The sequence below is a fragment of the Mauremys mutica genome, chromosome 20 (assembly GCF_020497125.1).
Source record: "Mauremys mutica isolate MM-2020 ecotype Southern chromosome 20, ASM2049712v1, whole genome shotgun sequence".
Classification (NCBI taxonomy): Eukaryota; Metazoa; Chordata; order Testudines; family Geoemydidae; genus Mauremys; species Mauremys mutica.
In genome coordinates this window covers 18,440,111-18,579,925 of record NC_059091.1, presented here as the reverse complement: position 1 = coordinate 18,579,925, position 139,815 = coordinate 18,440,111, and the positions used below count along the sequence as shown (strand labels likewise).

The 139,815-nt window shown below is 55.2% G+C and overlaps 4 protein-coding genes and 1 pseudogene across 5 annotated transcripts; 3 read left to right on the top strand and 2 right to left on the bottom strand.

Annotated features, from left to right (window-relative positions):
* Positions 1-5,090: 5,090 nt before the first annotated feature.
* On the bottom strand, positions 5,091-27,028 carry LOC123353532 (cAMP-dependent protein kinase catalytic subunit alpha-like). 2 transcript variants are annotated; one of them, XM_044994665.1, is made up of 10 exons: positions 26,965-27,028; positions 13,827-13,888; positions 12,270-12,398; positions 11,991-12,089; positions 9,178-9,260; positions 7,929-8,055; positions 7,602-7,697; positions 7,361-7,483; positions 6,243-6,407; positions 5,091-5,509 (listed from the first exon to the last, which is right to left on the bottom strand). In XM_044994665.1, exons 1-10 carry the CDS (start codon positions 27,011-27,013, stop codon positions 5,384-5,386), a joined length of 1,059 nt encoding a protein of 352 aa, XP_044850600.1. In that variant the 5' UTR covers positions 27,014-27,028; the 3' UTR covers positions 5,091-5,383. The 2 variants fall into 2 exon arrangements, with proteins under 2 accessions (XP_044850600.1, XP_044850601.1); XM_044994666.1 differs by lacking the exon at positions 26,965-27,028 and adding an exon at positions 16,868-16,961 and having other exon boundaries at positions 5,092-5,509.
* A 1,588-nt stretch (positions 27,029-28,616) lies between these two features.
* LOC123353528 lies at positions 28,617-79,734 on the top strand (annotated as a pseudogene).
* LOC123353529 (zinc finger MYM-type protein 1-like) lies at positions 32,316-39,097 on the top strand. The gene is made up of 2 exons (XM_044994659.1): positions 32,316-32,341; positions 36,837-39,097. Exon 2 carries the CDS (start codon positions 37,686-37,688, stop codon positions 39,024-39,026), a length of 1,341 nt encoding a protein of 446 aa, XP_044850594.1. The 5' UTR covers positions 32,316-32,341; positions 36,837-37,685; the 3' UTR covers positions 39,027-39,097.
* Positions 79,735-83,858: 4,124 nt separating the features above from the next.
* Positions 83,859-92,265, top strand: LOC123354052 (atherin-like). Its single transcript, XM_044995674.1, has 5 exons — positions 83,859-84,877; positions 88,854-89,253; positions 89,742-89,835; positions 90,397-90,508; positions 91,162-92,265. The coding sequence occupies exons 1-5, from the start codon at positions 84,155-84,157 to the stop codon at positions 91,318-91,320; spliced, it is 1,488 nt and encodes a 495-aa protein (XP_044851609.1). The 5' UTR covers positions 83,859-84,154; the 3' UTR covers positions 91,321-92,265.
* Positions 92,266-97,133: 4,868 nt separating this feature from the next.
* On the bottom strand, positions 97,134-136,490 carry PRR36 (proline rich 36). Its single transcript, XM_044994861.1, has 6 exons — positions 136,332-136,490; positions 109,503-110,005; positions 108,555-108,609; positions 104,573-104,733; positions 101,251-103,827; positions 97,134-99,743 (listed from the first exon to the last, which is right to left on the bottom strand). The coding sequence occupies exons 2-6, from the start codon at positions 109,933-109,935 to the stop codon at positions 99,313-99,315; spliced, it is 3,657 nt and encodes a 1,218-aa protein (XP_044850796.1). The 5' UTR covers positions 109,936-110,005; positions 136,332-136,490; the 3' UTR covers positions 97,134-99,312.
* Between the last annotated feature and the right edge of the window lie 3,325 nt (positions 136,491-139,815).

Here is a 139,815-nt window from a genome sequence, read left to right as displayed (position 1 = left end):
ATGCGCTAAGGCTCCAGAAGAGGGGCGGAGGCGGGAGCCTCAGCTGTTCTCTTGGGGGCCCCTGTGGAGCCCGGGGCCCGGGGCAAATTGCCCCCTTTGCCCCCCCCTCTGGGCGGCCCTGTGTCTTGCAGTAGGAGGCTTCTGGGTACATGTCTGGCTCTGTTGATCTGTTTCCTTATTTCCTCGTGCGGGTATCGTAGTTTTGAGAATGCTTAGTGAAGATCTTGTAAGTGTTGGTCTCTGTCTGAGGGGTTGGAGCAGATGTGGTTGTACCTCAGTGCTTGGCCGTAGACAATGGATCGTCTGGGATGGAAGCTGGAGGCATGAAGGTAGGCATAGTGGTCGGTAGGTTTTCGGTATAGGGTGGTGTTAATGTGACCGTCACTTATTTGCACGGTGGTGTCTAGGAAGTGGACTTCCCGTGTAGATTGGTCCAGGTTGAGATTGATGGTGGGGTGGAAGCTGTTGAAATTGTGGTGGAATTTTTCCAGAGTCTCCTTCCCATGGGTCCAGATGATGAAGCTGTCATCAGTGTAGCGTAGGTAGAGAAGGGGTGTGAGTGGACGAGAGCTGAGGAAGCGTTGTTCCAGGTCAGCCATAAAAATGTTGGCATATTATGGGGCCATGCGGATGCCCATAGCGGTGCCATTGGTCTGGAGGTATATTATTGTCATCAAATTTGAAATAGTTGTGTGTGAGGATAAAGGCACAGAGCTCAGCAACCAGTTGTGCTGTGGCATCATCAGGGATACTGTTCCTGACAGTTTGTATTCCATCTGTGTGTGGGATGTTTGTGTAGAGAGCCTCTACATCCATGGCGGCCAGGATGGTGTTTTCTGGAAGGTCACCAATGCATTGTAGTTTTCTCAGGAAATCAGTGGTGTCACGGAGATAGCTGGGAGTGCTGGTGGCATAGAGTCTGAGTAGAGTGTCCACATAACCAGACAGTCCTTCAGTGAGAGTGCCAATGCCCAAGATGATGGGGCGTCCAGGGTTTGTGGATCTTGGGTAGTAGATAGAATAACCCCGGTTGGGGCTCTAAGGGTATGTTGATTTCTTCTGGTGTTAGTGTAGGGAATGTCCTAAGTAGATGGTGCAGTTTCTTAGTGTATTCCTCAGTGGGATCTGAGGGAAGTGTCCTGTAGAATTTGGTATTGGAGAGTTGTCTGGCGGCCTCCTTTTGGTAGTCAGACCTGTTCATGATGACAACCGCACCTCCTTATCACCGTAACCCTAACCGCACCTAGCTGGGGTTAGGCTCCACTTTTACTCAGGCTGGAACCCACCCACTTTGCAGAGGCGAAACCCTTGTGTGCCGACAGTCCCCCAATGCCTTCCCACCATTCCCCTGCAGGGCAGACAAGTTCTCCTGCAATTGCCAGGGAAAGAACCTGAGCGTCTCAGCGCAAAGAGCCTGCGATTTCCCCCCGGAACAAGCACAGCGCCAGTGAGGACACAGTTACTCAAACGGGCGGCTGCTCAGACCCAGACTAGGCTACCAGGGGGCTGATCAGCCTGGCTAACTCTGGAACAAAGACCCACCCCAAGGCTCCCAGGAGCTGGCTTAGCCCTGAGAAACCTGCCCTTGATCAGCGCAAGACCAAAGCTAGCCAGGTCCAGAGGGAATCCAAGGGATTGTTACAGCCACTGTTTTGGTCAACACCAAGGATCGAACCGGGGACCTGCGGAGCAAAAGGCCCGAGTCTTTATAGCTTTTCATCACAGCCAGGCTCTGTAGCTGGGGTGGGAACAGACTCGCAGTGTCTATGGGTCAGGGACACACAACGCACACTAGGTTACACTCCCCCTTCCTCCCCCAAGGGAGCATGGGCCAGGGTGGGTAAAAGCTCCAGCGGACGCCAAGAAAGCCAAATGCCTCCTGCTGCCTGGCCATCCCTGGGCATGTAACTGTACCCTCATGCCAAGAGAGAAGGTCAAAGACATGACTTGAAATCTCTTCCTGCCCCCTCTCCTTCATACGCTGGCTCATCTCTAAGCACGTTCATTATATACACATGCAGGGGCGGCTCTAGGCACCAGCAAAGCAAGCAGCTGCTTGGGGCAGCCCATTTGCAGGGGTGGCAGCTGGCAGGGATCCAGCCTGGGAGCTGAGAAGCAACAGGGGGCCCTGGGAACTGTATTTCCTTGCTTAGCTCCCTGCCTATAAAGCCAGCCCTGGAGCAGGGAAAGAACTACATTTCCCAGCATTCCCTTGGCCGCTATCAACAGGAAAGGGAGGGGGAGGGAGTATGGTAGCTGAAACCTCATGCGGCATCTTGCTGTGAATGGAGAGCTCACTGCTAGAGCGGGGTGGCTCTGTGAATGGGGAACAAGTGTGCCCAAGGAGTGGAAGGCTTTAGCCCAGATGTCCCCTTCAGAAGACTCCCCCAGACTGGATTAGGGATATTGGTGTGACCTCACCTTGCAGCCCCCAAGGAAGGAATTGGGTGGACTAAATGGACAGTGCCCCTCTCTAGCTGAAGCCTAGCAAGGGAGGTACGTGGATCCTACTAGAATTTAAAATGAAAAGTAAGGGAGGGGAGGGGAGGCTCTGCTGGACCTGGGCAGCTTTAGATACAGTACCAGGCATGTAGGAGGATTTCCACTTCTGAGCCATAGAAGCAGAAATTGACTTTTCCTTTCCAGATTTAGCTAATATTCAGAAAGGGAATCTAGCACCTGCCATCCAGATTTGAACACCCTCAAAATTCAGGAGTGCTCAAGCTCAGTTTGGGCAGCTGTTACTTCATTTCTCCCAAATCAAATATACTGATCCACTGTAACTTGCTGTAGAAAAAGTAGGATAAAATTGAGCAAGAAATGCTTCCCAGTGGCTTTTAGGACTGGAATTGCTATTTTCAACAGCCATTGCCTTTTTGTTTGTTTGTTTAAAAGGAAGACAGTGATATTGCATTGGCAAATTCCCCATAGAAAGAAAGAGTGGAACAAAAGAATAATAAAGGCACCTCAACTTTTCCTCATTTATGTAGGACAGTCTTATAATAGGCATCCAGATATCCTCCAATCACACAAGCTGAAAATTGTTCCACTTTACTAGAGTTCTGTAACCATATGGGAATCAATCCTGTCTGTGTTCTGTGCATATCCAAAATTCCTGCTGAATGACCTGCCCTGGGAGCAAGTTACCAGTGACCCAGGGCTGGGGCAGAAGGAGGGTGCAGGTGGGGGGGGAGGAGAGCCCAGGCCTGGGGCGGCAGGGGGTGCAGGTTGAGGGGGGGAGCCCAGGGCTGAGGCAGCTCCCGGCTCATCACAGCAACGACAACTGTCCCCTAGAGCTGAACAGCCCACATGCAGGTTGGAGTGGGGAGCCCAGGGCTGGGGCGGCAGGGGGTGCAGGTGTGTGTGGGGGGGAGCCCAGGGCTGGGGCGGCAGGGGGGTGCGGGGCGGGGGGGGAGCCCAGGGCTGGGGCAGCAGGGGGGTGCAGGGGGGAGCCCAGGGCTGGAATAGGGGCAGCCAAATTTGTATTTGCTTGCGGTGGTAAAAAGCCTAGAGCTGGCCCTGATCACACTGAGGAGATTTAAACTTCAAGACTCCTTATAAGTAACGGAAAGGGAGGTGGATATTTGTTGCTGTTTTTAAAATTAAATAGGCAGCTAGTCTTGTTTTTTAAATTATTACGAAGAACAAGTTTAAGCTTTGTTGTAACGTGCAGAGGCAGAGCTGGGCGGGAGTTTTATTGCCAGGAAATGGGGATTTATATACAACAAAACTTTTCAAGGACAGATTGGTTTCAATGAAGGTTTCTCAGGTCAAAAGGAGACACCCCTGCGCCCCCACCCCCCAGTAACCCAGTGATTTGGGCACTCACCGCTGCTGTGGAAGACCCAGGTTCAAGGTCCTGCTCTGACTCACTCCAATGTAGAATGGGAACAAATTTGAAACCCTCCAATTCTTTCACAAAACACAACTGGCTTCCAGTCCGATCGCACTTGGAACCCCCTTGTGCAAGGGGCTGTACAGAAGGGCTCATCACTTACATTTTATTCCTTTCATTACCAGGGGTTTCCGCTCTCTCCCCCGACACCAGGAATTAGCTGGCGTCTCATTACCTGATCCCCTTTGGAAGCAGATTCACACACATGGAAGGAGTTTCCCTGCAATAAGGAAGGGGCGCACATATCCACATTTAGATGGAAATATTCTGCTTCTGGCAATCCCCCCGCTGCTAGCGCACTGCATTCCTGCACACTGGGGTCAGCCTGGCTGTTCACCTCTCCTGCCCTGGCCTCATAAGTAGCTAGATTATCGATTCAGACAGGACCATGGTGAGCACCTTGTCTGACCTGCATAACACAGGCCACAGGACTTCCCTGAATTAACCCCTGTTGGAACTGGAGCAAATTGTTTAGAAAAACCTCCCATCTCAATTTAAACAGCGTCAATGATGAAGAATCCACCACGATGCTCGGTGAATTGTTCCAATAGCTAATCACACCCCAGTTAAAAATCTGCCCTTTTCCCCCAGTCTGAATGTTTCTAGTTTCAGCTTCCAGCCACTGACTCTTCTTAGACCCTTGTCTGCTAGCGGGACTAGCTCATTATTCCCCTAGGTACTTCGAGACAGGGATCACGGCACCCCTTAACCTTCGCTTTAAGAAGCTCCTTGCGTCTCAACATAAGGCAGGTCCCCCCCCCCATTTAATCGTTCTCATGGCAGCTCTCTGCCCCTCTCCAATTTTTCACTTTCCTTCTCAAATTGTGGGCACCAGCCCTGGCCATGGCATTCCAGCAGCTGTCGCCCCCCGCCCACCAGATACAGCGATAAAATAACTTCTCCGCTGCTGCTTGCGATGCCCGTTTATCCATCGACCAGACGCCACCTCCCCATTTAAGCGCGGACACTCGTCCCTTTGGGCTTTCAACTCCAGGTGAGTTCAGGTACCGTTTATGGCAGTCACCGACCCCCCCGAACCCAATCCGGGGAGAGGAACACCTCCCGGCTCATCACAGCAACGACAACTGTCCCCTAGAGCTGAACAGCCACATGCCAGTCTGATTTTTTTTTAAACAAAACTTTATTGATAATTGTTTCAAATATGTTTACAACAGAGCACACTGTTAAAGAGGAAGTGGAGGCTGGGGGCAGGGGGGTTGTTTTGTTTTTTTCCAGTGAAACAAGTGTTGTCGGAGGACACACAGGTGTTTCCCGGGGCGGGGCAGATGATATCCTCACCCTCTAGATGGGACTCTCGCTTCTTTGTGGAAAAGGGGGGTTTTGGGGGGAGGCCTGGCCACAGGGCTCCCCCTCTCCGCTCCTGCCAGCGCTCATGTATTTATAATACATATAATTTATCTATGAAACCAAAATATAACCCAGCCCCCACCTGCTCCATGTGCGCCCTTCTTGGAGGGGAAGCTGGTCCTAGAACTCAGCAAACTCCTTGGCGCACTTCTCAGTGGTTGAGACCCGGATCTCCTCCTCCTCATAGTCGTCAAAGTTACTCGTGTCACCAGGTCCTTTGCACTTTGGTACAAAGGGAGCTTCCACCTGCAAAGGGAGGGGAGGGGGAGGTTGGGGACGAGGTGAGGGATCAACATTTGTATGCCCCTCCCACTCCTGGGTCTGCTAGGGGCGCACAATCAGGCCCCAACTTTGTAACAAGGCAGGCAAGGATCAGCCCCCCCAACCAGCCAGAAACCCTCACACTTTGCAATCATGGAAGGGGGAGCCCATGACCCTGCTTAGGAGCCCAGAATCAGGGCCCCCAGCACTCTTAAGGGATACAGGATCGGGCCCCTTAGCAACCAGGTGAGGGATGCAGAATCAGTGCCTCCTCAAGCCCCCTTTTATCTACCCAGAATCCCCTCCTCTCACTTTGCAATCAGGAAAGGGCAGGGGGTCATGAGCCCCTTGGATCCCCCACTTGCATCATCAGTAGGGTTTTAATCAGGACCTTCAGCACAGCCCTCTCCCACCTGAGCTAGAGGAACAACGCCATTAGCTCGCAGCAGCAGTAGTAGGCTGTTATCCTCAGGGGGTGGGGACAGGACCATGCTTTGCCACCATGTAACAAACAGGTGACTGAGGGCTCCCTACTTTAAACCAATGCTGGGTGAGCATATCTCCCCCTAGTGGCTGGACCCAGCCACAAACCCTGCTACAGAATCCCAGTAACCAATGTGCTCCTAGAGGCCTGGGCACTGATTCAAATCCTGCTGACGGAGGCTGCACGCATGTGGAAGTTACCCAGGCTCTCCTCAGCCCGCCGCCGCCCTCCTACCTTCCTCTGGTAGACGGCGATCCAGTCGGTGGTAGCAAACCATTTGTGGTTCTTAATGTCGTTGACCCCGTTCTTGAGGTTGCCAAAGCGTTTGGTGAGGTCCACCTGCAGCAGGTTCCGGAGCAGGTCCTTCAGGTCTGAGCTGAAGTGAGACGGGAACCGGACCTGGGGTGTGGAGGAGAGACAGAGGTCTGGCTTTTACCTGCCCTGCCCTCGTGGCTAGATTCATAGATACACCTAATAATGTACAGCCCCTAGCACTTTAAAAACACTCCAGGACAATGAGTGGATGAGAAGTGGGGGCGCTACTGAGGACTGACGGGCGCTGAAATGGTTAATTATCAGCTGCCCCCCAGCTCTTATTGAGCATTTTTCCTCCACAGATCTCAAAGAAGGGCTGCTGCATCCCTATCCTCATTTTACATAAAGGGAAACTGAGGCACAGGGAGACATGACTTGCCCAAGGTCACTCAGGAGGCTGGTAGGAGAACCAGGAACAGAACCCAGGCCTGTTGAGTTCCCCACTAGGTTTAAAGCTGACCGTGTCCAACACAAATTGTTGGAGATCCTTGGCGAGAAGGCACTGGGGTGGGCAGAGGAATATTATGGGCTCTTGATTACTATGGCAATGAGTGCTCTACCAGTGCCTGGAGATGACTGATGTGTTTAAGGAAGGTTAAGTAGCAGGGTTGTGGAGGGTTTTGCAACTCACAGTGGTGTATACGAAAACCAAAGGCATCTGTTACAGAAGTCCCCATGAGAGTTACAGGGAGCACAATGGTGGTGGGGTGGGGTTCGGAGTACATGTGTTGGGGAAATAGGGGTCCGTGGTGAGGGAGGGTCCATGTGTGGGGGACACAATGGGGACGATGTCCATGTGTTGGAGAACGGGTACGTGGCAAGGGAGGGTCTATGTGTTGGAGTGCAGGGGGAATGGGGTACATGACAGCGAGGATGCCCACGTGTTGGGGATTGGGGGAGCATGGGAGGGCATGAGCATGTCAGGGGTGCAGCATGTGAGCATCACTCTGATCAGTCGCTGAGACTTGGCACCCCTCTTTAACTGGGGAACCCCCCAAAAAATATCACACAAGTGTCCCCTCCCCCAGCCCATATACCTTGCCAGAAACGATCTTCTCGTAGATCTGAATGGGCTGGTCCGCGAAGAACGGGGGGTAACCAGCTGCCATCTCGTAGATGAGGACGCCCAGGGCCCACCAGTCCACAGCCTTGTTATAACCCTGCCCGGGGAAAGCAGGCCCCAGGGTTACGCACCGAACATTTGGGGGGTGGGGGGAACCACCTGGTGGCCAGGGATCAGCTACAGATCAGGCAACGGACAGGCCCTTCCCAGCTCACCTTGCTGAGGATGATCTCGGGGGCCAGGTATTCTGGGGTCCCACACAGAGTCCAGGTTCGGCCTTTTACCCGCTTGGCAAAACCAAAATCTGTCACCTGGAGCCAAAACACAGAGACGGGAGAAGCTGGATCAGCCTGGAGGCTGTGACAGCAGGAGGGGAAGGGGGGGAGCAGATGATTGATGTATTCTGGCCATGTTACATTTCTGGGAGTGACTTGGCTTTGGGAAGGGGATGGCAGCAGATAGAGACTTGGGCAGGGAGGAGATCACCACAGGGAGTCAGGAGCCAGCGCTGGGATGGGGAAGGGAAGCGGGGGCAGCCTCACCTCTATGTAGCCCTGCTGGTCTAGCAGGAGATTCTCTGGCTTCAGGTCTCGGTAGATGAGATCCAGCGAGTGCAGATACTCAAAGGTGAGGACGATCTGAGCAGCGTAGAACCAGGCGTGAGGTTCACTGCAATGAGGTGGGAGGAGAACGTGTCTGCCCCCTCTCAGCCAGCCCAGCACCCTCGGCCCCCTGCTGCCCCCACCTTCACCTTCCTTACAGATCCCTGACTCCATCTACCCTGGCGACCCCAGGCAAGATGCCCCAACTCTTCTAGGCCTGGTGGCCCCATCCAGTGGTGTAGCCGGGTGGAGGGAACAGGGGAAGCAATAAATAAAAAAGGCGCCACCCACTGCAGCGCTTTTACTCACCCGGAGGCACTCCAGGTCCTCGGCAGCAGACCCTTCACTCGCTCCAGGTGTCCCGCCGCCGAAATGCCACCCAAGACCCAGAGCGAGTGAAGGTCCTGCTGCCAAAGACCCGGAGCGCCCTCAGCTGAGTAAAATAAAAGCACCGCAGCGGGTGGTGCCTTTTTTTTTTTAACACTCCCCGGGTGAGTACGAAGGCACCAGGAAATTGACAAGGCGCCACTTGTGCTCAGTGGGGGAGTGGCTGCTCCCCCGGCTCCCCTCCTAGCTACGCTACTGGCCTCATCTGGCTAGCCAGACCAGTAGCCCTAGCACACACATCCCACCCGTCATTGCTAGACCCCTGACTCCATCCAGCCTAGCAACCCAGGGCAAGCCCCTCCCAGACCAGCATCTCCCCCCTAACCCCAGCACACACACCCATGGACCCCCAGCTCCATCCCGCCTGGCCCCATCTAGCCCTGGCATCCCTGGCCACTGACTGTGGCTAGTGCTGGCAGAAGACCTCAGCAGCCCTCCCCATGGGGAATCCCTTCCTGACCAGGCCAGCTGGGGATCAGGTCATGCCCTGCAGCATGAGGATCAATGCCAGCGTCGCTGCAGATGCTGCTAGTGGATAAAAGGTCTAGTTCTCTACTGAACTAAACCCCAAATTTACAGCTGTGGAAACTGTGGCACAAAGTGATTCTCCCCCCTTCCCACAAGGAGTGAATGGCAGAGGCAGGAATAGGATGCAGGAGTCCCGACTCCCAGTCCCTCTGCTCTAAGGGCTAGATCCAACTGCCCTGCCTGAGCCAGGGATACATCCCAGGAGTCTAACCGTCACCCGGCTCTAACCATTAGGGACACTGGTCCCAACATCGGCTCCTGTGGCAATGCTCACCTGAACCTCCCGATCCGCCGTAGGTGGGAGAACATCTCCCCACCCGGGATGTATTCCATCACCATGTACAGATTGGAGTTATCCTAGAAGGAAATGCAGCAGCAACGGAGTGCAAGGGGGGGCCCCCCATCAGCGCCTGCAACACCAGGATGAAACTGCTACCCACACCCCTGCTCCGTTATTAGCCCATCCCTTTCAGGGCGTTAACACGTCTCAAGGGAGCCTGATGCACTGGCCTGGCTTCCACACAGCACACAATGCAGTGCACCCGTTGTCTGGGAGATAACAGCCTACTACTGCTGCCAGCTGCTGCTGTTACTCCTTTAGCTCAAGGGCCAGAGGGGCTGCGCTGTGGTGCCGAAGGTCCCAGGCACACACCTGCAGTGGGAGTTGCTGCACAGACGCGCCTGGGGAACAGACTCACTAATGAGAGGGCACGAGCTCTATTTGCTTGGAGTATTTAGTGCTAGAGCCCTAGAAGATCCAACCCCTCCCCACACCTCTGGCCTAGGGGCCGGGACGGGCAGGCCCAAGAGGGATTTCTCAGCTGCGACGTCTACGATCAAAGGGGAAACCCAACCTGCCACCGGGCCGGACACCCCAAAAGAGCAGAAACAGGAAGTGAAACTTCTCAAAAGCAGAGTGTGAAATGGACCAGGCTGGCTTCATCCTCCCTCGCGGCTGCAAAGTCAAAGAGCAGCCTCCAAACTAGCTACGCTGAGCCCAACAAAGCCATTCCGCTAGGGAGACCCTACCCGGCTCAGTGGTGAGACCAGGAGCACTAAGCACCCGCACACGCGCCAGCGGAGACAACTGCCCCTGCCCTCGAGCCCAGGGTCAATTTCCAGCTAGCCCTGGAGAGAGGGTCCAGGCGGGGCAGGGCTGAGCACCCCAGGCTGTACGGTCGGGGGCCTTTTTCTGCAGCCAGATTAGGAGAGCAGGAGCCAAGGAGCAGAAAGTCACATCCTCACATTCCACCTACATGATCTCAGAACAGTGTGATACCGGGCTGGTAAGAAGGCTCCTGTCCTAATAGTGCCCAGCATCACCAGGCAAAGAAACAGATCTTAGGATGCTCCAAGGAATCACTTAGCAGCAGTGTGGGTGTGAAATCTCTACTGCCTGATTGTTTTGCCTTGCTGGTCCCCACTTCTCTAGTGTTTATCTGTCTGGGTCTTTGATTGTTTCTGTTACATAACTAATTTTGCCAGCTGCACATCAACAAAGGTCATGGGGTACGACTGGGTAAAGAATTGTTTCACACTATGTTCCGATTGGTCAGACAATTATTTTGTAATACTTCTGTAAAATGATTGGTTAAGGTAGAGCTAAGCAGGACTCAAGTTTCACTGTATAAACTGGGGTTGAAAAGGAAGTTCTGGGGAACCAACTCCAGGACACAGCCCAGCATCAGCCCTGCCAGACCTCAACACCCTGCCAATGACACCGTGCAGAAGCTGGAGTCCCAGGACGACCTGATCCTGATCGGCCAGCAGGGAAAGTTCATCTGCCTTATTGGGAGTGATGGGCATTATATGAGTAGCGTCTGTATTCTGTTCTGGTAACTGTGATGAAGTGGGGGGTTTCCTTGGTTTTTTCAATGGTTTGCATGAAGAGGGGGTGGGACACACTCTCCCTCAGTGTTACTGGTTTAACGAGGTGATGGGAGAGGGAGTTTGTTGTTACAGAGGACCGAGGATGGAACTTGGGACCCCGGCCAATGACCTAAAGGTAATAATTGGAGATATACCAATCTCCTAGAACTGGAAAGGACCTTGAAAGATCATGGAGTCCAGCCACCTGCCTTCACTAGCAGGACCATTTTTTGCCCTAGATCCCTAAGTGGTCTCCTCAAGGATTGAACTCACAACGCTGGGTTTAAGCAGGCTAATGCTCAAACCACTGATCTATCCCTCTCCCCAAATGCCCATTAGACCTGGAGAATGGATACCCCAGCGACCAGGACCTGCTGACCAGGAGGCCCAGCTCTGGCGTCACAGCTGGTTCTGGCCAGTGGGAGGACAATGGGCTGGGAAGAGAGGACCCTGGTGACCTGAACAGGTGGTTCCAGCCAGAGGCCAGAAGAGAGGAGAGGCGGCCCAGGCGACCCTGTTTACCTGGAGAGAAGACAATGGACAGAGCCGAGGCTTGGGGGAGGTGATATCGGAGGCCCAGCTGGGAAGCAGGGGGGCTCTGGGCTGGAGAGAGGAAGCAGGCAGAGCCCACCTGGATACAGGGGAGAACTGGATGTGCTGTGCTGAGGGAGGCCAGGCCCTGAGAGTTTCCTATGCTGTGTTCAGACGCTCAATAAACCCTCCTGTTTTACGCTGGCAGAGAGTCACTCCAGTCTAGAGAACAGGGTTGCATTATTCCCTCTGGGAGTGGGGGCCCCAAGAAAACGACTCTTCCAGCACTGCTTGCTACTGACACGCCCATCACCCCAGCCTCCAGGCTCCCGCAGGGGCTGAGATTTATCCTGGAGCCTCCTCTGAGCTGACAACTCTTCATCGCTACAACCCACTAACCTCAGGCTGACAGAGGAGGAGACAGGTCTCCCTTCAGAGCCAGCCCCTCTTTAATCAGGCCAGCCACAGGGGATGCTGTGGAACTCAAAGGCACAACTATCTTTGCTCTCCCCACTACACACAGGGTGTAGCTCACAGGCCCCAAAATCCAGGTTCAGAGAAGAGGGTCCAAGCCCCAATCGCCGGGGCCTGAAATTTAGCTTTCACAGAAACTCCCATCAGGAGGAAATGATCCCACGTGATGGGAAGCACAGCCCAGGGCCAGTCTGGCAAGCGAAGGACACCTACCTTGAAAGAATACTCTAGTTTGACTAGTAATGGAAAGTTGATGGCCTGGAGGATCCGTTTCTCATTCAGGGTGTGCTCAATTTGTTTAAGCTTCACTACCTGGGAGAGAAAAGGAAATAGCAACATCAGATCTTCCTCTGCTGGCACAGCACCCCCTGCGCCTCCCACGCACTCCCCTCTCCTGCATCCCCACGCAGGGGTTCAGCCCCAAATCCCTCCCCCGCACTGGGGATTCCACGGTCCCAGGCCAGATCTCCATGGCAGCCCCCAGCGTCTCACCTTCTGTTTATCCAGGACCTTCATCGCATAATAATTCCCGGTCTCCTTGTCTTTCACGAGGATCACCCTCCCAAATGAGCCCGTGCCCAGGGTCTTGACTCGCTCAAATTGATCCAAACGCGCCGTGTTCTGGAAGGGGGAAAACAAACCTGATGGGGGGGAGGGCAGACTGATCCTGGGGGCATCAGGAAGGACCCTGCCCGGGACAGTAGCATTTGTACTGCACGACTGGAGGGGTCTTTAATGACCATGAGGGGGTCAGAGCTTTGTTTATACCTCACCAGAAAGGCAGCCCCTCCAGGGTCAGCACTGACTGTGATGGGAGAGCGCCCCCTATTAAGCCCTCCACTCCCTGTAGCACAGCACCCCATAGCACCGCACTGGGGTTGTTCTTGAGAACATTGATATGAAGAATTGGTCCTGTCAACACTGGTTCTCCACTTGGGAGGTCCTCCCTTCTCTTCATGGGTCATTATATAATGCCTGCGTCTGTAACTTTCATTCCATGCAGCTGAAGAAGTGAGGGGTTTTTTACCCATGAAAGCTTATGCCCAAATAAATCTGTTAGTCTTTAAGGTGCCACCGGACGCCATGTTGTTTTTGTGGATACAGACTAACACGGCTACCCCCTCATAATTGATATGAAGAAGTATTTCACATTTCACCACCAGAGGGCGCCAAAGGAAAACGCTACATTTAGAATGAGACACAGACTAGGGATTCCCTGCTCCTTGGGCAGAACCAAACTCCAGTTCCAGACAGGCGACCCGCCCAGCTCCATTCAGTGGGGGCTGGTGGGTTAGAGGCGGAGGAGGGGTTGGGAGTCAGGACTCCTGGGTTCTAGCCCTCGGTCTGTGAGGAGAGGGAGTGAAGTGTAGTGGTCAGAGGACAGGAGACTAGGAGTCAAAAGATCCCTTCCTAGTTCCGCCACCAGCTTCCTATACTCTTGATCAAGTCCCTTTCCCCTCTGGGCCTCAGTTTCCCTATCTGTGCCATGGCATTAATGACACAGGGTGTGTGGGAGGCCTAGCAAAGTGACAGTGCTGCAGAGGGACCAGCAGCTCTGCCTAAGGAATTACCCAGAACCAGCCTGGCCGGGATTTCCAGCGGGGACAGACCCAGGGCTGACCCCAAAAGCTTTTCTGGCACCTACAAACTGAGGCACTTCCCCCCGGGAACCAATGTGGGGCTGGGCTGGACAACCACGCTGGAGCCTTGGGAGGAGGATGGGGGAGGGGGAGACAGGCTGGATCAGGAGGAGTCCCACATGGTTGGTGTCCCCCTCCCCCAGCAGAGAGGAGTTGAACCTCCATTGTTCTCGGCCCTCCAGTTACCAGAGGGCAGATTGGGGGATTGGGGTGGGGGGGAAGAAGAGCACTCAGTCCTGCCCCCCAGGAACAAAAATAATCCCAGACCCTCAGCGGAGGCTATTTGGCAAGGGGGCTTAGTGATGGGGAAAGAGATCCAGGGGGTGATTGTAGAGTAATCAGCCTGGGGCTGCAGAGGCCTTGATTGTGGGGTGGTGGTGGTGGGGAGATCTGGGTTGGGACACAGTACCTGGGAGGGGTTCTCCCATTTCTTCAAGAAGTCTTCTTTGCCTTTGGCTAGGAACTCCTTCACTGTAAGGGAAACAGAAAGGCAGCAGCGTGAGGAGTCAGGATGAGTGGGACACCCAGCCTGGTGGGTGGGGATTTTAAGCGTTTCAGTGGGATTTTAAGCGTATCAGTGGGATGGCGGTGCCTGATTGGCCACAAAGGGCGGCTCAGCTGGGGATTAGCTAGAGAGAGCTCCATGCGGGGGCTCTCCCGCAATACCCTCACCCCCAGGCCTGCCCCTGGACACACCGAACAGCCCCGTCAGGAGGGCTAATGCAGCGCCCAGTGCCTACCAAACAGGCACACTTGTGCTTCAACACCCCTCCCCCACCGCTGAACATGCCACTCAGGGATGCCTGTTCCACATCCCGCAACACACAACCGGCACCTCACAAGGAGACACTCATATAACCCTCCAGTCAAATGACATTAAGAGGCGTGGATCACGTTGCCCTAATATGAGGATACGAGATCTACTACTGCTGCCAGCAAAATGGGTGAAGGGGGAGGAGTTTCCTCCTTAGCTCAAAGGGCAGATGCCTGGTGTAGCCTTCTCTCAGCCATGCAGGCAGCATGTACCAACGACATGCCCAACCCACAAGGGGGTCCTACACGTACACACACACAGACACACACAGACACACACACCCCTACAGAAAGCAGCCGTGAAAGTCACAAACCCCAGTTGCCCACAAAACGACCAGCTGCAGCCTCCACAGCAGCAGCCTGGGAACAGCAAGTGCCCTGCTCTCTGGCACCCAACCAGGTGATCCTTCCTTCGCCAGCCGGGCTCCCGCTCCTTGCTGCCATATCCCAGAACCATGGGAGGGGGGAGGGGGACTGGAGGAATCTGCAGCATCTGGAGAGATATTTGGTACCGAGAGCCCCTTGTATCTTTGCTGCCTCCTGCTGCTCCCGACAGGGACAAGTCCCGCAGCTCTTAATAGTGCGAGACATGCCCACGGGATTTGAATGGCTGCAGCAAGGAGGCCAAGCACAGAGCAGCAGCAGGGGGGTGGCTTTGAACCCAGAGTTCACCCCACCCCACCATCACAGGCAAGTCTCCCCCACACCAGAGGTATATAAAGTTAATTGCCTCCCCTGGGGATCTCTGGTGATCAGACACCAGGGAGGGGACAAGCTAAAAGCTTAGATCCAGATCTGGGTGCTGCGGTTCTTGGGGTCATGGATGCACAACCCAGTAGTCAACTTCCCGCTGCCCCATTCTCACCACTACAACCCAGTCCCTTCCCAGGAGCCCTAGCTCCCAGCCCCCACCTTGAATCACTAAATAGCAACACTTCTGTGGCAACCTGGCACCACCATGCTCCAGTCCTGTCCCTGCCTTAAAAGAAAGGGCTGAGAAATAGGCCAGGCGAGGGCCTGAAATGCACCAACGAAGCAGGACAACATCCTACAGACGTGACTGATTCACTGCCGGAGGGAAGGAGACCAAGATTACGGGGATTCCCCTGATCCCACAGGATAGGACAGGGTAACCCTGAAATGGTTCTGGGGATCAGCTATTTGCTGGCTACTTACCCCTGCCCACACCCCCTTCACCGTCTCGTCCCCACAGCCCTTGCATGGACACAGGACAGATAAGACAATTTCCTGCACTATCCTGGCCAGATCTTACAGAACTAAGTTTAAGTAGCTTAGGAGTTCGTTGCATTACAAAGGCAGGCGGTTATGTTTTATGGTGGGACTGTATGCAATGTCTACAACGGAAACCCAGGGAAGGGTTATGGGCTTTGAGGGACCATCTGAAACTATGGGGCCTTTTAACGTTAAGTACCTTTCCCAGGAAATCTCTAGGGGGAGGGGTGTGCAAATGTAACGCCTCTGGTTATGCAAAACCTCAGCCACTGAAAGCTGCTCCCCAAGGAGAAACCCTCTGCCTGTGAGTTACCTGGCTGGAAACGGGAGATCTCTGGAAAGCTTATTAGCAGGCGCGTTGGTTCTTTGCTGGGTTTTAAGAGGGTTTCCCTGCAATGCTTTTACCTTAAGACTCCATGTGCTTGCTAACAGTGGTACCTTATACCCGCAGGAGACTGGGCTGTTTGTAGCCTCTGAGGAAGGAGGGAAAAGCAGGCCGGCTGAGGGGGTCTGACTTGCTGGGGAACTCACAGTGTAGGCAGGGTGCTGTGCAGCCTGGAAATCCCCCGGGCAGGGAGGAGAGAGACGCAGGTCTCTGCCTAAGAGAGGTGATGATTGGGAGCCAGAAGCCTAAGTGGCTTCCCTGGCTGGACCATGAGGGGCAAATACAGGTGCAGTTGCCCTGACCTGCGACACCCCTCCCACACTGTTCTTCCCTGGCAGCATCCACACCAGCTCAATGCCTTGGGAGGGGAGATCAGCCATTCTGCCTTCTTCTGGCGGTCAAGGAAGACTTGTGAGGCTCTGCTAATCAATTACATGAACTGGGGGCAGCCCCAGACAGCGATGGAGGAATCTTCTCTGCACCACCAGCCTCTAATTGACTTGGCCCAACACCAATAATTTGTTCCCTTTTTGGGCCTGTCTCATCTCAGAGTCTCGTTCTTTCTCTTCAAGGCCCTGGGCCCAGGAGCCCAAGAGCCGAAAGCCCTGGGATGGGGATTGTGGCTGACAGCCCCACTCCTCCAGTCCCATGGCACTTTCTACCACCCGTGTGAAGCTCGTCTATGATGACAGAGCTTCTTTGGGGGTCCGTCCAAGATGGTGGAACTGCCTGCCACAGGATCTAAGGATCATCTTGAACTTCCCCATCTCCTGCTCCCAGTGCTATGTGCCCTCCTCTGACCAGCCTTCTCCACTATAAACACAGCACAGCACAGGCCTATAAAAACAGACCCTGCCCTGCCACCACCGGATACAAGTGATGGAAGTGACCCATATCCTATGGGGAGAACAGGGCCCGGGGTGGGGAAATAACCAGCACCCCCTAGAGAGGAAAGACCCTGTGTCCTCATATGTCCCATTTCCCGTCCCGCCACGACCTTCACCCCCACCCTGGCTCACCGGCCTCCATCTTGCTGCCTCAGCCTGTGGCCTCCTCTGCACTCGGCCTACGGCTCCTCAGCAGGGCCAATCCACCCGGGCCCTGTGCCTGCCACTGCAGGGGGTGAGAGAGGCACTCGCTCTGAGCCAGGGTCCCCGGCACTCTGCCAAGCGCGGGGCAGACTGACCCCACCAGGGAGCCATAGCTGGGGATGGGCATGGGCAGGCCAGGGGAGCCAGTAGGGGGTGGGAGTAAGGGTTTGGCCCCATGGGGGTGGAGGGCCCAGGCCAAGGGATCTGCCCCTGCACAGGGCTGGGAGGGCAACAGATTTAAAGCAGAGGAAAATCAGAGCGATATGAGGGGACAAGCAGACACCCCTTGGAAGCCACACAAACATCATGGGCTGCAGTTCGGAGAAGGGGCAGCATATGGTGTAAAAAAATCCTTTCCCCTCCCCTCCAGACGGTGTGTTTGTGTTTGTCCTACATATGGACGGGCCATTGCTGTCAGAGAGACGGCAGCAGCAATCTCAGGTGATGCGGGTTTGCCAGAGTGCGATCGCTGCTCTGTGCCTCAGGAAGATCGGTGCCAGGCTGGCATTCTTCCCCTGCCTTTCAAACAAACTCCCTCCAAGAACCAAGGGTTTCCCCCAAGCCGGGCGATTTCTCTATCTAGCATCCACCTACCCCATAAGTTTTATTTAACCAGATCTTCTGCATCATAGAGGGAGGCTGGTGCAATGGTTAGGGCACTAGCCTGGGATTTGGGAGATCCTGGCTCAATTCCCTGCTCTGCCCCAAACTAACCTTGGGCAAGTCACTTAGTCTGTGCCTCAGTTTCCCCATGCTACAGAGGGGGATGATAGCACTTCCTTACCTCACCGGGAGGGTTGGAGGATAAATATATTACCAGCTGTGAGGTGCTCGGATACTATAATAACGGGAGCCAGATAAGGCCCTTCGACAGAAAGATAATGCACTTCCTTATTGTCCATACATTTTTATCCCCTCATTTCTTGTTCAACAGCGTTAAAGAAAAAGTAGCTCAGCAGCTCTTAGTCATTTTAAGATCATTAATTTTATCTCCCTTCCCATCAACGAGAATTAGTGCACCTCTGCTACTTACCTGTTATACTCCTGAGGTCTGCAAAAGCCCTGTTTTCCCTTAACCCTTTTTGTGATTTTCTGCTCCGGCTGCCTCTCCAGAGATCTCCTCCACCTTTCCTCATCGCCCAAGAGTCAGAGTTGAACCCTGGCTCCATTCCATTCTGCCTCCCTGAAATACCCACCATTATTTAACTGCGATGCCTTCATCTTCACTTCCTGTCCCAAATTCCTAAGCCCACTGCCTCCCATCCCGTTATACTGTAGCTGCTACAGGGACGCAGGTCAGCAGCTCACAGTGAGGAAGCAAGAGGGTGTAGGGAGAAGGTGGCTCAGTTTGCCCAATGCCAGCAACCACCTCAAGGCTCACACAGACTCTGATTCATCCCAGCAGAGCCAGAGTAGGGTGAGCAGCCGTTTACATACTAATCCCATACCACACCCAGGGGGCAGGTTGTCCAATTGCCACCCCAGGCACAGCGACTCTCAGCTCAGCTGCACTCAAAGGCAGCCACTGTTGCTCAATGCAAGCATCTTCGATCTATGCCCAATATGTCCCAGTTTGCCCAGCTGAAAGCAACTGCTCCAAGAGGGTGAGAGCTTAGATACATGCTCAGGGCTGGTCTTCACTGCACAGTTAACTTAGGTGCAGCCCTTAATTTGAGTCATCTCTAATCCACCCAGAAGTCAGCTGGCCTGAGGTAAGCTATGGGCTACAGCGCGAGTTAGCCCAACTCGTCAGCTGCTAAGACAACTGCTCTGTAGGGTAGACAGGTCAACCTCCTTCAAGTGCCACTAGTTCTCCAACAGCTTCCCATGATTCTTCCCTCCCCTCCAGGTGGCCAGAGAGGATGGACAAGCTCTCCCACAAGTCACTGAGAAAATCCATCCAGCGGCTCAGTTTACTGCAGCTCTAAGAGCCACGGGAGGTGCTCCCAGGAGTCCTAGCAACGCACACAAGCAGGGATGCAGAAGCTCGCGTGTTCATCTGCAGCGGGGCCACTCGCACTTGAATGAACGCTGTTGCAGAGACAGCCCCTGCTTGCTTAATCATAGAATATCAGGGTTGGCAGGGACCTCAGGAGATCCTCTAGTCCTGGGGTCCCCAACGCGGTGCCCGCGGGCCCCATGGCACCAGTGGGAGCATCTAAATGCACCCGTGTCCTGGCTGGTGGTCAAGCATCCGTCAAAATGCTGCTGACATTCGGCACCTCTCGCTGCCGCCAAGTGACATCATCCAGAGGCAGATGCTCGACTGCCACCACAGTCCTTCATCTGGCACCTGCCAAATGAAGAGGTTGGGGACTGCTGATCTAGTTCAAGCCCCTGCTCAAAGGGGGAACCAGTCCCCAGACAGATTTTTGCCACAGATCCCCCTAAGTGGCCCCCTTGGCCTCCACAGGAGGGAACTCATAACTCTAACTTTAGCATGCTAATGCTCAAACCACTCAGCTATCACTCCCTGGCCTTAGAGGTGAGTGCCATATCAGCCTACTTTTCCAGCAGCTGCACTCGAACATTTAACTCTTGGCTGACCATGGCCAAGCCGTAGATCAAGGCACATTTAAGGGCCTTTGTGTTTGGGGCTGGTTTACTGGTGCAATACCACGGCCACAACGTAGAGAATTTTTCAAAGGAGTCTGTGCCTGCAAACGACCCCATTCCCCATGGGTTCTTATTCTTTCCAAATAACTCAATCGCATACTCCAACAAATGTTTATTAGTCTGCTTTGTCCACCCCTGAAGACTGAATACGCGATCCATAGCACCCAACGGTTGCTTACCCAACCGTAATGAAAAATTAAGGGAAGGGGGTAGGGACCCCAAAGGAAGCGGATTACCACTCTGGGGTATGACAGAGGCGGTTTCAAAATGGGTGCGATACAGAACTCTTGGCTTTATCACAGGCCTCAAATCCTTCAGACGGGCGGTAGCTCCATAAAAGCAGGGCCACCTACAAAATGGGCGGAAATGCTCCCAGACTAATTACCGCTTGCCGGAAATGAAAGGTGGTATCTCGATACCACCCCGTGCCTGCCTTTAACCTACGGGCACTAGTGACGCTGCGAGCGTAGAGCCCACTAGCATTCACTACCTGCTTCTCTAGTGGGGGCCCAGGTCCCCGCAGCCCTTGTCACCGGTAGCAGGATTTTTAATCGGTAGGATAAATCCCACCATCTCAGACCAAGGGCGGGGGGGAGGGGGGTGGGGAGAAGAAGGGGAATAGAGAACAACAGATATACCAGACCCACCCAATATTCCCTCCCCAAGTCAAATGGACCATAGTCACTGTTCACTGAAATCTAAAATAACCCCAGACAGCTAACTCATAGGACCCAAATGGGGTAGCTAATCCCAAGTGGGTCCTGCCGCGGTTGCCACAAATGTTGCCTCAAAGGGGGGAAAAGGTAACTCTTAAAATAAATCAGGTGTGGCAGAGGGAAAGAAAATGGATACCCCTTGTACTCAGAAGTGCAGATACGACCCACTCTGGTATCTGATCACCCAGTGGGCCAATACCCCTGGTCTGGTGTGGTGTAAAATGAAGAGGAGACAAGTAAGTAAGGTAAAAACCAAGACGGCTGTATTAGGGATAAAAATACAATTAATAAGGGGAAGAAAACCACCAGTGCAACAATAGTGACAGTGACTTCAATGGGGCATGAAGCCCGGACCCAGATAAATCCCTTCCTTGGCCAAATACCCTATAACAAAACAGATGTCATCCTGCTCCGTCTAGGTGCTGGGTGTGTGCGGTGGCGCTGCTCAGGACCTCTAATATCGGGCTAGTGGAAAGCTGTGAAGAAGGAACTCAGGAGACCAGTGGATGAATGGGGATCTCCGTGGAAGAGAAGCCCTCGCACACAGGCTGCCGCTCAGATGGAAAGCGGCCTCGTTCGCACAGGAGTCACTGATGTCAAGGTGGGGAAAAGTGCCAAACACGTCTGAGGTAAATCTGAGGTAATAGAATCTGCAGGGATTTGGGCGGGAAAACAGGAGGAATGTCCAGAGCCCAATGGTGGGAAAATCCAGTTCTAACCAGTTGGGGCTAGTTCTGAGTCAGAATCCTGAAGTCACATGTCACAGACTCCATTTTGTATTTCTTACTTTTAATTATCCCAACAAGTGGAAGAGCTTAATGATATGATGCTTCCTCGCTAATGAAGTTTTCCTTGTGTTCACATGCAGCCTGCTGTTCTAGCTCCCACTCCACGCCCCCCCCCAGCAAACAGCCAGCCCTGTCAAGTGGCTGAGCTAGTCCCCATCACCCCACTTCCCGCACGGGGGAGCTGGGCCCATGTCCCTGCTTGCAGCTGGCTTTGGTGGCACCAGAGAGTGACAGTGGTGGAGCCTTGGTTGCCCTTTGGGGGATGGGGGAGGTCATGGGTTGCTTCTCCCCCCCGCAACAACCCAGGGCTCAGGGTCCGGGTGAAGTAACCCTGGGTCCATCCAGAGGGGGGTGCAGCTAAGCAAGGGGGGAAGGTAGCTCAGTGGTTTAGCGCATTGGCCTGCCAAACCCAAGGTTGTGAGTTCAATCCTTGAAGGGGCCATTTATGGAACTGGGGTAGAAATCTGTCTGGGGATTGGTCCTGCTTTGGGCAGGGGGTTGGACTAGATGACCTCCTCAGGTCCTTTCCAATCCTGATATTCTATGATTCTAAGGCTGCCCCAGAGGGGTGGGGAATAGAGCATGGAGCCTTTCTCCCCTAGGGGGTGCTGCTGGTGGCAATTGAACTCTTACCTGCTGCTTTCAGGGACCCCCTTGCTGCAGTTCATTCTGGCTCCCAGCAGATGGGCCACCATACCCTCGGATGCAAGCAACTCACATTAGCTCTCGGCTGAGGCCTAGTTAGTCACACACAGGCTCAAATGAGCCAGGGAGCCTAAGCTCTGGGGGGGAACCCTTCTTGTGAAACACAGGGCCCAAGTCCCAGACAGCTGTGTGGACAAAGAGCCTTCACTCTCAGGTTGGAAGCAACAAAATCAGAGGCAGCTTCATTCGTGCAATTGCAAGGGAAGAATACAGCTGACGGAGAGCATCTCTGCCTCAGTTTCTCTGAAATACAAGCATTTATACTCTTTTGTGGCATGCATTAATTGGAAACATCTACATTTTGTTTATATTATATCCTGTCTACTCCAGCATTTTCTCACTTTCACTTCTCAAAACATTGTTTTCTCAAGGCTAGGTCACACTGACTCTGTGCTGCTGTTTTCCCATTCACTTCCGACGTGAGCCCTGCTTCTACAGGTCCCGCAATATTAGGCTAAGACCTAACATAACAGTTGCTCTGTTTCTAACCAATTAAAATGGCTACACTTAAACCCTCTCTTTCTTTCCTGCTTCCACACTCCCCTCTTTTGTGCTTTTTGTGCACAACTACCATTCCTACACTTCCAATTGCATTAGACCTTGTATCTCTGTTTCTAGATCAAAAGGATGAGGATTATCCCCATACATTTTAGCTGGATATAATGATAATGCATGATTAGTATGAACATGAAAGGTCTTTTCATTATTACATTTCTTACAACAACATATTGCTATACTAAACAAAAAACAATACGAACATTAATGTCCCCATTGTAATAATATGCTGGCGTTGAGTCATTGCCTTAGTTACATAGCACATGACATCCTAATTAATACACAAAGTAGACACTCTAGAGGCTGTATGGAAAGCACGTTGTTCAATTTCATGTATATTCTGAACCACATGGATTTGACCCTGTATGTCAGAAATTTTCTGAACAATTTTCTGAACATTTGCGACAAAGTCCCCAACATCGACTCCCGTGGTAACACTCACCTGAACCTCCCGATCCGCTGTAGGTGGGAGAACATCTCCCCGCCTGGGATGTATTCCATCACCATGTCCAGATTGGAGTATGGAGTCCAAAGGAGAGAACCACTCTGACCCCCCTTCAGTGCCTGTGACACGGGGATGAAGCTGCTCACCACACCCCTGCTCCTTTATTAGCCCCATCCCTTTCTGGGCACTAACGCCACATGCCTCAAGGGAGCCTGATGCACTGGCCTGGCTTCCACATAGCACACAATGCAGTGCACCCACTGTCTGGGAGATAACAGCCTACTACTGCCACCAACTGCTGCTGTTACTCCTTTAGCTCAAGGGCCAGAGGGGCTGCGCTGTGGTGCCGAAGGTCCCAGGCACACACCTGCAGTGGGAGTTGCTGCACAGACGCGGTTGGGGAACAGACTCACTAATGAGAGGGCAGGAGCTTTATTTGCTTGGAGTATTTAGTATCTGTTCTAGGGGGCGGGATGGGCGGGGCCAAGACGGATTTCCTAGCTGTGACGCCTATGATCAAAGGGGAAACCCAAACGGCCACCGGGTCGGACACCCCAAAGGAGCAGAAGCAGGAAGTGAAACTTCTCAAAAGCAGAGTGTGAAATGGACCAGGCTGGCTTCATCCTCCCTCGCGGCTGCAAAGTCAAAGAGCAGCCTCCGAAGTAACTCCGCTGAGCCCAACAAAGCCATTCCGCTAGGGAGACCCTACCCGGCTCAGTGATGAGACCATGAGCACTAAGCACCCGCACACGTGCCAGCGGAGACCACTGCCCCTGCCCTCGAGCCCAGGGTCAATTTCCAGCTAGCCCTGGAGAGAGGGTCCAGGCAGAGCAAGGGCAAAGTGCCGCATGCTATATGGTTGGAGGCCTTTTTCTGCAGCCAGATTAGGCGAGCAGGAGCTAAGAAGCAGGAATTCAAATCCTCACGTTCCATCTAAACGTTCCGACCTGCCCTCGCTACCACAGTGAGACTTATTCCCAGGTTACCCATTCATCCCAACCCTTATGGCTAGTTCCAGTCAAGGTGCAATGTGAGAGATATTCATGCCCTCTAAGTGGATTTGAACCTCCTTCAGAGAAGTCTGAGGCTGAAGAGCCAAATGTTCTTGTTGATCCAATTTCAACACATGGGGTCCTGAAATTGGGGCTCTTAAATGTTGGAGGAGAGCAAAGTTTGTGATCAGAGGGTTGAAATTTAAAATTGGGGTGTTTTTTTGTTTGTTGGCCCAATTCCACAATGTACCAACCAGGCTCATGAAATCCCTCCAAAATGGCAGTATGCCGATAGAATTTAAACCAAATTGCTGGCATGAGCTTGTCACAATGTGTGCCCTTAATGGAACTACCCAATCTGGGGGACCTTGCTGAGCCAGGTCATGTCCAGCTAAAGTCCAATTCAGCTGTTCCCAGTTCACAAGGAATCGTGTGATATTCTTGCAGTTCATCTCCGGGTAACGGAGGTGTCTGAGTTCCAATGACAATGATGACTCATAGAGGCATGGTTGTTCCCCAAACCAGGGGCGGCTCTAGGCACCAGCAAAACAAGCTGGTGCCTAGGGCGGCAAAATGTAGGGGGCGTCCCCTGCCGCCGGGGAGGGCGGGAGGCTGGGCCGGCGGACCTGCCGCAGTCATGCCTGCGGGAGGTCCACCGGAGCCCCGGGACAAGTGGACCTGCCGCAGGCATGACTGCGGAGGGGGCGCTCATCCCGTGGCTCGGCTGGACCTCCCGCAGGCATGACTGCGGCAGCTCAACCGGAGCCACGGGACCACGGCACCCGCCGCAGTCATGCCTGCGGCAGGTCCGCTCGTCCCGGGCTCCAGTTGACCTGCCGCAGTCATGCCTGCGGGAGCTTAACCGGAGCCGCGGGAAGAGGGGACCCGCCGCAGGACCGGGGAAGGGCGGCGCAGCGCACCGCGCTGCTTGGGGCAGCCTGATTTCTAGAGCCGCCCCTGCCCCAAACAGCGGAGGAAACCAGGGCTACCCTGTATCTTCCGGCACCCAAGAGGCTGTCACTAGTTGCGTTTGATGGTGTATGTCCCGTTCGAGACCACAATGGCTTACAGAAGAATGGGACGAAGTCTGGTGTGGTCTTAGTTTCATAACAAAACTTGAGTGACTCTCTGGTGGCACTCTGTGCAATTGGCAACACTTTCCCAGGAGCAACCTGAGGAGTTGCCAACAGCGTAGAACTGGGAGCGACGCTACAGGGCCAGGGGGTTGCTCCCATTCCATGCATGTGGCTCAGCAATTTTACTTCCTGGGCTCCAGCTGGCAGGCACCTCCGGAGGCTCAGAGTGATCACAGGTGCAGCATAGAGCCTGGACGGCATCAGATTCCAGACACTTATGAAGAGCAGGGTGCTGGTGCACCGGTGGGATGTCATGGCTCATGTTCGGGACCTGTGAGGAGGCAGAGAAGAGAGAAACTTCCCACACGCCCCCCATATATAATGGAAGAGACTGGGACTGATATTGCTTCCCTCCCCCCTGAAAAAATTTTTTAAAGGGGCCATGCTCTCTAAACCCCAAAGGGGTTACACAGTCACAAAATGGGGTGGGGATTTTAAGCATATCAGTGGGATGGCGGTGCCTGATTGGCCACAAAGGGCGGCTCAGCTGGGGATTAGCTAGAGAGAGCTCCATGCGGGGGCTCTCCCGCAATACCCTCACCACCAAGCCTGCCCCTGGACACACCGAACAGCCCCGTCAGGAGGGCTAATGCAGCCCCCAGTGCCTACCAAACAGGCACACTTGTGCTTCAACACCCCTCCCATCCCGCTGAACATGCCACTCAGGGATGCCTGTTCCACATCCCGCAACACACAACTGGCACCTCACAAGGAGACACTCATATAACCCTCCAGTCAAATGACATTAAGAGGCATGGATCACGTTGCCCTAATATGAGGATACGAGATCTACTACTGCTGCCAGCAAAATGGGTGAAGGGGGAGGAGTTTCCTCCTTAGCTCAAAGGGCAGATGCCTGGGTGTAGCCTTCTCTCAACCATGCAGGCAGCACGCACCAATGCCACCAACTGCCCACAAGGGGGTGCTCCGCACACACATAGCTGCAGAAAGCAGCTATAAAAGTCGCAAACTCCAGTTGGGCTTTGTCCACAAAGGGGTTAAAACGACCAGCCACAGCCTCTACAGCAGCAGCCTGGGAACAGCAAGTGCCCTGCTCTCAGGCTCCCAACCAGGTGATCCTTCCTTCGCCAGCCGGGCTCCCGCTCCTTGCTGCCAGATCCCAGAACCATAGGAGGGGAGAGGGGGATTGGAGGAATCTGCAGCATCTGAAGGGATATTTGGTACCGAGAGCCCCTTGTATTTTTGCTGCCTCCTGCTGCGCCCGACAGGGACAAGTCCTGCAGCTCTTAATAGTGCGAGAGATGCCCACGGGATTTGAATGGCTGCAGCAAGGAGGCCAAGCACAGAGCAGCAGCAGGAGGTGGCTTTGAACCCAAAGTTCACCCCACCCCACCATCACAGGCAAGTCTCCCCCACACCAGAGGTATATAAAGTTAATTGTCTCCCCCGGGGATCATTGGTGCTCAGATGCCAGGGAGGGGACAAGCTAAAAGCCTAGACCCAGATCTTGGGGTCACGGATGCAGAACTGATACCAGACACCTCTGTGTTCTTGGGGAAGCAGGGTGCAGTATCCAGCCTGACTCATGAAAGACACCGCCTTCCCCCCTCCCCGCCCAGCCTCTGCTTAAACCAAAACCCATCAGAGGAAAAAACTTGCAGAGGCGCCCTCCCAGTTCTAATTCCCTACCTCCCACAACTGTGGGCAGCGCTGACCCAAGGAGACCCTTAGGAACATGATTTGGAAGGAGCTGGTGAATTTAGGGGAGGATATGGGAAAATATGATCACCAGCCCCTCAGCATTCTGATTAATGCTTTGTCTCAGGTTATGCGGAAAACGGAGTTAATGCAGGGAGCTCCCCCACAACCCACTGCCTCAGTACGGACTGCATCCCCCACGCCCACTCCCTGTCAAAGCCAGATCCCTGCCCCCTCTTCTGACTGGAGGCTCTGGGAGTCTGACGATCAGTAGGGGTGCCCGGTTCCCCATGGGCCTCTCCAGCTGATTGCAAGATGTCAGTGCGACATATGGAGGAGACCCACTGTGAGGGCTACAGTGGGGAATCCAGGGATGTTAGCCCAATTGCTAGGATCTCCAAAGGGACACTCACCATTAAGCAGGTTCAGCTCAACGGATATGAGGGAGAAACTGTCTCCCATGGTTTGTCTCTTGGGAGTGGTGATTTGCCTGTTAAGGAAGCCATCCCAATCTCCCAGTGTTTGTCTGTGAACAGCCATGTGGTCTGTGACAAGGGGGAGGGAAGTTCAAACTGTTTGTCTAGTCAGAAAAGCAGTTTAACTGCTGGGGGAGAAAAAGTCTCCAGTGTTCTGCCTGTGGAGCAGGCAGAAAGTACCTCGATTTATGCTGACTGAGGATTTGTCAGTTGTGCCAGATGTGGTTTTGGACTCAGCTAAAACCCAGGAAGGAAGTGTTCTTAGGACTGTGTCTGTTGGGGGTAATGACTTGCCCATGGAGGGAGCTACCCCAATCTTCAAAAGTTTGTCTGGGAACAAAGGGCAGGAAATTCCAAACCTTGTGAATGTTAAGAATGGCAGTTTATCTGTTGGGGGAGAGTTTGTCTCCAGTCTTCTGTTTGAGGAGCAGACAGGATGTGCCTCTCAGCTTATGCTGATTGAGGATATGTCAGTTGTCTCAGAAGTCATTCTGGACTCAACTGAAATCCCAGAAAGATGCTCCGAAAGATGTTTCTGTAGAGCAACCCCTAGCTGAAAAGGGAAAGGACAAAATTTCTGGGGAAAATGAATTGTTGCCTAAAAGTGCTCCTGAAGGCAGGGCTGGTGCAAGGAAGTTTCGCGCCCTAGGCGAAACTTCCACCTTGCACCCGCCCCCACCCAGGTAACCCCACCCCCCCACGGCAGCTAACCATGCCCACCTACCCCCACGCCAGAGGTGCCTCCCCTGCGAAAGCTAACCCAGCCCCCCACCCGGGGAGCCCGCCGCCTCCCCCCCACCTGGGGATGCTACCCCCCTCTGCGGCAGCAAACCCAGCCTGGGGAGACACCCCCCCCCCCACGGAAGCTAACCCCGCCCGGGGAGCCCGCCCCAGCTCACCTCTGCTCCGCCTCCTCCCCTGAGCACGCCGGCGCCTCTCTAATTCTCCTGCCCTCCCAGGCTTGCAGCGCCGATTGGAGGAGACTTAAAGCGGGGGCTGTGCGCTCAGCGGAGGAGGCAGAGTGGAGGTGATCTGGGGCGGGGAGCGGTTCCCCTGTGCACCCCCCCCCCGTTACTGCGGGCGGCCCTCCCCCCGCCCCAGCTCACCTCCACTCCACCTTGCCTGAGCGGGCTTTTAGGCACCCTCAACCACTAGGCGAACTAGGTGGCCGCCTAGTTCGCCTAGTCATTGCACCGGCCCTGCCTGAAGGAGTAAAACCTCATGCTAACTTTTGCAAGCAGTTTACTGCAACTGAAGGGTGTGGAAGTGGGTTGATTGAGTTAGCTCAGAATGAATCATTGCCTGTAGCAAGCAACAGTGTAGGTGCTGAGGAATTTGGTTCAGTTTCTAGTTGCAAAGTTTCTCAACTGTGTATGAGTCCACTGACTTTGTTTTAGAAAACTCCAAGGTGGAAGCCATCCCTACTGCCTCTGTCACTGCTAAGCAGCTCTTTACACACACCTGGGATGGCCACAGCTCTATTGTGAATCGGACCAGCCCCAGTGTTTGTCAGATAGAAATCCTGAATGGGAACAATGGAAAACCCTGGCGGAAATGTTTTCATTCTTCACAGCTCAAAGAATGGAAGGATAAACCACCCGACCCTCAAGACTCTTCTCCATCCTGTCGGCCACCCTTCTTGGCCAGCAAGAAGGAACGGCTTTGAGCCGCTAGAAAATACGCATCGAGTGGGCTGGTCAGTGCCTACCCCGATGTTGAGACAGGAAAAGGCCAGAAAAGTCCTTAACTTATGGCCGCCCTCCCGTAGGTCAGAGAGAACCTGCCTGAGGAGGACAGGCCGGATCGGGGACAGCCCAGGACAGGAGCCAGGAGCAGCACTGTGCCGGGGGGAATTGCCCAAGAAGGACAGGCCAGAGCTGGATCCAGTATCACGGCTGCCCAGAGTTGCATGGGGCTGTGAGTACTGGGGCTTGTGACTCTGCATTGGGAACAAGGAGGGAGGCTGCTAGCTAGTTACGTGGGGAGGTGGTCGCTCTGTGTGGCTTTGCACAGAGCGGCAGAAGAGGGCACCGGAGGGGTTTGCTGGGGAGAGTTTACTGGCGCCAAAGACGACCAGGAGCACCCAAGACTCACCACCGGACTGGAACTTTGCTTAGGCCTCCTGAACTGTGTGTGCAGACGCATTGCTCAGTGTCTGCCCTTCCAGACTGTGCTACCACTGGGTCCATGGGGTTTTGGTTTGAATGCAGCCCTGTTTTACTGCTCCCCCTATATTTCCCCTTGTTGTTTTTCTCCTCTCCGCCCTCTGTAAATAAATATCTCCCTTTGTTATATCCATTGTACTTTTCCTGTGGGTGTGTGTGTTCACTCTGGGGGGTTTCGAACAGGTGCCCCTGGGGTGGCAGGGACTTCTCCTGCTGCATTCCTGCACGCGCTGTCTCTTGGCCAGAGCTGCCTGCAGAGCAGACTCCATCTTGGCCACGAGGGCGCTAAAGTTACAACTGCGTGCCTCTTTGCTGAGCAGGGGGGTGGGGGGGGGCTGAAAGCGGAGCTCTGTCCACCAGGCTGGGTGTCCCACTCATCCTGACTCCTCACGCTGCCTTTCTGTTTCCCTTACAGTGAAGGAGTTCCTAGCCAAAGGCAAAGAAGACTTCCTGAAGAAATGGGAGAACCCCTCCCAGGTACTGTGTCCCAACCCAGATCTCCCCACCACCACCATCACCATCACCCCACAATCAAGGCCTCTGCAGCCCCAGGCCGATTACTCTACAATCACCCCCTTGGATCTCTTTCCCCATCACTGAGCCCCCTTGCCAAACAGCCTCCGCTGAGGGTCTGGGATTATTTTTGTTCCTGGGGGGCAGGACTGAGTGCTCTTCTTCCCCCCCCACCCCAATCCCCCAATCGGCCCTCTGGTAACTGGAGGGCCGAGAACAATGGAGGTTCAACTCCTCTCTGCTGGGGGAGGGGGACACCAACCATGTGGGACTCTCCTGATCCAGCCTGTCTCCCCCTCCCCCATCCTCCTCCCAAGGCTCCAGCGTGGTTGTCCAGCCCAGCCCCACATTGGTTCCCGGGGGGAAGTGCCTCAGTTTGTAGGTGCCGGAAAAGCTTTTGGGGTCAGCCCTGGGTCTGTCCCCCCTGGAAATCCTGGCCGGGGTGGTTCTGGGTAATTCCTGAGGCAGAGCTGCTGGTCCCTCTGCAGCACTGTCACTTTGCTAGTCCTCCCACACACCCTGTGTCATTAATGCCATAGCACAGATAGGGAAACTGAGGCCCAGAGGGGAAAGGGACTTGATCAAGAGTATAGGAAGCTGGTGGCAGAACTAGGAAGCGATCTTTTGACTCCTAGTCTCCTGTCCTCTGACCACTACACTTCACTCCCTCTCCTCACAGACCGAGGGCTAGAACCCAGGAGTCCTGACTCCCAACCCCTCCTCCACCTCTAACCCACCAGCCCCCACTGAATGGAGCTGGGCGGGTCGCCTGTCTGGAACTGGAGTTTGGTTCTGCCCAAGGAGCAGGGAATCCCTAGTCTGTGTCTCATTCTAAATGTAGCAGGTTCCTTTGGCGCCCTCTGGTGGTGAAATGTGAAATACTTCTTCATATCAATTATGAGGGGGTAGCCGTGTTAGTCTGTATCCACAAAAACAACATGGCGTCCGGTGGCACCTTAAAGACTAACAGATTTATTTGGGCATAAGCTTTCATGGGTAAAAAACCCCTCACTTCTTCAGCTGCATGGCGGGAAAGTTACAGACGCAGGCATTATATAATGACCCATGAAGAGAAGGGAGGACCTCCCAAGTGGAGAACCAGTGTTGACAGGACCAATTCTTCATATCAATGTTCTCAAGAACAACCCCAGTGCGGTGCTATGGGGTGCTGTGCTACAGGGAGTGGAGGGCTCAGTAGGGGGCGCTCTCCCATCACAGTCAGTGCTGACCCTGGAGGGGCTGCCTTTCTGGTGAGGTATAAACGAAGCTCTGACCCCCTCATGGTCATTAAAGACCCCTCCAGTCGTGCAGTACAAATGCTACTGTCCTGATGCCCCCAGGATCAGTCTGCCCTCCCCCCCCATCAGGTTTGTTTTCCCCCTTCCAGAACACGGCCAGTTTGGATCAATTTAATCGAATCAAGACGCTGGGCACGGGCTCATTTGGGAGGGTGATCCTGGTGAAACACAAGGAGACCGGGAATTATTATGCATTGAAGGTCCTGGAGAAACAGAAGGTGAGACGCTGGGGGCTGCCATGGAGATCTGGCCTGGGGCTGTTGAATCCCTAGTGCGGGGGAGGGATTTGGAGCTGAATCCTGCGTGGGATGCAGGAGAGGGGAGTGCATGAGAGGCGCAGGGGGTGCTGTGCCAGCAGAGGAAGATCTGATGTTGCTATTTCCTTTTCTCTCCCAGGTAGTGAAGCTTAAACAAATTGAGCACACCCTCAACGAGAAACGGATCCTCCAGGCCGTCAACTTTCCATTACTCATCAAGCTAGAGTATTCTTTCAAGGTAGGTGTCCTTTGCTTGCCAGCTTGGCCCTGGGCTGTGTCTCCCCCCTCCCCTGACTCCCACGGTCCTCTTGATTTGTTTGCTATTTAAAACCAAAGCTGTGCTGAAGGGGTGGAAGGGCACAGTCTGCATCTCTCATATCCTGAGAACAAGCGTTCGTGGCGTGATGGCTGGGATCAGGTTTGGAGCTGAGAAAAATCAGTTTGGATCATTCCCCCTTTTTAAAAAAAGAACAGGAGTACGTGTGGCACCTTAGAGACTAACAAATGTATTAGTCTCTATGGTGCCACAAGTTCTCCTGGTTTTTTTGCTAATACAGACTGTAAAGGTGCATGTGACTCACTGCTGCGGTGCCTCCTGTTGGTTATCCAGGGAATTAGCTCTTTTCAGCCAGGAGCGCCCTCTGCCAGCTGCCATCTCGCCTGCCGCTAGCCCCGTGTCCCTTTCTGTGAAAGCTCCAAAGCTTGTCTCTCTCTCTTACCCATAGGCGCCAGCTTATATGGGCTCAAGGTGCTAAAGCACCAGGAATATTCAGAATCAGGGGCTCTGCTCCACCAATATTTGGAGCTAGGTTTCTCCCCTGGCCCTGCTTGGAGCATCCCCCCCCTCCCAGCCCCCGCCCGCCACCCCGGAGCGTCCCCCCCGCCCCAGAGCTTCCCTGCCTGAATGAAAAGAGCCTGTCTCTCCCTTGCTCTTGTTGCCAGCTGCTGCTGCTGCTGCTGCCGCCTAAGGGCTACAGCATAAGAGCAGTGCCCCCTCCCCTCCCCCTACCTGGAGGAGACGCGAAGGGGACTTCCGGCCAGGAGACAGACATCACTCACCTTAGCAGCTGCTGGAGCTTCCGTGAGTGTTTGACCCTATGATTCCCCCCCAGCCCCCACTCCTGCCCAATGCTGGGGAAGGGGCAGCCCCATCCCCTACCACCGTCCCCCAGTGAGGCTATGGTGAGGGGCAGCAGGCTGCAGCAGGGGTCAGGGAGGAAGGAAGCCATATGTGAAGGCAGTGCCTGTCCTCTCCAGCACCCACCCACCACAGGGCAGATGGGGGAGGGGGTTCATAGACCCACCTGAGCAGCTGGGGCTTGGGTGTATTTTGTGAACCTGCCCTCCCTGTCCCCTCACAGCCACCACCCTGCAGCCCCCCCACTCCTGCCCCATGCTGGGGATGGGGAAGCCCCATCCCCTACCCCCAGTGAGGCGCAGCAGGCTGCACAGGGGAGGAAGGAAGCCATATGTGAAGGCAATGCCCTCTCCCCCAGCACCCACTAACCCACCCGCCACAGGGGAGATGGCAGAGGGAGGCTTCCTAGACCTGAGCAGCTGGGGCTTGGGTGAATTTTGTGACACCCTACTCCCCCCCCCCAGCCACCACCCTGCAGACCCCACTTCTGCCCCATGCTGGGCAAGGGGCAGCCCCATCCCCCATCTACAGTGAAGTTATGGTGAGGGGCAGCAACACGGAAGGCCACCTGTGATGGCAACCCCCCCCCTCAGTACCCATCATAGGGGAGGTGAGTGAGCTTTCTGGACCTGAGACGGGCCCTAGGAGCATGTGCAGTGACTGTGGTGCAGAGTGAGTGTGCTGCGGGGGGGGGGGCGGGGAGGAGAGGAGGGATCCCTCCCCTGGAGCTTGCTGCTGCCAGTGGTGGTGGTGGGGAGTCCTCTCTGGCCCTAGCCCTGGGGCAGCCTGTCTGCACCCCAAGTTCCTCATCCTCAAGCCTGCACCCCCAGCACCGAGCACGCTCCTGCACTGTGAACCCCTCATCCCCAGCCACACCCCAGAACCCTCACCTGAGGGGAAAAACATGCAACTTAAATTTGGTGGTCAGTTTGGAGTATCATTGTGTTTAGCACAATACTTGATTATTTTACACCCTTCAAAGTATGTAACTGGTCGTATACAGGTGTTACGAAGTGGGAATGTGCTTAATGTTTACTCTGAATAATGTGTGTGTGCGTCAGTTTCCCCAATGCATTTCTTAAGGATCTAGATGGTGGGATAAGGGGGTGTGATTGTTGTAGAGCCCTAGAGTGCCAGTGTGATGCTGTCTGCACAGAGAATGACCGACACTCTGTCTCCAGGCAACTGATGGCCTGGGCCGCTCTCCTGCAAGGTTCCAACTGAAGGTGTTGGAGAACAAAGAGATCAGGTGGCCTCCTAATGCCTGGAAAAGAGACAAAGGCCAGAGAGGAGGGAGAGTCAGTGCCCTGTGCGGACTTCCGGGAAGTGCATGGTGTGGAAGAGGATGCTGGGATGCTCTAGAACAGGGGTTGGCCGTGAGCTGATTTTTCATGGCATGTGGTGCAGGTTGAGCTGCTCAGCCCGCCGCAGCTCTGGGGTTCCCTCTGCTGGCCCCTTACTAGCCAGGGTCCCAGCAGCCCCACTCACCTTGCTTCCAGTTGGAGTTTCAGCGCAGGCCCCCTGCCACACAGGGTCCAGGCTTCCGGCCCTGCTCAGCCCTACTGGCCGCCAGCTCCACTCACCTCAGCTGCCAATCTGGGGTTCCAGCTGCTGACCTCCTGCCAGCCAGTTATCAGCTTATAACTCAGAAGCCTGTGTGCAACGTAAAGTATTAGGGGGCGGAGCTAGGCGGAGGAGGGGGCCTATAAAAGCGGCCGCCCAGCCAGGCAGCGGCACAGCTGATCACAGCGGCCCAGGAGCCGGCCAACAGGGCTGCTAACAGGGGAGTTTGAGTGGGAGTTTACAGGGGGAGGCGGAAGGGGGCGGCACCGTGCTTCCCGTGTTCCCCAGGTAAGAACGCCGAGCGAGGCCGAGATAGCAGCAGCCATGAGCCAAGCAGCAGAGGATACACCGAGGATGATAGCATGCAGCAGCTGCGGTATGTACATGGTCCTAGCGGGGGAGCCAGAACAGTACTATGTATGCATGAAGTGCCGCCTAATAGAGCTGCTGGAGGAAAAGATCCAGGGTCTAGAGCTGCAGGTAGAAACCCTGGTAGAGCATAGAAGGGAGTTTGAGCAGCTGATGGAGCAATGGCAAGCAGTGACTGAAGGGGAATGCCCAGAGGTACAGGGGGAAGCAGGGGCTAAGGCCAGTGAGGGGGGACTGCCAGACGAGGAATATGGGCGGTGGAAGCATGTGACCGTGAGAAGCAGGCCGAGGAAAAGGAGAGCCAGTGAGGGAGAAATAGAGCTAAGGAACAGGTTTGAAGGTTTGGAGAATGAGGAAGGGGTACAGCAGGTGGTAGCTGACGGTGGGAGGGCAAGGAAAAAGAGAAGAGCGGCTAGTCCGATAGAAAGAGGGGAGGAGTCCATGGAGGCAGCACCAAGCTTGGGCCCATGGAGGATGCAGGATGGCTTAAGGGGAACCACAAGGGATGATAGGAATGGAAGGAGCTTGCAACCAGGGGGGACGGAGGATAGGTTAGAGGACCGCACTGTCCTCAGGCAAAGGCAGGTCTATCTGATTGGGGATTCCATACTGAGAAGGTTGGACAGGCCTGTGACCAGGGCCAATCCAGAGAACAGAAGGGTGTGCTGTCTACCGGGCGCTAAAATACGGGATGTGGACCTGAGGTTGAAAAGGATCCTAAGAGGAGCAGGTAAGAACCCGTTGATCATCCTTCATGTAGGAACAAATGACACGGCTAGATTCTCACTAGAGAATCAAGGGAGACTATGCCAGGTTGGGTAAGACGCTCAAGGAAATTGAGGCTCAGGTGATCTTCAGTGGGATTCTACCTGTCCCTAGGGAAGGGCGCCAAAGGGGTGACAGGATTGTGGTGATAAATAGTTGGCTCAGGGAGTGGTGTTACAAGGAGGGCTTTGGGATGTATGGGCACTGGGAGGCTTTTGGGGACAGACAACTGTTCTCACGGGATGGGCTCCACCTGAGTAGGGAAGGAAGTAGAATTCTAGGAGGGAGGCTGGCTCATCTGATTAAAAGAGCTTTAAACTAGACATTGGGGGGAGACGGTTGGGAGAGGTCCAGGTACTCTCCACGCCAAATTTATATGTTGAGAGTGAGAACAACAGTATAACAACAGATATAGCCAGAGGGGGATGGTTAGGTATAAGGAAGAGGGGGGGACGGATACTAGACCGACAGGTCATACTGGTAGTACTGTGTCCCTACCAAGTTGGGTGAAAAGGGTGAGAGGAGCCAAACAGCAAAAATTAGGATGTTTGTTCACCAATGCGAGAAGCTTAGGTAACAAAATGGAGGAACTAGAGCTCCTGGTCCGAGAATTGAAACCGGATATCGTAGGAATAACCGAAACATGGTGGAACGATAGCCATGACTGGAGTACAGGTATGGAAGGGTATGTGCTGTTTAGGAAAGACCGATACAAAGGTAAAGGTGGGGGAGTAGCATTGTATGTCAATAATGAGGTGAAAAGTAACGAAATAACTAGCAATGCAATGGATAATACGGAGTCTGTTTGGGCAATGGTCACATTGGGGAAGAAAACTACTAGAGCGTCCCCTGGGATAGTGATTGGGGTGTGCTATAGACCGCCGGGATCTAGCCTGGATATGGATAGAGAGCTCTTTAATGTTTTTAAGGAGGTAAATACTAATAGGAACTGTATGATCATGGGAGATTTTAACTTCCCGGATATAGATTGGGAAACAAATGCTAGTAATAATAATAGGGCTCAGCTTTTCCTAGACGTGATAGCTGATGAATTCCTTCATCAAGTAGTTGCTGAACCGACGAGGGGGGATGCCATTTTAGATCTGATTTTGGTAAGTAACGAGGACCTTGTTGAGGAAATAGTTGTAGGGGACAACCTTGGCTCGAGTGATCATGAGCTAATTCGTTTCAAAATAAATGGAAGGATAAACAAAATTGCATCTGAGACAAAGGTTTATGATTTCAAAAGGACTAACTTTACTAAATTGAGGCATCTATGTAGGGAAGTGGATTGGACTAACGTATTTAGGGATCTAAAGGCGGAAGACGCCTGGGGTTATTTCAGGTTGAAGTTGCAGGAGCTGTCAGAGGTATGTATCCCGAGAAAGGGAAAACGGTTCGTAGGTAGCAGTTTTAGACCGAGCTGGATGAGCAAGCATCTTAGAGGAGTGATTAAGAAAAAACAGAAAGCGTACAAGGAGTGGAAAATGGGAGGGATCAGCAAAGAAACCTACCTTATTGAGGTCAGAGGGTGTAGGGAAGCAGTGAGAAAGGCAAAGAGCCGGGTGGAGATGGACCTAGCGAAGGGGATTAAAACCAATAGCAAAAGGTTTTTTAGCCATATAAATAGGAAGAAAACCAAGAAGGAAGAAGTGGGACCGCTTAAAACTTTAAACGGAGTGGAGATTAGGGATAATCTTGGCATGGCACAATATCCCAACAACAAATTCTTGATTTGTAGGACCACTAATGATCAATAATGGATAAATTCTTAATAAAGTTACCCAGAGAAAAAGAAGAAAAGGGTAATTCATCAAGTGATGGCCTGAGTTCAACACCCAGCTTTCAAACTGAAGTTATACAAAAGAAAGAAGCGGCAAATCCACAAGATAAGAAAAGGAGTTTTCAGCAATCTTGGCTATCAAGATTTAAGTGGTTGGAGTACAATATCAAATTAAACAGAGCTTTTTGCTCAGTCTGCAAAAACTGTTCTGAAAAGAAGATCTTAATATTTTCTACGAAGGCCGAACCAACATTTACTTCATCTGGATTTCAAGATTGGAGACACGCATTGCGTGGTTTTACATCACATGAAAAATCCTCCTGTCACAAGGAAGCAGTAATGAAATATGCTGCTCTGCAATCACAGGTAAATGTTTCTGCACTAGTGTCAGCCAGTTACAGAAAAGAATCACAATCAGCTAGGATTGCACTGCACAACATTTTTACCAGTGTTCAGTACCTAGCTCAACAAGGAATAGCATTACGGGGACATAATGAGAGTGATTCAAATTTGATGCAGCTCTTGTTGCTACGCAGTACAGATTCTGAGGAACTGAGATAGTGGCTCAATCGCACAAAATACAAGTGGCTGTCACATGAGGTTATTAATGAAATAATCGAAATGATGGCAATGATGACGCTAAGAAAAATTTTGCAAAAGATAAAGGCTTCTAAGTTTTATGCCATTGTAATGGATGAGACTACTGATTTGTCAAGAAAAGAACAAGTAAGTTTTTCTTTAAGGTTCTTTTCTAGTGAAGACTGGGAGATTTATTAGAAGTTTATTGGGTTTTACCAAACTGACACAATGGATGTTGCTTCTCTTTTCAAAATTGTGGAAGAAACACTTCTGAGGTGTGATTTGCGCTTTTCTGATTGCCGGGGGCAGTGTTACAACAGAACCAGTAATGTGTCTGGCAAATTTACTGGGGTCCAAGCCAGAGTGAAGGATCGAGAGCCAAGAGCCGAATTTGTGCATTGTGCTGCACGTTCTCTTAACCTTGCCATGCAGGATGCCCTGCATAATATTCAAGAGTGTTGTTATATGTTTTTGATGGTGAAAGATCTCATCAATGCCTTCAGGGAGTCACCAAAACGTATGGCAGCATTCAGAGAGTTTCAGAGTGAAAGAGAACCTTCTTTACGACCATTGTGCCCAACAAGATGGACACTAAGGATCAGTAGCATTAAATCACTGCTCCACAACTACAAGGCCATGATGAACTGCCTAGACGAACTTAGTTACTCTTCCGATGAATTTGGCTTAAAATGTAGTGGATTCTCGAAGCAACTTCAATCTTTTTCAACATACTTTACACTAACAGTTCTTGTGAAAGCCATGGGTCCGGTAGAAGAAGCTAATGTAAAAATTCAAAGCCGAAATGTGTCATTGACAAACGTTATGAAGAAAGTTGGCCTATTGCAAGAGGTGTTGAGTGGGATGCGTACTGACTCATCATACAATCACTGTTGGGAAACAACGGTAGAGAAGGCAAGAAATCTTTATTTAGATGAACCTACACTCCCAAGAAAACGCAAACCACCAAGATGGCTTGACCATGGAAGCCTTCCTCACACCTTCAGTGACCCCAAAGAGTATTTTCATCAAATATATGTTGAGATCATTGATGCTTGCAAAGTTGCCATTGAACAGAGGTTTTCAACAGAAAGCTTTACATTTGCAGTAAAATTGGAGAAGCTTATAACTGAGGCAGCAAATGGCTCAAAACAGGACATTGTCCAAATAAGTGAAGCTTTCCATGGTGACATCAACATGGAGAAACTATTTCTTCATTTAGAAATGTTGAGTGATATTTGCAGATCGAGAAATTGCCAGCTTAATTCAGTGAGTGAAGTGAAGCAATTTCAAAAACAAAATGAAGGCTTGTGTGACATGTTGTCAGAAGTTACAATTCTCCTGAAATTATTCTACACAATTCCGACTACAACCTGCACCACTGAGCGATCATTCAGTTGCTTGCGCCGACTGAAAAATTATTTGCGAACGACAATGGGCCAAGAACGTCTAAATCACTTGACATTTCTGCACGTTCATAAGAACTTTACCTCTGAACTGGACATTGCAAGTCTCCTGGATGACTTCATTTCAAGAACGAAACAACGACAAAAAGTGTTTGCTGCTTCCTGAAGCACCTCGCAAAAGAAGGGGCTATATTTGTTTCAGTTTTAGAAAGTATTTGTTTTGAGGGTTATTGAATAAACAGTGTATGGTCGTTTCCATATTCAAAAGAGTATTAATAACTGATATTCTTAGTTAAATATTTTTTATGATAGTGATATTATGCAATAAAAAGAAACTTCAACGCTTATGGCTTCCAGTCCATTTTTACACTATTTAATAAAATATATATATCGGCTTACAGGGCGGGGGGTGGGGGAAGAGGGAGATTACACCCATTCTGGGCACCACCAAAAATTATACAAATCTGCCGCCTATGCTCTTACCAACAAAAGTTGCTCCAATAAAAGATATTACCTCACTCACCTTGTCTCTAATTTCCTGGGAACAACAGGCTACAACCACACAGCATACAAAAATGCAGGATTCATATGAACAGCACAGAATGACCATCACACCAGGGCACTATTTTCAGGATTCATCTTAGCATAATGTCATCATTACACCAAGGAAGTAGCAGCACTACCAGCACAATGAGGTAAATACAGCCACGTGTGCATGCCAAAAATTCACAGTACAAGCACACTGGGATCCACGCAGCAGGAGAGTGGTGGCAGTTTAGCTCTCAGTTTAGTGGGGATACACTCAGGGACTGAGTCCAAGGTTTCAGCTAAACACAAGGAGCTGTACTAATAGCAGGATCTACACTGGCCCAAGAGGAGGAGTTGCATGTCAGGGCACTAATTCCCAGTCCCAGTGCAAAGCAATATGGGATCCAGGCACCAGGTCTTTAGTACCAGAATTTGTACTCCCAGGAGAGTGGGATGGAATTACAGAAGTTACAGGGGAAAAAGCCCTCTGTGATCATCCTGGCTCAGTCCATCTCCCTGCCAATGCAGGGCTGAGCCTTACTGTATGTTTTATCCAGTCTCCTTTTAAAAGTCCCAAGCCTTGGAGTGTCTAACTGACACTTTGTACCAGGGGTCCTCAAACTCGGGGTTAGGACCCCTCGGGGGTCACGAGGTTATTACATGGGGGGTTGCGAGCTGTCAACCTCCACCCCAAACCCCGCTTTGCCTTCAGCATTTATAATGGTGTTAAATATATAAAAAGTGTTTTTAATTTATAAGGGGGGCGGGGCCGCACTCAGAGGCTTGCTATATGAAAGGGGTCACCAGTAAAAAAGTTTGAGAGCCACTGCTCTATACCTCGGGGGAGTGGCATGTTGTGCTCTGTAAGCCCCATATTCATCATTTGTATATATTCTTTATATTTCATATAAAACAGGCCATGTAAGGTATCATGGGAAAGGTTATGATTACTGAAACCCACTGTTCTGTCAAAATATGTATATCATTAAAGTGTATGAAATTATGACATTGTGCTGCATGGTGTTAATTAAATATGCTGCAAATTTGGGAGTAGCCCAGAAGGCTTTGGGCTTTGCCGCTCCAGCCGCCCCACAGGTGTTTTTTGTTTTTGTTTTGCTTCGCTGCTCCGGCACCCACAAATTTTATTTTATTTTATTTTTGCTTGGGGCAGCAAAAAAGCCAGAGACGGTCCTGGTGTAGGTGGGAGAGCAAAGATAGTTGTGCCTTCGAGCTCCACAGCATCCCCTGTGGCTGGCCTGATTAAAGAGGGGCTGGCTCTGAAGGGAGACCTGTCTCCTCATCTGTCAGCCTGAGGTTAGTGGGTTTTGTAGCCAGCTCAGAGAAGGCTGCAGGATAAATCTCAGCCCCTGCGGGGGCCCGGAGGCTAGGGTGATGGGTGTGTTAGCAGCAGGCAGTGCTGGCAGAGTCATTTTCTTGGGGCCCCTCATCATTCTAGGGTTCAACAGCTTTGATCTCTGGCCCCTTGTCTGCGGAAGCTGCTACAATGGAAATGTCACCCCTGCTCTGGGCCGTGTAGCTCTCAGGTGACACAGTAGCAGTGGGGCCAGCAGCTGCTGTTACACATACACTGAGCCAATCGATTTTCCTATGACAGCATAAAATAAATACCTGAATCCATGGGTGTAAATGTGGGAGAACTTTGTTGAAATCAATGCGACTGGTCTGGATTTACCCCGCTGAGCTAGGAGTCTGGCCTGGTACGTGCTGACTGGGCCCCATCAAGGTACCACTAGGGTGTTGGGGCCTGTTTAGTTGGTAGAGGATCAGGAAGGCCCATGTCACGCAGACCGGAACTGCCTGAGCAGGGAGACCAAGGATGGCCTGAGCTCCCTTCATCCCCTTAGAGACAGCAGGGTTCAGGCTTCGTTCCCCTTACGCTCTAGGGCACCCACCTTTACCCTGCTCCTGGGGCTCAAGGCGTAACCCTCTTAATTTAGGCGCCTAGCCTCACCCTTCGTGGGCTGAGGGTGTCACCTCACAGTCTGCGGGTTTGCAGGGTCTTTTCATAGGTTCATAGATTCATAGAGTCTAGGACTGGAAGGGACCTCGAGAGGTCATCAAGTCCAGTCCCCTGCCCTCATGGCAGGACCAAATACTGTCTAGACCATCCCGGATAGACATTTATCTAATCTACTCTTAAATATCTCCAGAGATGGAGATTCCACAACCTCCCTAGGCTATTTATTCCAGTGTTTAACCACCTTGACAGTTAGGAACTTTTTCCTAATGTCCAGCCTAAACCTCCCTTGCTGCAGTTTAAGCCCATTGCTTCTTGTTCTATCCTTAGAGGCTAAGATGAACAAGTTTTCTCCCTCCTCCTTATGACACCCTTTTAGATACCTGAAAACTGCTATCATGTCCCCTCTCAGTCTTCCCTTTTCCAAACTAAACAAACCCAATTCTTTCAGCCTTCCTTCGTAGGTCATGTTCTCAAGACCTTTAATCATTCTTGTTGCTCTTCTCTGGACCCTCTCCAATTTCTCCACATCTTTCCTGAAATGCGGTGCCCAGAACTGGACACAATACTCCAGTTGAGGCCTAGCCAGCGCAGAGTAGAGCGGAAGAATGACTTCTCGTGTCTTGCTCACAACACACCTGTTAATGCAGCCCAGAATCACGTTTGCTTTTTTTGCAACAGCATCACACTATTGACTCATGTTTAGCTTGTGGTCCACTATAATCCCTAGATACCTTTCTGGCGTACTCCTTCCTAGACAGTCTCTTCCCATTTTGTATGTGTGAAACTGATGTTTCCTTCCTAAGTGGAGCACTTTGCATTTGTCTTTGTTAAACTTCATCGGGTTTACCTCAGACCATTTCTCCAATTTATCCAGATTTCCCAGTGAGCCTCACACAGAAATATCCTTAATCTCTGTTTATTAACAGTTACTGTCACGGACTCACAGGTCATGCCCACTCTTGGCCTCATGCAGTCCCTGGGGGGAACCCCCTTCAGTGTGACAGCCCTTCTCAGAGGTCCACTTTCTCTCGGGGGTTAAGCCCCTTCGCCTCCTGGAACCGCACCTCTCTGAGCCTTAGCACACCTGTCTCTCGCCATTGGTCCCCTCAGGGAGTCCACTCACTCTGGACCCCCAGGGCCTCCACTCCCAGAGGGAATAATGCAACCCTGTTCTCTAGACCAGAGCGACTCTCTGCCAGCATAAAACAGGAGGGTTTATTGAGCGTCTGAACACAGCCTAGGAAACTCTCAGGGCCCTCGGGCCTGGCCTCCCTCAGCACAGCACATCCAAGTCTCCCCTGCATCCAGGTGGGCTCTGCCTGCTCTCTCTCTCCAGCCCAGAGCCCCCCTGCTTCCCAGCTGGGCATCCGATATCACCTCCCCCAAGCCCTGCCTCTGTCCATTGTCTTCTCTCCAGGTAAACAGGGTCGCCTGGGCCACTTCTCCTCTCTTCTGGCCTCTAGCTGGAACCACCTGTTCAGGTCACCGGGGTCCTCTCTTCAGAGCCCATTGTCATCCCACTGGCCAGAACCAGCTGTGACGCCCGAGCTGGGCCTCCTGGTCACCAGGTCACCAGTCGCTGGGGTGTCCATTCTCCAGGCCATTGGCCGAGGTCCCAAGTCTGTCCCCGGTCCTCTGTAACAACAAACTCCCTCTCTCATCACCTTGTTAAACCAGTAACACTGAGGGAGACTGTGTCCCACTCCCTCTGCATGCAAAACATTGAAAAAACTAAGAAACCCGCCCACTTCATCACAGTTACCAGAACAGAATACACACGCTACTCATACAATGCCCATCACTCCCAATAAGGCAGATGAACTTTCCCTGCTGGCCAGTCAGGATCAGGATCAGGTCGTCCTGGGACTCCAGCTTGTGCACGGTGTCATTGGCAGCAGGGCCGGCTCCAGACCCCAGCGCGGCAATCACGCGCGTGGGGCGGCCCTTTCCCGGGGGGGCGGCAGGCTGGGCCGGCGGACCTGCCGCAGTCATGCCTGCGGGAGGTCCACCGGAGCCCCGGGATGACCGGACCTGCCGCAGGCATGACTGCGGATGCTTCGCTGGTCCCGCGGCTCGGCTGGACCTCCCGCAGGCATGCCTGCGGTAGCTCAAGCGGAGCCGCCGGACCTGCGAACCGTCCGCAGCTGCGGGAGGTCCAGCCGAGCCGCGCGACCAGCGGACCCTCCGCAGTCATGCCCACGGGAGGTCCGCGGCTCCGGGGCGCCTCCCGCGCATGACTGCTTGGGGCGGCCAAAAAGGTAGAGCCGCCCCTGATTGGCAGGGTGTTGAGGTCTGGCAGTGCTGATCAGGGCCAGCTCCAGACCCCAGCACGCCAAGAGCGCGCTTGGGGCGGCATGCCGCAAGGGGCGCTCTGCCTGTTGCCGGGAGGGCGGCAGGCAGCTTCGGTGGACCTCCCTCAGGCGTGCCTGCGGATGCTTCACCGGAGCCGCGGGACCAGCGGATCCTCCACAGGCACATCTGCAGGGGGTCCACTGGAGCAGCGGACCGGTGACCGCCAGCACACCCCCCGCGGCGTGCCGCCCTGCTTGGGGCGGCGAAATTACTAGAGCCGCCCCTGGTGTTGATGCTGGGCTGTGTCCTGGAGTTGGTTCCCCAGAACTTCCTTTTGAACCCCAGTTTATACAGTGAAACTTGAATCCTGCTTAGCTCTACCTTAACCAATCATTTTACAGAAGTATTACAAAATAATTCTCTGACCAATCGGAACATAGTGTGAAACAATTCTTTACCCAGTCGTACCCCATGACCTTTGTTGATGTGCAGCTGTAGTTATGTAACAGAAACAATCAAAGACCCCAGCGCTGGTAGCTGTCAGTGTGGCCACACTGCAGCGCTGGCCCTGCACAGCTGGACGACCAGCGCTGCAAACTACCAGCGCTGCAACTCGCCAGTGTAGCCATACCCCCAGACAGATAAACAATAGAGAAGTGGGGACCAGCAAAGGAAAACAATCAGGAAGTAGAGATTTCACACCCACACTGCTGCTAAGTGATTCCTTGGAGCATCCTAAGATCTGTTTCTTTGCCTGGTGATGCTGGGCACTATTAGGACAGGAGCCTTCTTACCAGCCCGGTATTACACTGTTCTGATATAATTTAGGTGGAATGTGAGGATGTGACTTTCTGCTCCTTGGCTCCTGCTCTCCTAATCTGGCTGCAGAAAAAGGCCCCCGACCGTACAGCATGGGGTGCTCAGCCCTGCCCCGCCTGGACCCTCTCTCCAGGGCTAGCTGGAAATTGACCCTGGGCTCGAGGGCAGGGGCAGTGGTCTCCGCTGGCGCGTGTGCGGGTGCTTAGTGCTCATGTTCTCATCACTGAGCCGGGTTGGGTCTCCCTAGCGGAATGGCTTTCTTGGGCTCAGCACAGCTAGTTTGGAGGCTGCTCTTTGACTCTGCAGCCGTGAGGGAGGATGAAGCCAGCCTGGTCCATTTCACACTCTGCTTTTGAGAAATTTCACTTCCTGCTTCTGCTCTTTTGGGGTGTCCGGCCCGGTGGCAGGTTGGGTTTCCCCTTTGATCATAGACGTCGCAGCTGGGAAATCCCTCTTGGGCCTGCCCGTCCCGGCCCCTAGACCAGAGGTGTGGGGAGGGGTTGGATCTTCTAGGGCTGTAGCACTAAATACTCCAAGCAAATAGAGCTCGTGCCCTCTCATTAGTGAGTCTATTCCCCAGCCGCATCTGTGCAGCAACTCCCACTGCAGGTGTGTGCCTGGGACCTTTGGCACCACAGGGGCTGGCAGGGGGCCGAGGGTGCTGGGCTGGCTGAGAGGGGGCAGATCTGGCCCGGGATGTTCACGTTCTCCTCCCACCTCATTGCAGTGAACCTCACGCCCGGTTCTACGCTGCTCAGATCATCCTGAGCTTTGAGTATCTGCACTCGCTGGATCTCGTCTACCGAGACCTGAAGATAGAGAATCTCCTGCTAGACCAGCAGGGCTACGTGGAGGTGAGGCTGCCCCCGCTTCCCTTCCCCATCCCAGCGCTGGCTCCTGGCTCCCTGCGGTGATCTCCTCCCTGCCCAAGTCTCTCTCTGCTGCCATCCCCTTCCCAAAGCCAAGACACTCCCAGAAATATAACACGGCCAGAATACATCAATCATCTGCTCCCCGCCTCTTCCCCTCCTGCTGTCACAGCCTCCAGGCTGATCCAGCTTCTCCTCTCTCTGTTTTGGCTCCAGGTGATGGATTTTGGTTTTGCCAAGTGGGTGAACGGCCAAAGCTGGACTCTGTGTGGGACCCCAGAATACCTGGCCCCTGAGATCATCCTCAGCCAGGTGAGCTAGGGAGGTCCTGTCCGCTGCCTGATCGCTAGCTGATCCCTGGCCACCAGGTGGTTCTCCCCACCCCGCAAATGTTCGGTGCATGACCCTGGCCTGCTTTCACCAGGCAGGGTTATAACAAGGCTGTGGACTGGTGGGCCCTGGGCGTCCTCATCTACGAGATGGCGGCTGGTTACCCCCCGTTCTTTGCGGACCAGCCCATTCAGATCTACGAGAAGATCGTTTCTGGCAAGGTATTTGGGCTGGGGGAGGGGACACTTGTGTGATATTTTTTGGGGGTTCCCCAGCTAAAGGGGGGTGCCAAGTCTCAGCGACTGATCAGAGTGATGCTCACATGCTGCGCCCCTGACATGCTCATGCCCTCCCATGCTCCCCCAATCCCCAACACGTGGGCATCCTCACTGTCATGTACCCCATTCCCCCTGCACCCCAACACATAGACCCTCCCTTGCCACGTACCCGTTCTCCAAGACATGGACTCCATCCCCTACCCCACCACCATTGTGCTCCCTGTAACTCTCATGGGGACTCCTGGAACAGGTGCCTTTGGTTTTCGCATACACTGTTGTGAGTTGCAAAACTCTCCACAACCCTGCTACGTTGCAAGACTAAACATTCCTTAAACACATCAGTCATCTCCAGGCACTGGTAGAGCACTCATCGCCATAGTAACCAACCAAGAGCCCATAATATTCCTCTGCCCACCCCAGCACCTTCTCGCCAAAGGTCTCCAAGCACTCATGTTAGACACGGTCAGCTTTAACCTAGTGGGGAACTCAACGGGCCTGGGTTCTGTTCCCGGTTCTCCTACCAGCCTGCTGAGTGACCTTGGGCAAGTCATGTCTCCCTGTGCCTCAGTTTCCCCTTATGTAAAATGAGGATAGGGATGCAGCAGCCCTGCTTTGAGATCTGTGGAGGAAAAATGCTCAATAAAAGCTGGGAGGCAGCTGCTAATTAACCATTTCAGCTCCTGTCAGTCCTCAGTAGCGCCCCCACTTCTCATTCACTCATTGTCCTGGAGTGTTTTTAAAGGGCTTGTTATTTATTATTAGGTGTATTACGATAGTGCCAGAAGCCCCAGTCATGGATCAGGACCCTATTGTGCTAGGTGATGTACATATTAAGTTTATTATGGTAGTGCCTAGGCGCCCCAGGCATAGCCCAGGACCCCTTCTGCTAGGTGCTGTACATTATTAGGTGTATCGATTAATCTAGCCACGAGGGCAGGGCAGGTAAAAGCCAGACCTCTGTCTCTCCTCCCCACCCCAGGTCCGGTTCCCATCTCACTTCAGCTCAGACCTGAAGGACCTGCTCCAGAACCTTCTGCAGGTGGACCTCACCAAACGCTTTGGCAACCTCAAGAACGGGGTCAATGACATCAAGAACCACAAGTGGTTTGCTACCACCGACTGGATCGCCATCTACCAGAGGAAGGTAGGAGGGCGGTGGTGGGTGGCTACGGGCAGAGGAGAGCCTGGGTAACTTCCACATGCGTGCAGCCTCCATCATCAGGAACTGAACCTGGGATCATCAGTGCCCAGGCCTCTAGGAGCACCTTGGTTACTGGGATTCTGTAGCAGGGTGTTGTGACTGGGTCCAACCACAAGGGGGAGATATGCTCACCCAGCATTGGTTTAAAGTAGGGAGTCCTCAGTCACCTGTTTGTAATACGGTGGTAAAAGCATGGTCCTGTCTCCACCCCTTAAGGATAACAGCCTACTACTGCTGTGGGAGAGGGCTATTCTGAAGGTCCTGATTAAAACCCTACTGATGATGCAAGTGGGGGCTCTTATGGGGATCCAAGGGGCTCATGACCCCCTGCCCTTCCCTGATTGCAAAGTGAGAGGAGGGGATTCTGGCTGGATAAAGGCTTGAGGAGGTGCTGATTCTACATCCCTCACCTGGTTGCTTAGGGGCCCGATCCTGTATCCCTTAAGAGTGCTGGGGGCCCTGATTCTGGATTCCTAATCAGGGTCATGGGCTCCCCCTTCCATGATTGCAAAGTGTGAGGGTTCTGGCTGGATAGTGGGGGGAGAGGGGCTGATCCTTGCCTGGTTATAAAGTTGGGGCCTGATAGTGCACCCCTGGCAGACCGAGGAGTGTGGGGGGGGGGTTTACAAATGTTGACCCCTCCCCTCGTCCCCAACCTCCCCCTCCCCTCCCAGGTGGAAGCTCCATTTATCCATCCCTCCCCCCACACCCCACTGACCCCATCCATCCCCACCTCCCCTCCCCCCGCTCTGTTTGACGCCGCAAGCGGGGCAGGGAGAGGGAGGAGGAGGAGGAAGGCGGTGCGTTTTGGGAAGAGGCGGGGCCAGGGCGGGGATTTGGGGAGGGAACCAATGGGGCAGGGAGGGGGCGGAGTCGGGGCCGGGGGAGGCGCGGGGTCCGGAGGTCGAGGACCAGCCGCCGCCGCCGCCGCCGCGGGGGACGGGAGGCGATACCGGTCTCGGCGGCTCCAGTCGAGCCTCCTGCGGCAGCGCGGCCACGGCCAAGGAGGGCGGCGAGCTGGAGAGCGGTGAGTGCCGGGGGGGGTCGGGGACCCGGGAGGCCTGGCGGGGGGATCGGGCCCTGGGAGGGATGGAGAGAGCGCAGGGCCGGGGGGTGCATACGGGCCCCGCCCCGTGTTAGGCGGTACCGGGCCGGGGGAGCAGGGTACCCGGGCCGGGGGAGCAGGGCTTAGCCGTTCTGGAGAAAGGGCTGGTGAATCCGGGCAGGGTGAGTGCGGAGCAGACAGGCTGTTGTGGGGACCCTCCCTGCCCCCCCCTTCACCCTGCCTGGGACATCCAGCAGCTCTGTGCTGGCCTGGCTGCATTCCCCCCCGCCCCGTGAGCCCGTAGCCCTGGGGTCGGCACCCTTTGAGAAGTGCTGTGCTGAGTCTCCATTCATTCACTCTGATTTAAGGTTTCGCGTGCTGGTTATACATGGTAACGTTCTTAGAAGGTCTCTTTCTATAAGTCTATAATATAGAACTAAACTACTGTTGTATGTAAAGTAAATAAGGTTTTTTAAATGTTTAAGAAGCTTCATTTAAAATTAAATTAAAATGCAGAGCCGCCCCCCCCCCCCCCCCGACCAGTGGCCAGGACCTGGGCAGTGTGAGTGCCACTGAAAATCAGCTCGCGTGCTGCCTTCGGTATGTGTGCCATAGGTTGCCTACCCCTGCCCTAGAGCCTCTTTCCTACCTGCGTACCCCTGCCCTGTCCCTCCATGTCCCACGCTGCTGCACTTTTCTGCTGCTTGCGCCCCCACCCACCGCACCTCATTGTGTGTCTGGAGGGGTCTGTCTAGGACAGTGGTTCTCAAACTCGGGCTGTTCAGGGAAAGCCCCCGGTGGGTGGAGCTGGTTTGTTTACCTGCCTTGTCCACGCTGATCGCAGCTCCCAATGGCCATGGTTCCCCGCTGCAGGCCAATGGGGGCTGTGGGAAGCGGCGGCCGCGGCCAGTACGTGCCCCTCAGCCCGTGCCACTTCCAGCAGCTGCCATTGGCCTGGAGTGGCGAACCGCGGCCACTGGGAGCTGCGAGCCAAACCTGCGGATGCGGCAGATAAACAAACCAGCCCGGCCCACCAAGGGCTTTCCCTGTATAAGCAGCGGCCTGAGTTTGAGAATCACTGGTCTAGGACATCCCTCTCCATTCACATCTGAGGTGTCTCTTTCTGGCCCCATGCCTACCCCCCGGGGAGGGGGCAGGATGGGGCTGTGGGGACCCTAGGGCAGTGGTTCTCAAACTGTGGTCTGCGGACGCCCCGGGGCTCCTCAGACTGTCTACAATTTCCAAAGGGACCTGCACCACCATTCAAAAATGTTTAGGGGTCTGCAAATGAAAAAAGGTTGAGGACCACCGCCCTGGGGTATTGCACCCTGATCTCTCCAACCAGGTGTTGGACGCATTTGCAGGGGTGGTTTTGTTGGGGTCCCCTCATCTTCCCACTCCTACACATCCCCTCTTAATTGCTATTTCCGCTCACCCCCTCTCTAGCCATAAGCTGAGAACAGTTAGCTGATCTCTTCTTCCTTTGCATTGCCTGGATGCAAGTCCTACTGGTAGCGCTGTCTGGCTGGTTCAGGGAACACCAGCCCTAGGGGTCGTGGATCTCGGCTCCTCAAAGTTTGCTAGTAAATGAATGTTCTTCTTCGAGTGATTGCTCATATCAATTCCAGTTAGGTGTGTGCGCGCGCCACGTGCATGGATGTCGGAAACTTTTCCCCTAGCAGCTACCTGTCGGGCCGGCTGGGGAGCCCCCTGAAGTGGCACTGAAATGGCAATCTATATAAGCCCCTGCCGGCTCGACCCCCATTCAGTTCCTTCTTGCAGGCTACTCCGATAGAGGGGAAGGTGGTGGGGGGAATGGAATAGATGTGAGCAACACATCTCGAAGAACAACAGTTACAGAAAGTTAAGTAACTGGAGTCTTTAAATGACCCCTGGGCTGCCTTGCTAACCTGCCCTGTGAGCACAGGTGTTCCTGGATTCCTCCTCGTGACAGCCAAGAAAGAAAAGGTGAAGTTGAGAAGCAGAAGGGTTGGGATGAGGCCTGGACAGGTTGGAGTTTCCCCCCTAAGGCAGAGCATGCTGGGATTACTGTGCGGCGAACGGTGACCTGGGCACGAGCTGGATGCTCCCCTCAGCACTCCTGGGCGATGGCCGGTGCCAGGGCTGCTGGGCCACAGGGCCTGGTGGTGCTCAAGAAAACAAAATTAAGCATTGGTGATACAGGCCGGCTCCCCGGCTGGTGCAAATCACCCTCGGTCCACTGGAGTCAATGGGGCCAGATCCTCGGCTGGTGTAATGCAGTTTTCTAGTCAATACAGCCATGCCGATTCACGCTAGCCGCGCCTCTGCGCCATTGATTCGGTGAAAGCACCATCTGAGCTTTTTTTACGTTTTATATCCGTTTTCTGTGAGGAACTTGGGCTCCGATCCTGCAAGGACACAGGGGCATAACTCTACTCTCATGAGTAAATCTCCGCATGTGGCATAAGGGTTTGCAGAGTCAGGGCTGCGGGCAGTGCCACGCTGGATTGCCCAGTACACCACTGTGCACGTGCCAGTCGCCTATCTCCCAGCTGGCTCAGAGGCAGGTGCAGTAACCCCTTAGTGACTTCCTGAGTCTAGCCCCTGCCAAGCTGGGATGAGGGGGTGGATCAGGGCAGTGTCCAGATGCCCCAAGGGGTTGTGGGTGAAGGGATAAGAACCCAGTTAGAGCAGCTGGTGGGAGGAGTTGCAGTTGTGTATAAATAGACCCCTGGAGCATCGCTGCGTGACTGTTGTCTCACTTTATTTGCACTGCACCACATGATTGGCTCTGTCCCTGTCCTCCCCAACCCCGTCCCTGGGTGCGTGTCCTCGCGTCGAGAGCCCAGAACCCATGGAAGGGCTGGTGGCAGGTGCTGCTTTCCGGACCCAGCTGCCCCACTTACCAGGGCGGTGAAGGGACACTTTGGGGGTTTGCCCTCACCTCGTTGCTGCCTCCATCCCCAGGCAGGTGGGATTGGCGGCGCTGGCAGATCCACCTCTAGCGGCAAACAGGAACCCAGGAGTCCGGGGCAAGGCTGACCTTGGGGGCGGACACTGCTGTATCCAGGGGCAATAGGTGGTAATGGGCACAGACCCCCTGTGCCAAGGGAGCTTGAAGGCAGCTGTCACCGGAGGATCCGGGCAGCGTGATGGGGCCCTCCAGCGTGGCATAAACCCGGCCCCTCCGATGCAGCCGAGGGAGAGGTGGCGCCACAGACATGCCCTGGAGCTGCACTGGGCCCTGTGCTGGCTCGGGTCTCGGCTCGCTGGAGAAGCTGGGGTCGAAGCAGAGGTCTTGTTTCCTCCTGCTGCCTGGGACAAAGTCCCCCCCGAGGCGCCAGGCCAGACCTCCCTCTCTGCCTGCCGTGACCTCCTAAGCACAGCATGGATGGTAAGGGGGGCGGCTTTTGGGAGGGGATCCCAGGCAGGGCGTGTGGTCATCTCCCCTCCCTTAGTATCCCTGATGGTTAAAGTGCCAGCGTCCGTCCCTTCCTCTCTGCAAAGGGGAGCTGATCGTTCCCGGGGGGCACATGGTGATCCTGACCGACCCTCCCCCCCCCCCATGCAGCCCTTCCTTCCAACCCAGTGTCTCCTTGCTAGTCTGGGCCCAGGGCCTCTCCCCAGCAGAGACCAGTGGCTTGTGCTGGGCTTCGCACTGGCTCTGCGACCTGAGCCACAATTCAACCCATGTCTCTTAGAGGCAGGAGGTGAATTCTCCTGTCACCCATATTTTCCCTGCCCTCCTGGGTTGTGGCTCAGGGGAAATCGCAAGGCACAAGCCAGTTCTGGTCAGTGGTCGGCTCCTTTGAGATCTGCTTAACCCATCTGAGAGTTTTACCCTCCGAGACCTGAACCCTCACCTCTACCTGCATCTGGTTACATTACGGTAGCTCTTAGGCCCTGACTGAGTTCAAGGCCCCATTGTGCAGGGTGCTGTACTACTCCTAGTCAGAGACAGTCCTTACCCTGAAGAGCAGAGTCTAAATAGACCTGAGTGGGGAGGGGAAACTGAGGCCTGGAGTGAGGCAGTGACTTGCCCAAGGTTAGAACCCTAGCTGCTAGGCCACGCTGCCTATCTATGCCAGTTTCTTCTAGCAGCCTGTGGTCTCTTTGGGGCAGGGAGCGTGGCTTCTGTCTGTACAGCGCCTAGCTCAATGGGGCGGGGCCTGGTGGGGACCTGTCGACGCCATCGAATCATAGGCTTGACATCATTGTAATCAGTCCCCATGGGAGGTGAAAACCTGGCAGCTCGCTGCGCCCGGCGGCCATCCAGCAGGAGGATGTCAGGGTTCAGGGCTCCGTATCCCTGGCTCCCACAGCCACCTGGCCTGTCCACCCCGGTCACTGCAGTGAAGGTCTCAGTACTCAGCTCTCTTCCCCAGCCCGTGCGAGAGGCAGGACGGTCGTGCACTGGCCCCTGCAGTCGTTAGCAGGGTGCTGGGTGTAACGTGGGCCTTTCCCCACTGGGCTCATTAAAGGAAATAAAACAGTTTGTTTTGGAAACCTGCTTGGTGCTCACCAGAGAGAGACAGGGGGTCCCCAGTGGCAGGGAAGAGCTGGGTTTAACCCTTCAGCCACCAGCACTGGAGGGATGAGGGGGAGGAGGTGGATTCTCCTCCGTTCCACCCAGGGAAGATGGAGTTTACACTGCAGGAGATCGGGGTCTGGAGCAGCTGGGGGCATGAGATGGGCAGGACGCAGCTGGAATCAGAATAAGACCCGGGGCTGCACTAGAGACGGTTCTTTCACATGGTGCTTGCACCTTGCCCCGCCCCTCCCCCCATCCTGGTCAGGTGTCATCCCAGTGGAAACCCTGCCATGGCCAGAAATGGCGTCCAATGCAGAAAGCTAGTGGGGCTGAGGCAGGTTGCTAACGTGCATCTAAGGCCCGTTCCCCCAGGTCACTAAAGGGCTTAAAATCTAAGTTGATGATGGCAGATGATGATGCTGGGCTAAGAGGGAGGAAGGAGGAGAGTGGAACAAGCTCATGGAGGAGCTGTGAGCATGTTTGTTCCTATCGGACAATCGTCGCTGGGGTGTGGGGCACGTAAGGATGGAATCTATGTGGGTGTTAACCCCGGTGCCATTCTCCCTCCCTGAGTTTTCGCCTGTAGCTTCAGGATCTCTCTTTGCTGTCGTACAGTGTCCTTAAACAGCTGCCCTGTTTCACCCCAGGAGTGGCTGCATTTTGGTGGTGGAATGATCCTTTTAGTGACCATTTTTAAAGCACTTAGTATTGGCTGCTGTGGAAGCTTTTGCTGTCAGTTACACTCCAAATGGCAGGAGGAATGAGCCTGCCTTTAAATTCTGGCTGCATTCCAAGGTGACCAGTCCCTGTAAACCTCTAATCTGCTCTTCACCATTAATGCCCTTTGTGCCTCTGGGGCGTGGTGAAATTAGATTAGTCGATTTCACTTTGTTTCTGATTTCTCCTGTGTTTATTTGCAAGGCTGGGGTCCCAACACTGGTTTTAGGAGCCGGGGCTTTAAAGATTTATCAGACTAGCCCCCCTCCCCCAAATAGGGGGAAAATGGTGTTACGTTTTGTAACCCCGGCCTTTGTGCAACACAGTTGTTTTTCTTATGGACCTGGCCCTGATCCTGCAATGGGATTTTGGAAACAAGGCTGTTCTGTTCTCTCTAGGTTCTTATTCTGCTCTTACCACCCCAGTATCTGAAGGCCTTCCAGTCGTGCATTAGGCGATGTGACTGCACATCTGTCATGTGGCTTGTTCTCTCATCTTCTCCCTGGAAGAAGTGGAGTGTCTTGTTGTTTTAGAGGTTCTGCCTACCAGAAAGGCGTCTGGATTTGGGATGGTCCCTGGTTAATGTGGCAGGTAGTTCCACAGTCTATAACCAGACCCTGAGGAAACTGTCTCCTGCACTGATGAACTTCACCATGGTGGTAGGTGCCATTGTACCAAGAAAGTAGAGTTGTCAGCCATTATCTTTCTGCCAAAGTCGTACGCTCGTTTAGATCCCTCTTGGTGCAGGCCATGGAGTGCCTTGAAGATGGGGACCGAGAACTTGAACTTGGTTTGAAAGGTAGAGGCTTTAAGGTGACGCATGAAACTGCTACCCAGAAGCTGGCATGCATTAGGTTCTGTAATCACAAAAGTTGGGCCTAAAACTTGTCATGTCTCTTTAAGAGCAGTCTGCCCTCTGATTAGGAGACTCAGCTCTCTTCCAGATCACTCTGATCTCTCCTAGTACAGGTCCCTAGAGTGCTGGTGCTGGGCCCTGCTGGGCTTTGAATCAGGCGCCGATTTCCCTTCTGCAGAGAATGGCTTTGTTAACCAGATCTGTGGTCCTAAGTGGTCGGACCTTCTCATGCATTTTCCTTTCTGTTTACCGGGGTTGATCCCTGTCCCAGGTATTCAAATAATACCTCGTACTGCTGCATCGGATACAAGAGAACTGGATGCATTGTGATACGCAAGAGCACAGTGTAGCGGTCAGAGTAAGGGATGGGAGCTGGGATTCCTAGCTCTGGGATGGAGAGTGGGATCTAGTGGTTAGAGCAGGAGCCTGAGAATCAGAACTCCTGGGTTCTATTCCCAGCTCTGAGAGAGGAGTGGGGTCTAGTGGTTAGAGGGGGCGGAGGCTGAGAGTCAGGACTCTTGGTGCTCTTCTCAATTCTTCCACTTCCTGTGCAACAGTGGGCAAGGTCATGGCTCCCTGCCCATAAAAAAGGGAATAGTACCTGCCTCCCGGAAGGATTAAGGAGGTTAAGGTTTCGCTCAGTTCTTCTTCGAGTGATTGCTCATATCAGTTCCAGTTAGGTGTGTGCGTGCGCCGCGTGCACAGAAGTCTTAAACTTTTTCCCTAGCAGCTACCCGTCAGGCCGGCTGGGGAGCCCCCTGGAGTGGTGCCGATATGGTGTTCTATATAAGACCCTGCTGGCCCGACCCCTGTTCTGTTCCTTCTTACCACTCGTGATGGTTGTTGGAACAGTGGTCTCTTGGTTCCCCAAGTGCTCCACTAATCCCTAGCTTATCTCAATCTAATAGTTAGTGTTACTTGTTTTCTCTGTAGTGTTAAGCATAGTTCAGTCCTTGAGGGCAGTTTAGCACTCATCAGCTGCCTTGCGGGGCCCTGGGGCATGCCCTCCCAGGGCTTCAAGCCTTGCAAATCTTGCATTAAGCCCATGCCCCACGTCTCCTGCCTTAGGTGTCTGGGGGAGGGCCATCAGGCTGACAAGTGTAAAATCTGTAAGGCTTTCCAGCCACGGACAAGAAAAGAGAGGGAAATTCAACTCAAGCAACTTCTCATGGAGTCTGCATTGTGGCCCTCTCAAGACGCGGGCCCGAGCACCTTGGTGTGCAATGCTCCCCCAGCGGTGCCGATTCCGGCACCACAGAAGATCCCGCGCCCACCTCGGGACCGACTATCACTTGGGCCCCAGAAACGCCCGCCTCGGCACTGTTCCCATTCCCCGGTTGCTGGAAAGAAGCAAGCCCTGGGAGGACCCATCGTTAGGGTCGAAGCGGTTGTTCTGGTCCCGACCGCGCAACGTGCCAGCCCAACACAGGGTACCGTTCAAGTGGAATAGAGTACATTGCCTTCCGCTCCGGATACCTTTGAGACCGCCAGAGGGCTCATCGAAATGACAGCTCTGGTACCCCCGGCCCCAGCACTGACCCCGGGCCGAGTTCCAGTACCATCCAAGGGCAAGCCGGCGACGTTCGGACTGTCAGCCCCTAGACCAGCATCTCCATGCCTCTTGGAGTCCCGGCACCGCCCCAGGTACCGGTCTGACTCACGGCACCGGTTAGACTCATGGCACGGTTCTCTCAGCCCCAACCCTCGGAGCTGTTCCCACTCAAGGTCACGGTCGACTGCTGAAACGTGGTTCCGCTCGAGGTCTGGGTCTCACTCAGCGACCTCGCGGCACCGTTTGGACAGTCTCCGCACGGAACACCGATCCCTGAGTCGACTGTCGCCATGGCACCGGTCCACGGCCCGTTACCACTCCCCATCGTGGCACCGGTCACCCGAGCAGCACCGCTCTCAATGATGATCAGTCTCACGGCACCAATCACCGCATGACCCTTGGCTACCAAGGGGTTCGGTGCCCTCTTTACCTCACTCATGCACTGCCCATCCTTGGCCATTGCGGTCCCAATCCCCATCCAGCAGGTCGGGGAGAGCTTCAGGGGCTTCGGACATTCCCTGGTTGGGCCTGGGAAGCCTCGGACAAGACCCCCCCCCCAGTACCCAATTGGCAGCCTCAGTGGCAATTCTGGACCCCTTGGGCATATCATCAGGCCCAAGGTGCGCCCCCCCCCGGGAGGGGCCCCTGGCCATTGTCGCACTCTGACACCCGTCCTCCTGAGGCAACCCTCAGCCGCCCTCCCCCAGACCCGGACCAACCCGCAGAGTCAGCACCCTGTGGTAGGGGCTACCCCGGGGGCCCAAGAGGAGATACCTGCAGCTGACCAAAAGGCTGTTTCCGCCCCGGCTCTCCCAATGGAGTCGTCTTTGTCCTCCCCTGATGAGGCCGTGGCTGGCACGTCCACGTCTGGTCCACCACCAATGGACTTTAAGGTCCTCCAAGGACTGCTTCGATGCGTGGACCTTAATATGAACCTTCAAGTTGTGGAGGAGGAGGACCCTATGGTGGACATTTTAGGCCCCGAAGGACCTTCCAGGGTGGCCCTCCCCATGAACGAGACTATTCAAAGTAATGCCAAGTCTCTCTGGCAAATCCCTGCCTCTATTCCCCCCCACAGCCAAGGGGGGTAGAAAGGAAATACTTTGTTCCCACCAGGGGCTGCTGGTATCTTTTCACTCACCCCACCCCATGCTCGCTTGTGGTGGAAGCGGGAAACGCCAGAGAGAGACAGGGCCAGCAAGGGCCTGTGCCCAAATCAAAGGACGCTAAATGCCTGGACCTTTTTGGGAGAAAGATTTATTCTACTGGGGGTCTCTCGCTTAGGATCGCTAACCAGTTGGTGATCCTCAGTAGATACAACTTTAACTCTTGGTCTTCGGTCCTTAAATTCCAAGATCTTCTCCCTCAGCAATGGCCCCGAGTTCTGTACGGGCCTCCGCTGGAAGGTAAATTGGTGGCCCGGACCTCCCTCCCGGGTTCCCTCGATGCTGCGGACGTGGCTGTGCGCACTCTGGCTTCTGGCATTGCCATGCGACGGAATGCCTGGCTACAATCCTCGGGTCTCCCGCCGGCAGTCCAAAGCACCATCAAAGATCTCCCTGTTGATGGTCAGAGCTTGTTTACAGAGCAAACCGATTCCTGCTTGCATACCTTAAAGGACACGAGAAACGCTATCAAGTGTCTAGGTATGCATACCCGGCTAACCAACGGAAGCCATTTAAACCCCAGATCACCCAGCACCGCGCCTTCCTGCCTACACCGAGGCAGGACTTTTCTCATTGGAGAAACAGATACTCCCGATGTAGACTGTCTCGCCCCCCACCCCCCCTCCGGACAGGGTCAAGGACAGTCTAAGCCTCCCCTGGGCCCTAAGCACCCATTTTGAAGGTGCGCCCGAGGACGGACTAACAGCTCTCACCCCGGACAGTTACCTGTTTCTGAACCGTCTACCCTGAGGTAGGTAGGTCTGTCTGCTGAGCAAAGGAAATCTCAGAGGTATCAGTGTCACTCCTGCTTATAGTTGATTTCACTTTAGAGTTCTCTGAGCTGCAAGAGGGGTGGGGGACCCTTCGTCTGTTTCAAGTGGGATTTAGTTTAAAAATAATTGGATTATTTCAAGATTTGTTTTTAGAAGGCATTGGGGGGCTTAATCAAACTTACATTTTTGGAGGCCAAATTTGAATTGGCTGCTCATTGAATGGTCTTTTAATTACAGTAACCCCCAGAGATATTGGTTGCAACCCAGGACGCCCAGTGCCTGGGTTCTGTACAGACCTGAAATGAGCCAGTGTCTGCCCCAAAGAGCTTACAATGGAACTCCCAGAGCTTGCAATTGATTATACAGGGGGGATCCCCTAGAAATCAATGGGGCTTAGTGCTGGGGTCTGTCCATACCTCAACTGTGGGATTGGAGCCTCAGTTAAGCCTTCGCCCTGCCACAGTGCTGAGAACCTGCAGGATGGCATCTTACCCCTGCTGGCGAAGGAGTGAAACTGACCAGTGCAGAGGCACTGTGTACGTTCCCACCTGCCCTCACTGCCACAGTGTTTGGGCACTTTTCAGTCCATGCCATAAGCAAGGTGACTCCCATCTGCCCCCTGCGGTTCAGAGTCTCACCGGAGGGGGGGGGGAAATGTGTCTGGAGAGGAGGTGTTGGTTTTGGTAGGGTCTGATTTTATAGGCCTGTGCTGTGCTGTGTTTATAGTGGAGAAGGCTGGTCAGAGGAGGGCACATAGCACTGGGAGCAGGAGGTGGGGAAGTTCAAGATGATCCTTAGATCCTGTGGCAGGCAGTTCCACTGTCTTAGACAGGCTCCCAAAGAATTTCTGTCGTCTCTCTCACAGACGAGCTTCACCTGGGTGGTAGAAAGTGCCATTGGACTGGAGGAGTGGGGCTGTCAGCCACAATCTCCATCCCAGGGCTTTCAGCTCTAGGGTTCCTGGGCCCAGGGCCTTGAAGAAAAAGAACGAGACTCTAAGATGAGACAGGCCCAAAAAGGGAACAAATTATTGGTGTTGAGGCTGGTGGTGCAGAGAAGATTCCTCCATCGCTGTCTGGCGCTGCCCCCAGTTCATGTAATTGATTAGCAGAGCCTCACAAGTCTTCCTTGACCGCCAGAAGAAGGCAGAATGGCTGATCTCCCCTCCCAAGGCAGTGAGCTGGTGTGGATGCTGCCAGGGAAGAACAGTGGGGCGGGGGTATCTCAGGTCAGGGCAACTGCACCTGTATTTGCCCCTCATGGTCCAGCCAGGAAAGCCACTTAGGCTTCTGGCTCCCAGTCATCACCTCTCTTAGGCGGAGACCTGCGTCTCTCTCCTCCCTGCCCGGGGGATTTCCAGGCTGCACAGCTCCCTGTCTACACTGTGAGTTCCCCAGCAAGTCAGACCCCCTCAGCCGGCCTGCTTTGCCCTCCTTCCTCAGAGGCTACAAACAGCCCAGTCTCCCGCGGGTACAAGGTACCACAGAGCTGTTAGCAAGCACATGGAGTCTTAAGGTAAAAGCATTGCAGGGAAACCCTGTTAAAACCCAGCAAAGAACCAACGCGCCTGCTAATAAGCTTTCCAGAGATCATCCCGCTTCCAGCCAGGTAACTCCCAGGCAGAGGGTTTCTCCTTGGGGAGCAGCTTCCAGCGGCTGAGGTTTTGCATAACCAGAGGCGTTACATTTGCACACCCCTCCCCCTAGAGATTTCCTGGGAAAGGTACTTAACGTTAAAAGGCCCCATAGTTCCAGATGGTCCCTCAAAGCCCATAACCCTTCCCTGGGTTTCTGTTGTAGACGTCGCATACAGTCCCACAATAAAACATAACCGCCTGCCTTTGTAATGCAACGAACTCCTAAGCTACTTAAACTTAGTTCTGTAAGGTCTGGCCAGGACAGTGCAGGAAATTGTCTTATCTGTCCTGTGTCCATGCAAGAGCTGTGGGGACGAGACGGTGAAGGGGGTGTGGGCAGGGGTAAGTAGCCAGCAAATAGCTGATCCCCAGAACCCTTCACCCCACCCCACCCCACTGGGATCCATGGCAGGAGACAGTGGCTGGTGAGCCAAGCCTGTTTCTATAAATAATCCAGAGAGAGTAGGAGACAAAGTGAAAGTTGGTCAGACAGACTGAGCCGTGGCTCCTGTGTGCAGCTGGGGGAAGCAGATGTGAATTCAGCCCCCTCTGTGGGGCTCCAGGGGAGATGGGGTGTGGGGACGAGAGGGTGAAGGGGGTATCGGCAGGAGTAGTTAGCCAGCCAATAGCTGGTCCCTGGAACCCTTTCAGGGCTGCCCTGCCCCATCCTGTGGGATCAGGGTAATCCCCGTAATCTTGGTCTCCTTCCCTCCGGCAGTGAATTAGTCTCGTCTGTAGGATGTTGTCCTGCTTCGCTGGTGCATTTCAGGCCCTCGCCTGGCCTATTTCTCAGCCCTTTCTTTAGGACAGAGACAGGACTGGAGCACGGTGGTGCTGGGTTTCCACAGAAGTGTTGCTATTTAGTGATTCGAGTGAGGGGCTGGGAGCTAGGGCTCCTGGGGTTCTCTCCCCAGCTCTGGGGAGGGAGTGCGTTGTAGTGGTGAGAGTGGGACGGCAGGGAGTTGACTCCTAGGTTGTGTATCCGTCACCCCAAGAACCGCAGCACCCAGATCTAGATCTAGACTTTTAGCTTGTCCCCTCCCTGGCGTCTGAGCACCAGTGATCCCTGGGGGTGGCAATTAACTTTATGCACCTCCGGTGTGGGGGAGACTTGCCTGTGATGGTGGGGAGGGGTGAGCTCTGGGTTCAAAGCCACCCCCCTGCTGCTGCTCTGTGCTTGGCCTCACTGCTGCAGCCATTCAAATCCCGTGGGCATCTCTCGCACTATTAAGAGCTGCAGGACTTGTCCCTGTCGGGCGCAGCGAGAAGCAGCAAAGGTACCGAGAGCCCCTTGTATCAAATATCCCTCCAGATGTTGCAGATTGCTACAGTCCCCCTCCCCCCTTCCACGGTTCTGGGATCTGGCAGCAAGGAGCGGGAGCCCGGCTGGCGAAGGAAGGATCACCTGGTTGGGTGCCAGAGAGCAGGGCACTTGCTGTTCCCAGGCTGCTGCTGTGGAGGCTGCGGCTGGTTGTTTTAACCCCTTTGTGGGCAAAGCCCAACTGGGGTTTGCGACTTTCAGGGCTGCCTCTCTCTCTCTCTCTCTCTCTGTGTGTGAGCGGAGCACCCCCTTGTGGGCTGTTGGTGGCATTGGCGCATGCTGCCTGCATGGTTGAGAGAAGGCTACACAGGCGTCTGCACTTTGAGCTAAGGGGGAATCTCCTCCCCCTTCACTCCTTTTGCTGGTATCCTCCCATTAGGGTAGCGTGATCCACGCCTCTTAACATCATGTGACTGGAGGGTTGTATGAGTGTCTCCTTGAGGGGTGTGGAACAGGCACCCCGAGTGGCATATTCAGCAGGGATGTAAAGGCACAAGTGCCCCCCCTTTGGTAGGCGCTGGGGGCTGCATTAGCCCTCCCTGATGGGGCTGTTCGGTGAGTCCAGGGGCAGGCCTGGAGGTTGGGGTGTTGTGGGAGCGTCCCCGCGTGGCCCTCTCTCAAGCCAATCCCCAGCTGAGCTGCCCTTTGTGGCCAATCAAGGCCTCTGCAGCCCCAGGCTGATTACTCTGCAATCACCCCCTGGATCTCTTTCCCCATCGCTGAGCCCCCTTGCCAAACAGCCTCCGCTGAGGGTCTGGGGTTACTTTTGCTCCTGGGGGGCGGGGCTGAGAGCTCTTCTTCCCCCCCCCCCCCCCCAATCGGCCCTCTGGTAACTGGAGGGCCAAGAACAATGGAGGTTCAACTCCTCTCTGCTGGGAGGGGACGGGACACTAACCATGTCGGTCTCCTCCTGATCCAGCCTGTCTCCCTCCTCCCAAGGCTCCAGCGTGGTCGTCCAGCCCAGCCCCACATTGGCTCCCGGGGGGTTGTGCTGACAGGGACCCTGTTCAAAGGGCCTCCATTTGCTGCTGTGTGCTCGGGCGCAGTGCCTCAGTTTGTAGATGCTGGAAAAGCTTTTGGGGTCAGCCCTGGGTCTGTCCCCACTGGAAATCCCCCCCCTGGGGTGGTTCTGCAGCACTGTCACTTTGCTAGTCCTCCCGCACACCCTGTGTCATTAACTCCATGGCACAGATGGGAAACTGAGGTCCAGAAGGGAAAGGGACTTGGTCAAGGGTATAGGAAGTTGGTGGCGGAACAAGGAAGGGATCTTCTGACTCCTAGTCTCCTGCCCTCTGACCACTACACTTCACTCCCTCTCCTCACAGACCGAGGGCTAGAACCCAGGAGTCCTGACTCCCAGCCCCTCACCCACCAGCCCCCACTGAATGGAGCTGGGCGGGTCGCCTGTCTGGAACTGGAGTTTGGTTCTGCCCAAGGAGCAGGGAATCCCTAGTCTGTGTCTCATTCTAAATGTAGCTTTTTCCTTTGCCGCCCTCTGGTGGTGAAATGTGACATCTACTTCTCCCTATCAATGTTCTCAAGAACAACCCCAGTGCGGTGCTAGGGGGTGCTGTGCTGCAGGGAGTGGGGGGCTCAGTAGGGGGCGCTCGCCCGTCACAGTCAGGGCTGACCCTGGAGGGGCTGCCTTTCTGGTGAGCTATAAAAACTGAAGCTCTGACCCCCTTCATGGTCATTAAAGACCCCTCCAGTCTTGCAAATCCTACTGTCCCGGGCAGGTTCCTTCCTGATGTCCCCAGGACCAGTCTGGCCCCACATCAGGTTTGCTTTTTCCCCCCCTTCCAGAACACGGCCAGTTTGGATCAATTTAATCGAATCAAGATACTGGGCACGGGCTCATTTGGGAGGGTGATGCTGGTGAAACACAAGGACACCGGGAATTATTATGCCATGAAGATCCTGGAGAAACAGAAGGTGAGATGCTGGGGGCTGCCATGGAGATCTGGCCTGGGGCCGTGGAATCCCCAGTGCGGGGGAGGGATTTGGGGCTGAACCCCTGCGTGGGGATGCAGGAGATGGGAGTGTGTGGGAGGCACAGGGGGTGCTGCGCCAGTAGAGGAAGATCTGATGTTGCTATTTCCTTTTCTCTCCCAGGTAGTGAAGCTGAAACAAACTGAGCACACCCTGAATGAGAAACAGATCCTCCAGGCCATCAACTTTCCATTACTCATCAAGCTAGAGTATTCTTTCAAGGTAGGTGTCCTTCGCTTGCCAGCCCAGCCCTGGCTGTGTTTCTCTCCCCGTCCCTCCCCCTTACAATCCCCTCGATTCGTTTCCTATTTAAAACCAAAGCTCTGCTGAAGGGGTTGAAGCGCACAGTCTGCATCTCTTGTATCCTGAGAACAAATGTTCCTGGTGTGAGGTCTGGGATCAGGTTTGGAGCTAAGAATAATCAGTTTGGATCATTCTCCTTTTTCAGTCTCTTCTGTACTGCTTTAGACTCCAGGTTTTGAACAGTTTTGCTTTCGTTCCTAGTCAGTTTCCGTTTCTGGCTCCCATGCACTGGCCCTCGGGCATGAGCTCTGACTTGTGGGGGAGTCTCAGAGGAAGTCCTAACTTCACGCACAAGTGGCTTTGTGGAGACTTTGAAACCATCACATGGGATCGTTTCCTCCTGATGGGAGTTTCTGTAAAAACTAAAATTCAGGCCCCGGCGATTGGGGCTTGGACCCTCTTCTCTGAACTTGGATTTTGGGGCCTGCAAGCTACACCCTGTGTGTAGGGGGGAGAGCAAAGAGAGTTGTGCCTTTGAGCTCCACAGCATCCCCTGTGGCTGGCCTGATTAAAGAGGGGCTGGCTCTGAAGGGAGACCTGTCTCCTCCTCTGTCAGCCTGAGGTTAGTGGGTTGTAGCGATGAAGAGTTGTCAGCTCAGAGGAGGCTGCAGGATAAATCTCAGCCCCTGCGGGAGCCCGGAGGCTAGAGTGATGGGCGTGTTAGCAGCAGGCAGTGCTGGCAGAGTCGTTTTCTTGGGGGCCCCTCATCGTTCTAGGGTTTGATCTCTGGCCCCTCGTCTGCGGAAGCTGCTATACTGGAAATGTCACCCCTGCTCCGGGTGGTGTAGCTCTCAGGTGACACAGTAGCAGTGGGGCCAGCGGCTGCTGTTACACAGGCTGGCTCACTGAGCTAATTGATTCCCCTACAACAGCGTAAAATAAATCCTTGAATCCGTGAGTGTAAATATGGGGAAACTTTGTTGAAATCAATGCGACTGGTCTGGATTTACCCCGCTGAGCCAGGAGTCTGGCCTGGTACGTGCTGACTGGGCCCCATCAGGTACCACTAGGGTGTTGGGGCCTGTTTAGTTGGTAGAGGGTCAGGAAGGCCCATGTCACGCAGACCGGAACTGCCTGAGCAGGGAGACCAAGGATGGGCTGAGCTCCCTTCATCCCCTTAGAGACAGCACCCACCTTTACCCTGCTCCTGGGGCTCAAGACGTAACCCTCTTAATTTAGGCACCTAGCCTCACCCTTCATGGGCTCAGGGCATCACCTCACAGTCTGCGGGTTTGCAGGGTCTTTTCCTAGTGAAAGAGCCTCACACAGAAATATCCTTAACCTCTGTTTCTTAACAGTTACTGTCACGGACTCACAGGTCGTGCCCACTCTGGAGGGAACCCCCTTCAGTGAGAGCCCTTCTCGGGGGTCCACTTTCTCTCGGGGGTTAAGCCCCTTCGCCTCCTGGAACCGCACCTCTCTGAGGCATAGCACACCTGTCTCTCGCCGTGGGCCCCCTCAGGGAGTCCATTCGCTCTGGACCCCCAGGGCCTCCACTCCCAGAGGGAATAATGCAACCCTGTTCTCTAGACCGGAGCGACTCTCAGCCAGCGTAAAACAGGAGGGTTTATTGAGCGTCTGAACACAGCCTAGGAAACTCTCCGGGCCCTCGGGCCTGGCCTCCCTCAGCACAGCACATCCAAGTCTCCCCTGCATCCAGGTGGGCTCTGCCTGCTCCCTCTCTCCAGCCCAGAGCCCCCCTGCTTCCCAGCTGGGCATCCGATATCACCTCCCCCAAGCCTCACCTCTGTCCATTGTCTTCTGTCCTGGTAAACAGGGTCGCCTGGGCCACCTCTCCTCTCAGCCATCCTTTGGCCTCCTCTGGCTAGAACCGCCTGGTCATGTCACTAGGGTCTTCTCTTCACAGCCCATTGTTTTCCCACTGGCCAGAAGCAGAACTCCCGAACTGGGCCTCCTGGTCACCAGGTCACCAGTCACTGGGGTGTCCATTCTCTAGGCCATTGACCGGGGTCCCAAGTTCCGTCCCCGGTCCTCTGTAACAACAAACTCCCACTCCCCTCACCTTGTTAAACCAGTAACACCCAGGGAAACTGAGTCCCACCCCCTCTGCATGCAAACCGTTGAAAAAACGAAGAAAACCCCCCACTTCGTCACAGTTTCCAGAACAGAATACACACGCTACTCATACAATGCCCATCACTCCCAATAAGGCAGACGAACTTTCCCTGCTGGCCAGTCAGGATCAGGATCAGGTTGTCCTGGGACTCCAGCTTCTGCACGGTGTCATTGGCAGGGTGTTGAGGTCTGGCAGGGTTGATGCTGGGCTGTGTCCTGGAGTTGGTTCCCCAGCACTTCCTTTTGAACCCCAGTTTATACAGTGAAACTTGAATCCTGCTTAGCTCCACCTTAACCAGTCATTTTACAGAAGTATTACAAACTAATTCTGTGACCAATCGGAACATAGTGTGAAACAATTCTTTACCCAGTCGTACCCCATGACCTTTGTTAATGTGCAGCTGGCAAAATTAGTTATGTAACAGAAACAATCAAAGACCCAGACAGATAAACAATCGAGAAGTGGGGACCAGCAAGGGAAAACAATCAGGCAGTTGAGATTTCACACCCACACTGCTGCTAAGTGATTCCTTGGAGCATCCTAAGATCTGTTTCTTTGCCTGGTGATGCTGGGCACTATTAGGGCAGGAGCCTTCTTACCAGCCCGGTATCACACTGTTCTGAGATCATTTAGGTGGAATGTGAGGATGTGACTTTCTGCTTCTTGGCTCCTGCTCTCCTAATCTGGCTGCAGAAAAAGGCCCCCGACCATACAGCATGGGGTGCTCAGCCCTGCCCCGCCTGGACCCTCTCTCCAGGGCTAGCTGGAAATTGACCCTGGGCTCGAGGGCAGGGGCAGTGGTCTCCGCTGGCGCGTGTGCGGGTGCTTAGTGCTCATGTTCTCATCACTGAGCCGGGTAGGGTCTCCCTAGCGGAATGGCTTTGTTGGGCTCAGCGCAGCTAGTTTGGAGGCTGCTCTTTGACTTTGCAGCCGCGAGGGAGGATGAAGCCAGCCTGGTCCATTTCACACTCTGCTTTTGAGACGTTTCACTTCCTGCTTCTGCTCCTTTGGGGTGTCCGGCCCGGTGGCAGGTTGGGTTTCCCCTTTGATCACAGTCGTCACAGCTAGGAAATCCGTCTTGGCCCTGCCCATCCCGGCCCCTAGAACAGAGGTGTGTGTAAAGGTTGGATTTTCTAGGGCTCTAGCACTAAATACTCCAAGCAAATAGAGCTCGTGCCCTCTCATTAGTGAGTCTGTTCCCCAACCGCTTCTGTGCAGCAACTCCCACTGCAGGTGTGTGCCTGGGACCTTCGGCACCACAGCGCAGCCCCTCTGGCCCTTGAGCTAAAGGAGTAAAAGCAGCAGCTGGTGGCAGCAGTAGGCTGTTATCTCCCAGACAGCGGGTGCACTGCATTGTGTGCTGTGTGGAAGCCAGGCCAGTGCATCAGGCTCCCTTGAGGGGTTAGCGCCCTGAAAGGGATGGAACTAATTAAGGAGCAGGGTTGTAGGGAGTAGCTTTATTCCGGTGTCATTGGGGCTCTGTCGTTTGCACTCCATTGTTGCTGCATTTCCTTGTAGGATAACTCCAATCTGTAGATGGTGATGGAATACATCCCGGGTGGGGAGATGTTCTTCCACCTACGGCAGATCGGGAGGCTCAGGTGAGTGTTGCCACAGGAGCTGATGCTGGGGACAGAGCCGGGTGGCGGTTAGACCCCTGGGTTGTCTCCCTGGCTCAGGCAGGACAGTTGGATCTAGCCCTTAGAGCAGAGGGACTGGGAGTCGGGACTCCTGCGTCCTATTCCTGCCTCTGCCATTCACTCCTTGTGAGAAGGGGGGAGAATCACTCTGTGCCACAGTTTCCACAGCTGTAAATTTGGGATTTAGTTCAGTAGAGAACTAGACCTTTTATCCACTAGCAGCATCTGCAGTGACGCTGGCATTGATCCTCATGCTGCAGGGTGTGACCTGATCCCCAGCTGGGCTGGTCAGGAAGGGATTCCCCATGGGGAGGGCTGCTGAGGTCTTCTACCAGCCTTTTCCACAGTCAGTGGCAGGGATGCCAGGGCTAGATGGGGCCAGGCGGGATGGAGCTGGGGGGTCCATGGGTGTGTGTGATGGGGATAGGGGAGAGATGCTGGTCTGAGATGGGCATGCCCTGGGTTGCCAGGCTGAATGGAGTCAGGGGTCTAGCAATGATGGGTGGGATGTGTGTGCTAGGGTTACTGGTCTGGCTAGGGCACATGGGGCCAGCAGGCCTAGAAGAGTTGGGGCATCTTGCCTGGGGTTGCCAGGGTAGATGGAGTCAGGGATCTATAAGGAAGGTGAAGGTGGGAGCGGCAGGGGGCTGAGGGTGCTGGGCTGGCTGAGAGGGGACGGCTCTGGCCCGGGATGCCCACGTTCTCCTCCCACCTTATTGCAGTGAACCTCATGTCCGGTTCTACGCTGCTCAGATCGTCCTGAGCTTTGAGTATCTGCACTCGCTGGATCTCGTCTACCGAGACCTGAAGCCAGAGAATTTCCTGATAGACCAGCAGGGCTACGTCGAGGTGTCGCTGCCGCCTGCTCCCCTTCCCTTCCCCATCCCAGCGCTGGCTCCTGGCTCCCTGCAGTGATCTCCTCCCTGCCCAAGTCTCTCTCTGCTGCCATCCCCTTCCCTAAGCCAAGACACCCCCAGAAATGTAACACGGCCAGAATACATCAGTCATCTGCTCCCCACCCCCCAGTTCCCATCCTGCTGTCACAGCCTCCAGGCTGATCCAGCTTCTCCCCTCTCTGTGTTTTGGCTCCAGGTGACGGATTTTGGTTTTGCCAAGGGGTGAAAGGCCGAAGCTGGACTCTGCATGGTACCCTGGAATACCTGGCCCCTGAGATCATCCTCAGCCAGGTGAGCTGGGGAGGTCCTGTCCTAGGATGACCAGATAGCAAGTGTCAAAAATCTGGAGGGGGGGTGGGTAACAGGTGCCTATGTAAGAAAAAGAGCCAAAAATCAGGACGGTTCCTATTAAATCAGGACATCTGGTCACCCTAGCCTGTCCACTGCCTGATCTCTAGCTGATCCCTGGCTACCAGGTGGTTCCTCACGCCCCCAAAATGTTCAGTGTGTGACCCTGGCCTGCTTTCCCCGGGCAGGGTTATAACAAGGCTGTGGGCTGGTGGGCCCTGGGCTTCCTCATCTACAAAATGGCAGCTCTTTACTCCCCATTCTTCGCAGACCAGCCCATTCAGATCTATGAGAAGATCGTTTCTGGCAAGGTATTTGGGCTGGGGGAGGGGACACTTGTGTGATTTTTTTTTTTAATTTATTTATTTATTGGGAGGGTTTTCACTAGCTAAAGGGGGGTGCCAAGTCTCAGCGACTGATCAGAGTGATGCTCACATACTGCACCCCTGACATGCTCATGCCCTCCCATGCTCCCCCAATCCCCAACACGTGGGCATCCTCCTGTCATGTACCCCATTCCCCCTGCACCCCAACACATAGACCCTCCCTTGCCACGTACCCCTGTTCTCCAACATGGACATCTTCCCCATTGTGTCCCCCACACCTGGACCTTCCCTCACCACGGACCCCTATTTCCCCAACACATGGACTCCATCCCCCACCCCACCACCATTGTGCTCCCTGTAACTCTCATGGGGACTCCTGGAACAGGTGCCTTTGGTTCTTCTTCGAGTGCTTGCTCATATCGATTCCAATTAGGTGTGCGCGCGCCGCGTGCACGTTCGTTGGAAGACTTTTACCCTAGCAACACTCAGTGGGTCGGCTGGGCGCCCCCTGGAGTGGTGCCGCTATGGTGCCGAATATATACCCCTGCCGACCCATCCGCCCCTCAGTTCCTTCTTACCGCCCGTGTCGGTCGTTGGAACAGTGGAGCGCGGCTTAGCTGACCTCCACTTCCCTAGCTTTTTGCTCGTTTTTCCTGTTTATTGTGTATATAGTTAACTTTTATTACTATTTGTAGTAGTTAGTGTAAATAGTTGAGAGGGATCGGGGCTTAGCCCTTTTCCCTCACCCGGTACCGGGCCCATGCCCGGTTCGCTGGGGTTTAAACCGTGCTCGACCTGTCATAGGCTGATGCCCACAGGAGACCCTCATAGCTCCTGTCTCAGGTGCCTGGGCGAATCCCATCTCGCGGACAAGTGCCGCATTTGCAAGGCGTTTAAACCCCGGACAAAGAAGGAGCGGGACATTCGCCTCAAGCAGCTCCTAATGGAGGCAGCTCTCACTCCTCCTGCATCGGCACCAGCCACGGCACCGGGGACGAATACCTCCTCCACACCGGGGAGCACCGGCACCGCGAGGGCCCCTAGTCAGCAGCCTACTCATACCCGGCACCGGTCACTCTCCCCGCGTGGCAAGAAGCGCAAGGCTCCTGCGGCACCCGCATCTGCGATGCAGTCTGAGCGCGCACCGAGGTCAGACCGCCCGGCACCCTCAACTGCCGCGGTACCGACACCTGCCGCACCGTCGATTCCGGCCTCGCAAGGGCCGTCGAGTCCGGTGCCCGTCAGCTCCCCGGCTTACGCTGTGGTTGAGCTTATTGTGCCCTCTACGCCGGAGACATTTTCAACGGCGAGGGACTTGATCGCAGTAACGGACCCCGGGCCGCCTCATCCCCCGGCACCGCCGGTGCAGGCTCCTCAATCATTAGGCAAGCCAGCCATGATGAGGCCTCCCTCGCAGGGCACCGTCGAGCGTCGCCGTTCCAGATCCCGCAGACGGTTGAGGTCCAGTCATCGATCCCGATCCCGGCACCGTTTGCAGTCCCGGTACCAATATCCATCTAGGCACTGGTCGTACTCGTGGCACCGATCACGATCCCGTTTGCCGACGCGGTACTCCTGGCTCCGCTCCCGGTCCCGGCACCGATCCCGGCACCGCGCCTCCCGTAGCAGGTCGAGACGCAGGGATTCGAGACATCGGTCAACCTCCCGGCACCGTGCTGGTAGTAGGTCCCGATCTCCGTCCCGGTACCGGTACGACTCCCGGTACCGGTCTCCGGTACCGCATGGGGCACATGGGTCGTCGGTCTACAGAGACCCGCCCCATACCAGCACAGCTCCTCCATGGCCGTCTCGACATGCATCGGTCTCGTCCCATGCAGACTCTGCTTCCTATGGGGACTCGGACAATAACAGCAGAGTCACCCAGAGACCTCACGGCCCAGACCACGGACCACAACAGTGGCCCTTTTGGATGCCTTGGGCATACCATCAGGCCCAAGGCGAACCTGCTGTGACGCCGCGTCCCGTTGCTGCAGAGCACCGCGTGCCAGAGGCAACGATTAGCCGGCCTCCACCGGCTGGTACGGAGGACGCTTCAGCGCCCGCGCCGGACGTCCACGCTTCCCCAGCCCCCGATGTTGCCCAGGACCAGGAGCCGCTTCCGGGGCTGTCTTCCTCCTCTTCCCCATACGAGGCAGTAGTGGGCACATCCACATTGGGACCACCTCCCATTGACCTTCGGTCACATCAGGACCTCCTCCGGCAGGTGGCACAGAACATCAACTTGCCCGTAGAGGAAGTCCTGGAGGTGGAAGACCCTGTCGTAGATATTTTGTCAGCGGAGGCACCCACCCGGGTGGCCCTCCCTTTTATTAGTATCTGCTCTGGCCTGGATTGAACGATCTGGCAATCTCCGGCATCCATCCAGCCGACTGCCAGAGGTGTTGAACAGAAATACATGGTGCCCTCCAAGGGCTACGAGTACTTGTATATACACCCCCCTCCCTCTTCGTTAGTTGTGCAATCTGTTAATGAGAGGGAGCGCCATGGCCAACAAGCCCCTGCCCCAAAATCTAAGGAGGCTAGGTGCATGGACCTATTAGGCCGAAAGGTCTATTCCGCGGGGAGCCTCCAACTAAGGGTAGCGAACCAGCAGGCCCTGTTGAGCAGGTACAACTACAACACCTGGCAGTCAGTGGGCAAGTTTTCTGATCTGCTGCCTCAGGACTCCAGACAAGAGTTCTCAGCATTGTTGGAGGAAGGCAAAAAGGTAGCGCGTACCTCGCTCCAGGCCTCCCTGGACGCTGCAGATTCGGCAGCTCGTACAGTCGCCTCGGGCATAGCGATGCGACGTATTTCGTGGCTTCAGGTGTCGGGCCTGCCACCTGAACTTCAGTATACTATCCAGGACCTACCATTTGATGGCCAGGGCCTATTTTCACAGAAGACAGACCCCAGGCTACAGAGTCTGAAGGACAACCGGGTGATCATGCGTTCACTCGGAATGCATACCCCTCAGACCCAGAGACGGTCCTTCCGCCCCCAGCCTCAGCGCCCTTACCCCCCGCACAGGCCAAGGCAGGACTTTGCTAGGCATCGAGGTCGCCCTAATCGTAGACGTCGGTCTGGACCTCAAGGGGGCAACAATTCTGGTTCCGCTAAACCATCTCCGGGACCCAAACCAAACTTTTGAGGGTGCGCCCGAGAGCAGCGTACCGATGCCCTCCCCGGATCCCTTTTTGTTTTGCAACCGCCTTTCTTCCTTCCTCCCTGCGTGGTCCCAACTCACCTTGGATCGTTGGGTCCTTCGCACGGTGGAGTCGGGATACCACCTGCAGTTTATTTCAACCCCGCCCTCCCACCCCCCCTCGTCCCTCTTCAGGGACCCCTCTCACGAGCAACTCCTCTTACAAAAGGTACTCAAACTCCGTGCCATCGGAGCTATAGAGGAGGTACCGGAGCACTCAAGGGGCAAGGGCTTTTATTCCCGATACTTCCTAATCCCCAAGGCAAAGGGGGGGCCTTCGACCTATCCTGGACCTGCGAGGACTGAACAAGTTCATGAGGAAGTTCAAGTTCCGCATGGTATCCCTGGGGACCATCATCCCTTCCCTGGATCCCGGAGATTGGTACGCCACTCTCAACATGAAGGACGCATATTTCCACATTTCCATCTACCCTCCGCACAGACGGTATTTACGGTTTCTGGTGGGCCGCCAGCACTTTCAGTTCACAGTCCTCCCCTTCGGCCTCTCCACGGCCCCACGGGCGTTTACAAAGTGCATGGCTGTAGTCGCGGCCTCCCTCTGCTGTCGTCGAATTCATGTTTTCCCATACCTCGACAACTGGCTGATTCGAGGGACCTCGGAGGCACAAGTCACCACGCACGTGTACATCATCAAGAACCTGTTCATGCGTCTAGGCCTGCTAATCAATCTAGAGAAATCCACTCTAGTGCCTACGCAAAGAATAGAGTTCATCGGGGCGATGCTAGACTCCACTCTCGCAACAGCCAGTCTCCCTTTCCCTCGATTTCAGGCAATTGTCTCCCTCATACAAACGCTCCGAGACTTCCCGACAACCTCAGCTCACACTTGCCTCCGCCTCCTCGGCCACTTGGCAGCGTGCACATTCGTAACAAAGCACGCCAGATTGCGCATGAGGCCCCTTCAAACTTGGCTCGCCTCGACATACCGCCCAGGCAGGGACGCCATGGACATGATACTTACCATTCCATCGGCCGTTCTAGCCTCCCTCAACTGGTGGAGGATGCAGTCCCTGGTGTGTACGGGCCTCCCGTTCCATCCGCCACAACCCTCCGTGTCCTTGACAACGGACGCATCATCCCTGGGATGGGGCGCTCATCTGGGGCGTCTTCGCACTCAAGCCCTCTGGTCCTCTCAAGAGTTGGCGTTACACATAAACATCCGGGAGTTGAGAGCAGTCCGCCTGGCGTGTCAGGCATTCCAGAATCAGTTGCAGGGTCGTTGTGTCTCGGTTTTCACAGACAACACAACGGCCATGTATTATATAAACAAGCAGGGCGGAACACAATCCTCCCCGCTTTGTCGGGAGGCGATTCTACTATGGGACTTTTTGCATAGCCCACTCAATAGACCTGGTAGCATCCTTTCTCCCAGGAGTCCGGAACACTTTGGCGGACCAATTGAGCAGATCCTTCCTCACTCACGAGTGGTCCATCCGTCTGGACGTTCTCTATTCTGTCTTCCAAAAGTGGGGATTTCCCCTCATAGACCTCTTCGCCTCCTGGCAGAACCGGAAGTGCCAGCTGTTCTGCTCCCTGCAGGGTCGCTCCCCTGGCTCCCTCTCGGATGCGTTCCTGATCCCGTGGAACGAGCACCTCCTTTATGCCTTCCCTCCCTTTCCGCTTGTCCACAGAGTCCTCCTCAAGCTCCGCAGGGACAGGGCTCGCCTAATCCTGATTGCTCCAGCGTGGCCGAGGCAACATTGGTACACCCAGTTGCTCGACCTCTCGGTGGCAGATCCAATCCCCTTGCCACTCTACCCAGACCTCATATCCCAGGACTTCGGCAAGCTTCACCACCCGGACCTGCAGTCCCTTCATCTGACAGCATGGTTGCTCTCTGGTTAAGCCAATCGGAGTTGCGCTGTTCGGATGCGGTGCAACAAGTCCTGTTGGGGAGTAGAAAACCTTCCACGCGAACGACATATCTCGCCAAGTGGAAGCACTTCTCCTGCTGGTGCACTCAGCGGGGATTCCTTCCGAGTCAGGTCTCCATCCCCACTATCCTGGACTACTTATGGTCCCTTAAGGAGCAAAACCTGTCAGTCTCGTCTATACGGGTGCATCTTGCAGCCATTTCCACCTTCCATCCAGGCGAGGCGGGCAGTACAGTCTTCTCTCACCACATGGTTTCCAGGTTTTGCAGGGGGTTGGAACGACTGTACCCTCAAGTCAGGAGGCCGACCCCTACCTGGGACCTAAACCTGGCATTGGCTAAGCTCATGGGTCCTCCCTTTGAGCCTTTGGCTACCTGCTCGTTGCTGTACCTCTCCTGGAAGACGGCCTTTCTCGTCGCTATTACATTGGCTAGACGAGTTTCGGAACTTCACGCTTTCACTGGAGATCCCCCTTACACAGTCTTCCATAAGGACAAGGTACAGCTCCGACCACACCCGGCATTCCTCCCTAAAGTGGTTTCTGCATTCCACGTCAATCAAGACGTTTTCCTCCCGGTTTTCTTCCCGAAACCGCACTCATCGCGTCGGGAACAACAACTACACACCTTGGATGTCCATAGGGCCCTCGCCTTTTATATTGAGAGAACCAAGCCCTTCTGGCGGTCTCCTCAGCTCTTTGTGGCCATCGCTGACCGAATGAAGGGCATGCCGGTCTCCTCCCAACGAATTTCTTCTTGGGTGACATCATGTATCCGGGCGTGCTATGACTTGGCACATGTTCCCGCTGGACATCTCACTGCCCATTCTACTCGGGCTCAAGCCTCCTCTGCCGCCTTCCTGGCCCATGTTCCCATCCAGGAAATGTGTCGGGCGGCTACCTGGTCTTCCATCCACACCTTTGCGTCGCATTACGCATTGGTTCAGCAATCTAGAGACGATGCTGCCTTTGGCTCAGCGGTCTTACACTCCGCGGTGTCTCACTCCGACCCCACTGCCTAGGTAAGGCTTGGGAATCACCTAATTGGAATCGATATGAGCAAGCACTCGAAGAAGAAAAGATGGTTACTCACCTTTGTAACTGTTGTTCTTCGAGATGTGTTGCTCATATCCATTCCAAACCCGCCCTCTTTCCCCACTGTCGGAGTAGCTGGCAAGAAGGAACTGAGGGGCGGATGGGTCGGCAGGGGTATATATTCGGCACCATAGCGGCGCCATTCCAGGAGGCGCCCAGCTGACCCACCGAGTGTTGCTAGGGTAAAAGTCTTCCAACGAACGTGCACGCAGCGTGCGCACACACCTAATTGGAATGGATATGAGCAACACATCTCGAAGAACAACAGTTACAAAGGTGAGTAACCGTCTTTTTTCGTATACACTGTTGTGAGTTGCAAAACCCTCCACAACCCTGCTATGTTGCAAGACTAAACATTCCTTAAACACATCAGTCATCTCCAGGCAATGGTAGAGCATTCATCGCCATAGTAACCAAGAGCCCATAATATTCCTCTGCCCACCCCAGCGCCTTCTCGCCAAGGATCTCCAAGCACTCATGTTGGACGTGGTCAGCTTTAAACCTAGTGGGGTTTTAAAAAAGCAAAGTTGTGTGGCCTAGTGGGAACTTAACAGGCCTGGGTTCTGTTCCCGGTTCTCCTACCAGCCTGCTGAGTGACCTGGGGCCAGTCACGTCTCTCATGCCTCAGTTTCCCCTTACGTGAAATGAGGCTAGTGATGTGGCAGCCCTGCTTTGAGATCTGTGGAGGAAAAATGCGCAATAAGAGCTGGGAGGCAGCTGCTAATTAACCATTTCAGCTCCTGTCAGTCCTCAGTAGCACCCCCACTTCTTGTTCAGTCATTGTCCTGGAGTGTTTTTAAAGGTCTTGTTATTTATTATTAGGTGTATTACGATAGTGCCCACAAGCCCCAGTCATGGGTTAGGACCCCATTGTACTAGGTGATGTACATATTAGGTGTATTATGGTAGTGCATAAGTGCCCAGGTGTAGCCCAGGATCTCCCTTTGCTATGGGGCTGTACATTACTAGGTGTATTACGGTAGTGTCTCAGCGCCCAGGCATAGCCCAGGACCCCCCCTCCCTGTGCTAGGGGCTGTACATTATTAGGTGTGTCAATGAATCTAGCCACGAGGGCAGGGCAGGTAAAAGCCAGACCTCTGTCTCTCCTCCCCACCCCAGGTCCGGTTCCCGTCTCACTTCAGTTCGGACCTGAAGGACCTGCTCCGGAACCTGCTGCAGGTGGACCTCACCAAACGCTTTGGCAACCTCAAGAACGGGGTCAATGACATCAAGACCAACAAGTGGTTTGCTACCACCGACTGGATCGCCATCTACCAGAGGAAGGTAGGAGGGCGGCGATGGGTGGCTACGGGCAGATGAGAGCCTGGATAACTTCCACATGCGTGCAGCCTCCGTCATCAGGAACTGAACCTGGGATCATCAGTGCCCAGGCCTCTAGGAGCCCATTGGTTACTGGGACTCTGCAGCAGGGTGTTGTGGCTGGGTCCAACCACTAGGGGGAGATAGGCTCACCCAGCATTGGTTTAAAGTAGGGAGCCCTCAGTCATGGGTTTGTAACATGGTGGGAAAAGCATGGTCCTGTCCCCACCCCCTGAGGATAACAGCCTACTACTACTGCTGCTGCCAGCTAATGGCGTTGTTCCTCTAGCTCAGGTGGGAGAGGGCTGTGCTGAAGGTCCTGATTAAAACCCTACTGATGATGCAAGTGGGGGATCCAAGGGGCTCATGACCCCCTGCCCTTCCCTGATTGCAAAGTGAGAGGAGGGGATTCTGGGTAGATAAAAGGGGGCTTCAGGAGGCGCTGACCCTGCATCTCTCACCTGGTTGCTAAGGGGCCCAATCCTGTATCCCTTAAGCGTGCTGGGGGCCCTGATCCTGGGCTCCTAAGCGGAGTCATGGGCTCCCCCTTCCATGATTGCAAAGTGTGAGGGTTTCTGGCTGGATGGGGGGACTGATCCTTGCCTGCCTTGTTACAAAGTTGGGGCCTGATCGTGCACCCCTAGCAGACCCAGGAGCGTGTGTGTGTGTGTGGGGGGGTTAATACAAATGTTGATCCCTCACCTCGTTCCCAACCTCCACCTCTCCTCCCTTTGCAGGTGGAAGCTCCCTTTTCTACCCAAGTGCAAAGGCCCTGGTGACATGAGTAACTTCGACTACGAGGAAGAGGAGAACCAGGTCTCGATCACTGAGTTCTAGGAGTTTGAGTTCTAGGGCCAGCGCCCCCCTGGGAGAGCATGTGCGGAGCAGGTGGGGGCGGGTTTGGATTTGATCAGCACAAAGACCAGAGTTCCTTGCCTGTGTGTTTTATTTTTGTGGGGGGGAGGGGGTAGGAATTTGCCTGGATCTGGTTTGGGGGTGTAGCAGGGTGATCACCCTGCTCTGGCCCTGAAAGGGTAAAATCAGCCCTGGAGAGGGCTGCAGCAGGGTAAGAGGGATTAAGAACAGCTGAGGAGGCTGAGTGGGTAGCTGACCACAGCTGTGCCTGGCTTAATGAGGGCCCAGCTGGCCCTTATAAGAGGGCAGTGGGCCACAAAGACAGTCCCTCTCTAGCCTGTTGAGAGGGAGGGACCTAGACTGAAGCAGGGCTGGGGGAAGGCCGTAGGAGCTGGGGAGCTCTGGCCTGGAAACCCCCCAGGCTGCAGGCCTAGTGTAGGGCCAAATAGGTACTGGGGTTGTAGCAGCAGCTCCAGGGTAAACAAAGGAAGCAGGTCCAAACCCTCCTTGCTGATGATGAGTGGCAATTATACTGCAGTCTGCCCCAGTGAATCGGGGTTAGATGGTGACTGGCAGTAGCCATATACTGAGATGAGGTGAGGATAGGGGGTTCCCTGTGGAGGGGAGACCCAGCGAGATGGTGGGGTACTGCCAGGGGGAAGCCCCCAAGAGAAAGGGCCACCAGGGTCCAGGAGATGCCCGAGGGCCCAGTGGCAAGCCAGGACGTCAGCCTGCAGAGGGTGCTGCGACTGCTGGAAAAGCTAATTCCCGAGACGACCAGCAGGAGGTGCCGCAGGGGTGAGTCTCACCTCACTATGAGAGGGAGCAGGAGACCCCTTATTCTAAACCTGTACTAAGTAAACAGAGAAGGGCAGGAGTCTAATTTCTCTCATGTGCACCTCTGATCTCCCCCCCCACACACTTGCACATGCTTCCCCCCCCCCCCATCACAAGCCTGCAGCTCCTTCCTCCCCCCTTCCCCGAGCAGCTCTCCTCATCTTCCCCCCTCACCTGGGGTTTAAACAGATTGCCCCCACGCACACTCAGCTCCCACTGGTTACTTTCCACCCCTCACACTTATTTGGTTACCCCCACACTGACTCAGCCCACACGTGCTGCACCCCCGCCGCCCTGGCCGGCTTTATTGGTGGCTTTTTTTAGTTTTTGAAGAAGGGGGTGGAGGGCATATCTTGCCATCAGATCCTCCCCCCCCCCCCTCCCCCAGATCTTCATGGCTATTTGCAAAGGCTTCTGGGAGCCGGGTGAGGAGCAAAGATGCCCCAACACCCACCGACATGGCAGATCAACATCCTGGCTTCTGGAATAGCTTTGAATCCCCAACCCCCCAAGGGGGAGACAAAATCCCAGGGCCGCGCGCCCCCCCCCCCACTCTGGAAAGGGGAAGGAGGAGGGAAATCTTGTCTCATTTATAAACTTGGGGTTGGGCTCCCTTTTTTTATTATTAAAAATAAATAAGTAGATTAAACCTTATTTTCCGTTTGGGGTGGGGGGAGGGGTTTTAAAAATCCAGGTGTGGGGCTGGGCTAACTTACCCTACATCAGGCCCCACCATCCCCGGCGACACCTCCCTTCTCCCCCCCCCCCCCTCCACCCAGGAATTCTAACTCCCCAAGCTTTGACTGTGTCCAGGTTTTAGCAAGGAAAAAAAGAGAGAGATCTGTGTGGGGTTTTTTTTGTTTTGTTTTTGGTTTTGTTTTGTTTTTTTCAGGTAGAAACTGACAGTACTTCCCCATCTCTGCTGCTCTCTGCGGGGTGTCTGGTTTGGGGGTATCTTACACCGGCAGGGGGAGATCTGGGGGTCGGTTACAGGCTGGAATGGAGGTGCTGGAAGAGGGAATCTCCCCGGTGGGCTCTGGATTTTTAGTTCCCCCTGGAAATAAAATGCTGCCTTTTGAATCTGGGCTATGAATGTGAGCAGCCCCCCACCCCCCCACCCCTTTTTTGGCCTGTCCTCTGGTTCTGGAGCACTTGGTTATTTTCCCCCAGGTCAGTGGGGGCTTATACACTATTCTCCCTCCCCCCATAGGCCAAATGGTGCCCTGCAGAAATAGCCTTAAAGGATTTTCTGGTGTGGGGAAGGATTCCCCTTACCCACAATCCTCCTGGGGCTCCATTCTGCACCTCTGATTTTATGCTCTCGATTTACATTTTAAGATGACAAGGAGGGAGGAGAAACCAGAAAATGGGGAGGAGGCAAGGAACCGGGATCCCAACTAGACCCTGATCTCTCCCTCCCCCGGACTCTGAACTGGCCCCCCCAGGGAGTGACCCCATTAGATCTGTGGTGAGGTTGGAGAGGTGTTAAGCCATGATTAGCTCCTCCAATGAGAGATCAGCTGGGAGGGGGGGGGTGCTGATACCTAGCCATGATCCTGCTTTATTTCAGGGGGGGGAGGAAGAGGGAAGGTGCATGTGGGGGGGCTCTTGTTCTATTCATTTACTTTTCCTCCTGTCTGATTCTTTACTTATCCCCCCACCCCCAATGCAGTGCATCCGTGTGGTGGTCCTGTTCTGACCCCCCCCCCCCGCCCCCGCCCCCGCCCATCTCCCACTGTGTGTATTCACCAGCTGGTTGAATTAGCGGGGAGAGGAAGCCCAGTGGTTTGAGCATTGGCCTGCTAAACCCAGGGTTGTGAGTTCAATCCTTGAGGGGGCCACTTAGGGATCTGGGGCAAAATCAGTACTTGGTCCTGCTAGTGAAGGCAGGGGGCTGGACTCAATGACCTTTCAGGGTCCCTTCCAGTTCTAGGAGATGGGTATATCTCCATATATTATATAATTTCTTGTTTCTCTCCAGGGTGGAGGTGTGTGAGCTTCTTTTGGTTTCATAGATAAATATATATTTATAAATACATGAGCACTGTGAGGAGCGATTGGGGGGGGGGGAGCCCTGTGACTAGCCCTCCCCCCAAAATCCCCCTTTCCCACAAAGAAGCTTGAGTCCCATCTAGAGCGCAAGGATATTATCCGCCCCGGGAAATACGTCTGTGTCCTCCAACAAAACTTGTTTCACTGGAAAAAAAAAAAAAAAAAAAAAAAAAAACCCCACCCACTACCCCCACTTCCTATTTAAGTGTGCTTTGTTGTAAACGTATTTGAAACAATTACCAATAAAGTTTTGTTTAAAAAAAAAAAAATCAGACTGGCATGTGGGCTGTTCGGCTCTAGGGGACAGTTGTCGTTGCTGTGATGAGCCGGGAGCTGTTCCTCTTCCCTGGAGGCCCAAGAAATTCAGGGATGTGGTTGGGGTGGGGCCGGCGGCTGCCATAATAGGTACCTGGCCTCACATGGAGTTGGAAGCCCAAAGGGACGAGTGTCCGTGCTTAAATGGGGACGTGGCATCTGGTCGATGGGTAAACGGGCATCGCAAGCAGCAGCGGAGAGGTTATTTTATCACTGTGTCTGGTGGGCGGGGGGCGACAGCTGCTGGAATGCCATGGCCAGGTCTGGCGCCCACAATTAGAGAAGGAAGGTGAAAAATTGGAGAGGGGCAGAGAGCTGCCATGAGAACGATTAAATGGGGGGAGAAACCTGCCTTATGCTGAGATGCAAGGAGTTTCTTAAAGCAAAGGTTAAGAGGTGCTGTGATCCCTGTCTTGAAGTACCTAGGGGAATAAAACTGTGATAATTGGCTAGTCCAGCTAGCAGACAAAGGTATAAGGAGAGCCAGTGGCTGGAAGTCATTGGAACAATTCACCAAGCATTGTGGTGGATTCTTTATCACTGATGCTGTTTAAATCGAGGGAAGTCCTGTGGCCTGTGTTATGCAGGTCAGATGAGGTGCTCACAGTGGTCCTGTCTGAATTGATAATCTAGCCATTTATGAGGCTGGGGCAGGAGAGGTGAACAGCCAGGCCGACCCTGGTGTGCAGGAATGCAGTGCGCTAGCAGCGGGGGGATTGCCAGAAGCAGAACACTTCCATCTAAATGTGGATCTGTGCGCCCCTTCCTTATTGCAGGGAAACTCCTTCCATGTGTGTGAATCTGCTTCCAAAGGGGATCAGGTAATGAGATGCCAGCTAATTCCTGGTGTCAGGGGAGAGAGCGGAAACCCTTGGTAATGAAAGGCAGTTTATCAGGAATAAAATGTAAGTGATGAGCCCTTCTGTACAGCCCCTTGCACAAGGGGGTTCCAAGTGCGATCGGGCTGGAAACCGATTGTGTTTTGTGAAAGAATTGGAGGGTTTCAAATTTTTTCCCATTCTACATTGGAGTGAGTCAGAGCAGGACCTTGAACCTGGGTCTTCCACAGCAGAGGTGAGTGCCCAAATCACTGGGTTACTGGAGGGGGGTGGGGCAGGGGTGTCTCCTTTTGACCTGAGAAACCTTCATTGAAACCAATCTGTCCTTTAAAAGTTTTGTTGTCTATAAATCTGCATTTTCTGGCGATAAAACTCCCGCCCAGCCCTGCCTCTGGCCGCCACTGCCTGTACAAAGGAGCACAGCTGCAATTTTTTAATGTAACCTTCATATTGTTACTCGTAGCAACCTTTGTGCTTTGGGCACAAGGCTGACACTATTTGTGTGTGGGGATTTTTTTTTTCTTAAAGTACCAGTCACCAAATCATGCGAGTTTGATTAAAAAGCAATCCGGGCTTGTCTGCATGGGGAAATTTGACTGGAGTCGCTATGTGCTACTGTAGCTCTTTAAGTTAATTTCATCAGGTGGAAAAACCCTCCCTGTCTCGCCCTCTTCAGTGCAGATAAAAGCTTGAATCAGGTGACCTTTTAAAAGTCCCCATAGTAGGAAGTGAATAAAAACATCCTGCCAGGTATTTATAAAATCTCATGATTTTGAAGCCAATCTCAAGATTTGGTTTGAGGCCCATCACTATTTTTCATCAGTTGGGGTGGGCATCACTGCAGCTACGGGAACAAGGCAACTAGCCTGCCTGGTTTGCCCAATTTATGCTTTGCAGCATTTTCTCTGGTCTCTGTTGCTGTCTGTCAATGGGCAGATCCCCCTGTTTGTTTGGTGTGGGTCTTGAATGAGTGAAGGGCCTAAAAAGGGAAATGTGGGTGTAAAAATTGGCAGAGGATTTTGGGGTGGGGCGGGCATTGGCCCTAAACTACTTTTAGTTCCTTTTTTAAAAATCAGAGAGCTTGCACTTTGACTGTCTTTAATGTGTGTGTCAGGTATTATTCCCCTCCTACAGAATGGAGCACACACAGAACCCAGGCGTCCTGGTTTCCAGCCCCTCCTCGAACCACTAGACACCACTTCTCTCCCACCGCTAGAAATAGAACCTAGGAGTCTGGATTCTCCAAGTCCTTTTCTCCACCCCGTCTACGTCAGCTACATCACTGCAGATTGTCTCTGTCCACCATTTTGGATGCCTTCCATGATTAGCCCAGCAGGGTGGCTTCAAGCATGGCCCCTCCTTAATCCACCTCCCATGTCAGAGGGCATAGGACTGATCATGTGACTGGCTACTATTTCCAGCAATGCCAAGGGACCATGCTCTAGTGGTTAAAGTGGGGTGCATGAGTGTGGGGGTGGGGTTGTGAGGTGGGACTCCTGGGTTCTATTCCCAGCTCTGGGATGGGATCTACTGAGTAAGGCCAGGGCAGCTGGAGCTGGGAGTCAGGACTCCTGGGTTCTAGTCCTGGCTCTGGGAGGGGAGTGGGCTCTGGGAGTTAGGGTGGGGCTTGGAAGTCAGGACTCCTGGGTTCTGTGCCACCAACTGTGTGACCTGAGCCCTTCTCTCTCCCTCATTTTCCCATCTATAAAGTGATGATAACCAAGGCTGCTGTTCTCACCCCAGCCCCCCCATTGACCCCCACTTCCTTCATCTTGCCAGGCTGGAGCCTCATCCCCCAAGATGTCCTGCACAGAGCTGTGCCTGGCACCATCCCTCAGACCAGGGCCCGTGGGTTGAGGCCGGTAGCCAGATAAGAAACTAGATCCTCAGCTGGCATCAGCCTTTCACCTCTGTTGACTCTAAGGGAGTGGAGCCGATTGACACCAGGTGATGCCAATGGGGAATCTGGGTCCGGGCTATCTGAGAGCCAGGTCTGACTGCCAGGTAGCTCCAGATCTGCAAATCCAACCCAACAGCCATGGGGCTGCCCACTCAGGGTGAACGGCTCAGTGGCGTTTTCAGCTGGCGCCGACCAGCCGTGCAGAGAGGCAAAGCGGCTGATGCGGGTCTGCCAGCTGTGCTGCAAACGCCTGCCGCCAGGGGAGCAGGCAAGCAGCAAGGGCCCTGCAAGGGCTTCCAGGGTTTTGCTGCCACAGTCCTGGGCCCTGGCAGAGGGCTGGGACTTGGGCCCTGTGTTGCACCAGAAGGGTGCCCCCCTCCCCCCCGCCGCCGGCTTAGGAGTTCAGGCTCCCTGGCTCCTTTGAGCCTGTGTGTGACTAACCAGGCTGCAGCCAAGAGCGCTAATGTGAGTTGCTTGCAGCCGAGGCTATGGGGGCCCATCTGCTGGGAATGAACTGCAGCAAGGGGCCCCCTGAGGCAGCAGAATGGGGGGCAGCGGGTAAGAGTTCAATTGCTACCAGCAGCGCCCCCTAGGGGAGAGAGGCTCCTTGTCCCATTCCCACCCCCCGCCAGGCGGGCGCCCCCTAGAGGAGAAAGGCTCCGGGCTCTATTCCAGCCTTGCTTAGCTGCGCCCCTCTGGATGGACCCAGGGTTACTTCGCCCGGACCCTGAGCCCCGGGGTGGGGGGCATGGAAGCAGCCCATGACCTCCCCCATCCCCTAAAGGGGCGACCAAGCCTCCACCACTGCCACTCTGCAGCGCCACCCAAGCCAGCTGCAAGCGGGGACATGGGCCCAGCTCCCCCGTGCGTGAAGTGGGGTGATGGGGACTAGCTCAGCCCCTCGGGAGGGGGCAAAGGGGGCAGGGACTGCTGGGGGGGGGTAGAGGCAGGTGTGGGGAAAGGGATGGGGAAGTTTGCTGGGGGGAAGGGGACGTGGTGGGGATGAATGCTGGGGGGGGGGGTGGAGAGGGGGATGGGTGAGCGGTGGGGACCGTTGTTGGGGGGGGGTCAGAAAGGCAGCGGTGGGGGGCTGGCCTGGAGGGCTGAGGGCCGGGACACACGCAGGACTCGGAACTCGCCGGCTCCACCTTAAGCGGCCGGGGGAAGGGAGGTTGCGGGCGGCGGCGCCTCCTTAAGCCGCGCGAGGGGCTGCGGGTCCCGGGCGGCGGCGCGTGCGGCGGGGAGGGAGGGGCTCGCGCTGCCTGCCCGGGACCAACCCGCGCGCCACCGACTCCAGCTGCAGCCGCGGCAGCGCCCGGGGAGCCCGGCCGGGGGAGGAGCAGCGACCCCGCGCGGGCAGGGGGCGGCGCGCCGAGCCGGTGCAGCGGGGAGCGCCAGAGGCGCCGGGACCGTGCAGCCGCTCCCAGAAGGCCCGCGGAAGGAGCCGGTGCAGCGGACGCAGCCCCCGGGGGAGGGGAGGCAGCGAGGCGGTAGCGGCCCCCGCCGGGCGAACCAGGCGGCGGCGGCATGGCCGGGCCCCCGCCGCCCCCGCCGGGGCAGGAGGCGCCCCGCTACCAGGAGTGGATCCTGGACACCATCGACTCGCTGCGCTCCCGCAAGGCGCGGCCGGACCTGGAGCGCATCTGCCGCATGGTGCGGCGGAGACACGGGCCGGAGCCCGAGCGCACCCGGGCCGAGCTGGAGAAGCTGATCCAGCAGCGCGCGGTGCTGCGAGTCAGCTACAAAGGCAGCATCTCCTACCGCAACGCCGCCCGCGTCCAGCCGCCCCGCCGGGGGGCCCCGGCGCCGGCCCCGGCCCAGCGCCCCGGGGGCGCGTCCCGCCCCCACCGCGCCTCCCCGCCCGGAGCGTCCCCCGCCGCGCCCCGCTCCCCGCGGGCACCGGCCCCCGCCGCGCCCCGCTCCCACCGGGCAGCGCCCCGCGCCGAGCCGGCCGCGCCGCCTCGTAGGACCGGCCGGGAGCGGCCGCCACCCCCTGCGCCCCCGGCCCCAGAAGAGGAGGCCCCCGAGCGCAGCTCCCCGGTCAGCCTGCGGGAGATCGTGCGCTACCTGGGCGGGGATGGGAGCGCGGCCGGGGGTGGCCGGGTGACCCGGGGCCGAGTCCAGGGGCTGCTGGAGGAGGAAGTGGCCCGCGGGAGGCTGGAGAGGACCCGCTTCGGCAGCATCGCCCTGGCCCGGGCGGAAAGGGGGCCCCAGGGCCGCGCCCCCCACGCCAGGGCGCACCGGAGCAAGGTGAGCGCGGGGGGAGGGCCTGGGGCAGGTGGCACGAGTGTCGGGGTGGGGGTGAGCGGCGCCCCGGAGCGACGGGTAGGAGTTGGAGGGTGAGCGGTGACACGGGGGGAGGGGCAGTGGCTGGGGCGGGAAGCCTGGGGCAAGTCGCACGCGTGTACCAGGGTGGGGCGAGGGGGGTGCGGTGCCCCGGAGGGGGAGGGGCTGTGTCTGGGGGCGGGGGGAGTGAGCGGTGCCCTGGCCCGGGGGGGAGGGGCAGTGTTTGGGGGCGGGGGGAGTGAGTGGTGCCCTGGTGGGGGAGGGGCAATGTCTGGGAGGGGCGGGGGGAGTGAGCGGTTCCCGGGGGGAGGGGCTGTGTCTGGGGTGGGGGAGTGAGCGGTGCTCTGACCCCGGAGGGGGGGGCAATGAGGAGGGGGCAGTGCCCTGGGCCCCAGGGGAGGGTTAGCTCAGAAAAGGGTTGGCTTTGGGTGCTTGGGATAGGACCTGAGCGTGGGGTGCAAAGGGCTGCCCACGAAGATGATGGCTGGGAGGGTGGGGTACATAGGAAGGGGCTGCACATGGAGTAAAGGGATCAGGGGCTGCTTGAGGCAGGGATGCCTGGGAGTTAGGGGTCAGGCAGTACTCTGGTGATTGTTTCCAGGGAAGGCACCAGTGACCAGGCCCTGGAGCTGCCTCTTTCACTCCTGTACAGGCACATGCAAGGTGTCGAGAGGCAGGGCTGCCTGGGGCACCATGGGGCATCTGGGGTGGGAGGGACCATGGGCAGTGCCAGTCAAAGGAGCTTAGAATGAAAGCGGCTGTGGGACGTGAGTTGGGTGAGGTCCAAGATTGTTCCAGCTTAGGGTACGAGCGCTGCTGTAGCTTCTGAACCGCTGGGGACTCCTGTCCCAGTGAGGTCCCGGGTGGTGACGCCCGCCCTGGCTGTGACGTGTTGGGCTGGACGGTGTGTGTGATGGATGAGTCTGTTCAAACAGCCTCCAGGAGTGCTACTCTCACAGCGAAGCATCCAGGAACAACCCACCTGCAAGCAGCTTCCCGGCAACCGCTCCTGGGCACCAGGCCTAGCCCCGCTGGACAGCCCCCTGGCAACCAATGAGGGGCCCAGCACAGCCTTATGATAAGAACAGTCTTCCTGGGTCAGCCAGTGGTCCATCCAGCCCAGTAACCTGTCTGAACGAGTGAATTAGCGAGTGATCCATCCCTTGTCTGCCAGTCCCAGCTTCTGGCAGTCAGAGGCTTAGGGACACCCAGAGCATGGGGCTGCCTCCTCGACCATCTTGGCTAATAGCCATTGCTGGACCTAGCCTCTGTGAACTTATCTCATTCTTTTCTAAGCCCAGTTACACTTTCGGCCACCACAACATTCCCTGATCACAAGTTCCACAGGTTGGCTGTTTGTTGTGTGAAGAACTTCCTTGGGTTTGTTTTAAAGCTGCTCCCTGTTAATTTCACTGGGTGACCTCTGGTTCTTGTGTTATGTGAAGGAGTCAATAATACTTCTGCATTCACTTTCTCCACACCACTCCTGATTTGTATAGATCTCTATCATATCCCCCCCCACCACCACCACCACCACTTAGTCTCTTTTCTGAACCAAACCGTCCTGGGTGTTTTAATCTGCCATACGGAAGCTGTTTCAGCCCTCTAATAATTTTTCAGAGGGGTAGCTGTGTTAGTCTGGATCTGTAAAAAGCAACAAAGAGTCCTGTGGCACCTTATAGACTAACAGATGTATTGGAGCATGAGCTTTCATGGGTGAATACCCGCTGCGTCTGACGAAGTGGGTATTCACCCACGAAAGCTTACACTCCAATACACTCCAATACTTAGTCTATAAGGTGCCACAGGACTCTTTGTCACTAATCATTTTTGTTGCTCTTCTCCAATGGTAAAGTATCTTTTTTGAGATGGGGCAACCAAAACTGCATGCCGTACTCCAGGTGCGGGTGCACCGTGGATTCATATAGCAGCGTTGTGAGATTTCCTCTCTTACTATCTTTCCTTTTGCTATTGGTTCCTAACATGCTGTTAGTTTTTTGACGGCCCTGCACATTGAGTGGATGTTTTCAGAGAACTATCCACAATGACTCCAAGATCTTTCTTGAGTGGTAACAGCTAATTTAGACACCATCATTTTGTATCTGTACAGTTGGGATTGTTTTCCAATGTGTGTTACTTTCCATTTATCAACATTGAATTTCATCTGCCATTTTGTTGCCCAGTCACCCAGTTTTGTGGGATCCCTTTGAAACTCTTTCCAGTCAACTTTGGACCTTGAGTAATTTTGTATCTTCTGCAAACTTTGCCAGCTCACTGTTTGCCCCCTTTTTCAGATCATTTCTGAATATGTTGAACAGAACGGGTCCCAGTACAGATGTGGGGGGGGGGGACACCCGCTATTTACTGCTCTCCACCATGAAAACTGACCATCTGATCCTATCCTTTGCTTCCCATCTTTTAACAATCCAGAGCTCCTGATGCAGCCCTGCCAGGCAACCCTCCTGCCTGTGTTTTGGGGGTGGCTGTGTTCTCTTTGTGCAGTGCCCAGCCTAGTTCTAACTGGAACCTTTGGGCACTACCATAATATAACTATAATGAGAGCACTCTGCACGGGCCTGGCTGGCAGCCCGGCAATAACAAACCAGGCATCTCTGGCATGGCCTCCTTGTGCAGGCAGTGTCCGGGGGGGAGGCCCCTGATGGAAGGAGAGCCAGATCTTGCTGAAGAACTTGGACTTTCGCTCTGTTTTTGCCACGATGGTTGTAAAAGAACAAAGCGGGAGGAGGTTTATTTTCTATTTCGATTAAAAAAACAACACATTTTTGTTCCTTTTAAAAGCAGAGGGGCGTGGGGGTGTAATTATCTTCTAAATCCTAACGAGCTATTTTAACAGGCTCTGTTAAAACTAAATTGGGAGCTCTTGGTTTTGCTTGAGACATTTTTGTTGGAGTTAGATTAGCACCTAGATGCCCCAGCTGAGATGGGTGGGGGGAATGTGCCCCTTCAGGTTGGGTGCTGCACAGGGCCCCATCTGAGATTAGGGACCCACCATTGTGCAGAGTGCTGCACAGGCATGTGGGGGGAGAGAGTTCCTGCCCCCGAGAATTTATAATCTAGACAGACAAAGGAAGGATTACCCCTGTTTTACAGCTGGGGAAACTGAGGCGCAGGGCAGTGACTTGCCCAAGGCCACCTGGCAGGCCAGTTTCAGAGTTAGGACTAGAGCCCAGGTCTCCTGACTCCCAGGCTGGGGCCACATCCACTGGACCATGCTGCCTCTGACCTATCTCTATGCCCAAAGCTCATGTTAAGTCCTTTGTTTACAACAAACTCTTCCCCCAGTTCAGTGCTGCCACAGTCAAAGTGGTCCTGGTGCTTCTAGGAATGGGTCCAGCTGGACGTGTGCCCGGTGTCTGCTCTAGCAGAGGGGTCGCCGTGGCAGCTGGCACTCTCCAGGAGGAAGTCTCTTCTGATGAGGTAGTTTGGTAGCCCAGCCAGCTTCCTGTTTGAGGGTTGATTTTTTTATGCTGTCACCAACTCGCTGTGGTTAGATGCTTAGCCCTGTACCCTAAGAGTCGCCTAACACTAGAACAGGCAGAGTGCAGGAGAAGGGAGTACGGGGACTGGAATAGTGGGGGTGGAGGGCTGTGGGTTGGGCTCAAGGGGCACCTCCAGAGCTGGGGGGGACCCAGATTTGGACTAGCAGGGGGCTGCAGGCATGATTGAGGGGCATTGGCAGAGCTGTGGCGGGGGGAACCCCATGGTTGGGATAGCAGGGGACTGTGGGTCTAGATTGAGGGGCATCGGCAGAGCTGATGTGGGCGGGGAGCCCAGGAGGTTCCGAGTCAGGGAAAGTGGCTAGATGGGGCCCAATGGTGGGTAAAACCAGGAGCTCCAGCCATGCCCAGAAGATGTCCTGTGCAGGGCACAGGGGAGCAGCTTCCTGGGGTCTCTAACTCTGGATTCTTGGTGCCCACAGAAGGCCGGGGAGGAGCCATCGGAGGAGAAGGGGGAGGAGGAAGAGGAGGATGACGAGGCTTCCACCATGTCGGAGGGCTCCGAGGCTCCGGACTACGAGGGGGCGGGCGCCGGGGCTGGGTTGGAGAGTGACGGCAAAGCAGCCCCCGCTGAGCAGAGCCAGATGAACGGGGACTGTAAGGACAGCAGGCGTGGTGGGAAGGACTGTCCCACGGGGGGTGGCCACGCCAGGGACTTGCACCCCCCGGAGGAGCACTCCCCGGACAAGGGCTCCGAGCGCCCCCACCGCGAAGGCAGCGAGAGGCGTCATGCCAAGGCCTGCTCCCCTGGGGAGAGCGCCTGCCAGCAGTTCGGGATGGGCAAGAAGGAAGGGGGCTCCTACGGGCAGCCAGACAGAGCAGGTATTGGAGTGGGGGGATGCCGGGGCTGGAATTTCTCTTAGGGAAAGGGGGTAAGAGTGAACCAAGGGTCTTTTGGGGTGCAGGGAGGCTGATGAGGTGCAGTGGCTGAGATCACTTGTGAAATGAGTTTGGCAGGTCTCAGCCTTGGGGATGTTGCGAAATTCTGCTCAGCTGGGCTGGCTGTCTGCATTTGGGGACAGCTCTGGAGCTGGAATATCCAGGGGGCTGCAAGATGGGATTGAGGGGCATTGGAAGAACTGTGGGAAGGGGGAGCCCAGGTCAGCATCGAGGAGCATCAACAGAACTTTAGGGGCGGGAGGAAAACCAGGACTATGGGACAAGATTGAGGGGCATCAGTCGGGCTGGAGGAGATCAGGGGAGCCAGGGGCTGTGGTCGGCCAGTTTCCTCGTGTTCCATGGGGAGGTGAAAGCCCTGTCTGTGATTGTGCCATGCCTGACATCTCTCTCTCGTTCTCTCCTGCTTGCAGTCTCTCCAGCTGTTGCGGGCGCGGACCCCCCTGTGCCCTTGTCCCCCGGGCGGCCCGGTGTCCAGGCAGCGGACGGGACACCGTTCAGCTGCGTGTAAGTCCTGCGCTCACTGGCTTCTTGCCTACCCGTCCCCCTCGCTGCCACCAGGGGGTGCTCCTTCTGCCCAGCGCCGGGGCTGGTACTTAATCTGTGAGCCCTGTGTGAGCAGGTCAGGCTCTAAGATGTCCCCCGTCCCCCTGGTTATCAGCGTCCCCCACGGCTGGGTCCTTAAATCTCCACATGTGACATGTTTCCCTGCTGCTTCTGCCAGCCCCCAGCGACTCCTGGATGCACCAGTGCCCCCGCTCCAGTGGGAGCCTTCAGGGCCTGCCACCCCCATGGCAGGGGCGAGGCCCTCCATGCTCTGGCGGCTCCCCCATTTCCTTCCTGCCTCCATTAACCCTTGGCTGCCTGGGGACCCCTGTTGCAGAGGGGGACTGGCTTTCAGCCCCCTCCCCTCGAGATGTCAGAGGACGCCCCCTGGTGCTGGTGTGGGAGAGGATGGCGCTGGGGAGTTCAGGCCTGGTGACGAAGGCAGGGAGGGGGCTGTGTCTGCCTCAGAGGTGAGGGTTGTGTCCGAGACCCTGATCACTCTGTTCCCCTTCGCCTGCCCAGCTCGGTGAAGAAGGAGAAGCCCTCAGACCCCGTGGAGTGGTCAGTGATGGACGTGGTGGATTATTTCACGGAGGCTGGATTTGCAGAGCAGGCGTCTGCCTTTCAGGAGCAGGTCAGTGCAGGGCTGATGGATTCTTCCTAAAAGTGTGTGTGTGGGGGGGCGGGGGGCTTGTGGCCTCTCCCCTTCCCCCAAGGACCCGCCCCCCCAGCCAAGCCAGACACTGGAGCCGGGCTGCGGAGCCTGGGCCCCTCCACCTGGAGGGTCCATGGCTGCCCGGGTGACCTGGCTCTGGTTTCAGGCCTGGCCTGGGGGTCGGGCCTCGGGGGCTGAAGAGCTGCAGCTGGGCCTTGATAACAGCTGTCTGGGCACGGACCCTCCACTTGCCCTGGGCGGGGGGCCCGAGAGAGGGGCACACGGGTCGGGTGCTCCTCTTGGCCCCCCCACTCTGGGCAGGTGGAGGGGCCCAGCTTCCCCACAGTTGCCCCAGGGCTGCTCTCACCTGGCTGGCCAGCTTCTGGCCTGGTCAGGGGGCAGGGCCTCGGGGAGGAGGAGGGGCAGGGAGCCAGGCCTGTAGTGAAAAGGGGACGGGCCTTGGCCCCTCCTGTTCTGGCACCCCTGGGTCAGTGCTCAGGGGTGGGGGCAGCTGCCATCTTGGAGGCAGGGAGCAGTGTGTGGAGAGAACCAGTCCCCTAGAGGAGAAAGGCCCCATGTCCCATTCCCCAGCCCGTCATCCCTGTTAACCCTTCCTCTGTCGCCCCTTGCAGGAGATCGACGGGAAGTCCCTGCTGCTCATGCAGCGCACAGACGTCCTGACCGGGCTGTCCATCCGCCTGGGCCCCGCGCTGAAGATCTACGAGTACCACATCAAGGTGCTGCAGCAAAGCCACTTCGAGGAGGACGAGGTGGATTCCTTCCTGGGCTGAGCAGGGAGAGGGGGGTCGCAGCTGGGGCCGAGCGGGACTGTGCCAGCAGCCACTGCCTCCTGCCGGTCCACTCCCTGCCTGCTGCACCCCTTCCCCGGGTGCCTCAGGAATCAGCCCTCCCAGCATCCCTCTGTCTCCATGGAAACGGATGATGGGGGGGTGTCAATCAGCCTGGGGCTTTTGGTGCATGGGGGAGGAGAGCCAGGAAATGACCCTGGCGTCCTAACTGCATCCTCCCACCTCTCGTGATTAACCCCCAAGTGGCTGGGGAGGGGTAGAAAAAACTGTGGTGGGGAGGGAGTGAAGGCGTAGGATTTGGAGGAGGGGTTTACAGGGGTGTTTTTTGGGGGAGGGGGGAATCAGTGCCCAACACTGCCCCCCTGGCTCCTCCACTGTGTGTTTATTCGCTTGGTTAGTCTCATGTCATAGCATCATTGGCCATTTCAAGCTGGGGGCAGGTGGGAGAGGTGGATTTTTCGCTCATTTCATGCCCAGGAGATGTCTGAGGACTTTGGTGAGGGCCTCTTTTAGCTCTGCCCCCCCTCCCCCCCTCCCCCGACTCAGGACATGGCACTCTGGTTTGATCTCCCCTCCCCACCCCCCCAACATCTGGTCTCCCTGCTGTCCGGATGGGGTGAGGCAGGGACTTTCTGGGGGTGGATGGGGCACTGGGGGGTGCCCTGCATCAGGGGAAGGTTTTAACAGGGGATCCTTTTTATTCTCTGGTTGGGGGGGAGGGTAATTTTTTTTTTACACATATGGTTGCTACCCAAAGTCAGTCGCTTTTTAATATCACACCCTCCCCTCCCCCCACCTTCCTTTTTTTTAAAATAAAAAAATATACCTGAAAAACAAGAGAAACACCAATCGGTTCATATTTCTGGACCCTTTCAGGATGGGAGGGGGGGGGCAGAGCTTAGGACAGCTGAGAGACGAGTCATGCTTTTGGGAGGGGGCTGGGAGTCAGGACTCCTGGGTGCTGTGCCTGGCTCTGGGAAGGGAATGTGGGTTAGGGCGGGGGCTGGGGGTCAGGGCTCCTGGGTCTGTCCCCAGCTCTGGGAGGGGAGGGGAATCTAGCAAAATTATTCCCACTTTAGAGAGGGGATGATCAGTGTTAGATCAGTAGCATGGAGCCCAGGAATCCTGACTTCCAGCTGCCCCTCTCCCCACTCTAACCACTAGACCCCACTTTCCTCCCAGAGCTGGGAGTGGAACCCAGAAGTCCTGTGCTTTGGCACCTCCCCCCCAGCCTTTGAGGAAGCAGGTTGTTAAGGAAGGAATGCCGGCTTCCTGTTAGCCCAGCACGGAGGGTCCAGTTCCCAGAGGATGGAGGTGTTTCCTCTTGTGCTGACCCCATCCCAGGTAAGAGTTTGGGGGCAAAGGGTTTGAATTTCAACTCACCTGGCTTTGCTCCTGGGGGGCGGAGGGGGAGTGCTAGAAACCCTTTGGGGCCAGGGCCCTTCCTCTCCCCATGCTCCTGAAGGCTACTTTGCTTTGAGTGCCCCAACCAGTGCCTGATTGTTGGAGGTGCTCTCTCCTCGTGCTAACCCCAGTGCCCCGTGAGGGGGTGCTGCAAGGTGGGAGCTCTGTAGGGGGCACTCTCCCTTGACGGTCAGTGTGGGCCCCAGTGTCACACCAGGGGCCACCTTGCTGCAGGGAGTGGGGCAGGAGCTCAGCAGGGGGTGCTGGCCCCAATAGACAAAGGCAGGATCATTACTCCCATTGTATAGGTGGGGAAACTGAGGCCTGGAGTGTTAACTGTCCCAAGGTCCCAGGTGAAGTCTAGCAGAGCTGGGAATTGAACCCCGATCTCCACAGGCCCCCTTGCATGTCTGATTCCGCTGGGCTCTGCCTAGCCCAAAGGGCAGGCGGAGCAGGGGGGAGTTGATCTCTGGCTGTGGGAAAAGGGGGCCATGGAGAAATGGTCTATCTGCTGAGCTGGGTTTGTCCAGTGGCACCGCCAGAGCAGTGTCTATGCCCCCCACAGGGCACACAAGCTCCCCTCCGGCAGCACTGCACCTGGAGCAAAGTTAGAACCATTGACCCCCATCACAGAGTGGAGGGAAGATGAGCTGGGGCTGTCTCCTGGTGGAGGTGGGGACCAGGTGATTCTCTCTCCCCACTGAAGGGGGGAGAGGAAGCTTGTGCCTCTTCAGCTGCCCCCGAGGGCAGCTGCCTTCTGGTGGGAAAATAGAAATTGCCAGCCAGGGCCTCCGCCCCCCTGTTCCACCAAGCCTCTATCCCTGCGGTGGGAGCGCCCACCGGCTACTGCCGAGGAAGGTGGAAGAAGCCGGCAGATCTCATTCTGGTCTCTGGAGGAGAGTGGTTTAAAGCCTGAGGTATAATATCCCTGCCAGAGGAGAATTACAATTCTGTAAACATCCAAGTCGGGGCTTGGTGACCCTGGTTCCAGGGAGGAGGACAGGATTAGCGGGAGGGGACTTCAAAGAGCAAGACTCTGCTGCAGAAGGGATCTAGGCCCAGATCCTCACCGCTGGAGTGCAATGACTTCCTGTTGATTTCAAAGGGACCTAAATCGTTCTGACCATCCAATTTATCCAACAATATCAGCAAGGAAACAATATTCCTTAGCTCTCCTATAGCACCCTTTACAAAAGGGATCAGTATCCTATCCCTGCTTTATAGCTGGGGAAACTGAGGCACAGAGCAAGGACAGGCCGTGCCTGAGTTCACCTAGCAGAGCTGGGACTAGAATCCAGGGCTGGTGGCTTTGTCCCTGTGAAAAGACTGGGAGGTCTTTAGCTGCTTTGGCAAAGCTTGAGCTGTCTTTTTTATTTATTTATTTAAGTGCCCAACTTAAGATGCTGCTGTGGCCTCTATCAGTGAGGGGATGCTCATAATTTCTGAAAACCAGACCCTACCCACCCCCCTCTGCTGCCTCTTTCAGGCATTGTTGATTAACTCCCCATCCGAGCTGGGAGTGTTCCCATGCCAGCTGTGGGCCACCCAAATGACCTGCACAACAAGACAGAGATGGGAGATCATCACTGGCCTTAGGGGATGGGGGTGGAGTGGATGAGCCAGTGCAGGTTTGGGAAGCATCAGAGGCTGAACATTTTATTACAGGTTAGAAGGTCTTTGCTGTATTTTACTCTCACTGTAAAGAGGTGGGTTTGGAGAGTCTTGGATTGGGAATTAAGGGCTCATCACCAACCTAAAGAGAAGCAGCCCCACTCTAGTGTAATTCTCCAACCCAAGGGGGTTCCCATTCAGCAGAGTGTGACCCCAGAGAGGCAGGGGGTTAGAGCAGGAGTCTACGGGTATGAGGTCATGTTGCTGCTCAGCTGCCAGTGGCTATGACCCTGTGGGAGCTGCAGCAGCCCAGCTAGTGTGGGTGTCTTTAGCTTCTAAATTAGCTAGTGAGAGAGCTTAGCATCAGTGGGGCCAGTTCTCTGAAAATGTCACCTCACTGGGCAGCTGTGGTCAGAAAGGCCAGGCCCAGAAAATACCATGAGCCTATGCTGTAACCGCATGGGGCACCCCCTGCCCCCTTGAGAACTGGGTGCGGGTCTAGCTGCCCCATCTCAAAAAGGATCTAGGGGAAACTGGAAAACAGTCACAGAAGGGAAACAAAGATGCCCAGGGATTGGGAAGGGCATCTATACCAGGGGAGATTAAAGCAATTTGGCCTTACAGAGAGGTAAGGGGGGATATTATAGAGGACTATAAAATGATGACTGGCAGAAAAGTGGTTACATCTCCTTTTCCACAATACAGAAGTGTGAGGGGAGGGGGTCAGCTGATGAGATTAATAAGAAGTAGGTTTAATACAAAGATGATGACTGCAAAATAACTGTCTCGGAAAGAATTCTTTGACAAGGGTGCTGGGGGGGTCATAGTGGATCAAAGAAAGCCAACATCATTGTGGGATATATTAGCAGGAACATTATAAACAAGACAATTCTGTGCTGATTAGGCTTCAACTGGAGCATTGTGTCCAGTTCTGGGTGCCACATTTCAGGAACAACATGGATAGGGTGACCAGATGTCCTGATTTTGTAGGGACAGTCCCAATTTTGGGGTCTTTTTCTTATATAGGCTCCTGTCCTGATTTTTCACATTTGTTGTCTGCTCACCCTACAAGGGACAAATTGGAGAAAGTCCAGAGAAGAGCAACAATAACGATTAAAGGTCTAGAAAATGTGACCTATGAGGGAAGATTGAAAACGTTGGGTTTGTTTAGTCTGGAGAAGAGAAGACTGAGAGGGGTGGGGACATGATCAGTTTAAGTACATAAAAGGTTGTTATAAGGAGGCAGGTGAAGAATTGTTCTTAACCTCTGAGGATAGGGCAAGAAGCAATGGCCTTAAATTGCAGCAGGGGCAGTTTAGTTTGGACAGTTGGAAAAACTGCTTGTCAGGGTGGTTAAGCACTGGAATAAATTGCCCAGGGCAGTTGTGGAATCTCCATGATTGACGGTTTTGAAGAAGCAGTTAGACAAACCACTGCCAGGGATGGTCAAGATATTGCTTTGGGTGCAGGGCCTGGACTAGATGATCTTCTGAGGTCCCTTCCAGTCCTGTGAGGTCTTTTTCCTCCACAATTAACCTGTGGAACTTAGTGCCAGGGTGATAGCCCAAAGTATACCCGAGTTCAAGAAAGAAAATAGGCTCAGTACTGGCTCTTGGCCAGGGATGCAGCCCTCTGCTTGCATTGATGTTAAACCCCTGACTGCCAAAGCCAATGTCCAATCACACGTGCCTTGGTCTGTACACTCTCCCTGAGGCTCTGTCTCCAGCAGCGGCTGGTGGGCAAGATGGATCATTGGGCTCACAGTAGCTCAGCTCTAAGCACCTTGCTTGATTTAAAGTGACAGCACTGGAAGGACTCAACAGCTGCAGCTTAAGACCCTTGTGTGTCAATAGCACATCGCAGAGGTTGTGTGACATGCTTGGCTACTGTCAGGCCTGGGGCTGTCTCAGTTCACTAGGGCATAGGAGGACCACAGAGGCAAAGGGACTGGGTGTGTTGGCCTAGACTAGTGATGCTGTCCTGTTAAGACAGAAAGGGGCTGGTACATGAAAGGCCATGAGACTAAGTGATCACAACAAGTATTTCCCATATGCCCAGCCCTAGCCTCAGGCCTTCCCTGTCTCAAAACAGTGCTTGGACAAAGAGGATTATTTGCTGGAGATTAGTAATAGCCAATTACTAAAGGCTGCTGCTTGTTTGCAAAATCTCAACTTCCTCTGATTGAGTTCAGGCCAAGCTTTCAGCAATATGGTGTAAGACAGTTCCCAAGGAGGTGGATTATACCATTACTGCTCCCTTGCTTAGGCATCTGTGAGCAGGAGGCAGTTCTTGGGTCAAGCATGGCTCCTGCTTTCACCTTGGTCATGTGAAATCATCTACCATAGCTACTACTGGCCTCTGGTGAAGCCAGTGACCTGGCTGGAGCCTGCTACATTCTCAGAGAAGCTGCAATGGTGCACACAACCCATTCATCCTTCCCCTCTGCGGCCAGCTGCTCCAAGCCTGGGTTCAAGACCTCTGGAAGCAGCCAGGCAATAGAGCCTGCAAGTCAGGACACTGCATTCTGGTGCAAGCTCCATCCAGTCTCTTCCCCTCTCGGCCTGAGTTTCTCCTCCCACCCTTCTTAGGGTGTAAGCTCTGAGATAGGCCATCCCTAACTGTGCAGCACCCAGACCCATGGGGCTCACTCTCAATTGGGGCCTGTTGGGATTATAAACCTTGGTTCAAGTCTGAAAATTCAGATGCTGCCATGTGGTGGTACAGAGATCCCCTTCCCCACTCCAGCCTAGGTCACGAAAGGAAGATGCCAACACCTGAGCAGCATTTAATTCATCTTTATTAAAAACCTAGTGTCTCTTAAAAAAAGCCACTGCTATTGTTTAAATGAGTTTCCTGTTCACAGTTTGCTATGTTAGAACGAAACCAGCAGGACACACACCATTGAAAAGGTCACTTGTTCACCGCAATCACTTGCTCCACTACAGCTAGGAAGGCAGCTAGATTCTCTACAGTTCACAACGACACCGTTACACCCATTAGCAGGCTGTGGCTCCAGGGGAGGTAGGCTAAAGAACCATGTCCCTCTCCGCAAGCCGCAGCCTCACTGCACAGACACCCATTGACTGGGAATGGCTGAAGAGCTGGGCTCCGCTACCCCAGTGCTTTCCCCTTTGAGATCCAAGTGTTAGAGAACGTAGGCTCATCCCCTTGAAGTCAGACAAGTCCAGATGGCTGAGGGGCAGCAGGCTGCACCGAGTTACATGGCTAGGTTGACATCTGGCTCCTCTACGCTTCAGTAGTGAGTTGTGGCTAGGCCATGGCAGGAAGTCTGCTGCCACCTCTCCCTGGGCTGAAGTCATCCAGCAGCTTTGGGGTTCCTCCAGCAAGGAGCTTCCCAGTGGAACTTTATGGAAAATGCTCAGAGAGTTTGGTGCCATCGATGGCTCACCTGAGGGCCTCAGTGGGCATGGAGAAGAGACCCTTGCTGTGCTGAAAAGCACCAGAGATGCCCCTGCCATAACATCCAGCCCAGTGCCTCCCCTGGAGCCAAGCAGCACCACAGAGGGAAGTAGGGCGGAGCCGTTATGGTGGAGATGGCACCAGTGCTGCCTTCTCTGCCACCAGGAAGCTGGACCTGGGTAGAGTATTCTTGTAACCCAGCCTGCCTGTCGACACAATGGGCGAGCAGCTAGGGACTGCTGGGGTGCAGGGCTGCCACACAACATGCCCCCTTGCCACAGGCTCAGCCCCTGCAGGAGAGGAATTCCCAGCCCCCTCCCAAGCCTCTACTCCCCTATGAACCTCCCCAGTCCCCTGTACCCACCCCCACCCGAGGAGCCAAGCCTTCAATCCACCCCCAGGCCTCTTTCAGCTACTGGAGTTGTGGCTGGCCAGTGGCAGTTAACGGAGACAGCAGATCTGTGCATAAAGGTACACCCACAGCAGCAAGAAAACCACACCCAACCAACCCCACATCCCCACAATGCAACAGCTGGAACATGAGCCAAGGCCTCTGCTGTCTTCCAACGCAGCAGGCAAATCATGTCAGAAACCACCTCCATGCATGCAGCACACCCCCTCCCCCATTGTCCATCAGCCCAGCTCCAAGAGCACAGGAGGAAATTAGAGAACATTCATTGAAGAGTTAGGTCCAGCTTTAAGGCCATGTCCTTCTTCCTCCCCTCCTCCTGCCACAGGCTAGGCAGATCATGGACTCAACTGACCCACCATGGCCCTGAGAATGTCTTTGAGGGGGAAGAGCCGCTGGGCAAGGAAAGCCCCACCCCCCATGGCTTCGATTCTTCCAGCCACACCATGGGTGGTTGGCACTGTTCTCCTGAAGGAATGAGGCCTCCTCTAGCAGTGGGTGGGAAGGAGGTGAAGAGATGGGCATGGCTGTTTGAGAACTGGCTGGGAACTGCCAACCCCTCTTCCAGCCTCTGCTGAAGAACCTGTAGATTTTGTGTCGGTTATGGAGGCCACCAGCGCTAACAAACTAAAACGGTCTCTTGGGAGACCAGGTATGTGGAGGACAGGGGCTGTTGTGGGATCACCCCACCTTACGGGGTGTGGGGGGGTGTTGTAAGGGAGTTTTGCCCATCCTGCTGTTAACCCTCCACCCCTTCGGCTGCAGGATCTGGGAGCTCCAGGGAGTTGGGGAGAGGATGAGCGCAGAATTCGGACATTTGAAACTGAAGTCAAGGACTCAGGGGAAGCAGCTAAACCTCACCCCAGCACAAGTTCTTCCAGTGGCTGCCTCCGCCTGGTTACGGAGCCTCAACTTGGGAAGCCACTTGCTCCACTGTGGGCCAAGAGGTAGAAGCGAAGTTCTGCGTGGCTGGATCAGAGGCACTGACCACCTCACCACGCTTGGTCCCCCAGAAAAGCCAAGGGAAGGAGAAGAGCAGATCACAGCAGGGATCTAAACCACAACAGGCAGAGCCTTCACCCAGAGGAGGTGTGGGAAGGAGGGGGTGAAGCCGGTGCGGGTGGGGGAAGTCAGTGGAAGGTCTCCACCTCCACCACCGTCCAGTCGCCCTGGGGAGATGAGACATCCTCGGGGGAGAAGCTGGTGACTGAGGTGATGCTGGCCCGAGACTCATCCAATGGTGACAGCAGGTCTGTCCACTTTCCGAGCTCCACCTCACTCATGACAGGGGCCCCTCTGCTCCCCACAGGTGCCTCCCCAGCGGAGGAGAAGAGCAGAGTCCGGCTGATCAGCTGCTGCATGACCGTTGCTTGGAGGCTGCCCAGGTGCAGGGGGGCCTTGTCACAGGGGATAGCAGGGGGGAGCTGGCAGCTCCCATCCTCCTCCTCTTCTGGCACCTGCCCAGGGGTCTCTGCGCCTCCTTCCACCTCGTAGATGGTGGAGAGGATTTCAGGGGGGCAGGGCCCCCAGGAGAAGGGCCCCAGGCCAGCCCCGCTCTCACCTACAACAGGGCACAGGAGCACGGGTTGGAGAGAACTGCCCATGGAAGGGGTGTCAAGACGGACGAAGGAGAGACAGGGGGCACCAACAGGACAGACTGGCACAGGCACACACAGACAGGCAGGGAGGAGAGTCCAGGCAACATCCAGGGTTCGCCCATTCGATACCACCCCGACCAGGCAAGATGCCTAAAGTGGATTAAACTAGGAACTGGCTCCTGCTTCTCTGCCTAGGTCTAGATCTTTGGGATGCCTCCATGGCAGTGATGCCCAGGAGGGAGGCATGGTCTTGGGGGCAGTATCCCAAGCAGAGCAGCTAAGGAGAAGGCTAGTGACACCTCCTCTGCTTCTCCCCAGAGATGTGCTTTGCTGGGTGGAGCTATTGCTGCTGCAGTGAGTTCGCCAATGGATGCAACATTGCCTGCTACCGTCTGGAACCAGAACTGCATGTCTGGGTCTTGTACTGCAGCTAGGGACCAGGAGTTTAGTCTGGACAGAGTCTGGCAGGAGAAGCCTAGATTAGGTCTGTCTTCTACCAGCCATGAAGCTTTGATTTAAGCACAATGCAATGGGACCAACCTAGGCACAGCATCCTTTGGCTGTTAAAGTTCTGTCTCCATGGCAACCACATCACTGAGGCTGGAGCACCTGGAGCTGCCCATAGAACTGGGCCTCAGATCTCTGGGCTAGATCTGTCCAAGGGAAGGTACTACAGCATCAGGTGCTCTGGTTCTCAAAAACTACGGTCTGTGGACCCAGGAAAGTTCCCTTGGACCAAAAGGTCCAGGAGATGAGGGCTGGTAGGGTCTAGAAAAGTCTGCCCACCACATGGTGGTCCAGGGAAGGCTTGAGATGCTCTCAGCCACATGAAGAACTTCCATGTGATGGCCAAACTATCTCCTGGAGAACCCATGGCAACAGAAGGACTATGGCTAAGGCCAGACCTTCCAGTCTGCTGTGAGACTACAAACCAACCAGTTAAGATGTCAGCCATGACAAATAGCCTCTCCCTAGCCCCCACCCCAAATCTACTTTGCCCTGCTGCCAATCAACCCCCACGATCTCCCCTCCGCAACCCAGGCTAAGGGAGGGGTGGAAAGAGTCCTGCACAAAAATACAAAGAACAGGCCAGGAGGTCAGATCCAGATAAGTGACTCTTTATTCAACGTACTGAAAGGCTAAAAAAAAAGTTTGGCCCCCAATCTCCCACCCCAAAAGGGAAGAACATTAAAACACAGACACCTTCCCCCTAGGTGCCAGTGATCATGGGGGAGAGCCTGGTATTTTTGATCTAGACAGAAAAATGTAGGCTATGACTGAGGGACTGTACAGAGACATCAGACCCATCTGGCTAGGTGGGAGATACACGGTGGGGGAGCAGGGGGGAGAGGAGACACTGATGGGGGGATTCCCTTCAGCAGGGGACACTATTGCACATGACTGAGTTAAGCTTTAAGGTACCGCGGCGTTGGCACTTGGACACACACGGCAGGCTCCTCTATACGTTACCTGCCGCCGGGCCACGGGGAGCGGTGCCATAGGGCTGGGAGGCCGGCTCCTCCTCGTCCACCGGGCCCATCTGCAGGGGGTGCTCCAGCTGGCAGCCCCAGTCCCCGGGGAGGGAGATCTTGCCGTGCTCTTCCGCCTCAGGGAGGCTGGCCGGCTCTGAGCCCTTGGGGATCTGGTCTCTGGTGCTCTCGGCCGAGTGCTCTTCGCTCTCCAGGGAGGAGAGGCCGGGGCTCTTTCCGCAGCTGTCAGTGGAGTGGAGGTGGAAGGCGGCATCGAAGGAGGTAGCCGAGTTGGAGGAGGCCGGCGTCCCGGTGCCGGCGTCACCCGAGCCCAGCTCCTCCGACTCCTCCAGGGATGGCTTGCGGGGCGGGGCGGGCACCCGGCACACCAGGGGCTTGCCCATGGCAGGGAAGCTGGGCTCCTTCAGGAGGTCTCCATCCAGCTCCCCCTCCTCCTCAGAGGACACTGTGGGCTCAGTGGGCGGGTCACCAAGGAGCTCATCTGCTGGGAGGGTCTCTGCCTCGTCGTCCCCCTTGTCCATGTGGATCCCCAGGTCCTGCTCCCCTGGCAGGTCCTCCAGCGGGCTGCGGGGGAAGCTCTGTTCTAGCTTCTCGTCTGACTTGGACTCCACGCCGGAGCTGCTGTCATAATCCCGCAGCTCCTCCGGGGTGCTGGTCTCGCTGCTGCTCTTGCCGGCGAGGTCAGGGCCGCTCAGCGTGCTGGACTTGGAGGAGCGGCTCTTGGACGGCCCCTCCGACTCGGCGCTGCTGGACGACAGCTGCCCCGGGGGTGGGGGGCATTGGGCCGGCTCCTGCAGCAGCTCCAGGCTCTTCAGGGGCAGGCTCTGAGGCTTGTGTACGGTCACCTTGGGACCCAGTGGTGACTCCCGTTGGCCGTGTGACTCCAGGTCCTCCAGCACATCAGCCTCACCCTTCAGTGGGGGCTCCCCTTCCGTGGGCCCCACCTCGGCAACATCTCCAGGAGAACCTAGGCGGGTGCATTGCAGCTCAGCTCCCTCAAGGCTGCTTAAGGTGACTCTAGTCAGCTCAGCACCAGGGAGGGACATGCCAGGAGAAGTGACACTGGGTTGGTCTTCAGGGCCCTCGCTGTCCTCACGGAGCTGTTCTGCGGGGGGAACAGCCTCCTCTGGCTCATGCCCTGCACGGACAGACTCTCTGCTGAGCCCCTCTATCAACTGGGAAGCAGCCACTGCCTCCTCTGTGCTAGTCACTCCTTCGGCATCCAGATCCCCCATCCTCCCAGAGCCCCCGTGAGTGCTCTGAGTTCCTCTCTCCAGGGGAAGAGCATCCTGGGTCTCCTGTCCACGCCCTGGCAGGGTCAGAGACAGAGACACACTCCGGTCCCTCTCCTCTCTCAGGTCCACAGCTCCTGGCTCTGCTACATCTTCTGGCAAGGAACCCTCCAGGCCAACCCGAGGAAGCGAGTCTGTCTTGTGCGTCGACCACTCTGCCTCCGGCTCATCTGGCATCTCTTCCTCCCGCTCCCACCCTTGCAGAAGCTCTGCCGGATGCTTCGGTGACGCGCATGGAGATTGCTGTCCCCCTGTGCCACCCCGAGGGACCTCTTCACTGAGGGGCAGCATGTGGGAGGCCCCAGCTGGGCTGGAGGAATCCAGCTGGGCTGAGGCCAGGCAGGTCACATCCTGAGCCGCTCTTCCTTGGCCTTCTGGCCACAAGTCCAGGCGCTCAGCAGCCATCGGGGCTTCCTGGCAGGGCAGTGGTTCCCCCTGGGCTGCTGGGCCAGTCTCACAGGGGTCTAGAAGCATAGATGACGTGTCCGCCAGGCTCTGCTCTCCCTGGGGTTTGAGTGTCACATCAGGGAGCTCTGTGCCTGCTGGGGGCAGCATCTCCCTGGGAGGAGAGCCCACCCCTTGTGGTGGGGAGAGACCAGTCAGCTGCTGTTCTCCAGGACAGCTCTCTTGGCAGGATAGAGGGTTGGCAGCCACCAGCTCTGGGCCAGATGAGCCTCCTGCTTCCTGCGGTGCTCCACCTCCAACCACCCCTTCCAGGTCCCTGGCGGGTGTTTGTTCTGCTCCCGGCACCTCTGGCCTATAGCTCTCAGGAGCATCCCCATCTGCAGGGACCGGCTTGGGCAGGACTGGGCCCACCTCCGTTGTTAACCCTTGCTCATCCAGAGGCCTCACACTGCCCTCGGGGGCTGCCCTTTCTGTGCCAGGCAGGACATCAGCAGCAGCTTCCTTGGCCTCTCCCTGTCCTGGGGAAAGCAGCTTTTTCCTAGGCACAGGCACTGGCTCCAGGTTGTAGCTAGCCTCTTTCTTAGGGGGCTTCTTGCCAGGGCTCCCAGCGGACAGCCTCTTCGGGGGGGAGGCCGCTGCTCTCTGTGGGGTGGCAGGATGGCTGCCCCCTGCCTTGGGAGGGGTCTTCAGCCCCTTTGGCTTCTCCAAGGCCTTGGGAGTGGCAGGAACCGGGTGGCTCTTGGCCTTGGGCTCTGCCGGGAGCTTAGCTTTGGCAGTCTTGGCCGGGCCAGCAATCTTGTTGAGGGTGGGGGTCGAACCAGCCAGCCGGGCCCTGGAGCCGGGGGCAGCTCTGATGAGGCCTGTAAGGGACAAGAAAGAAGCCAGGTCTCAGGGCTAGGCCCTAGATTTATAGCCAATTGGAAGTCCCTTCTGGGGTAACAGGCCAAGCCAATAGAGGGCGCTGGGAGCTGCTGCAGCACCCTGGGAAAGCCACTGGCTCCCACTAGAGTGGCCCAATTCCCACCTCACTCCATGGGGTAGGATAGAGCAGGCTTTAAGCCACCTTGGTGGTGGTCCTAGTGATGGCCCTGTCCCCAGAGTAACTAGGAGCAGCCACGGGGCTGCTCCAACTCATGCGCTGCCTTCGGAGAGGAGAGAATATCCCCAGTGCAGTGCACTCCAGGTGCATCCCTAATGCCCAGGGCTGGGAGCAGAGCCTTGGGGTCTGCTCCATGCTGGCTGGCGTCCCCATCCCCCCAGCATGGGGGGTGCGGGGAGACTCTCAGAAGAGCTGAGTCCCGAGCAGCATGCAGGGGCACTGGGGTAACAAAGTGGGGGGGGGTGGAGCTCGTTCCTCAGACATCCCACGCTGCCCTTTGCTACAGCAGATGGGCCACCCCCACTCCTGCCCAGAGTCGGGGCAGCCTGGTGTCCTAAGCCGGCAACCTACGAATACACCTCGCCTCTTGCCCCAGGCACCCTCCCATGGGATCCAACCAGACACTGAATCTCAGATGCCCCAGCTGCCCACACCGTGGAGTCACCGTAGCTTGCTGGTGTCAGATCTAAGCCGCCAACCAATGCTTAGTCGTGAGGCGCCTGTACCTTTCTTTGTGGAGGCGGTCGTGTTTTTCTGCTGCTGTGGTACTGCTGAGGCCTGGCCACCAGGTGGCGCCATCTGCTTAGGTTTGGCCACAGCTGGTTTGTTACTGGTCAGGGCTCTGGCGGAGACCAGTGTGGTGTCCTTCGTCCCTGGAGCAGGGGGTCTGAAACCAGAACAGAGAGGGGTGAAGAGATAGAGAAGTCACCATGTGTTTGTCTCATGCAGTCAATAGAGGCAGGTCCATGTCACACCCTGAATACCTAGCTCTTCCATACACTTCTCCCACCGAGCTCAAAGCCCTGTTCTCCCCACTCTACACATGGGGAAACCGAGGCACAAGGCAGGGCAGTGACTTGCCCAAGGTCACCCAGCAGGTCAATGGCAGAGCTCGGAATAGAACCCAGGTTGCCCAAGAGCCAGTCCTGCGTTCTGCCCACCAGAGGGACCAAGCGGGTACAGCCCTTGGGATGCCAGGACAAACTCCCCCAGTGCACACACTGCTGTACCACAGGGGGACTGCGCAATACCAGCCTGCAGGGGTCTGAGATGGATGTTCCCCACCCTGACTGGCTGACTCCTTGCTCCCCGACTAGCTCAAGCAGAGGTTCCTGTCACTGTAGCATCTGAGCACCTCACCTTCTTTACTGCTGTTACTCCAATGTACCCAGGAGGGGAAACTGAGGCAAAGGGGTCAAAGTGACTTGCTCAGTCTCGCACAGGGAGACTGTGGTGGTGCTGGGAACTGAACCCAGGTGTCTTGAGTCCCCAGCTAGCGTTCCAACCACTGGGCCGCCCTTTCCTTTCTGCACCAAGAGGCACTTGGTCACCTGCCAAACAAATCCAAGCCATCCAGCCCTTTGCCAGCACAGCCCGGCAGCTTAGGGGATCTGAATGGAGGCCACGTTCTGCAAGTAGAGGCTCACCCCCTGGAGAGCTCTGACTGGTGCCCCTCATCACCCGCTTTGTCTCCCAGCTGCAAGCCCCCTCGGCAGGCAGGACGTACCGCTGCTGCAGCGCCTCTGAACACAGCTGCTGAGTCCATCGGGCTTGGGGTTACAGTAAAACCCTTCTGAACCACAGGCGATTAGCCCCACCAAATCCACACTGAAGGGCTTGCCAGGCCTCCCCCCAGTGCTGGGCTCAGGGGTTTGAGAGAGAAAACGTGAAGAATGTTTGACGTCACAGCCAAAGCAGAGTTTCCCGCTAACCTGCCGGGTGTGGTGCTGAGAGCCCTCTAGCCCAGGGGTGGGTAAACCACGGCCCGCAGGCCGGATCTGGCCTGTCAGGGCTTTGGATCCGACCCCAGAAGCGGCTGGCACCACGTCCCTGCGGCCCCTGGGGGAGGGGTGGCAGAGGACTCCGCATGCTGCTCTCATCTGTGGGTACTGCCCCCCACAGCTCCCATTGGCTGGGAACAGGGAACCATAGCCAATGGAAGTTTGGGGGGGAAGGACCCACAGGCAAGGGCTGCACACGGAGCCCTCTGCCCCCTCTCCCCCGGGGGCCACAGGGATGTGGTGCCGGCCACTTCCGGGAGCAGCGTGGGGCCAGGGCAGGTGGGCAGCCAGCCTGCCCTTGCCCTGGGGTGTGCTGCTGCCACCCTGGAGCCACTCCAGGTAAGCAGCACTGGGCCAGAGCCTGCACCCCAAACCCCTCCTGCACCCCACACCTCAACCCCCTTCCCTGAGCCCCCTCCTGTTCCCTGCACCCCAACCCCCTGCCCTGAGTCCCCTCATACACCCTGCATTCCTCCTCTGTCCCAACCCCCTGCTCTGAGTCCCTTCCTGCACACTGCACCCCCTCCCACACCCCAACCCCCTGCCCCAGCCCTACATTCATGGCTCTGCATGCAATCTCTCCACCCAGATGTGGCCCTCAGGCCAAAAGATTTGCCCACCCGTGTTCTAACCCCACTGGAAAACAAAACCATCTGCTCAAGTGAAACTGACAAGCTTGACTCATCTCAGGAGCGTGAACTTGAGCAGCCAGCACTAACTGCAATGAAAGACACTTGCCCCAGTCACATCTCTGCTTTCATCCCTTAAATGCCCCACCTGTGGTCCTTTGCACCAATGCAAGAGTGCTACCAGACTAGAACAGCATCTGGTCTGCGGGGCAGTCTAGAACCTCTCATTGAGTCTCACTGCGCTTCCCCCAACCTGAGAGCTGCCGGGGGGGGGGGGGAGGGGAAGTGGGGCAATTTATCCCCAGGCCCTGCAGGGGCCCCCACAAGAGCTTTTCAGGGCCCCTGGAGCGGGGTCCCTTCACTCGCTCCGGGGACCCCAGAAAACACTTGCAGGGCCCAGGCCCCCGGAGCTTCTTCCGCTCCGGGTCTTCGTGGCAATTTGGCGGCAGGGGGGTCCTTCCATCCCGGGACCCCCCCGCCGAAGTGCTGGGTCTCTGCCGAAGACCCCAGGCCCCCAAATCCTCTGGGCGGCCCTGCCCTAGTTTGCTTATGAGAGAGGAGGGGGACTGGACTCGATGACCTCTTGAGGTCCCTTCCAGTCCTAGAATCTATGATCACATGGGGCTGTGTCAAAAGCTTCACTAAAATCAAGATGCATCATGTCTATGGCTTTCCCGCCGCCCACTAGGCCAGAATGGGTTAAGGGATTTTAAGTGAGGGTGATGACCTGTTGGTACAGCTCCCCAGGGGGTGTGGTGGTTTCTCCATCACTGGAGGATTTTAAAAAAACCCAAGCCTGGATGTTTCTCTAAGGACGCTCCCTAGTTCAGCCACAGCTACTGAGTCAGGGGACTCCTGTGTTGTGCAGCACATGAGCACAGCCGTCTCCTCTAGCCTTCCATGAAGAAAAGCAGCAGCTATTTCTTGTCATCCCTTTGGCTTGTTACACAACATGAAGAAAGCCCCCGCTGGGGCCCAGATAAGCCTGTTTCCCAACTATGCAAAAAACACGCCAGGGCTAGTCACCTCGGGCCTGCTGCTCTAACAGCTTTCAGAAGCTAGGACACCGTGGGAGCCAGTAGTCCCAAGGGACACTGGCCTGTTCCCGTACGCTACAATTCCCACCATCTAGGCTGCATCTAGGCTGCCAGGCAACCCACTTGGTACTTTGTGCATCAGGCAGGTTCACGTCTATCTGAGCCAACGCATCTCCTGTAGAAAGACATCCAGGCTCAATTTACAGGGATGGAGAATCTCCTACAGCCCGGCATGAACGGGCCCAGTGTTCTCAGGGCTAACAATTCACACCATGTCTAATCAGAATTTGGACAGGTTCAGCCTCATTGATCTCATTCGGACTCCGGCTGCTAGATTAGAGTAGTCTACTACCAGAAGTCTCCTCCCCCCTTAGGGCCACTGGGATATTTTTGTCTCATGATATGAGAAACCACAGTTCATCTCCAACAGGCGGCATTTACTGAACCCCAGACAAGCCTCCACTTAGCTTGTGTCCCACTTCTGTCTCCATTGTTTACCAGGGACCACTCCCTGCCTGGAATGCTATACAGCTCAGGGACATCTAGTGGCTGAACAACATACTGCCAGCGAACATCCCACCACTCACTAATGAGAGAGCAAATTCAGAAAGGTCTTTAACAGAGTCTGTTTCTGTCTATCTCAGGCTCTCCCAGGAGCTGCCTCTGATCTGGGACTGTTTTCCTCTGGGAGTTCCCCTAGTTTCAGTGACTCCTGCTACCATCCCTTCTCATGCTGTTATTAGTGTGATTACATCTGATCACATTAGATCAGGTACCAGACACACCCTGCACGTGGGTCATGGCGTTTGCTACTGCTTGTTGCTCCAAGCGGGCTGGGGGTCCCAAGGGCAGTGCCTTGCCTGGTCAGGAGCCATCCCACATGGAAATCTCATCCAGACCCCATCAAACGTCAGCCTTCCCAGCCCCACCATGTGCCCCCTGTTGGGTATCCCGGGGCAGGTTCTTTACCCAGCCCCTCCCAAGTCTTCTCCCCAGAGTATCAGCAGGCAGCGTGCAGCTGCAGGCAACTCCATACCATACCTGGAAGGCTTGGCAGATTCTGGTTTCTCAGGCTTCACTGAGGCCGACTTTGGGACTAGAAACAGGAAGAAAGAGACAGCTTCAGCGCCAGGAGACGTGAGGTTACTGACGAGGCAACGGGGCAGGTAGGTTAGTGCCAGGGGAACAGGACTCCCAGGCTATTTCCAGCTCTGGGATCCAAGGAGTCAGGACACACAGGAGGGGTAGTGCCAGCTTCCCCATCAATGCAGTTGCGCTACCCTCCCTGGAACGGGATTCAGACTTGGCCCCTCCTGAGACTGGCCTCTCTGGCAGAGGGGCTGGACCCCATGGCCGTAGGAGGATGGGCACCATGACCTGCCACACTCGCTGCACGCAAGGGCCTCTCAACCACCCTGGCTATCACTGGTGCAGGGAAAACCAGGGGTTCTATCCCACTCCCCCAAAGCCAGGTCGGGGTGTGTGGGGGGGGACCAAGGGGACCCTCCCCTGCTAAGTGCTTTACCTATTGTGCCATAGCGGGGCATTGCCCTGCCCCTAAAGCAGGACAGGATGCCACAGCCTGGCTCCCTTAACACCAACCCCCCACCCCAGTCTGTCAGAGGCCTGCCAGGTGTTTTGTTTGCGGGGGGATTCTGATCACAGCCCAGCACTATAGCTCCCCAGTGAGAGCCCCCCTCCCCCCTTAGGCTGTAGGAAGATTCCCCTGCTATCAACCCACAGGGGCCTTAACCACCCTGGCTCAGGACAAGGGGATCAGGAACAGGCCCTAAGGCACCTGTAGGCCTCAGGGATCCCAGCCTGGTGCCACCCACAAGGGTTGCCAATTTGGGTTGGACGTATTCCTGCAGGTTTCATCACATGACCATCTTTAATTAAAGATTGAACTTTTTATGTCCTGGAGACTCCAGGACAATCCTGGAGGGGTGGCAACCCTTCCTGCTGTTGGCGGGAAGACGAGGCACATACCCAAGGCCATGGTTGGAACCGGCGTCTTCCTCACACCCTTCGGCTGCCCGGCCTTGCCCGGCCCAGCCTTCTCCGGAGGCTTTGCCCCGCTCTCACCTGCTGGCTTCCTGGCCACTGTTTTGGCCGGAGTGGGCTTGGCAGGGGCAGCACCAGCTTTGGGTGCTGATGCTGCCGCTGGCAGCTTCCTCTGCGAGGCTTCGGCCCTCGGGGGCACCCCATTGCTGAGCAGCTTGGAGCCACCACACGGGGCTGTGGGTGGGCGGGCGTGGTCAGGCACAGGCCGCCTAGCTCCAGAGACGGGGGCCGATCTCACCGCGTTCTTGGCAGGCTTGGGCTTTGCTGCAGGCTGCCCCGCTGCCGCCCCTTTCCCAGCGGTTGCCGTGCCATTGGCCTGGGGAGGGGGGACCCCATTGGCAGTAGCTTTGCCATCCATCTTGTCCCACCCAGGTGCTGGGGAGATCGTCTGCCTGCTCTGCGGTGATGGAGAACAGCCAAATCCTCCTCTGAAAGAGACAGACATTAATTGCAGAGGGACCAATTCCACCCACCTCTGCAGCACCATCAACTGAAGCTTTGCCTCCCCCGTGCTGAAATCACAACTAGTCCAGAGCTCAAACCTACTAGCCAGGGGCAAAGCTGAGAGATCAGCCTCCAGCAGCACACCAGGTCAGAAGCCCTGACCTCCCCAGACCTGATGGGAGAGGCCCATTGATCCCTATTTTCCCTGGCCACCTCTGGCTAGGAGCATCTGAAGCATTCCAAGTACCAGGAAGAGGGGATCTCTCCCACCAGGTCCCCTCCCCCAATCTTAGTGTCTTCATCCTACCCCCCCACAAATAGCTCCAGCCCTGACATCCTCCTCCTGCTCAGCCTTGCCAAGGGGCACAAAGCAGAACGTGCCAGTCACTTTCATGGGTGCCCATGGGCAGAGCAGCTGTGAAACTGACTAGAGCCCACACCTATGGGCTCTAGTCAGTTTAGGCAGAACCATGGTTAGGCAGAACCATGAGCAGCAGAGGCGACACAGCTGCCTGCAGGCTCAGGAAGGTAGTGCTGCACTGGGAAAGACTTACAGCCTTAAGCACAAGATTCACTTAAAATACAAAGTTAAATTCTGCAGCAATTGATGTCTCAGCTGCCCGTCCCTCCACACAGGAAGAATTCCCACTCTTTTGGAGCTCTGGACTCAGATCTCAGAGCATTTTACAGATTGAATGAAATTTATCCTCAAGCCCCATCCCCTGAAAGATAGGCCAGCTTCATCCCTATTTCACAGCTGGGGAAACCGAGGCACTGCCAGGGTGGGGATTTGCCCTGAACCACACAGCCAGTCCATGGCTAGCTGGGAATACTCCTTAGCCCAACCTGCTTGGATGGGGAGATTTTTCCCAGAAGGACTCAAATCCCTAAATCCCCTTGGATTTAAAGGGAACCCAAATCTCCTGGGATGCAACTCCGATAGCATCGGACCCCAAAGCTCACAAGGAAATCCACAAGCCCTCGTGCTTCCCAGCTATTATTTACCTCCCCAGAAAACTCTGGAGCTATTAATTCTACTAAGTGGCTGGAATACACTTGAGCAAGAGCAGTTACATAATAGAAAAATCTTTATGGTACAGGCAGGGAGCCCGTTCCCTATTTGCTGCCTGGGCTGCTCAGTTCTAACCAGTGCTCTGTGGACGCTCAGCCTGCTGGTCTCCACAGCCCACACTCCCACGGCACGATCCCAGCTTTCAGCCAGGAGCTCAGACTCGCATTCGAGAGGAAATAGCCACCCAGGAGACGAGTGGTGCTGGCCCCAGTCCAGTAACGAGCAAACTAAGAGCTGTCACAGCCGGGGCTTCTTAGCCATCGGTGGCCAAAATGGCGAGATCCGGTTTGAAAAGGCTCTGGAGAAGAGCGCATTTCATGCCCTGAATCCCAGGGGGGTTTCTTGCTCTGTCTACACTAGCCGTTAAAGGGGCGATGCTAGGATGTTGGCCCCAAATATGCCAATATCAGACCTATTCAGTGTTGCCAAGCCCGAGTATGCAGAAATCATGAGATCAACTTAAGAATTCACGCATCTGAGGCGGGATCTGGGTCTTCTGGTTTGAGCCTGTAGTGCTACGGTTGCCAACTTTCTAAATCGCTCAAAACCCAACACCCCTTCCCCCACAGCCTTGCCCCTTCCCCCATGGCCCTGGCCCCACCCCCATTCACTCCATCACTCGCTCTCCCCCACCCTCACTCACTTTCACTGGGCTGGGGCAGGGGGTGCAGGCTCCCAGATGGGGAAAGGGATGAAGGGTTTGGGGTGCAGGAGGGGGCTCAGCACTGGGGCAGGTGTGTGGGAGGGGGTTCTGATCTAGGGCACGAGGTTGGTGCAGGCTTCAGCCAGGTAGTGCTTACCTCAAGCGACTCCCAGCTGGCGGCACAGCGGGAGTACAGCAAGCTCCCTGCCCTGACTCCACATAGCTCCCAGAAGCAGCTGGTGTGTCCAGCTTCTAGGTGCAGGAGCCACAGGCTCTGGGCACTGGCCACACCCTCAGGCGCCACCCCCACACCTCCCATTGGCTGTGGTTCCTGGCCAATGGGAGTTGCGGAGCCAGCGCTGGTGGGCAGGAGCAGCACGCTGAGCTTCCCTGACTGCCCCTCTGCCTAGGGGCCACAGGCATGTGGAGTCAGGGCAGGGAGCCTGCCTTAGCCCTGCGGCGCCACCGATTGGACTTTTAATGGTGCTGACCGGAGCCGCCAGGGTCCCTTCTTGACCGAGCGTTCTGGTCAAAAACCGGATGCCTGGCAGCCCTGTGCAGCCCTCATGACAGCAGAGAAGAGCCTAGAAGTGTGACCTCTAGAGACTAGCTATAAATGAGAGCAGATATTTGCACCCGAGGCCACCAGCTGAGGTTAGAAGCAACGCCAGTTGTCAAAGACTTGCCATCAAATCACAAGTGTTGGCAACCCTGTTACCCAGAGACGGTCTTGAGGAGTCAGGGGGTGGATCTCAAATCAGGTTCACACAAGAGTTCGCTCAGTGATATCGAAAAGCCACGTCAAGACACTGGCTAGTGTGTTTGGAGGCAGGTTGGCGGCTTAGGCCAGGACACAGCCTGCATCGCCCAACCCCGTCTGCACAAACGCTGCCCCTGGACAGGTTAGCTCAGCAGGAGGCCGATGAGCATCAATGGGGCACATTCACGTGGCACCACTCGTACCAGTGTATTTGGATCAGCAAGGAGAGTGGCTCACCATGGATATAGTCCAGCGTTCTCCACTGCCCTTGCAGGCTCCCTGAGTTACCCGAATGTGATTCAAAGCACAGCTTCCTGCCCAGCCTGGCCTGGCCCTAGAGCCATGCCACACTGATTGGGGAGGGGGGGAGTTTACTTCAATTCATTCTGCCCTTGCTGTCCCCTACTTCATGCACTGAAGAACCTCAAGGCAAGAATTTTTACGATCTGAGTGCCCAGACTGGCTAATCAGTTTCAAGGCAAGCAGCCAACAATTTGGGGTTTTTTTGGGGGGGGAAGGGCAGGGCATGCACAGAAATCACAACACAAGCAAACCCCACTGAAATTCCTGGGAACTGCAGATGGCCACTGGAATTCACTCTGGCCAAGAATCTGGCAAGATTCAAAAGAGGGAGCAGATATTTAAACGGGTGAGAAGATCCGGAGTTCATTAATGCCAACAAATTATGGAAGGATGTTAAAACTCCTGCTTTGGAACTTAACCCAATTTAACTAGTAGGGATCAGCAGGCAGGGGGAGGGGCAAGGTTACCCCCACACCTGCCGCTGCAGGGCTCACTACTTACACTTTCCTCTGAAGCAGTTGGAGACCAGATACTGGACACTATAAACCTCCAACTGTCTAATCACAAACCCAAACACCCTTGCCCCCACCCCTTCCCTGAGGTCCAGCCCCTTGTCCAAGGTCCCACCTTGCACCCAGGGGCGGCTCTAGACATTTCGCCGCCCCAAGCAGGGCGGCACGCTGCGGGAGGCGCTCTGCCGGTCGCTGGTCCCGTGGCTCTGGTGGACCTCCCGCAGGTGTGCCTGAGGAGGGTCCACTGGTCTCGCAGCTCCACTGAAGCCACACGGGACCAGCGGACCCGCCGCAGGCACACCTGCAGGAGGTCCACTGAAGCCGCCTGCCGCCCTCCCGGTGACCGGCAGAGCGCCCCCCGCAGTGCTTGGCATGCTGGGGTCTGGAGCCGCCCCTGCCTGCGCCCTCCATCCATCGCTCGCTCTCCCCCACTCTCAAGACTGAATCAGGGGGGTGGGGCGCATGCGTGCTCTGGGCTGGGGCCGAGGGGTTCAGAATGTGGGAGGGGGCTCTGGGCTGAGCTTGAGGCAGGGGGTTGGGGTGCAGGGGGGGACAGGGGTGTGGGAAGGGGTTTGGGCTCTGGCCAGGCAGCGCTTACCTCAGTCGGCGGCACAGCAGGGCTAAGGCAGGATCCCTACCTGCCCTGGCCCTACACCACTCCCAGAACGGCCGGCATGTCCCTGTGGGGGTGGGTGTGCAGGGGTCTCCATGCACTGCCCATGCCCTGAGCACCGACTCCACAGATCCCATTGGATGGGAACGGCAGCCAATGGGAGCTGTGGGGACAGCCTGCCTTAGCCCCACTGGAGCCGCCAGAGTTAAGTGGGGCAAAGGCTCCGCATGCTGTCCCCTCTGTGTACCGCTCCCAGAAGCGGCCAGCATGTCCCTGTGAGGGGGGCTCCACGCACTTCCGCTGCCTATGGGAGCTGTGGAGTCGGTGCTCAGGGTGCAGGCAACGCAGACAGGCCTGGCCCCATAGGCGCTGACTCTGTGGGTGCTCTGCAGCCAAGCTCCCTGCCCCACCTCCTCCCCTGAGCGTGCCGCATCCCTGCTCCTCCACCTACTTCCCAGCTCTTGCTGCTGCCAGACAGCTGTAGCAAGCTGGGGGGGGGGGGGGGGAGGAGCAGGATCATGGCACACTCAGGGGAGGAGACAGGGCCAGGGCAGGGATTTGGGAAGGAGTCAGAATAGGGGCAGGGAGGGGGCGGAGTTGGGGTGAGGACTTTGGGGAAGGGGTTGGAATGGGGGAAGGGCAGGGGTGGAGTCAGGGCAGGTCAATCTCCCACCGGCACAAGCAGAAGTCGGCAGCTATGCCTGGCCCCACCCCAGGGGCTGCAGGGACGTGCCGGCTGCTTCCGGGAAAGGCACGGGGCCAGGGCAGGCAGCGAGCCTGCCTTAGCCCTGCTGGACTTTCAGCACCTAAAATCTCCCAGTTTGGCTTCAGTAGCCTCCGGGAGATAGAGCCCGATTCCGGAGACTCCTAGCCAGACCGGGAGGGTTGGCAACCCTGGATCTCCAATCTAAGCAAGTCTTGCAAGCCCCTCCAGTTCCAAGCATCAGTGAAGAGGATCCAACCATTTCTACCGACAGGGCCGCAAACCCACATTTAGCCACTTCACTTTAGCTCTCCGGCTGTAAACGTTTAAGTTGTGTTCACTGCAAAGAGAAGGCCGGTGTTTTTACACAGTGCGCTGAACTCAGTGCAAGACTGGAATGGAGACCGGGCCCTATAGACGCAGCTAGGCAGGGTCAGTCAGAGCTGGGGGCGGGATTTTTCCAAGGAGACGTTGGAAAAATGCAGATTCGTCCAACCTGAAGTGTCACAGAAATAGATCAGGCCGGGCCAGTGCAAGGATATTTTGTGCCCTAGGCGAAACTTTCACCTTGCGCACCCCGTCTCCCTCCCCTCCCCCCGGACCATCGCTTATTATAAACTTTCAAAATACTTTCAAAAATTCACCCTTTTTAGTCACGTATATTTTATTCTACCTTTAGAATATCCAATTATTGTTAATAAAATTAGAATGGTGGATACGCCGTTATACAACAACAACTGACAATATCACTATGACAAATTTCAACCACCTACACACGCATATTCGCAGAATAGTGAGTTTGGATCCCATGCCACTCCCGGGAGTCAGCGGTGGATCCCTGGGGAGACTAGTGGATCCAAGCGGAGAGAAACCCCCCTGCGTCTCTGGGGTGGGCAGGTGGCCTGAACTAGGTCCTTTGTCCGATGTCCCGTGACCCTTTTTGCTGGGTGCCAGGGAGTCCCACTTTTCTGACTGCTTCCTGGGCACCGGGGAGGGGTAGCGGTGCCAGACTGAGCCCGGTGCCAGGGGTGCACTACAAACCGAGGGCGAGGTGCTGGGCCTAGAGTCCTGCGCTGGGCGGAGCGCAGCCTCCATGAGGAGAGCCCTCAAACGAATCTCACCTCCTGCTGCTGCATTCTCGCACGACCGTTTTTACAAATCCGACACTTGTCTTTCATGTGCGATTCCCCCAAGCACTTCAGGCAGCTGCTATGAGGGTCACTCACAGGCTTAGGCCTGTTGCAGGCATAACCGGGCTTAAAACCCAGATGCTGGGATGGGTAGCAGGTTTGTAGAAATTTTGGTGGTGCCTAGAACCCACCCCCCCCAACTCTGCCCCCCACCTGCCTACGGTTCTGGGAGGGAGTTTGGGTGAGGGGAGGCCTGGGACAAGGGGTGGGGGTGCAGGCCCTGGGAGGAAGTTTGGGGGCAGAGAGGGTGTGTGGGAAGGGGGCAGGGTGGAGGAGGACTGTGGGGTGGGGCTGCGGATGAGGGGTTTGGGGTGTGGGAGGAGGCTCAGGGCTGGGCAGAGGGTTGGGGTAGGGCTGGGGATGAGTTTGGGGTGCAGGCAGGCTGACTCAGGGATGGGGCCAGAGAGGACCCCCCCAGCCTTCTCTCTGCTGGCAGCAGTGAGTTCTGGGGGAGGGGCCCCCACACTCCCCCCCCACCCTGGTAGAACACTCACCCTGCACCGTCACTGCACATGCTCCTAGGGCTCCTCTTAGGTCCAGGAAGCCTCCTCGCCTCCCCGGTGGTGGGTGCTGGGTGGGGGCTGCCATCACATGTGCACCTCCTCCCCTGCTGCTGCCCCTCACTGTAGCCTCACTGGGGGTGACCCTTGCCCAGTGTGGGGCAGGAGTGGTGACCTGTGGGGCCCTGTGCTGGTGGAGGGTCCCGCTGGAAAAGGGAAGGGTCTGAGGGGGAAGGGCAGGGTAAGGGCAGCCTGCCCTGCAACTAGTGGTGGAGGGGCATTAGGACCCTGCGGCAGCAGTTGATGACAGGAGCCGAGGGGAGGTAGCATGGAACTGCGGGAGAGAGGCAAGGACCCTTTGGGGCCAGGGGACACTGGGGGGGGGCAGCGCGGGGGGGGCGGGGGCAGCAGACTGAGATGCTGTAAAAAAAATTGGGGCACTGCTTTTTGGCACCCCCAAATCTTGGCACCCCAGGCAACTGCCTAGTTCACCTAGTGGTTGCACCACCCCGGAGATCAGGTTTGACGAAACTTTGGTTGGGAAGGTTTCTCAGGCCCCAGGATGGACTCTCTCCCCACCCCCAAACTCCAGTGGGTAGGACACTCTTTTGGGACATGGAAGACCTGCTCTGCCTGATTCGGAGCAGAGGCCTGACGCTGGGTCTCCCACATCCTAGGCCCTACCTCTTCCCTGTTTTCAGAAAAGTCGGTCATTTTTGTTCTGATGTGGAATAAAAACAAAGCCCAAATCCTCCCATGTCCCCACGCTATGGAATTCTTATTTTCCAGCCAACCCTAAAGTCAAATCTCTAGATACGAGGAGGTTAGGAATGATTTATCCCTGGTCCCCTAGAATTTCACATAAAATTAGCAACTTTTCCCCTGCCCCTGAGCAAAGACGACTCTTGAGCCTTCAGCCTCATATAATTGAGTTGGGGGTGGAAGGGAGGAGGTGGCCTAGTCATTGTCACCAGATCTAGAGTCAATTAAGGTTTAAAAAAAAGCGTCTTCTCAGATTCACACTTCCCCGGTTGGAGTGAGACAATCCCTCATGGTGTGAGGTCTGACACTACCAGCACTAAAAACATCCTTGGAATGTCTAAGTATTCTAGATGACAATTTCCTAACCTCACATACTAAAAACTATTTCCCCATGCTAATTTTTCCCTTACTGTTACTCACACCTTCTTGTCAACTGTTTGAAACAGGCCACCCTGATTATCACTACAAAAGTTTTTCTCCTGCTGATAATAGACCAAGTCTCGTTAGAGTCGGTAGGGCAACCCCCTTTTTCCATGTTCTCTATGTATGTACATACACACACACACACACACACACACACACACACACACACACACACACACACACACACACACACCCCTTCCTACTGAATTTTCCACTGCATGCATCTGATGAAGTGGGTTTTAGCCCATGAAAGCTTATGCCCAAATAAATGTGTTAGTCTCTAAGGTGCCACAAGTACTCCTGTTCTTTTTGCTAACTCACATTGTTGTATCCAACCCAGGGGATCTCTCTATTAGACCTTGTCCTGACAAGGAAAGAGAAACTGATGACACAACTAAAAGTTACATGGTAGCACAGATACAAGCAATCAGGATTTCATTGCATTCATAATGTGCAGGCAGAATAAAGTCCAAACCACTGAGATATATACACACGTACACAGTGTTTTAGGAGGGCCATTTCAGAAAGCTGAAACCAATTTGAGCCAAAATCAGCTGGGAGGAAGAATTTAATCAGAAAAATATGAAACATAATTGAGAATTTAAAACACTACTAGATTCCCCAAAAATCCATAGTAGAGAAGAAGGCCATATTGATTAGGGGAAAAACAAACCTGGTTTAGAAGGCAGCTATAAAAATATAAAATGGAAAAAAAAGAGGGAAGTTGATTATGACTATAAATAAGTCAGGAATTGTAGAAAACTGGTAAAGGAAGCAAAGGGATGCAAGGATAAATCTATGGTTAGAGTTAAGGACAATAAAGAGGGTGGTGTTTTTTGGTTTTTTTTTAATAAAGTATATTAGGAACAAAAATAATCCTAAACAAAGGTATTGGTCCATTGCTAGAGCCAAATGGTATAAATAATAATAATGCAGAAAAGGCTGAAGCGTCCAATAGATATTTCTGTTCTATTTCCCCAAGTAGAAATGATGTGGTCATCACACAGGATAAGAGTCCTTCCAGTCCACTAGTATCTCTCAGGAGGATGTTAGACAGCAGTTACTGAAGTCAGACATTTTAAAAATCAGCAGGTCTGAATAATTTGCATCCAAGAAGTTTGAAAGAGCTGGCTGAGGAGCTCACTGGACTGTGAATGTTGATTTTCAATAAGCCTCAGAGCTCTGGGAAGAAAGCTGATGTTGTGCCAATATTTAAAAAGGGTAAATGGGATCACCTGAGTAATTACAGGCCTGTCAGTCTGACATCGATCCCAGGCAAGATAATGGAGTGGCTGATATGGGACTTGATTAATCAAGAACTAAAGGAAGGTAATGTAATTAGTGCCAGGCAACACGAGTTTATGGGAAATGGATCCTGTCAAATGAAGTTGATATCTTTTGTTGATGACATTAGCAGATTGGCTGATGAAGGCAGTAGCGTTGGTGGAATATGGAAGGCATCTGACTTGGTGCCATTTGTCATTCTGATCAATCCACTGAATCCGTGCCACATCAGTTTCATAATATTCTCATTCTTAAAAAGCTGGCTAACGGATTGTCTCAAAAGGTAGCTGGGAATGGGAAATGAGCATCACACAGGTTCGCTTCTAGTGGGGGCTGCAGGAACAGGGTCTTGGCCTTAAACTAGTTAACATTTTTATCAATGAGCTGGGGGGGGAGGGGGAAGGCATCACTGATGACTCGGATTGAAGGTGTGGTCAGTGAGGAGGAGGACAGGTCATGGATACAGAGCGATCTGGATCGCTTGGTAAACTGGGTGCAAGCAAACAATCTGCGTTTTAATCTGGCTAAAGGTAAACAGACATCTAGGGCCAGCCTTGCCGGGTGGGGGACTTTATCCTGGGAAGCAGAGACTCTGAAAACGACTTGGGGGTGGGGATGGCTCAGCAGCTGAATGCGAGCTCCCAGCCTAATGAGACCCTGGGATGCATAAACAGGGAAATCCCAAGTACAAGCAGAGAGATTTTACCTGTGTTGGTGGGACCACTGCTGGGACCCCGTGACACAGCCGCAGTAATACCCTGGGGGACACCCCTTACTGAATTAAGTCACTCAGGAGATCATTGTCTTACAAATGTTTAAGTACCAGGGAGGGTTTGTTGGTACTTCCCTGGGGGAGGCGGGACACACGCAGCTCTCCAGGAGCTAAGAACAGCGAGGTGGGGGCACAGCGTGTAACGCCTCCCCAGAGCTCCCCCCAGCGGGTGAGAGGCTCAGAGATACCAGTTCAAACTGGATTCTCCAGGGACCAGAAGACAGAACAGCCTGAATCCAGGCTGACTTCCTGATCTCTGGTCCATGGAGAGCACCCCCACCCTGCCCCATCCGTAGGGAGGTGTGGGAAGGATTTTCAGTCTATGGAGGCCCCATAAGACTCCGTGCGCCTGCTTGGAGCTAGAGCTGCGGTGAGCTTGTAGGCACGTGCGGGCTCTGAAGGGGTAACCCCCACCCAGAGCCCCTGGGGGAGTGAGTGGTGCTCTCTGGTGGGCTTATTAGCATTCGTGTCGGTTCTTGTATTGGCTTAAACTCATTTTCTCCCACCCCTCTCAGGGAGGGTCTGGGTTTACTGGGCCCTGCCTCAGCGCAGAGCACTGGGCTTAGCTCCGAGTCCCTTCCTGCCCGGCATTTCTGATGCTTTTGCCTTCAGAATACAACGTGCTTGCTTAGAAATAGCTGAGTGGTGGCTTAACTGTGTCAATTACGCAGTTAACTGCCTGGGAAGGGAAAGACACAAAAGGCTGTTTAGGCCGCCTGTCTTTTGCGGAGGAGGTTACAGTGTAGTCAGGGTGCTGGGCAGATCAGCCATAGGCCAGTCAGAAGGGATGGGATGAGCCTGTCCACCCCGGACAGGTCAGGAGCCTGAAACCGAGTGGGTGCCCTTCCTGGGCCCTAGAGGGGGGAATACAGGTGCAGTTGCACTGAATTGTGGCATGCTGCATCCAGCGCTGGTGCGCACAGCGCATGACGGGGATTCACAAATCAGAGAGAGGTCGACGCGAGCTAGAAGAATGATTAAGGGATCAGAAAACACGGCTTAGGCTCAAGGAACTCGATCACTATATCTGCTTAGTTAAGAGAAGGGGGGAGGGGACTTGATGACAGTCTAAGTGCCCACATGGGGAACAAGTGATAACGGGCTGCTCCATCTAGCAGCACAAGGTCTAGCCTGATCCAATTCAGGCCGGAAATAAAGCGCAAGATTCTGAACAGGGAGGGTAATGAACCCCTGGAACAATTTACCAGGCTCATGGTGGATTCTCCAGCACTGACCATTTTTAAGTCAAGTTTGGATGTTTTTCTGAACGCTCTGCTCTAGGCAGGGCTGGCCCTAGGGGGTGCGGGGCCTGGGGCATAGGCACCAAGCTTCTAATCTGCTGGGGGTGCTCCCCCTGGCCCTGCCCCCACTCCACCCCTTCCCCCAAGGCCCCACCCAGTTCTGCCCCCATCCCCCTAGCGCGCTGCACCCTTGTTCCCCTTCCGCCAAGCACCTCCTGATGCTGCAAAACATCTGATCCATGGCAGGGAGTGGGAGGAGGAACAGATTGGTGAGACCTACCTGCAGGCAGGAGGCAGGTTCTGGTAGGGGGGATTCCTCCTCTCACACACACCCCAGCTGCTCGCCTCCCCATTCACCCCCTCATCCTGCTCGCTTGCCCACCTGCCTCACCTCCCCGCCCATTGCACGGGGTGGTCACCCTGATTCACTGTACCCAAGGGATGGCTCTGGCTCTAGGCATGGTTTGGGGGCAGTTCTCCGGCCTGTGGCATATAGGAAGTCAGACTAGCCAATCACAGTCCCTTTGGGCCTTGGAATTAGGATTTTTACAGGCAAAATGTAACCCCCTTGAGCGGTCACTGAGTCAGCATGAGGGGGGTGGGAGGGAATAGGAATAGTCTGCAGGGGGAGAAGAGTTCTTAGGTTCCTTTACCAACTGCAAAGAACGCCGATATTTTCTAACCTCCGGGAAGGAGCTCTGCCCCCCACCCCCCCGGTGCCTCGGTAGGCCAAAATCAGGTGGCTTTTTTAAATCATTGCAGATGCATGCTGCTGGCTCTTGCCCTAATCTGCTGCCCACTGCAAAGAGCTCAACCTGCTCTATCCCATTTCTGTCCTGGTATAACTATGTGGGTTAAGGCTGGGTGATTTTTAACATTTATATCAGTACAACCCCTAGTGCTGACGGTTATACTGGTATAAAAACATCAGCGCTGCCTAGTGTCTCCAGCACTGCGCTGGGACCTGAATCCTGGATTCTATTCCCAACTTAGCAACCTCAGCCAAGTCACTTCTGCCTTTCTCAGTCTCCCCACCTGAAAAATGGGTCCAGTGACACTGATCCCAAAGCACTTTGCAAAGGAGACCTACTGATGAACAGTGCTAGGGATTATTATTCTAACATGGTTTACTCGCCTTCCTGTACAGGTATAACGACCAGTATAAGCACCTCTAAACAGATAACTAAATCCACCCTAGGGCTTTGTCTAAGCACAAGATGTGTAGTCAAAGCAGTGCAATCCTTAATCTCTAGATAGCTCAGGGATGTATTTTACTACATTAGCTGAGCATCTCTCAGTCTGGAAGGTATTTACCCCTACAGTAAAGGGTTATTATCCCCATTGTACTAGTGGAGAAACTGAGGCACTGAAGGGCTCCCCCAAGGTCACACACAAAGGCTGTAGCAGATCTGGCATGTCAGGCCAGATCGGCTAAGTCCCAGGCATGTGTCTGACGAAGTGGGCATTCACCCACGAAAGCTCATGCTCCAATACATCTGTTAGTCTTTAAGGTGCCACAGGACTCTGTTGCTTTTTACAAGTCCCAGGCTAGCGCTCTAACCACTGCACTACGCTTCCTCTCTGCTATAGGGCTCTCTGCTCTCAGCAGCCCCAGTCTATGTAGCAGTGTCACACGGTGACAGATCAGAGCCCATTCTGCCAGCACAGGGACCTCTGAGTCAGCCTGATGGAGCATGTGGGGGGTCCGCACTCCCCCACCCAGGAGAGAGGCCTCTGCCTTTGTGTCAGAGGAAGGAGCCGAGTCTGGGAAGGGCTCCAGGCCAGTGCTGGTTACAGGCACAATTATGTCACTAATTAAACATTACATAAACCCCACCCCCAAGCCACAGAGCAGCCTCACATGCCCTCTGCGCTGGCTCAGCAGCCTGATGCCAAGAGCCACTCTGAGAGGCTGTTCCTAGTGAGAGCAAGGTCCCCTGTTTACCACCCTCCCCCCGCCAGCCTTACCCAGCCCTGGAGGAGACCCCACCACGCTATGGAACTGGGGGGTTGTATCCATGGCTCATGCAAAGGCCAACATTGCCCTCTACTGGCTATGCTGAGGACTGGTCGATTGTGTGCCATGGGCCCCGCACTGCTGATGGAGATCTCCTGCAGCCCAAGTGGGCTGGGCTTTAGGAGCAGGAGGGGGAGAGTTCTCACGCTGCTGATACAACTGAAGCTGCGAGCAGCCACGATGCAGTGGGGTGAGAGCTCATGAACCACAATCTGTCTATACACACACACACACAGGCTGGAAGAAAGAGGCACATTCACAGCACCACAGGAAGAGCCGCAGGGGCTGGGTGGAAAGAGGGAAAGGAGATTCCTCGGGAGCTCCCGTCTGGGCCTGAATGTTGCTACAGCCAGACCCATGCACAGATCTAGCAGCCCTGCCCTCCCCTCCCCCCACACCGAGATCTAGGCTCATGCAGAGGGGAGAACAGATGTGTGCTATTGCCCCAGTGCACCCCCCCTCCCCCGAGCAGAGACCTATTTACCCTGCCAATCCCTACCCCCAAATTCAGTTAAAGGCTCCAACAGCACTTCTGGGGGCTTAAGGACAGAGGGATTTAACAGCAAAATCCCTTCCCAGAGCATGCTGGGAGGGATGAGACAACAGGTTCGGGTGGCAGCAGCATCTCTGCACAGCTGGCCTGGGAGTCCGCCCCAGAGAGTGCACTACATGGGTCACAGCAGCCTCTGCTGGTCATACGAGCCACTGAGGAACCTACATGGGTCTGATGATCCCATTTGCCCACCACTGCCCTGTGCTACCTGAAAGCAAAGTTGTTCTGCTGTGTGTCATAGGCCCTGTACTGATAAGGGAGATTCCCCATGCTTGGGGCAACTAGCAGTGATGCTTGCGGGGCAGGACAGGAAATCAGAGTTGAGTTCCTACCAGGGAGTTGCAAGTACTTAGTGGAGGGAATCTAAGACCTTCCCCCCCACCCAATCTCCAAATGAGGTGCAGTGCCCCATAGTGCCTGGGGAGCTGCCTCCAGGGAGAAGGCATTTGCCCCCACCCACTCCTCCTATGGCCTGTAGCTGCCCCTGCTCTGGTGACCAATAGCCCCAGAGGCATCAATTCTGCGGTCCCCTCCAGGCCGGCATGAGGCGTTCTCCCACCCACAGAGCTGCAGATCCTTGCAACTGGGGTCATGGGTGCAACCCAGTGGTACATTATGGACAAATACAGAGGTGCCTGCCCCAGCCACCCCTGCAAAGCCAAGAGGAGAATCAGGCCACAGGCTCCAGCTACTAGAGCCAGAGCAGCTCTCCTCTGACTGGTAGCAGTAGCAGGTCCCTTGTCTTCTGGGCTCCGCCTCCAATCTATAGGGTCTATTCATCCCTAGGTCACAAAGCCCTGTTTAACCACCGCAGGGGAAACGGAGGCACAGAAAGATGAAGCGACCTGGCCCAAGGCCCTACAGCAGGAGCAGTGGCCAAACCACATTCAGAACCCCAGAGTCCTGAGTCCCAGCCCTGCCCCCTTCCCCCATGCTCTAGCCAACAGACCCCACTGCCCCCCCCCCAGAGCTGGGTGTAGAACCAAGGAGTCCCAGCTTCCAGGCCTCTTCCTCTCCCCACTGGCCCGGGCCCCACTCTGGAAACAGATCTGGTTCTACTGCGGCCTGGCTGGGAGCAAGTCAATAGACCCCCGACCCTGCTAGCCCGGCCCGCTCCTCCCCCCAGCTCAGTGCTGGAGGCACCATATGGCTAACAATGGGGCCCCTTAACCAGCTCGGTGGCTTTATTAACTGTCTGAGTTTAGAGGAAGTTAATCAGACCCGGAGGCCTGTGGGGAGGGGGCTACACCAGCTGGACAGTCCCCCCCCACCCCCCCGCCCACAACCTCCCAGATCCCAGGCTGCCAGTCGCTCCCTCCCCAGCTGGACCCAGAGGGCAGAAGACCCACTGCTTTCCCCACGGACAGGAGGCTAAGCAGCAATAAGCCACACTGAGATCCTAGCAAGGTTTGATTAGAGAGGGCAGATATCAGCCACCAGCCCACACTGAGGTCAGGGCCAGCTCCCCGGGGCTCTGTGCCGAGTGCTAAGCCTGCCACAGCTGCATCTTTCCAGGCCACTGTGGCAGAAGGGCTCACACCTAGCAAAGGCCCAGAAGCAAAAGCTACATTCAGCCAGGGAGCTCTGTTTGTTTTGCAGTTTCAGGAGGCTGGAGATTTGCTTTGTAAAGCAGGCTCCACCCAGGCCCCTTTAAAACAGGGAGAGACAAGCGTCCCGCAGGTCATGCTCATGCCTCCTGCCCCTGCCCCAAGCTCAAGCCACGCAGCTGCATGGGAAACGCACCGGCAGCCAGAGTGAACGGAGAACAGTTCCCGCAAGTGGAGGTGGCAGCTTCCCTGCCCATCGGTCTAGCTTCCTCAGCACGTCCAGGCCTACCGTACAGCTCTGAGCCCCAGCCATTCTGCTCCGCGAGCTCCCCCCACCTTACGCCTCAAGATGGCAGCTGCCTTCTTTGTTTATTTCCCTCTCCCTGGGGTATAAAGATGCCGGAGGTTGCTAGTGATGAACTCCTCATTAGGTGGAGCAATCAGCATCTTTAAAGCTCAGACACAGACAGTGCTCTGCCAGGCCGAGCCTGATCCGATTGCAGGGGAAGCTAAGCAGTGTTGCATAGCCGTACCCCCAGTTCTTCACCCCACCTCCAAAGCTGCAGATCCTATTCAGAGCTGGAATTTGCAAGGCAGCACCAAGCTAGAGAAAGGACAGGGCCATGGCTGAGGCACTGGGATTCAGGAGATCAGGGTTCAAATCCCAGCTCTGGCACAGACTGACTGGGTGACCTTGGGCAAGTCACAGCAGCTCTGTGCTTCAGGTTCCCCACCTTTAAGCCCAGGTGGATGAGAATCCTTCTTTCATCCTATTTGAACAGTGAACTTTTGGGGGCAGGGACCCTCTCACTGCATCTGTGCAGGGCCTAGTACACTGAAGCCTTGTTTCAAAATGGTCAGTGATGGAGAATCCCACCACGACCCATGGTAAATTGTTGCAATGGCTATTTAATTGCCCTGACAGTTAAACACACACACACACACCCAGTTTCCAGTCTAAATTGGTCTTGCTTCAGCTTCCAGCCATTGGATCGTGTTAGACCTTGGCCTGCTAGATTGAAGAGCCCATATCAAATGTTTGTTCCCCATGTAGGTACTTCTAGACTAATCACTTCACACTTCAACAGCGGCCAACTCAGGGCAGAACCATGCCCCTGGGGTCAGGATGGATCTGCATCTATGTAGCTATATGGGAGAGCAGAAAGTATTAAACACCCTCCTTCCCCCCCAAGAGGAATTCCCAATCCTGCCTCTTTGAAGATGGAGAATTCTTCCCCTCCCAGGTCTACATGCCACCAGGCCAGTTTCAGACACTGCTCTGAACGTCACAGTTTGCAGGGGGGTTGGCTCAGACCCCCATTGATACCAGCACACTCCACGCCTCTGACACTATATCGGCAGTATTGCCTAGAGCACTAAATTTCCAAGGACCATGGGTTCTATTCCTCGCTCGGTCACTGGCCTGCTGGATGACCTTGAGCATGTGTGAAAGTCTGTATCCCTCTTTTATAGAGCTATGATAGACCTTGTACAGAGTATGCCTTGTGAGGTATCATTTGAAAACTCATAATTTGCTGATCGTTATTGTCCTGGTGAAATGTGTGGCAACATTGTATGCAAAGTTATAAGAGTCTACTGTATGATGTTACTAAGCCATATTCCAAATCTGGAGACCAGTCACAAACAGTTCCCCAAAGACAAAATACCAAAATAACTGATACCTCAGCCAGCTGTCAACAAAATCAAATGGACTGGCTAAATGGCTATCCTTTGGCAGGAAAAAGGATGTGGGCAAAAATCTACACCTTGACAAAAGGAACACTGCAGGGTTTCCTGTCCACACAGACTGTCTCTTGAACCTCGGCTGGAGAGGATTCACAAAGAAGAGACGAACGTATAAAAATAGAGCAAACATCCCACATTCTCTCTCCCCCCTTCATCTCTACCCACGGCCTCAACACCTGAAGAACAAAGAAAGGCATTGGACTGGGGGAGGAATCCTGTCTGAAAGACTGAGCCAGTAAGACTGTTGGAGCACGCAGTGAGAGACTGCTTAGAATTCACTTAGCTTGTTAAATTAGGCACGAGTTGTGTTTTACTTTTATTGTCTTGTAACCAACTCTGACTTTCATGCCTCATTACTTGTAATCACTTAGAATCTTTCTGTGGTTAATGCATTTGTTTCATTGTTTTATCTAAACGTGTGTGTTTGGATTGGAGTGTTTGGGAAACTCCATTTGGGATAACAGGATTTGCACACATCCCCTTTTATTAACATGACAGACTTTATATGAGCTTGTATGGTCCGGGAGGGCGCTGGGAAGTGCAAGATGCACATTTCTGGGGGAAGTCTGGGACTGGGAGTTTGCTGGTGTTACCCTGCAGCGTAATTCAGGAGTGGCTGGCTAGAGCCCACACGCAGTAGAACTGAAAGCAATGCACATGCAAGAGGCTGTGTGTGAGCAGACCAGGAGTGGCTGCTCTCAGCAAAGCAGTGTTGGAGAATTGAGGGGACACAGCTGTCCATTGGTCCAGATTGTACCCTGGTGATGTCACAGCCGCCCCATTTATGCCTCAGTTTCCCCACCTGTAGAATTGGGATAATGAGACTGACCATTTTAAAGCCCTTCGAGATCTACTGATGACAAGAACTATAAAAGCAGAGTTAACTTTGGTAGAGCTAATGCTCTACTAGGACTTTCTGGTTCTGTAGGGGGTCTTTTGAAAGGATGCTCAGGGCTTTCCTGGTGTGCTCGGAGTTCAGCAAGTGAAACCCAGCACAGACAAGTGCAGAGCACTGCACCTAGAGAAGCAGAATCGAGAGCACAGCTACGCACTGGGAAAGAACGAGCTGGCAGTGGTATTGCAGCAGAGGATCTGGGGGTTAGAGCGGATCACAAATTGGACACAAGCTGACAATGACGTGGCTGTGAAGAAGCCTGATATTCTGGGGTTCATCCACAGAAACTGTGCACACGGCAAACAGGAGGTAACTGTCCCCCTCTACTCAGCACTGCTGAGGCCTCACCTGGAGCACGGTGTCCAACTTTGGGTGTCCCGCCTTAAGAAAGATGTGGACAAACTGGAGACAGTCCAGAGGAGAGCAGTGAAAAAAAAAAAGCTTTAGCAAGCCTAAGCTGCATGAGGAAAGGTCGAAAGAACTGGGCATGTTTAGTCTAGAGAAGAGAAGGCAGAGAGAGGAGAACTCATAACAGTATTCAAACACGTTAAGGGCAGTTATAAAGAGGACAGTGATCAATTATTCTCCACGTCTACTGAGGGAAGGGCAAGAAGAAATGGGCTGAATAAGCAGCAAGGGAGAGATGTAGCTTAGCTATTAGGAAACGTTCCCCTCACAGCTAGGAAGTGAAGTATTGGGACAGGGGACCAAGGGAGGTTGTGGAATCTCCACCACTGGAGGGTTTTAAGAACAGGTTGGACAAACACCTGTCAGGGATGGTCTAGGTTTACTTGGCCCTGCCTCAGCACAGGGGGCCAGACTAGATGGCCTAGAGGTTCCTTCCAACCCTTCATTTCTATGAATTTCAAAAATCTGTGTGCACCACTGCCCATTAGTGGATAGACTCAGAACGATGTGTCCTAAGCCCTATGCTGCAGACCACTGAAGGGTGATTTGCCTCCAGCTCAGCGGCCAGGCATTTCAGAGCAGGTGGTTCTGGGTTCTGTTCGTGAAACCCCAAGCGGCGCTTTCACAAAGGGACCCGTGACACAGCTTGGCTCTAGCATGTAGCTCCATTTCTGCTGTACCTTCCAGCCTAAAATACTTTTGGCGATGCAGCCAGCTCGGGGGCATTGCGCAGCTGCGGCTGCTTTTAACGCCATGTTTCAGAGAGGAAGCGAAGACGATTGCGTTTGCAGGTGGAGAAAGGGGAGAGGAAGGGAAAGATTGGGGAGGCAGAACAAAAGCAGCTCAAGTTGGAATGTGGCCAGGACATCGCAGGATCTTTAAATGGGTCAGGATCTCCGCTGAATGAGTCAGTGTTTTTCTGGCAGAGACTTTCCAAGCAAGTCACAATCCTGCTGTTACGAACACGCTGCCAGTCTAGCTCCTACACACGGGGGAGGGAACTGGTACTTTCTGAAACTTGCTGCAGCAACATCTTCCCTGGGAGCTTGTGCTAACAACCTTCCTCCCCCCAGCCCAATCCATTCTCTGTCTCCACCTGCAGTCTCAGCTTATAAGCTTTTTGGGGCAGAGACCATCCTTGTGCTATGGACAACACGGAGCACAATGCAGCCCTGATCCCCATAGCACCTCCATGCACCTTAGTGGTAGCTTGCAAGCTACCTCACCGCACACAGGAATCCTGCTGCCCAGCCCCCCTGCTCTACCCACTACACCCCACCAGCTAGAGTTTATGAAGTTGAGCATTGGACTCTTCATTCACAACAAAAAAACCCACAACACACACACAATTGTAACCACCTCTTCCGGATCCTGGGTCTCTCTCTCCTCCCACCCGCAACCAGTGACCCCAGACCTCACTCAGGCCCTGCAGAAATCAGACACCACTCCCCTCCCCTTGTCCCAGTCCCCCAGTCAACATGCCTCAGCCTCTCAGGGCAGAGATAAGGAGCTGCCCCCTTCCAGCTGAAGCATCAGCAGACACCAGCCCTTCCGCCTGGCTGTTTGAATCCAATGTGAGCCCAAAGAGGGATTGGGGAAGGGAACCCAGCTCTGGCCAGTCACTGCTCTGTACAGCTACTGCTCTGTACAGCTGTCTGCGTTCCCATGGAAACGCCACGCTTTGGGCACACAGACCTGCTATTGGACTGGCCTCGTGCAAACACAGACCATCTGGAGTGAGCCGCGTCATGCAGCTCACGCCCCAGGCGCGGGCTGCCTGGGCACTGCCCACTCCAGGCCTCACTGGGGTGCCAGGGCTCCACACACCCTTTGCCCCCTATGTACAGCAGCTGTGAGACCTTTGCACAGAGCTTCTGCCCCGCTCCCCACAGCACCCCCTGCTGGGAGAGGCTGGGGAAGTGGGAGCTCCCCCCAAAGCCAGAGTTAGAGAAGATTAAACAAGATCTGTGTCCTCCTTCCCTTTCTGAAGGCTTTCTAGGCCAGTCCAGGCTTAGCGCCTGCTTCCCCACTTGGAATAAAGGGGGCCTGGCCCCTTTAGAGCTCTCTCTATCCCAGCTCTTGTTTGCATAAGAATGGCCCCAGCTCAGAGGGTGGGGGGGCGGAATCCATTGAGAAGGGGAAACAACCAAAGAAAACATCCCTGAATCAGAGCTGAGCCCAGCAGCTGCTGCCAGACAGGAGCTGCTCCCCATGCACCAATCCATCCCCCACACCATGCCACAGAGCCCAGTCCTAGAGCCAGCCCCACATATCCATCTCCATCCCAAGGGTTGCATCTCATCAACATCTGCTCAGGCTGCTGCCACCCAAAAGGGACACCCCCCTCCCAGGCTATTGCTACAAGCGGACTAGTGTTCCCTGCAGCAGTGACCTCTGCTGGCTGCAATCTGAACTGCATAGCCAGGTGTCATATGGCCTATACTGCTAACAACTGGTGGTGATTTCCCATTAGCAAAACGCCTGCTGTTTAAGAATGGGAGGATCATAGATCTATCCTCCCATGGATGCCACTGAGTCAAAAGCACAGCACAGGGGAAGGCCTAGGAGTTGCTCCACGGATTCATGGCTTCTGCTCTGTCCTGGGAGAAGAGCAGTAGTAGCGCTCTGTCCCCATCCTCCTCAGCAAAGCGAGCTTTCCCCAGCCCTCCCAAACACCAATGTCAGCCAGTGAGAAAGCCCCCAGACGCCTTCGCTCCACCCCACCCCCAGACACTCCCATTTAAGTCTCTGCCTGGCACATGGACACCAAAGCTTGCCAGTTGTGACACAAGACACTCCCCCACCCCCATAATAGAACCCAGGAATCCTGGCTCTCCAGCCTCACTCTGATCTAATCCACTAGACCCTGCTCCCTGCCCAGAGACCCCGAGAATCCTGCTGCTCCCCAGCTTCAAGCCACTAGGCTCCACTTGCCTCCCAGAGGACCCAGGAATCCTGCTGCTCCCAGTCTAAACCCACTAGATTCCCCCCCCCCACCCTGCTACCCCAAGCTCTGGGAGAACCCCAGAAATGCTGGCATGGGGCAATATGCCCCTGCTGATCCTCAGCAGCATCTCTCACATCCTCCTGGGAGCTTTGACTAGGCAAATATCCTGCCAGATTGTTTTGTTTATTCAAATAACCACAGCAACGAAGCGGAGCTGTGTCTCCCCACTTTGCTTTGTGTGCTGGACACGCACCTGAACTCCCTGGGAGCAGCCCCTTGCCCAGACACCTGGCCTGCCGGGGAAAGGTGCTCAAGGATCCCTGAGAAGCCATCTCGGCTGCAGTTAGCAGGGAGAGGGATCAACCCCTGAGCAGCCTGCCTAGGGCCAAGGTGGAGGCTCCCCTCACTGCAAGTTTTTACATTGAGATCGGATGCTTTTCTAGAAGGTCTGTGGCCTGGGTTACAGAGGCCAGACTAGAAGATCCCCAGGGCCCCTGGGGCCTTTATGGGTACGTCTCCACCACATTCTGGAGCCTGCCAGCCTGTGTCAGACTCCGCCCAATGGTGCAGACCAGGCGTGGCCAAACCGTGGTTCGTGAGCTGCATGTGGCTCTTTTACAGTTAAAGTGCAGCTTGCAGAGCCACGCCCCTGTCCCCAATTCTCAGCCTACCAGACTGTACGGGGGAGCTCAGGCTTCTGGCCTGTGGCAGGGTGGTGGGACTAGGGGCTTCTGCCCTATGGCAGGAGTGGGTCTAAGGGCTTTAGCCCAATGCCTCAGCAGGCACCATCCTGCCTGTCGGAGAGCCGCAAGGCTTCTGAAGATTATTGTACATGGCTCGGAGGGTCAGCGTTTGGCCACGCCTGGTGTAGACCGTGCTTTGAAAGTGCAGCTTGGGCGGGAGCTTCTCAGCTGACCACATGGCAGGAGACTCTGTTCTGTCTGGGGTGAGCCCCCTGCAAACATGCTCAGATTCCTGGTGCTTCCTGCCCCCCTTCCCCACCCCACCCCCCATCATCAGTGGATCTCAGAGCACCTCCCAAAGCAGGAGTGTTATTCACCCCCTTTTTACAGATGGGGAAACTGAGGCAAAGGGGGAGAGATTTGCCCAGGGAAAGCCAGTGGCAAAGCCAGGGCTAGAACCCAGGCTGCAGCAGCTGCCTTCTCCTGAGACACTGGTTTCCAGTTGAGGGGGGGAGCAGTTTTAGGCCACATGAGTCTCTAATGAGGCTGACTGACCCAGAGGTTCCCACAGGCTTGCTAGCAACCCAGCCTGCACTACCTAGTATCACTCCTGGGGGTCCCCCTAAATCCTGGCCTGAGCATGCACAGGAGTGGCTGCCGTGTACACTAAGCAGCTGACTGGGCACGTGGAGCAGAGGGAGAGGATTGGTGACCACACCTGGCTGGCTGGGACAGAGATGCAAAAGCCAGCCAGGCAGGTTCTAGAGCCGGCCAAGAGTGCCTCCCAGCTCTGCTCCCACACGTGGCAGTTGTGAGCAGCATCGGGCGTGCCGATTCTGACACATCGCTGGGGACCAGGAGAGCCCCAGATCCAGCACACCCTGCCAGGAGAAGGGGGCCTGCTCTGACTCACAGCACAGTAGGGCTGCTGTGGAGTGTAGGGGGCCAGGCAGCCTCTCCCCCACGCACTGGGGCCTGGCATCTCGGCCACTCCAGAGAGTGGTCAGGCACGGGCAGCATCGGGTACAGCCATTGCACCATGCTGGGGGAAGCCTCAGACCCAGCAGGGACTTGGATATGGGGCAGGTGCAGCAGACACGCCCTAGGGAGGTGCAGCAGAGAGGAGCCCCACCATCACCTGGAAGTGGCTCAGCAATTTTTCCTCTAGCTCACAGCTTCCCTTTCAGGTGGGGAAAGCCTCACCCCACTGCAATGAAGGGGTCAGACCCCACCTCTTGCAGGATGGCTTCAAAGGGGAGCCCGGATGCACCCCAAAGTGTGGCCCACCCCAGATAAGAGTCATCATCGGACGAAGCTGTTCCCATTAGGGTAGCAGGGAGGGGATCATTCCCACCCCACCAACAATCCTAGTTCTAGATCAGGCAAATAGCTGTAAATCACAACACTGAAGAGCATCAAGTGCCTTAAGATGCCAGGGGACGGCCTAGAGGCAGAGCAAGGGGTTCTGCCGCCCCCTCCCCTCCACCCACCATTGCCGTTCCCTTACGTGCTGGCAACAGAACCCAGGCATTCTGCCACCCCACCCCCAGAGGTGGCTGCATCTCAAGACCTAGACCATGCTGGGAAATATTTAGTTTCTGGCCCTTTGCAACTGATAAGTCTCCTCTCCCCGCCCCCCAGGACGGGGGGCACCGTAATGTGTCAGCCTATGGTGTGCTAGGCAGCTCCCCCACCCAATGATTGCATGGAAGGTGGGGGAGGAGAAGGGATGCTAGCCTGGGAGACCCCTGTGTAACCACAGGTTGGACAGAAGTTAATCAGTGTTGGGATAAGCTTCCATGCACACCCCCATAGGAGCTGAATCTTGATCTGGAGTGACCCCTAACCCTGGCATGGGGGGAGGTGCTGTCTGACACACACACACCCTGCTGCCCCCAGCTAGAGCCCACCTAATCCCCAGCCCATCCAGCAGGTTCCAGAATGTCAGACTGTCCAGAGGCCAGTGGCCCAGGGCCAGACATTCCTGCATTTACTGTGGGCTCCCAACGCCCCCTCCCCCTCAGGGGCAGAATGTGCCCAACAGATCAGGATATACCAGCCATGCAGGGGCTGGAGACACCAGCTCCTCTTGCTTCCCAGGCACCTCTGCTCAGAGACACAGGCCTTGCCCAAGAGACCTTCACATCAGGAGCCCTACAAGACATCTTCCCTGGCATCAAGGGACACAGTGTGTGTGTGTGAGCGCATGCATGGGGTGGGGACAGGGAAGACCTGTCTCAAAACAGGACCTTCCTCAATCCCTCTCTCTCAGCAGTGGGGTTGAAGTTAAACAATCCCATTCCAACCTGGCAGCTACTCCCTTAAACCAATCAATAAGCTAATTATTCATGGATCAGCCAATTAGTTTATCAACTGGATTTAATCCATTGACAGAATCCAGGGTGGAGCATCTCTTACTCATCCCAGCACAGAGATACCAAGGCCCTTGTGAATTCACAGAGCAAGATGAGTTAGGCAATTCCCCTCCCCCAAAAGAGGAGCATTTGTCCCAAATGCAATGACCAGACACATTGGAGACCACAGCAGGGGGGTGAATCCCTTTGCTGCCTCTCTAATTTAATCCAACTAACTACAACCCCGGCCAGCCCACACAGTGATTTTAAGACCAGAAGGGGCTATTGGAGCATCTACGCAGCCCTCCTGTCTAACCAGACCAGAGAAGGTCCCTCAGTTACCCCTGTATTCAGCCCAGTGAATGCACAATTTTAACCTACCTCATGTAGCGGAGCCCTTGATTAACACCTGAGATGCACCATCTTTAATTTAAACCAGTTTAGTTAAAGTGTGTTCCCATGGGCCTTCACCGGGTGATTTGTTTCACAGTCGCTCGGGACTGTGTAACCAGGCAATTGGGTGTGTGTGACTCTTTAAAGTCATCTCATATCAGCATAACCCCTAGTGTAGCTGCAGTTATAAATTCACTGATGCTGGCCTGGCTTATTCCCTCTCCCCTATAGAAATAGCTTGGTCGACTGTGGAAGTACTACAGATATGGGACATTAAGTTCCCTGGCACAGACCCTATGGGGAGTTAAGCGACAAAAGGCCTTTGAAGGTCTGGGCCCCCCCATTTCTAAAACAGACACGAGAACTCTGCTGATCTGTTCAGCAACCAGCGAGAGGGGGCAGAGTTTGGAACCCAACGGGAGGAAGCACAGGTTACAGGACACAACAGAGGCACCCAGGGAACTATTTAGAAAACAGATTATGGGATGGAACTAAGAATTGTGGGAACATGACATCCCCTCCCCCAAGATCCCACAAATTCTACAAGAAGAGCGGATATCCCACAATGCACAGCTAAAGAGTCCTACAAGATGCATTGGGACACCTACCCCATGTGGCAGGTCTGTCTTCTGCAGACACAGCCTTTCACAGCAAGGTTGCACAGCCCCAGCCAAGCACACACATGTTCCAGGTTCATTGTCACACTGGCAAAAGTGCTACTGGTAAAGCTCAGGGGTGTAGATGTGGCATAAGGCACCTTTATACCAGTATAACGGCAACCATGCTACCAGGGCGGGGCAGAGGGTGACCAACAATTTTAAGGCCTGGTCTACACTTAAAAAGGAGATGGACCTGGGTACATCACTCGGCGCTTGGGAAAGTTTTGCACCCTGTGCGATGTAGTTAGGTCAACCTAGCCCACCCTGGAGACATGGGTACCATGTCTTGGAGAGGGGGGTTCATTACATTGATGGAAAAATCCCATCCCTTGACAAAGGAAGCGTCTACAATACAGCGGTCCAGCTGCAGCACCCTAGCTGCGCAGCTGTAGTGTAGACATGCCCTGCAACACTACCAACCCAGGTAGAGCATCTTATTTAGATTTAGCTTAAGCCTGTTACTTTGGTCTCTCCTTGGGACACTTTTGCTGGTGGGAGCCGTGTCCACACTAGGAGGGTCAGCGCTGGATGGCTCTCCCAAGCACCTCTCCTAGCCAAGGTGCCACACCCCATCCACTAGGGTCGGCAGCGAGGAGCTTAAAATTCACCCCAAGTTAAAGCTGGTGCAATTTTCTCCTGGAAAGAGCCCCAGAAGGGGCTAAGCCAGAGCCATTTTGGGCACGGATTTACCCCGGCTCGGACCTGCCAGGCCCATCCCCTCAGAACATGCCTTCCCCCATCGCAATAGTGACCCAAACAGATTGGGCCTCCCTTGCAACTCCCATCCCAGCCCGGGGCCTCTCTGATGGGCAGAGTAGCAGCCCCAAGGAGACCTAGGAACCCCCACCCAGCCCGGATATCAGTCAGCTGTCGGGAACCCACAGGGTACGACTCCCTGAGCCATGCGTGGTGCACAGGGAGGGTAAAACCTACAGGACCCCATTGCCAAAGGGGCTCGGAGGAGTGGGTGACCCTTACAGCCCCATCGCCCCACCCCCGGCCACGGCCAGCTCCAGCCAGACACAGCTGGGGCGGGGAGAGAAGCGAGGTGGGTCAGATCGCCCGGCTAACAAAGGCGTTGGCTCCCCCCCAGCCCAGCTGGGAGATTTGCACCTGCTGGGCTATTAACATTCACACCGGGCTGCATCCAAACCACCCTTCCCCCAGCTCCGCTCCAGCCGGGAACCGGGGGGGCAAAGAGAGCCCGGGGCTGGGGAACGCGGGGGGCAGAGAGCCCGGGGAATTGGGGGGGGGCAGAGAGAGCCCAGGGAATTGGGGGGGGGCAGCTAAAGGCAGCGGGGCCGCAGGGAAGGGGCCGCCTGGCTGTTACCTGCTGCGATCCGCGGGGAACCGCCTCTCGCCACCTGCTGCAGCCCCCGCCGAACCCGGCTTTGTCTGGCAGTGCGGGGGGGGTGGCGGCTGCTCCCGGGCCGGGCGTGCGGTGCCGAGCAGCGCCCCAGCCCAACTGGGTGAGGAGGGGGCCGGGCGGGGAGGACACACGCTCCCCCCCCCCGCCCAATTAGCTCGTTAGCCAATGGCAGGGCAGGCTGGGGTTTAAAGCGATGATGTCACCCGCTCCGCACCCCCAGGGGCTGGTCAATTGTCTTCGCCAGCCGGCGGGTGCTGCCGCTTTGTGCCCTTGCGCCGGGCAGCTGGTTTCGGGATCGATGGGCCGGGGGGAGGGGGCGTGTAACCCTTTCACTGCCAGGGCTCCCTAGCCCGTCCCCACGCTACAGTCTGGCTAGCCCCACACACGAACCTCTGTGGCTGTCCCCCCTCCCCTCCGTGTCTATCTGTCCTGTCCACCTCGCTGTCCCCACACCCCTGGCTCTGTCTGACCCTGTAGCCGGGCTGGCGGTGTTAGCTGGAAAGCTGGGCTCTCTCCCCAGCAGAAGTTGGTTCAACAAAAGACAGAGGGATCGCTCTGCGTCTGACCTCTCAGCCCTCTGCCTGGGGAAAGCGGTGCTGCCTTCCAAAGAGGAGCCCGGGAGTGAGCCATAACTCTGCGAGACACCAGAAACCAGGGCCTGAACAGACTCTGCCTTTATGGCTTATCACAACAAACTGTAACCCAGGAACACCCCCTCTTTGTCTTATGACTGCAGAGGGGTTAATGGGCCAGCTACCTTGAACGGTCCCTTACTAGGGGGTAGTCAATTATTTTTTGTCAAGTCCACATTTCTTGGTCAGGGTCCAGACTCCAGAGAAACATTTTCCACACCGCAATAATGATAATAAATCAAAAGATTTGAGGGTCTGTTCAAAAGCATCTGGTGGTCTGCCTATTAACTACCCCCGTTTCCAGGATATGCTACCTGTCTATGCTAAACAATCTGTTCCACCTTGGATTTTGCTGTGGCGCTCAGAGGCCCTTTCCCAGACCCAAAGAAGAGCTCTGTGCAGCTTGTCGGTTTCATCAGCAGAAGTTGGTCCAATAAAAGATCTTCCCTCCCCCACCTTGTTTTTCCTCTCCTGGGATCAACTCCACTACAACACCACAGCAAATCTCTCTCTATCCACCCCCACACTCACCGTCCGTCTGTCTGTCTGTCTCTGTCATGCATTCTCTCTCTCTCTCCCTGTATCTCTGAGTTTAACCACCTTTTATACTAATATGCTGAACCCTTTGGTGTCAGAGGAAGTGGTAAATCCAGCATTGCCTGGTAAATCCTGTAACATTCAATATTTCCCCATATCGCCCAGTATGTTTACGACTGTGCTGCAAACCTGCGCCTTGTGGGCTGGTCTCTCCTTGCTCCCCAGCCTCCAGGGGAATTTGGAGACAGCCCCCCACCCCGCTGAAGGTTATGCAGGACTAGGGCTCTGGAGGGGGAACCAGCACTTTGCTGTCATAGCATCCTGCGAGCTGGGCCCTGCAGTGGGGGCCAGCAGTGTGGGAGCACAATCTGCCTGGGGGCTGCAAACAAGGTGAAACAGGAGTGGGCGGATCTGCATAGGGATGAGGGTGGTGAATGGGTTCCCTAGGGAGGTGGTGGAATCTCCATCCTTAGAGGGTTTTAAGGCCCAGCTTGACAAAGCCCTGGCTGGGATGATTTAGTTGGTGTTGGTCCTGCTTGGAGCAGGGGGTTAGACTAGATGACCCCCTAGGGTCTCTTCCAACCCTAATCTTCTATGAAATCAGGGAAAATAAACTGGGCGAACCCTGGGCCCTGAAGTGCCTGCGGTGCTGATCAGGGTGATGGGGGGATGCTTCTAGGGGCAGGATCCTATGCTATGACTTGCCTCCCTTCCCCAGGGCAGGGCCAGGGCTGTTAGGGTTGGCTTCGTCCCCTCTTGCCCAAGCAGTCCCCACCTACACCCTTATTTCTGAACAGCCCCAGCTGTGTCCGAAGGGAACCGCTGGCCTGCTCACCAGGTTGTGCCTCCCCAGTGGTTGCTCTGTGCAACTACAGCAGGAGGCAGGAGAGGCCCCTCCATTCTGAGCAGTAGGGGCCTGATTCATAGATTCTAGGGCTGGAAGGGACCTCGAGAGGTCATCGAGTCCAGTCCCCTGCCCTCATGGCAGGACCAAATACTGATTATAGGTCACAGGTTCAAGCCTCACCCCAGACATGGGAGACTGCAGGCAGAGGTATTATGGGATGTACCCCAGGGGCCACCTTCTCTGCTGCGCACTCTGTTCTGGAGGCTGCTCCTTCAGTCAGCTGCCTCTGCTTCTCCAGATCTGACAGGGGTACCCCACAAGGAGCTGAGGGATGGGCAGAGCTGTGTGCCAGAGGAGCCCAGGGCTGGGCCAGCAGGGGGTTGGAGGCTGGGACTGAGGGGCACCAACAGAGCCGAATGTGGACTTGGGGACACACAGCGCAGCAGGGCTGGTAATATAGGCAGCCCTCCCTGCCACACCCTCTCTCTCCTCACAGATATCTTAAGGCAGAATAGTCCAGATTTGCCTCCCTGGGGTTCAGTGGGAGAGTGTGGGGGTGTGTGTCGGGGGGTTGGAATTCAGAATCATTGGGCCCCTCACATGGTTAGGTTTGTAAAGCGACAGCGCCACCTGCTGTCAGATCCTGCAACACACCCGTGTGCACACAACACACTGCAGGCCTGCTCGGTGAGTCACACATGCACACACACGGACATGCAGCATGTGCATGTGCAAAGCCACACACTGCAGCAGCAGGCCTGTTGTGGGTGCTGGCAGGTCAGGGTGTAATGTGACTGTGGCCCCCCAAGTACACGTCACGGCTCTAGCTGGAATTCCGTGGTGCTGACAATGCTGCTGACATTGGAGTTAGTGAGGTGTGTATGTGGGGGGAGGGGGGGGCGCTGCTTCGCTACTTGGCTGCTCCCAGATTGTTTTTCAGTGTGATGCGTGTACACACACACACGTCCTGGCACAGTTGTTCTCCATGCAAGGGGTGGGGGAAATGCCCTGGAGTCTCAGCCCCACACAATGAGCATCTCTAAAAACGGGCACAACTCAAGCAAACATCAGCTCATCCCCGCCCAGCACCTGTTTGGATGTTCTGATGAAATGACCGGATTCTCCCCTAGCAGGCAGCTGCTACAGGCTGCCCCAGAGCTGTCAACCCACCAGCGGGTCCGTGAGGGTTGTGACTACTGCCTCAGTGGCTGGTCTGCACAAGTGGGTAAGAGCCTACTGCTACTGCCAGCTAGTGGAGCTCCTCCTTCGGCTCCTTGGACGAGGCCTGGGCTTTGGCGCCGAGGTTAGTGGGTTCACTTGGGGGGGGTGTCATCGTTGCAGGAGCAAAGAGGGGGAGTTGTAGTACAAGAAGTTCCTATCCCCTTCACAAGCAAAGGCTGGGCTGTGAGATCCTCCCTCCTACCAGAAT

Bases quoted from the DNA above. Each gene is read 5' to 3' on its own strand.
- LOC123353532 (XM_044994665.1), bottom strand. From the start codon at position 27,013: ATGGGAGACAGTTTCTCCCTCATATCCGTTGAGCTGAACCTGCTTAAT. The intron at 9,261-11,990 runs GTAGGTGTCCTT...ATTTCCTTCTAG, and splicing joins AACTAGAGTATTCTTTCAAG to GATAACTCCAATCTGTACAT. The intron at 8,056-9,177 runs GTGAGCATTGCC...ACCTCATTGCAG, and splicing joins CGGCGGATCGGGAGGTTCAG to TGAACCTCACGCCTGGTTCT.
- LOC123353529 (XM_044994659.1), top strand. From the start codon at position 37,686: ATGGATGTTGCTTCTCTTTTCAAAATTGTGGAAGAAACACTTCTGAGG.
- LOC123354052 (XM_044995674.1), top strand. From the start codon at position 84,155: ATGGCCGGGCCCCCGCCGCCCCCGCCGGGGCAGGAGGCGCCCCGCTAC. The intron at 84,878-88,853 runs GTGAGCGCGGGG...TGGTGCCCACAG, and splicing joins CCAGGGCGCACCGGAGCAAG to AAGGCCGGGGAGGAGCCATC. The intron at 89,836-90,396 runs GTAAGTCCTGCG...TCGCCTGCCCAG, and splicing joins GGGACACCGTTCAGCTGCGT to CTCGGTGAAGAAGGAGAAGC.
- PRR36 (XM_044994861.1), bottom strand. From the start codon at position 109,935: ATGGATGGCAAAGCTACTGCCAATGGGGTCCCCCCTCCCCAGGCCAAT. The intron at 108,610-109,502 runs GTATGTGCCTCG...TCCTGTTTCTAG, and splicing joins GGTTCCAACCATGGCCTTGG to TCCCAAAGTCGGCCTCAGTG. The intron at 99,744-101,250 runs GTAACGTATAGA...GCCCTGTTGTAG, and splicing joins TCCCCGTGGCCCGGCGGCAG to GTGAGAGCGGGGCTGGCCTG.